This window comes from Hyla sarda, chromosome 9 (assembly GCF_029499605.1).
Source record: "Hyla sarda isolate aHylSar1 chromosome 9, aHylSar1.hap1, whole genome shotgun sequence".
Classification (NCBI taxonomy): Eukaryota; Metazoa; Chordata; class Amphibia; order Anura; family Hylidae; genus Hyla; species Hyla sarda.
In genome coordinates, this window is record NC_079197.1 from 107277510 (window position 1) to 107421688 (window position 144179).

The window sequence follows — 144179 nt, forward strand, 5'->3', positions numbered from 1 at the left end:
AGTGTGTGGATTTTTTTCTCAATTAGCAATTATAGTGTAACATATTAGGTAACATAATGGATGTGTTACTTTCCAGAACTTTACATTCTGGACTGGGAGGAATTTTCATCTCTCAGTAGCAAGGCTAGAGAATTATCCCTGAAGATATTGGGATAGTCCAAAGGAAAATATAATATAAGAACAGTGAAGGAGTCACACCACACAAAAACAAAAGTTTAAGATTTTAGAAAAACAGACTTTTCAAAAATGAGATTAGTCATAAATGAGTCCCTATCAGACTGGAACGGATTACACAAAGTCCAGGAGAAATGGGACTACTTAAAAGATGCATTATTGAAGGAAAAAGAAAATTGCATTAGACTTGTCAGTAAAAGCAGAAAAAGGAAAAGACCACCGTGGTACTCAGCAGAAGTGACCAAAATCATAAAAAACTAAAAGCTTGCATTTAGTAATTATAAAACAACCCAGAGCAATGAAGATAGGGAAATCTACAAGAACAGGCAGAAAGAGGACAAGCAAGTTATAAGAACTTCTAAAGTGCAGGCAGAAGAAAAACTAGATCAGTCTGTGAAAAAAGGGGATAAGACATTCTTCAGATCTATAAATGAAAGAAGGAAATTAAAACAAGGAATAACTAAATTAAACTAAATTAAAAACAAAGGAAGGAAGGTACGTAGAAGAGATTAAAGGGCTAGCTGACTGCCATAATGAATACTTCTGTTCAGTATCTACGGAAGAAAAAGAAGGAAAAGGACCTCCATTAGGGAGGAAGACTAATTAATTGTTTGATGCATGTCTCTTTACAGAGGAAGAGGTTCCACTTTTTCTGTCTAAAGTGAAGACAAATAAGTCACAGGGGCCTGATGGGATACACCCAAAATTATTAGAAGAGCTTAGTGGTGAGCTAGCAAAACCGTTAACAGATTTATTTCACCAATCACTGGTCACAGGAGTCATCCCAGAAGATTGGAAATTAGCAAATGTTGTGCCCATTCCCAAGAAAGGTAGTAGGGAGGAATCAAGCAACTACAGTATAGACATAATCTTCTATTATCGGTATATTCAAATTAGGTTCTAACTGGTACTCTGATGTCAGTGCTGGGCCACAGCGCTGCCCAGATCATCAATATTCCTCCCCTCTCTCCTTATTACAGAGCGGGGAGAGGAGATCGTTCTCGTCAAATGCAACAGGAGAGGTCTCGACGACACAATGAGAATTTGTGTTTGCACTGTGCTAGCCCCGAGCACTTTCTCAAGGACTGTACGGTTCACCCGCACCTAGGGTACGTGGGAGAGGCGTCCCTGGGTGTGAATACTACCTCTCCACACTTAACTATTTCTGTACAAGTCTTCGCTTCAGCCACATCTTCCTTCAGCAATACAGCATTTTTGGATTCCGGATCAGCAGGTGACTTTATTGATGCGGCTTTATTATACAAGTATCATCTTCCCCTTACTCGGCTTTATAAGCCCTTGTTCATCTCCTCTGTTAATGAACAAAATCTGGACTGTAAGGTTCACTTCCGTACTGAATCTCTCGTCATGGGAGTATCGCATAAAGAAAAGATTGAATTATTTGTTCTGCCACACTGTACTTCAGAGATTCTTCTTGGCCTTCCTTGGCTGCATAGCCATTCCCCGCAACTGGATTGGAGAACTGGTGAAATAATTAGCTGGGGACAATCCTGTCAAAATTTTTGCCTCCAACCTGTTCTGCGTAAAGTTGTTTCTCGTCTTCCTCCTTTACCTGGCCTGCCGCCACCATACCAAGATTTCTCGGATGTCTTCTGCAAGAAACAGGCTGAATCTCTGCCTCCACATCTTCCTTCTGATCTTCTGCCTGGTACCACTCCTCCTCGTGGGAAGATTACCCTTTATCAGTTCCTGAGACCAAAGAGATGGCTGAGTATATCCAGGAGAATCTCCAAAAGGGATTTATCTGTAAGTCCTCTTCTCCTGCTGGAGCAGGTTTCTTCTTTGAAGGGAAAAAGGATGGCTCACTCCGTCCATGCATTGACTACAGGGGACTTAACAAAATAACGGTCAAGAACCGTTACCCTCTACCTCTTATCTCAGAACCTTTTGACCGTCTACGTGGTGCCAAGGTCTTCTCCAAATTGGACTTACGCGGTGCGTATAACCTCATTCGTATCCGCAAGGGAGATGAATGGAAAACGGCCTTCAATACACGTGACGGACATTTTGAGTATCTTGTAATGCCTTTTGGTCTCTGCAATGCTCCATCCATTTTCCAGGAGTTTGTCAATGATATCTTCCGTGATCTTTTCTACACCTGTGTTGTCGTATACCTAGATGACATCCTGATCTTCTCTAGATGACATCCTGATCTCAACTTAGAGGAGCATCGTACTCATGTTCATCTGGTTCTTCCATGACTACAGAAGAATCGCCTGTTCGAGAAGAAATGCCTGTTCGAGAAATCTAGTCTTCGATTTCTTGGCTACATTGTCTCTAATGAGGGCCTGCAGATGGATCCAGATAAATTGTCTGCAGTATTGGATTGGCCTCGTCCCTCGGGCCTACATGCTATTCAATGCTTTCTGAGATTCGCTAACTATTATCGTCAGTTTATCCCACATTTTTCATCCTTGGTTGCTCCTATTGTGGCTCTCACTAAAAAGGCATCTAATCCTAAATCTTGGCCTTGAGAGGCTGAAGAGGCCTTCTCCTGTTTAAAGTCTGCGTTTGCCTCTGCTCCCATGCTTACAAGACCTGATCCAGAGAGGCCCTTTGCTTTGGAGGTTGATGCCTCATCTAATGGAGCGGGTGCTGTTCTCACTCAGAAAAACGCCAAGGGCAAGAGTGTAACTTGTGGGTTCTTCTCCAAGACTTTCTCTCCTGCTGAGAGGAATTACTCCATTGGAGATCATGAACTCCTCGCTATCAAGCTAGCTTTGGATGAATGTTCTTTTCCAGGTTCAACTTCTTCATTCACTTCAGTCCAGCAGACAAGAACATCAGGGCTGATGCTCTCTCCAGGTCCTCTGATGTCATTGGTTTGGACTCCACGCCTAGGCATATTATTCCTCCTGACCATTTGATTCCTACTGCTCCTGCCGAGATTCAGCAAGTTCCTCCGGGAAAATCCTTTCTGCCCGCCAGATTGAGATGCAAGGTCCTGAAATGGGGTCATTCTTCCTTGACAGCAGGACATCCTGGAATACGCAAGACCCTACTTCTTATTTGCTGGCACTACTGGTGGCCCCATCTTGAACGTGATGTTTCTGATTTTGTTCGGTCCTGTGTAACATTTGCCCGTGACAAAACTCCCCGGCAAAGACCTGCAGGACTCGTACAGCCTTTACCCATTCCAGAGACTCCCTGGTCTCATATCGCCATGGATTTCATCACCGATTTGCCACGTGCTCATAATAATGCTGTCATCTGGGTTGTGGTAGATCGGTTTTCCAAGATGGCTCATTTAATTCCTCTACCAGGTCTTCCATCTGCCCTGCAGCTGGCAAAGTACTTCTTGTTGCATGTCTTTCGCTTACATGGTCTTCCACAGCATATCGTTTCAGATCGAGGTGTGCAGTTTGTCTCTAAGTTCTGGCAAGCCCTTTGTAACCGTCTGGACATCAATCTGGACTTCTCCTCGGCCTACCACCCTCAGTCCAATGGTCAGGTGGAGAGGGTTAATCAAATCCTTGAGACTTATCTTCGGCTTTTTGTTTCAGCTCGCCAAGATGATTCGGTCGACCTTCTCCCATGGGCTGAATTCTCATATAATCTTAAGGATTCCGAGTCCACGAGGTCGTCCACAAGGTCTATGGACTCCATCTCCGTTCTCCTCTTCCTCTCTCAGTCTCCGCCGGTGTGCCTGCTGTTGATGAGCTGGTCCATGACTTCTCCATCATCTGGCAACAGACCCGACAGTCGTTGTTCCAGGCTTCTTCATGAAGGCGCAAGCGGAAAAAAGGTAGAAGACCTCCTCCGTCCTTCTCTCCTGGTGACATGGTGTGGCTTTCATCCAAATACATCTGCTTCAAGATCCGCTGTTACAAGCTCAGTACCCGCTAGCTTGGTCCCTTCCAGATTCTACAAAAGATCAATCCTGTCTCCTACAAACTCTGTCTAGCTTCTACGTCATGTATTCCCAATTCCTTCCACGTCTCTCTCCTCAAGCCTCTTGTCATGAACCGGTTCTCTCAGAAGAATCTTGTCCTAACACCTGTCTCCAGCTCATCTGACGTCTACAAAGTTAAAAAGATTCTTGCTGCAAAAACTGTGAGAGGTAAACAATTTTTTTTGGTCGACTGGGAGGGTTACGGTCCTGAGGAGAGATCTTGGGAACCTGAGGAGAATATCCAGGACCGTGACCTTCTCAGCAGTTTTCTCTCTCGTAAAAGGAGGGGGAGACCAAAGGGGGGGTACTGTTATGCTATGCGCTCCGGCCTCACAAGATGGCCGTGAGTGCATGGTCCCCTTACCTTCTGCTGCCGACAGGGCTGGGACTCGCATCCCGGGACACGCCCGCATGCGAGCCCCAGTCTGTCACTCTCTTGGTGTTTCTCCTGCCTCTGCCTTTGCCTCTCCGCTCCGGTGCGCGTGTTCCCATCCCTTAGGGCATGCGCGCACTGGAGCTTTAAGATTTAAAGGGCCAGTACGCTCATTAGTGTAATCCACCTGTGGCTTATTTATAAATTCCTCCAGCCCCCTCATTTCTCTGCCGGATCTTTGTTGCCTTGTGCCCTAGAGAAAGTGTTCCATTGTATTGACTTGCCGTGTACTAGATCTCCTGCTCTTGTGACTTTACCTTGCTGCTCTGCCGCCTGCCTACTGAACTCCTGCTTCGCTTTGACTACGCTACTGTGCCGCCTGCCCTGCCCTTCTGCTATCCAGACTACGAGTTGCCTCATCTTTCCTGTGCCTCGCATCTCCTCAGTTGCCTGTGTGGTCGAGCCATGCCAGGGGTAGCGACCTGGGTGTCGCCTGCAGCTGCAAGCCCGTCCCGCTTTGCGGCGCTGGTGAAAACCAGTGGCACCTTAGACTCCGCTCCCGGGTACGGTCTGAGTCATCTGCCACACCGGTCCAGCGGATCCCCATACACCGGAGTTCCTGTCTTCAGAAACGTGAGTGTTACAGCATCACATGATCATTGAACCACATGACAAAATTTTGTTAGAATATTGAATATACTGTAACATCTGAATAAATAGTAGTTTTCTGTGCATTTTGGCTTCAGTTTTTTTTTAAAGGTTTCATTTTTGCATTTTAAAGAAATAAAAGGAAAGTCACAAAAAAAAAAAATAAACAAAAACAAAACCATTAGCAACAGTTTCTGCTCATGTATACATATATATATATATATATATATATATATATATATATATATAGTCATGGCCGTAAATGTTGCCACCCCTGAAATTTTTCAAGAAAATTAAGTATTTCTCACAGAAAAGGATTGCAGTAACACATGTTTTGCTACACATGTTTATTCCCTGTGTGTGTATTGAACAAACTAAACTAAACCAAAAAAGGGAGGAAAAAAAGCTAATTGGACATAATGTCACACCAAACTCCAAAAATGGGCTGAACAAAATTATTTGGACCCCTAACTTAACCCCTTAAGGACGCAGCTCATTTTCATCTTAAGGACGGAGCCATTTTTTGCAATTCTGACCATTGTCACTTTAAGCACTTTTACCAATAATTCTGATTCTGAGATTGTTTTTTCGTGACATATTCTACTTTATGTTAGTGTTTATCGTCGTTACTTGCATCCTTTCTTGGTGAAACATCCCCAAATTTCGTGAAAATTTTGAAAATTTTGCATTTTTCTAACTTTGAAACTCTCTGCTTATAAGGAAAATTGATATTCCAAATAAATGTTATATTGATTCACAAATACAATATGTCTACTTTATGTTGGCATCATAAAATGGACATATTTTGTCTTTTTGACAAAATTAGAGGGCGTCAAATTATAGCAGCAATTTTCAAAATTTTCATGAAAATTGCTAAATCTGAAGGGACCGATGTTACAGAACTACAACTCCCAGCATGCCTGGGCAGTCTAGGCATGCTCAGAGTTGTAGTTTTGCAACATCTGGAGGGCTGCTGATTGGGCACCACTGTAATAGTGGTCTCCAAACTGTGATCCTCCAGATGTAGCAAAACTACAACTCCCAGCATGCCCAGACAGCGTTTTGCTGTCTGGGCATGCTGGGAGTTGCAGTTTGGCTTCCACTAGGAAGGCAGCATTAAAGATCGCTTTACTGCAACCTCCCTTCATGCTCCACGCTGTCGCCTCCCTACCTGTGCCGCTGATCTCTGCTGATGTCACCGCGGTCCCCACGGCGGGCAGAGCGGGGGGTTTCCATGGCAACCCCCCGTCTTCAACTGCCATTGGTCAGTACTCAGTGCTGACTAATGGCAGGGGATAGGAGGAGGTTGCAGCACTGCAACCTCGCTCCTATCCCTTAGGATGATCGGGGCTGTCACTGACAGCTCCGATCATTCCTATTTTCCGGGCGATCGGGTCACCAGAGACCCAATCAGCCCGGAATAGTAGAAAATTGCATGTCTGAATTGACATGCAATTTTCTCCGATCGCCGACATGGGGGGGGGGACCCCGTTCGGTGATGTCCCGGGATGCCTGCTGAATGATTTCAGCAGGCCGCGGTAGGGATCAGAATTCCCATGGGCGTCTCCGTATGCCCTACGTCCTTAAGGACTCGGGATGCAGGGCGTATGCACATGCCCTGCATCCTGAACAGGTTAATATTTTGTTGCACACCCTTTAGAAAAATAACTGAAATCAGTCACTTCCTATAACTATCAATAAGATTCTTACACCTCTCAGCCGGTATGTTGGATCACTCTTCCTTTGCAAACTGCTCAAGGTCTCTCTTATTGGAAAGACGCCTTTTCCCAACAGCAATTATGAAGGGGATACTCTGCTGTTAGACATCCTATCCCCTATCCAAAGGATAGGGGATAAGTTGTCTGATCGCGTGGGCGGGGGGTGAGGGGGGTCACCGCTGGGGTCATTGTCTTGCTGGAAGATCCAAGATCTCGGACGCAAACCCAGCTTTCCGACACTTGGCTGTACAGTGCGACCCAAAATCCGTTGGTAATCCTCAGATTTCATGATGCCTTGTACAAATTCAAGGCACCCAGTGCCAGAGGCAGCAAAACAACCCCAAAACATCATTGAACCTCCACCATATTTCACTTTAGATACTGTGTTCTTTTCTTTGTAGGCCTCATTCCATTTTCGGTAAACAGTAGAATGATGTGCTTTACCAAAAAGCTCTACCTTGGTCTCATCTGTCCACAAGATGTTTTCCCAGAAGGATTTTGGCTTACTCAAGTTCATTTTGGCAAAGTGTAGTCTTGCTTTTTTTATGTCTCTATGTCAGCAGTGGGGGGGTTAGATCAACTGGTGCCAGAATGTTAAACAGATTTGTAAATGACTTCTGTTCAAAAATCTTAATCCTTCCAGTACTTATCAGCTGCTGTTATGATCCACAGGAAGTTCTTTTCTTTTTGAACAGTTCCTAAAATGGACAGAGGTGTCAGCAGAGAGCACTGTGGTCAGGCAGAAAGGAAATTCAAAAAGAAAAGAACTTACTGTGGATCATAACAGCAGCTGATAAATACTGTAAGGATTAAGATTTTTTTAATTTGTAATTTGCAAATCTGTTTAACTTTCTGGCACCAGTTGATTTAAAAAAATAAATAAAAATGTTTTCCAGTGGAGTACCTCTTTATATGTTGACGGATAGTTTGCGCTGACACTGATGCTCCCTGAGCCTGCAGGACAGCTTGAATATCTTTGGAACTTGTTTGGGGCTGCTTATCCACCATCCAGACTATCCTGAGTTGACACCTTTAATCAATTTTTCTCTTCCGTCCACGCCCAGGGAGATTAGCTGCAATGCCATGGGTTTCAAACTTTTTGTTAATTTTGCTCACAGTGGACAAAGGCAAACCTAGATCTCTGGAGATGGACAGTTCTCTCCTCCTCTTTCTGTTGTCCATGCTTAGTGTGGCACACAAACACACAATACAAAGACTAAGTGAACCACTCTCCTTTTTATCTGTTTTCAGGTGTGATTTTTATATTGCCCACACCTGTTACTTGCCCCAGGTGAGTTTAAAGGAGCATCTTATGCTTGAAACAATCTTATTTTTCCACAATTTTGAAAGGGTGCCAATAATTTTGTCCAGACCATTTTTGGAGTTGGTTGTGACATTATGTCAGTAGCAGACAGACAGCAATGATACAATATAATTAAAGAGTACCTCTCATGATCTTGTAAAATTTTATAATCCTCCCAGTTAACTGCACCCATCATGATAAACCACCCCCTGATTTTATTTTTATATTTTTTTAGTTTTCTACATTGATATTGCTCTGTAATTTTTGCTCAGTCATGACATCATCTGAAGCCATACAGGGGAGAACTTTCTCCCTCGTCCTGCTACCCAGCCCAGAGCAGTTCAGTGTGAGATGAGCTATGATTGGCTAAGGCTGCACACACACTCCCTTCTGCACTCCAGACTACATTTCCTGATTTTGGACGTTTGTCAGGCCAGCAGGAGTCCAAAGTCTGTGCAAGAGATGGGGAGGGGGGGGGGTGGTAATGTGCTCTGGAGAAGTAGGGAGACACCTAGTGGCAGATTTTTTAAACACAAATAAAACATAGATAAGTTCTTTTTTTTTAAGTACATTAGAAAGATTTTTTATTTACCATAAGGAGTGCAATAGCAAAAATTTATTTTAATTAGAGTTCCCATTTAACTTCTTAGGGACGCACGGCATATTCATACGCCCTGAATCTCTGATCCTTATGGACCCAGGGCATACCTGTATGCGCATGGGAAGTCCAGTTCCTGCTGGGACCGGAACAGTATCCCTGCTGAAATCATTCAGCAGGCATCCCGTGCCAATGCCTGGGGGGGTCCTAAGACCGGCGATCTGAGGCGATTCCGGGTCATACGGGTCTATGGTGACCCAAAAAATAAGGATGATTGGGGCTGTCCAAGACTGTCCAAGTGACTGCCGCTGGAAGATGTAGTTGCGTGCCTCCAGCTGTTGCATAACTACATCTCCCAGCATGCTCTTCGGCGATCAGTACATGCTGGGAGTTGTCATTTTGCAGCAGCTGGAGACACACTGGTTGGAACATGCTGAGTTAGGTAACAGAACCTAACTCAGTGCATAATGGGAGTTGTATTTTGCAACAGCTGGTGTTACCCTAAATTTTTCATTTTCCAAATGGAAAATAGGAAAAAAGCCCCCCAAAATGTGTAGCCCCATTTCTTCTGAGTAAGAACATACCACATATGTGGATGTAAAGTGCTCTGCAGGCGCACTACAATGCTCAGAAGAGAAGGAGCGCCATTGGGCTTTAGGAGAGAAATTTTGACAGGAATTGAATGCCACGTGTGTTTAAAAAGCCCCCATGGTGCCAGAACACTGGACCCCCCCCCCACATGTGACCCCATTTTGGAAACCACACCCCTCATGTAATGCAATAAGGGTACAGTGAGAATTTACCCCCCCCCCCCCCCACAGTTGTCAGGTGTCTGAAAGATTTTTGGAACAGTGGTCTGTGAAAGTGGGGGTGTAACTGCACCCCTTATTAAACTCTGTGAGGGGTGTAGTTTTGAAAATGGGGTCACATGCGGGGGGATCCACTGTTCTGGCACCACAGGGGGCTTTGTAAACGCACATGGCCCCTGACTTCCATTCCAAACGAATTCTCTCTCCAAAAGCTCAATGGCGCTCTTTCTCTTTTGAGCATTGTAATTCACCCGCAGAGCACTTTTTATCCACATATGGAGTATTTCCATACTCAGAAGAAATGGTGTTACAAATTTTGGGGGGCATTTTCTCCTATTAGTTTTCGTAAAAATGAAAAATTTGGGGGAAAAACTGCATTTTAGTGAGAACATTTTTTTAATTTACACATACGACTTTAAAAAAGGTTGTCAAACACCTGTGGGGTGTTAAGGCTCACTGTGCCGATTGTTACGTGCTTTGAGGGGTTTAGTTTCCAAAATAGTATGCCATGTGTTTGTATGTTTTTTTGCTCTTCTGGCACCATAGGGGCTTCCCAACTGCGACATGCCCCCCAAAAACCATTTCAGCAAAATTCCCTCTCCAAAATCCCATTGTCGCTGTCACGATTCGGCTTCCAGGTAGTGGATCCTCTGTGTCAGCGAGGGATTGGCGTGGACCGTGCTAGTGGACCGGTTCTAAGAGGCTACTGGTTTTCACCAGAGCCCGCCGCAAAGCGGGATGGTCTTGCTGCGGCAGTAGCAACCAGGTCGTATCCACTAGCAACGGCTCTACCTCGCTGACTGCTGAGAAGGCGTGGGACAGAAGGACTAGGCAGAGGCAAGGTCAGACGTAGCAGAAGGTCGGGGGCAGGCGGCAAGGTTCGTAGTCAGGATGGGTAGCAGAAGTTCAGGTACACAGGCTTTGGACACACTAAACGCTTTCACTGGCACAAGGCAACAAGATCCGGCAAAGGAGTGCATGGGAGGAGGTCAGATAAAGGCAGGGACCAGGTGGAAGCCAATTAGGCTAATTGGGCCAGGCACCAATCATTGGTGCACTGGCCCTTTAAGTCTCAGAGAGCTGGCGCGCGCGCGCCCTAGAGAGCGGAGCCGCGCGCGCCAGCACATGACAGCAGGGGACCGGGACGGGTAAGTGACCTGGGATGCGATTCGCGAGCGGGCGCGTCCCGCTGTGCGAATCGCATCCCCAACGGCCATGACAGTGCAGCGCTCCCGGTCAGCGGGACTGACCGGGGCGCTGCAGGGAGAAAGACGCCGTGAGCGCTCCGGGGAGGAGCGGGGACCCGGAGCGCTAGGCGTAACAGTACCCCCCCCCTTAGGTCTCCCCTTCTCTTTGTCCGGTAACTGCCTCCCCAGGGATGAGGACACCGGGAAAGAATGGAGGGTTTCCTCAACGGCAGGCAGTACAGCAGGAGTGGGAATGGGGAGGGAGGGCAGAGGGCGAGGCCTGGCACGGGGCAGTGTGACCCCAGGACGGGGGCCATGGGGAGGCACAGAGGCTTGCCAGACGGGACTGGGAGGGGGGGAGAGGCACTTCCTGTGGCAGGCAGAGTCCCAGTTCCTGATCTCCCCGGTGGTCCAATCAATGGTGGGGGAATGAAGCCGGAGCCAAGGCAGACCGAGGAGGACCTCAGAGGTACAGTTGGGGAGAATGAAGAACTCAATCCTCTCAAGGTGGGGTCCAATAGACATGAGGAGGGGCTCTGTGCGGTAACGCACGGTGCAGTCCAATCTGGCTCCGTTGACCGCGGAAATGTAGAGCGGCTTGACGAGACGGGTCACCGGGATGCTGAATTTATTTACAAACGACTCCAAAATAAAATTTCCAGAGGCACCAGAGTCCAAGCAGGCCACGGCTGAGAGGGAGGAGTTGGCTGTAGAAGAAATCCGCACGGGCACCGTGAGACGTGGAGAAGAAGACTTAGAACCAAAAGATGCAACACCCACGTGAGCTGGGTGCGTGCGTGCGTTTCCCAGGCGTGGAGGACGGATAGGGCAATCCACCAAGAAATGCTCAGTACTGGCACAGTACAGACAGAGATTTTCTTCTCTACGGCGATTCCTCTCTTCCTGGGTCAGGCGAGACCGATCCACTTGCATGGCCTCCTCGGCGGGAGGCCCAGGCGAAGACTGCAAAGGATGCTGTGGGAGAGGTGCCCAGAGATCTAAGTCTTTTTCCTGGCGGTGCTCTTGGTGTCGCTCAGAAAAACGCATGTCAATGCGGGTAGCCAAATGGATGAGTTCTTGGAGGTTGGCAGGAATCTCTCGTGCGGCCAGCACATCCTTGATGCGACTGGATAGGCCTTTTTTAAAGGTCGCGCAGAGAGCCTCATTATTCCAGGATAGTTCAGAAGCAAGAGTACGGAATTGTATGGCGTACTCGCCAACGGAAGAATTACCCTGGACCAGGTTCCGCAAGGCAGTCTCAGCAGAAGAGGCTCGGGCAGGTTCCTCGAAGACACTTCGGACTTCAGCGAAGAAGGACTGGACTGTGGCTGTGGCAGGATCATTGCGGTCCCAGAGCGGTGTGGCCCAAGACAAGGCCTTTCCTGAAAGAAGGCTTACTACGAACGCCACCTTAGACCGTTCTGTAGGAAACAAGTCCGACAACATCTCCATATGCAGGGAACACTGAGACAAAAATCCACGGCAGAGTTTAGAGTCCCCATCAAATTTGTCCGGCAGGGACAAGCGTAGGTTAGGAGCGGCCACTCGCTGCGGAGGAGGTGCAGGAGCTGGCGGAGGAGATGGTTGCTGCTGTAGCAGAGGCAGAAGTTGCTGTAACATGGCGGTCAACTGCGACAGCTGCTGTCCTTGTTGGGCAATCTGCTGCGATTGCTGAGCGACCACCGTGGGAAGATCAGCGAGACTTGGCAGCGGCACCTCAGCGGGATCCATGGCCGGATCTACTGTCACGATTCGGCTTCCAGGTAGTGGATCCTCTGTGTCAGCGAGGGATTGGCGTGGGCCGTGCTAGTGGACCGGTTCTAAGAGGCTACTGGTTTTCACCAGAGCCCGCCGCAAAGCGGGATGGTCTTGCTGCGGCAGTAGCAACCAGGTCGTATCCACTAGCAACGGCTCTACCTCGCTGACTGCTGAGAAGGCGTGGGACAGAAGGACTAGGCAGAGGCAAGGTCAGACGTAGCAGAAGGTCGGGGGCAGGCGGCAAGGTTCGTAGTCAGGATGGGTAGCAGAAGTTCAGGTACACAGGCTTTGGACACACTAAACGCTTTCACTGGCACAAGGCAACAAGATCCGGCAAAGGAGTGCATGGGAGGAGGTCAGATAAAGGCAGGGACCAGGTGGAAGCCAATTAGGCTAATTGGGCCAGGCACCAATCATTGGTGCACTGGCCCTTTAAGTCTCAGAGAGCTGGCGCGCGCGCGCCCTAGAGAGCGGAGCCGCGCGCGCCAGCACATGACAGCAGGGGACCGGGACGGGTAAGTGACCTGGGATGCGATTCGCGAGCGGGCGCGTCCCGCTGTGCGAATCGCATCCCCAACGGCCATGACAGTGCAGCGCTCCCGGTCAGCGGGACTGACCGGGGCGCTGCAGGGAGAAAGACGCCGTGAGCGCTCCGGGGAGGAGCGGGGACCCGGAGCGCTAGGCGTAACAGTCGCTCCTTCCCTTCTGAGCCCTCTAGTGCACCCACAGAGCACTTTACATCCACATATGAGGTATTTCCTTATTTGAGAGAAATTGGGTTACGAATTTTGGGGGTATTTTTACCCCTTGTAAAAACCCTTGTAAAAATAAAAAAAATGGCTCTACTAGAACAAGCGAATGTAAAAAAAAAAAAGATTTTGAACTTTCCCCTTCACTTTGCTGCTATTCCTGTGAAACACCTAGAGCGTTAACAACATTTCTAAATGTCATCTTGAATACTTTGAGGGGAGCAGTTTCTATAATGGGGTAATTTATGGAGTATTTCTCACAGAAAGGCCCCTCAAATCCATATATATATATATATATATATATATATATATATACTGTTCTTCTCTGTTATCAGCCATTATTAGTAATTCCTGCCTTACTACATGTTTTGTGGGAATTATAAAATTCTGGACTATATAGGACTATATATTACAGGAAGTAGAACTTTTTTGTTGGACTTGTGTGCACTCAAACTATGTGTACAAACATGGTTCCTATTACACCAGTGTAAAATTGTCCTGGTGCATTCTCCATGATCTATAGCTTCTAAATTGAAGGTTTTCAGTTTCTCTTGATTTTATTTGGTAGTAGTAGGTATTGCACTTTACTATATAATTTTAGATGGGAATCACAGGGAGTGGTTGCATATAGCAACCAGATAACTACTTAATTTGTCAAAGAGGCCTTGGAAAGATGAGAGCAAAAATCTGATTGGTTGATACAATATCTTAGTTTTTCTTTTAATATCTTTTAGTTTTTCTTTTAATATTCTCCATTGCATCTGGTGCTTTTGAGCGCATATAAAAGTTTTCTTTCTTTCTGACTTTATTGAGATCCATTGGACCCACTTAGACAGTGTTTTCCAAACAGTTTGCCTCCAGCTGTTGCAAAATTACAACTCCCAGCATGTCCGGGCAGCCAAAGGATGTATGGGCAGTCTAGGAGATTAAGTTATGCAACAGCTGGAGGTACACTGTTTGGAAAACACTGCACTAAGATGTGGCAACACCATGGGTGGAAGGATGATGGAATGAACATTTTTTTGTGACGCCAGGGCACCGTTAACCTCTAGGGTCTGAAGATGAGACAGCTCCTCCTGGGCCAAGGATGACACCAATCCAAGGTTGCGAATAACTATCTTTATTGTTGCAGGAATTAGTAAATCCGTGACAATACAGACTTTAGTGCAGAGGGACATGCAGAATGTAACCCAAGGAGCCTGTCGCTTTGCTGAGACTTGTAGTAGGTGAAACTGCAGATTAGTTATTTTAACAGCCCACGCTGGATTTAGAGACTTTGTGCTGACTGAGTTTAGACAATTTTTCTCCCCAAGGACTCTGTGCTTACCGCCAGGCTTTGACTTTCACGTGTGTCTGGGGTTTTCCCAAGATTGGCGTGGCTGCAGACTTAGGCTCTTCTATTGTTCTCGTCACTCAGTTCCTCCTTGTTACGCCGAGCGCTCCGGGTTCCCGCTCCTCCCCGGAGCGCTCGCTACACTCTCGCTCCCGCAGCGCCCCGGTCAGATCCACTGACCGGGTGCGCTGCGATACCGCCTCCAGCCGGGATGCGATTCGCGATGCGGGTGGCGCCCGCTCGCGATGCGCACCCCGGCTCCCGTACCTGACTCGCTCTCCGTCGGTCCTGTCCCGGCGCGCGCGGCCCCGCTCCCTAGGGCGCGCGCGCGCCGGGTCTCTGCGATTTAAAGGGCCACTGCGCCGCTGATTGGCGCAGTGGTTCTAATCAGTGTGTTCACCTGTGCACTCCCTATGTATACCTCACTTCCCCTGTACTCCCTCGCCGGATCTTGTTGCCATTGTGCCAGTGAAATCGTTCCCTTGTGTGTTCCTAGCCTGTGTTCCAGACCTCCTGCCGTTGCCCCTGACTACGATCCTTGCTGCCTGCCCCGACCTTCTGCTACGTCCGACCTTGCTTCTGTCTACTCCCTTGTACCGCGCCTATCTTCAGCAGTCAGAGAGGTTGAGCCGTTGCTAGTGGATACGACCTGGTCACTACCGCCGCAGCAAGACCATCCCGCTTTGCGGCGGGCTCTGGTGAATACCAGTAGTGACTTAGAACCGGTCCACTAGAACGGTCCACGCCAATCCCTCTCTGGCACAGAGGATCCACCTCCTGCCAGCCGGCATCGTGACAGTAGATCCGGCCATGGATCCCGCTGAAGTTCCTCTGCCAGTTGTCGCCGACCTCACCACGGTGGTCGCCCAGCAGTCACAACAGATAGCGCAACAAGGCCACCAGCTGTCTCAACTGACCGTGATGCTACAGCAGCTACTACCACAGCTTCAGCAATCATCTCCTCCGCCAGCTCCTGCACCTCCTCCGCAGCGAGTGGCCGCCTCAGGCCTACGACTATCCTTGCCGGATAAATTTGATGGGGACTCTAAGTTTTGCCGTGGCTTTCTTTCACAATGTTCCCTGCACTTGGAGATGATGTCGGACCAGTTTCCTACTGAAAGGTCTAAGGTGGCTTTCGTAGTCAGCCTTCTGTCTGGAAAAGCTCTGTCATGGGCCACACCGCTCTGGGACTGCAATGACCCCGTCACTGCCTCTGTACACTCCTTCTTCTCAGAAATTCGAAGTGTCTTTGAGGAACCTGCCCGAGCCTCTTCTGCTGAGACTGCCCTGCTGAACCTGGTCCAGGGTAATTCTTCCGTTGGCGAGTACGCCGTGCAATTCCGTACTCTTGCTTCAGAACTTTCCTGGAATAATGAGGCCCTCTGCGCGACCTTTAAAAAAGGCCTATCCAGCAACATTAAAGATGTTCTGGCCGCAGGAGAAATTCCTGCTAACCTACATGAACTCATTCATCTAGCCACTCGCATTGACATGCGTTTTTCCGAAAGTCGTCAGGAGCTCCGCCAGGATATGGACTTTGTTCGCACGAGGCGTTTTTTCTCCCCGGCTCCTCTCTCCTCTGGTCCTCTGCAATCCGTTCCTGTGCCTTCCGCCGTGGAGGCTATGCAAGTTGACCGGTCTCGCCTGACACCTCAAGAGAGGACACGACGCCGCATGGAGAATCTCTGCCTGTACTGTGCCGGTACCGAACACTTCCTGAAGGATTGTCCTATCCGTCCTCCCCGCCTGGAAAGACGTACGCTGACTCCGCACAAAGGTGAAACAGTCCTTGATGTCAACTCTGCTTCTCCACGTCTTACTGTGCCTGTGCGGATATCTGCCTCTACCTTCTCCTTCTCCACTAAGGCCTTCTTGGACTCCGGATCTGCAGGAAACTTTATTTTGGCCTCTCTCATCAACAGGTTCAACATCCCAGTGACCAGTCTCGCCAGACCTCTCTACATCAATTGCGTTAACAATGAAAGATTGGACTGTGCCGTGCGTTACCGCACGGAACCCCTCCTAATGTGCATCGGACCTCACCACGAAAAAATTTAGTTTTTGGTCCTCTCCAATTGCACTTCCGAAATTCTCCTTGGACTACCCTGGCTTCAACACCATTCCCCAACCCTGGATTGGTCCACAGGGGAGATCAAGAGTTGGGGTCCCTCTTGTTTCAAGGACTGCCTTAAACCGGTTACCAGTACTCCTTGCCGTGACCCTGTGGTTCCCCCTGTAACCGGTCTCCCTAAGGCCTATATGGACTTTGCGGATGTTTTTTGCAAAAAACAAGCTGAGACTCTACCTCCTCACAGGCCTTATGACTGTCCTATTGACCTCCTCCCGGGCACTACTCCACCCCGGGGCAGAATTTATCCTCTCTCTGCCCCAGAGACTCTTGCTATGTCTGAGTACATCCAGGAAAATTTAAAAAAGGGCTTTATCCGCAAATCCTCCTCTCCTGCCGGAGCCGGATTTTTCTTTGTGTCCAAAAAAGATGGCTCCCTACGTCCTTGCATTGACTACCGCGGTCTTAATAAAATCACGGTAAAGAACCGCTACCCTCTACCTCTCATCTCTGAACTCTTTGATCGCCTCCAAGGTGCCCACATCTTTAGAAACTGGACTTAAGAGGTGCTTATAATCTCATCCGTATCAGAGAGGGGGATGAATGGAAAACGGCATTTAACACTAGAGATGGACACTTTGAGTATCTGGTCATGCCCTTTGGCCTGTGCAACGCCCCTGCCGTCTTCCAAGACTTTGTTAATGAAATTTTTCGTGATCTCTTATATTCCTGTGTTGTTGTGTATCTGGACGATATCCTGATTTTTTCTGCCAACCTAGAAGAACACCGCCAGCATGTCCGCATGGTTCTTCAGAGACTTCGTGACAATCAACTTTATGCCAAAATGGAGAAATGTCTGTTTGAATGTCAATCTCTTCCTTTCCTAGGATACTTGGTCTCTGGCCAGGGACTACAAATGGATCCAGACAAACTCTCTGCCGTCTTAGATTGGCCACGCCCCTCCGGACTCCGTGCTATCCAACGTTTTTTGGGGTTCGCCAATTATTACAGACAATTTATTCCACATTTTTCCACCATTGTGGCTCCTATCGTGGCTTTAACCAAAAAGAATGCCAATCCTAAGTCATGGCCTCCTCAAGCGGAAGACGCCTTTAAACAGCTCAAGTCTGCCTTTTCTTCAGCTCCCGTGCTCTCCAGACCTGACCCATCTAAACCCTTCCTATTGGAGGTTGATGCCTCCTCAGTAGGAGCTGGAGCGGTCCTTCTACAAAAAAATTCTTCCGGGCATGCTGTTACTTGTGGTTTTTTTTCTAAGACCTTCTCTCCGGCGGAGAGGAACTACTCCATCGGGGATCGAGAGCTACTAGCCATTAAATTAGCACTTGAGGAATGGAGGCATCTGCTGGAGGGATCAAGATTTCCAGTTATTATTTACACCGATCACAAGAACCTCTCCTATCTCCAGTCTGCCCAACGGCTGAATCCTCGCCAGGCCAGGTGGTCTCTGTTCTTTGCCCGATTTAATTTTGAAATTCACTTTCGGCCTGCCGATAAGAACATTAGGGCCGATGCTCTCTCTCGTTCCTCGGATGCCTCGGAAGTAGAGCTCTCTCCGCAACACATCATTCCTCCTGACTGCCTGATCTCCACTTCTCCAGCCTCCATCAGGCAAACTCCTCCAGGGAAGACCTTCGTCTCTCCACGCCAACGCCTCGGAATCCTCAAATGGGGTCACTCCTCCCATCTCGCAGGTCATGCGGGCATCAAGAAATCCGTGCAACTTATCTCTCGTTTCTATTGGTGGCCGACTCTGGAGACGGATGTTGTGGATTTTGTGCGAGCCTGCACTGTCTGTGCCCGGGATAAGACTCCTCGCCTGAAGCCCGCTGGTCTTCTTCATCCTCTGCCTGTTCCCGAACAGCCTTGGTCTCTGATTGGTATGGACTTTATTACAGACTTACCCTCATCCCGTGGCAACACTGTTGTTTGGGTGGTCGTTGATCGATTCTCCAAGATGGCACATTTCATCCCTCTTCCTGGTCTTCCTTCTGCGCCTCAGTTGGCAAAACAATTTTTTGTACACATTTTTCGTCTTCACGGGTTGCCCACGCAGATCGTCTCGGATAGAGGCGTCCAATTCGTGTCTAAATTCTGGAGGGCTCTCTGTAAACAACTCAAGATTAAATTAAACTTTTCTTCTGCTTATCATCCTCAATCCAATGGGCAAGTAGAAAGAATTAACCAGGTCCAGGGTGATTATTTACGGCATTTTGTTTCCTCCCGCCAGGATGACTGGGCAGATCTTCTACCATGGGCCGAATTCTCGTATAACTTCAGAGTTTCTGAATCTTCTTCCAAATCCCCATTTTTCGTGGTGTACGGCCGTCACCCTCTTCCCCCCCTCCCTACTCCCTTGCCCTCTGGTGTACCCGCTGTGGATGAAATATCTCGTGATCTTTCCACCATATGGAAAGAGACCCAAAATTCTCTCTTACAGGCTTCATCACGCATGAAGAAGTTTGCTGATAAGAAAAGAAGAGCTCCCCCCATTTTTTCTCCCGGAGACAAGGTATGGCTCTCCGCTAAATATGTCCGCTTCCGTGTTCCCAGCTACAAATTGGGACCACGCTATCTTGGTCCTTTCAAAATTTTGTGCCAGATTAATCCTGTCTCTTATAAACTTCTTCTCCCTCCTTCTCTTCGTATTCCTAATGCCTTTCACGTTTCTCTTCTTAAACCACTCATCATCAACCGTTTCTCTCCTAAACTTATCTCTCCCACTCCTGTCTCCGGTTCTTCAGACATCTTTCCTGTAAAGGAGATACCGGCCTCCAAAAAGGTCAGAGGAAAAACCTTCTTTTTGGTTGACTGGGAGGGCTGTGGTCCTGAAGAGAGATCCTGGGAACCTGAGGACAATATCCTAGATAAAAATCTGGTCCTCAGGTTCTCAGGCTCCAAGAAGAGGGGGAGACCCAAGGGGGGGGGTACTGTTACGCCGAGCGCTCCGGGTTCCCGCTCCTCCCCGGAGCGCTCGCTACACTCTCGCTCCCGCAGCGCCCCGGTCAGATCCACTGAGCGGGTGCGCTGCGATACCGCCTCCAGCCGGGATGCGATTCGCGATGCGGGTGGCGCCCGCTCGCGATGCGCACCCCGGCTCCCGTACCTGACTCGCTCTCCGTCGGTCCTGTCCCGGCGCGCGCGGCCCCGCTCCCTAGGGCGCGCGCGCGCCGGGTCTCTGCGATTTAAAGGGCCACTGCGCCGCTGATTGGCGCAGTGGTTCTAATCAGTGTGTTCACCTGTGCACTCCCTATGTATACCTCACTTCCCCTGCACTCCCTCGCCGGATCTTGTTGCCATTGTGCCAGTGAAAGCGTTCCCTTGTGTGTTCCTAGCCTGTGTTCCAGACCTCCTGCCGTTGCCCCTGACTACGATCCTTGCTGCCTGCCCCGACCTTCTGCTACGTCCGACCTTGCTTCTGTCTACTCCCTTGTACCGCGCCTATCTTCAGCAGTCAGAGAGGTTGAGCCGTTGCTAGTGGATACGACCTGGTCACTACCGCCGCAGCAAGACCATCCCGCTTTGCGGCGGGCTCTGGTGAATACCAGTAGTGACTTAGAACCGGTCCACTAGCACGGTCCACGCCAATCCCTCTCTGGCACAGAGGATCCACCTCCTGCCAGCCGGCATCGTGACACTCCTCTCATTCACTTCACACTTAACGAACTAGGTCCAGACTCAGACCCAGACTGAGATTGAACTGCTCCCCCCCCCCCTACACTACATAAAGGTCAGTGTTGAGGGGCTCTCATTGGGGCATCTAGGGCATCCCTTAAAGAAGTACTCCGGTGAAAACCTTTTTTCTTTTAAATCAACTGGTGGCAGAAAGTTAAACATATTTGTAAATTACTTCTATTAAAAAATCTTAATCCTTCCAGTACTTATTAGCTGCTGAATGCTACAGAGGAAATTCCTTTCTTTTTGGAACACTGATGACATCACGAGCACAGTGTTCTCTGCTGACATCTCTGTCCATTTTAGCAACCGTGCATAGCAGATGTATGCTAAGGGCAGCATGGTGGCTTAGTGGTTGGCACTGCTGCCTTGCAGTGCTGGGGCCTTGGGTTCAAATCCCACTAAGGACAACAATAAATAAATAAATAAAACGTATTATTATTATTATTATTATCATTATTATTATTATAATGTCAGCAGAGAGCACTGTGCTCGTGATGTCATCAGAGAGCATTCCAAAAAGAAAAGAATTTCCTCTGTAGTATTCAGCAGCTAATAAGTACAGGAAGGATTAAGATTTTTTAATAGAAGTAATTTGCAAATCTGTTTAACTTTCCGGAGCCAGTTGATTTAAAAGAAAAAAGGTTTTCACCAGAGTACCCCTTTAAGGGTACACTACATAATTTAACACAACATAACACAGGAATAAAACACACTACAATGAAGTACACTATGGAGCAGTGGGCCCATTACAGAGACAGAAGGGATGCCCGAGGCAATCTTAAGCTCACAGGACAGCTTTTGATGCTGGGACACCACAAAGAAGTCTTAAAAATAAAGCCAAGTCCATCAGAGGCTTGAAGCCACTCTGGCCCTGATATTTTTATTTAATCTTCTATAACTTCAGAATCGACATTTAGCAAAATTTAAGTTAACTAATGGTTGAATAAAGTTAAATTTGCTAAATTGGCAAGAAGTCTCCATTGATCTGGACACTGGAGATTGAATTTTCGTGCCAGATGTAGCAGCAGAATCCTATTGAAATCAATGGAACTCTGCTGCTGTGGAATCTCTGTGTGGAATTCTAACACTGCAATTCCATCATGTAAACATAGCCTTACACTCGCTGCTGGATGCCCTCTACTGAGTGACATATACTCACATGTTGGTTTCTGCTGGTTAAAAAAAAGGTTGACCTCATAGGATAAGTTTCCACTTGGGTGTTTTTGGGTGTGTTGCCCAAAGAAACGCCAAACCGTCAGCATGGCGTTTTTCCGTGGGAAAAATGCTGCAGCCACATGTTAGCAGGGATTCAATGGGAAAATGCTAAACGCCAAACCCACTTTGCATTTTTGGGTTTGGCGTTTTTTCCCCTCAACCCAGCGTTTTGCTGTGATCTGGCAGTTTTCCAAATTGCAGCAATGCTGAGACTATGGCGTTTTTAAACAAAATCACCATAATTTCAGCATCCTCGGAGAGAAGGAGGGATGCATAGCATCCCTACTTCCTCCGCAGCCATACAGCATTAGCATGCTGCACTAGAAAATGTCCCTGCACAGATAGGGACTTTAGCTGTGCTCAGGGCTACAGAGCTGGGAGAACAGCTGATGCTGAGCAGTAGATATATGTCATTTATCTACTGCCCAGCAAGAACTTACAGTGAGCCTGCAATGTGTATACAGTATACACATTGCTGGCTCACTTAACCCCTCGCTGAGCTGAGCGCTATGCACCAGCCCAGCAAGTTAACTTACACTGCTAGACAGTGTAGGTTAACCCTTTGGGCAGTATACAATATATACAGCTATCTATAGATAGTTGTATATAGTGTATACAGAAGACAAGGTCCACTTACCTCCCTCGCTCCCTGTCCCTGCCGGGTCCGTGTAGCTCCACCCCCTAGTGATTACATAATTAGGGGGCATTTCATTCGCAGTAGTCCACCGAATCCGCTGTAATCCTCTACATACACGAATCTGAAACAAGAAGAAAAAAGAAATACGAAAAAAAAGGTTAGGACATTTTTGGCGCTCTCCGCTGGGGCAATGTCTTCCCAAACAGAGAGCCTTTGGCTGTCTGAGCATGCTGGGAGTTGTAGTTCAGCAACAGCTGGAGTCTCCCTGTCTGGGAAGACACTGGCAGAAGGGTCTGTTCACATTATACAAAACGTACAATGTGAACAGAGCCTCACACCCTTACCAGCCTGGCTCCCGTCTATGGCTCCGGGGGAGGTGAGTAGTGATGCTGTACATCCCTCCTCATCTCCTTACACTCTGTGGACCAGGCGCTCAGCATCCTACCCAATTTGTGGTAATTTATAGGCCCCATAAGAGATTGGGAAGTTTCCAATTATCCAACAGCTCATTATTTGAACAGTGCCAACAGGACGGTTTTGTAATAGACACTGTTTTATGCCGATGTTTCTTCATAGCCCAAGGCCAGTCATTGCAGGTGGCTGGCATAAATCTGGACTCTACATGTTTCTTGCATGGACAATTGTATGTTGCCTGCTATAGAGTTTAATCGGGTAAAAAACTTTATGTATATGCATCTGACAATAAAACTGCTAATGTTGTTTTGTCACATCTCATATGACCCCATCAGTTTATCTGTAAGATATTAAGTAGATTAAAAGTGAAAGAAACAATGTCTATGTGCATGGTTATATAGGGCTACTAGCGATTTTGCTGGAAAAAAAAATGAGGCCAGTAAAAATTGTATACCACACATATAGTATATCGCAGTATACTGTACATATTTTAACCATGGAAGTCAATGTATGATAATGCTTTTAGGAGGCATTTGTCATATCTATAAAGCAGAAGTATATGTCAGGAGGTCCCTTTATATGTACCGTATTTTTCGCCGTATAAGACGCACTTTTTCTTCCCCAAAACTGGGGGGAAAAAGTCGGTGCGTCTTATACGGCGAATACACCCCTATTGCGGCGGTCCCTGCGGCCATCAACGGCCGGGACCCGCGGCTAATACAGGACATCACCAATCGCGGTGATGCCCTGTATTAACCCTTCAGACGCGGTGATCAAAGCTGACCGCCGCGTCTGAAGGGAAAGTGACACTAACCCGGCTGTTCAGTCGGGCTGTTCGGGACCGCCGCGATCTCACCGTGGCGGTCCCGAAGAGCCCGACTGAATAGCCGGGTTAGTACTTACAGGACACCGGGAGGGACCTTACCTGCCTCCTCGGAGTCTTCTCCGTTCAGGGATCCCCTGTATGGCCGGCGCTCTCCTTCCTCGTCATCACGTCGTCGCGTACGTGCGTCGGCATACGCAACGACGTGATGGCGGCGACGGAGAGCGAGGATACCCGGCCGGCAGCAGAGACGTTCCAGAGTGACTGGGACACGGCGACAGCGATGGAGCGACATCCAGGGCAGCGGTGACGGGTCCGGAGCGGCGGGGACACGTGAGTATTACCTCCTATACCAGTGGTCTTCAATCTGCGGACCTCCAGATGTTGCAAAACTACAACTCCCAGCATGCCCAGACAGCCAATGGCTGTCCGGGCATACTGGGAGTTGTAGTTTTGCAACATCTGGAGGTCCGCAGGTTGAAGACCACTATTGGGTTCAAAATCTTTAGGACGAAAAATACGGTAGGTATGTCAGTGCAAAAATGCAGTGTGAAAAGAGCCTAATTTTGTGTTTTGAAGATGTACTCAAAGGAATATTAACTGAATGATAAAGAAGGACACAATACTCTGTCATATCAAATCCAAATCACTAAAGAAAGGAGTTTTTCTACCAACAACACTTGTTACCTATATGCAGTATTGGGGATGAGTGTCTGATCAGTGGCAGTCTGACCTCTGGGATCCCCATTGTTTGCACATGCATTTGCAAAGACAGCAGAGTACAGTGTTTGGCTATCTTTGCCCATTCTTTGCCGATATTGTACCATGTAAGATTGTACCCCAGCGCTGTAAGGCCATGCTGTTTTTTTACTCACTAACATTAGTGCCAGTGTTTTCAACCTAAACGTTGTGTCCTGAACACTGTGTAACGCCATGCTGCCAATGCCTTAATGGGAAGAACAATACTTACATTACAGGTTTGGTGTGACATGCTATTTTAGCTCTTTAATTATGCATTCTTATGCTTTCATAACACCCTGCATGAACAATTACCGCCTTATTTTATGTGATGTGGCAGAAATCATAGATATACAGCAGCACCGTGCCCTTGTGTCAGCTACATGTTTGCAAAGTACATGTATTTTCTGCTGTTTCATAGCTCTGACGATTGTACAGTTTGTATTGCCCTTTGTACTGTACATTTATACATTATATATTTGTACAGGTTATACATTCCAACAACTGACTCATATCGACATCATTTTAATGACTGTTGCAGTGAAACATTGGAGACCGAAACTGCTAAGTGCCATTTGCACAAACATGTCCATTCAAAACTACGCTATGTAGCCAAGTAGAACATGGCAACATATGGCACATATACAGTATCTCACATAAGTGAGTACACCCAACATTTTTTTTAAATATATTATTATATCTTTTCATGTGACAACACTCTGCTACAATGTAAAGTAGTGAGTCCACAGCCTGTATAACAGTGTTTATCTGTGTCGCCTCAAAATAACTTAACACATAGCCATTAATGTCTAAACCTTGCCAACCTTTTGGGCATAGAGTTCACCAGAGCTTCACAGGTTGACACCTTCCGTTTGAGGATGCCCCACAGATGCTCAATAGGGTTTGGAGACATGCTTGGCCTGTCCATCACCTTTACCCTCAGCTTATTTATCAAGGCAATGGTCATCTTGGAGGGGTGTTTGATGTCACTGTCATGTTGGAATACTGCTTCATTACATCACATTACATGTTGGCATTCATGGTTCCCTCAATGAACTGTAGCTCCCCAGTGCCAGCAGCACTTATGCAGTCCCAGACCATGACACTCCTACCACCATACTTGACTGTAGGCAACACACACATGATTGACACCATCTGAATCAAATAAGTTTATCTTGGTCTCATCGGACCACAGGACATGGTCCCAGTAAGCCATGTCTGTAGTCTCCTTGTCTTCAGTAAACTGCTTGTGGGCTTTCTTGTGCTTCATCTTTAGAAGAGACTTTCTTCTGGAACGACAGCCATGCAGACCAAACTGATGCAGAGTGGGGCATACAGGCTGACCCTCTCACCCCTTTAACCCCTGCAGCAATGCTGGCAGCACTCATACATCTATTTCCTAGAGACAACCTCTAAATATGATTCTGAGCATGTGCACTTAACTTATTTGGTCAACCACAACAAGGCCTATGTGGAGTGGAACCTGTCCCATGAAACCACTGTATGGTCTTGCCCACCATGCTGCAGCTCAGTTTCAGGGTCTTGGCAATCTTCTTATAGCCTAGGCTATAATAATAATCCACATAACCTATTATTTTTGCATCAGCAGTGGGGAACGGTGACAATGTTGGAAAGGGATGGAGGTATAGTACATAATATACGCTGTCAGGATTCATGCTATATAGATGATCACCTCACTGGAGTCTGGTCAAAAGAGAACCTGGGTGGCCACGTGTGGTGGAGCAGCCTATTAATAGAAAGGGACCTAAGCTTTTCTGGGCACTTATTCAGATGCTTGAAGGCTTCTAATTATTATTATTACCATAGGGAAAGCCTTCAGAAGAACTTTCACTCCCATGCTCATCTCATTGAAGTCTGGGGTAAAGTTAAAGTGCTTCTCTCATTACAAAAAAAAACATTTGACATGTCAGAGACCATAAGACCCGTTTCATTTGCCAGAGTGAGGCAGGTAAAGAGCCCCATCTTGCTGTTTGTTGCAAAAAAAAAAAAAAAGGTCCTCAATAGCCTTATTAGAGATGGCGATTGGTTAAGGTCAAAGACACATGTCAAAAAGTGACAGGGGGACTAAGTAAACCATTCTCTGATCTATATTTTGATATACTGCAGCGTAGTCTGTATGTTTTGTTGTGGCTGTGCCTTTCTGCAGCTAAATCTCATTCAAGTGAATGAAACAGAGCTGCAACACAAGGCAAAGCGACTGCCAAATACACTCTTCAGGGAGCTGCAGTACCAGATACAGCCTCTACAAAACGCATGGCACTATTCCTGTTGAATAATAAAGGAGACTTGGCATTTGTTGTAGCGCAACAGATCCAGAAGCCAGCTGCTTGGTAGCTGTACTAGAAGATATACCTTTTATTAAAGGGGTACTCCACTGGCCAGCGTTCAGAAGTAAATATTCCGAATGCTGTTTTCTCACTGCGAGGGTCAGTAACATCACTGCCAAGCCCCCTCAATGCATGTCTATGGGAGGGTGCGTGACGGCCGCCATGCCCCCTCCCAGAGACTTACATTGAGAGGGTGTGGCCATTATGTCACAATGGGCGTGGCCGACCCCCATAGCACGAAAACAGCATTCGGAATATTTACTTCTGAACGCTGGCCAGTGGAGTACCCCTTTAAGGCCAATCAATAACGTTCTGGAAAAATCCTTTAAAGCGTACCTGTCATTTCAGGTGAACTTTCAGGATAAGCTGCCCTCGGTGTACATAAGAAATACCACAATTTCTGACAATGATATAGGAGGGAATCCTGCACATAGGAGGGAATCCTGCACATAGGAGGGAATCCTGCACTTCTGCACCTGGAGCAGTCTAAACTGTGTATAAAGCCCTGGGGTGAGATACTGACAACGTTTCTGTGCTGTCTCTGTCTCTCTCCAGCCTATGTTCACAGAGTTTAGAAGCAGGAGGAAGGGAGAGGGAAGCGTTTGATAACAGGAGAAAAAATACATTTTTCCTAATAAGATATAATATAGTAAGATATAGATTGTTGTATTCCCTTTTACTATTCATTTATGTAAAGTTTGTTCTAATGACAAGGGCTATTTAAGTATCCTGGTCACCTTTGCAGTTTGGTGACAATGTATTTTTAGATAAGTCATTGACGATTCTGCTTGGCATTCATTAAACTGTAGCCCGTGTCCTGTACAGACTAGGCACATGTCTTCTGTTTTGTAGTCTATTGTCGTTGTGTTACATAATACTCTTGTTGCTGCTGCCAGTTAATTTCTTCTGATGGTATCTAGTACAACACCTAAATATATTACTGTCCACCACTACTAGATTTATTATTATTGTAAGATACTCGGCGCTTCCTCCTGTGGTTCATCTGCAGTAAGTCAATTGTGTCCCGTGAAGACCCACTCTTACTACAGACATTCTTCCTATACTAAAGCGGTCTACCAGGGACACCTGGCACATAAAGGAAACCATTTATTATTCATTTGGGAGGAGCAAGCTTCAGAGCAACGTCAACATTATTTATTGTTTGCTGGGTTGTGCGTCTGGATGACAGGATGGGAACAGAGATAACCTGTAGCCAAAATAAATAACCATTAAACTTCCAATTATATCTAGATTAGTCAGTGAAAGTATAGTAATCCTGCAGCAGGTACACCCTGAGAACATTTAAAGGACATTCTCAATGATATGTATAAGGCCTTATGCATATTGCTATACAGCATTGTACAAATTATATAGAGCTGTAATACAATATCCATTGAAATGCATGAGTAGGATCCAGGACTTGGTAGGTATTTTAGATAAGGGGAACCAATACCCCTGTGTTTCACCCAAATGATGGCCAAATACCAATTGCCTTGTGTAAAATAAGTTTGATGAAGGGACTAGAATATAAAGACTCAGGGGGGAGATTTATTAAAACCTGTGTAGAGGAATAGTGGTGTAGTAGCCCATAGCAACCAACCAGATTGCTTCTTTTATTTTTTTAAAGGCTTCTGTAAAATAAAAGAAGAATGGGCCACTGCTATGGGCCCCTACACAGGTTTTAATAAATCTTCCCCTCAGTCCAAATGGTCATTTGCTTAAAATCTGTAAAAAATGCGTTTACTCTGGTTGCAATAATAGCTAATCCACACAGAGGCATCTGGATCTTAAAGGGATTACTCATATTATCCTCTGAATAGTCCACGAATATTAAATTGGAAGGGGTCCAACTTTTGGGCCGATCAGTTGTACTATTTGCAATGTCAGTTAAAAGAACTTCAGTGTTACCCTATTCACTTGAAGTTTGTTAAAGTATGGTGGTAAAGACATTGGTAAAGACATTGAAGAAGCCGCGGTACTCTCAGTACCATGGCTTCTTCAAATAGCTGGCCAGCGAGGAAACTGGGAGTCAGACCCCCATCAATTTACTATTGATGACCTATCCAACATCCAGGTATCCCCTGCACTCCAATATAAATTAATGGATAATGTGGGGTCTGCAGCTCCAGGAAGTGCTGGGGCCCTGCTCTGGAGATCGTGGGGGTCCCAGGGGACAGATGCCCCACAATCAGACATTAATTCCATATCATGTGGATAGGGGATAAGTTGTTTTTGGACAGACAATACCTATATATAGGTTTTCAAGCTTGGGATTATTTAGTTTGGAGAAAAGACGAGTTAGGGCAATTTGATCTCAATGACATATGAAGGGACAGTACAGAGATCTTTCTAGTGATCTTTTTATACCTAGGCTGGTAGCGATGACAAGGGGGCATCCTCTACGTCTAGAGGAAAGAAGGTTTAACATCATCACAGACTGGGATTCTTTACTTTTAGAGCTATGAAACTCTCTGACACATGATGTTGTGATGGCTGACTCAATAACCCCTAGAGGACACATGGTGTACTGATACTTAGTGCACAGTAACTAGTACGTTGCGGGGTTCCGCAATTACTGCATCTCCCGTGGAACAAGCTGGTAACAGCAGCTGGGACCTTATAAATAATGGAAGACATCAGTGATCATGCTTATGTCTGCCATTAACCCTCCAGATGTTGTGATCAATACTAATTACACCATCTAAAGTATCTGCGTGGTTTGTGGACACTCATCAGACCACCCCCCACGTGATTATGGGGGTCCGATGAGTCAAGATGGTGGCCAGAGGCCCCCTACCTCCTCCCTCCCACTCCTCCGGGATCCATGTGTATGGTCTGCGTTCTGGCAGACTGTACAAATGGATTGCAGATTACACTGATCAGTGGTATGCCAATTGTAGAACAGGACCCTTTAAAAAGTCTTGCCAGCAAGTAAACAGACTCAACTAGGCAGGTTTACAGTTCAATAATTTGGGGTTTATTGCAACAATTCACATACAGAAACAAGTTCAGCATGCAGCATGACAGAAACGTAAATGTCCTTAATATTAGATTCATAACATAAACTTCTGTGCTCCTAACCCAAAACTTGGCATGATTAGTCCCAAAGTCAGTCTTTTTGTTGCAGTGTATCACTATCCAACATACCACAGACAAGCTGATCTGCTTCAGAGCAACTCCTCTCTGTTGCTCTCTGGCAGTGCTCACACATCTGTGAGATCAGGTTCAGGACTCCAACACACACTAGAACTGGAGTTTGGGAGTGACTTTATCTAGAGAACCTCCAGTCACTCCCAAAAGCTTAAGTCACTAGACAAGAAGGCTTAGGCCCCTTTCACACTGCCGTTACGTCCCATCAAGAATGGGCATTAAAGTCTGTCTCTATTTTTTTTTTTGTGTATCTTTAACAGCCGTTCTCGTGATGGGGCACAATGGGCAACAATGAGTCTCGACAGCTTCCATTTACTATTATGGGGTCTGTTGGGTGCCATTGCTTTTTGACAGGAATAGCAGGAGAAAAGATGGTACTAGAAGTATCTTTCTCCCGCAATTCTCCCCGGCTCCCCCGATGGACGTCACACTGTGGTGTCCGAACAACAGTGTGAAAGGAGCCTAAGTGATACATAGCTCCCATTCACCATTTCGCCAGCTGCTTGCTTACACAATGCATAGCACTGAACAATTAGAGCAATCAATAGATTGCTTTAAATAGTTTCCTATGGGGACTATAAAAACATAATAAGGTTTTACTAAAAGTGAATAAGCTTCTCCCCCAATAAAAAAAAAAAAAATTGTAGTGTGCGGAAATTTCCAAACTATTCAAATATATTGTCAATAATTCTGTACAGTAAATGGCGTAAACGTAAAAAAAATACCAAAACTGGCGATTTCTGGTCACATCACATCCCAGAAAAATGTTATAAAAAGTGACCAAAATGTTACGACTGATGTGGAAAAGGATTTAGGAGTCTTAGTTATTTGTAAATTTAGCTGTAGTGACCAGTGTCAGGCAGCTGCTGCCAAGGCAAATATAATCATGGGGTGCATCATAGATGCCCACGACAAGGAAATAATTCTACCACTGTACAAATCCCTAGTCAGACCACACATAGAATACTGTGTACAGTACTGGGCAACAGTGTACAAGAAAGATATAGTGGAGCTGGAGAGGGTTCAAAGACAGGAAACCAGAGTAATGCGGGGAATGGGAGGACTACAGTACCCAAAAAGATTATCAGTATTAGGGTTATATAGTTTAGAAAAAAGAAGGTTTAGGGGAGACCTAATAACTATGTATAAATATATCAGGGGACAGTACAGAGATCTCTCCCATGATCTATTTATACCCAGGACTGTATCTATAACAAGGGGGCATCCTCTACGTCTTGAGGAAAGAAGGTTTCTACACCAGCACATACGGGGGTTCTTTACTGTAAGAGCAGCGAGACTGTGGAATTCTCTGCCAGAGGAGGTGGTCATGGTGAAATCTGTAAAAAGAATTTAAAAGGGGTCTGGATGCATTTTTGGAGAATAATAACATCACAGGTTATGGATTCTAGATCGATATAAACTCAGTAGGGACTCATTAGGGTTATAGGTTGAACTTGATGGACTCCGGTCTTTTTTTGACCTTATGAACTATGTTACTATGTTACATATATGCAAATGTCTTACCAATAAAAATGACAGATCATGGGGAAAAAATATGCATTCATACAGCCCCGTATATGGAAAAATAAGAAACTTATAGGGGGTATTTTAAACACACATTTTTTTTCATCAAAGAAATTTTTACTTTTTTAAATAGAAAAGCATGTAAATATGGGTATTGTTTTAATCGTATTGACCCATTAAATAAATATGACAGTTTTACCATAAAGTGCACTATGTAGGAACAGGACTGGTGCTAGGATTTTTGCCACCCTAGGCAAAAGCTACTTTTACCGCCTCCTTGACTCCTCCCATTCACATGCCCCACCTTATTACTGGGGTGACACACTGTAACAAACCCCCTCCTCATGTAATCACCTTACTACTAGGGTAGCAGCTTAGTGGCTGTCAGGACCTGGAGAAATAACTCTCTTGTGGAGGGCAAAATGGTGCCCCCATCAAGAGGGCGCTCTAGGCAGCTGCCTATTTTGCCCATAGGTGGAACCGTTTTTATTTTCAATTTTCTGCCACAAATAAGGATTTTTTTTCATTGTGCCATGCATTTTATGGTAAAATAAAAGGTGTCATTACAATTTACAGTTGGTTGCACAAAAAAATAGCCCTTATATTTGTCTGTGGAAAAATAAAAGACTTATGGCCGTTAAAATGTGAGGCAGAAAAAATGAAAACACAAAAAAGAAAATTGGCTGCGTCCTAACCAAGTTTAAAGAGTACCTGTCACTTAATAAAATGTTCTAAAGTAACTCAGGCTATGTTCCCTAACTACTCGTAACACCCCCCTGCCCTTAAAAAAATGTTTAAGAGCTTTAAAAAGCTATTTATCTTAACTCTCTTCTTGCTCACATAGTGTGAGCTGCCAGCAGGAGGATGTGGGCATGCCCCAGCGGGATCTACGTCACTGAAGCCTGCTGGGGGGACTGCTTCTGCCCTCACTTCTCCGGGGGGGGGGGGGGGGGCTGGGGGTTGTAGAGCCCTCCTTGTCCTCAGTGCACAGAGCCCTGCTTTTCCTCAGTGTACAGAGCCCTGCTTGTCCTCAGTGTAAAGAGCTCTGCTTCTCTTCACTGCACTGAGCACCGCTTGTCCTCACTGCACAGAGCCCTGCTTGTCCTCAGTGTACAGAGCCCTGCTTGTCCTCACTGTACTGAGCGCTGCTTGTTCTCACTGCACTAAGCACCACTTGTCCTCATTGCACAGAGCACCGCTTGTCCTCAGTGTACAGAGCCCTGCTTGTCCTCACTGCACTGAGCGCCGCTTGTCCTCACTGCACAAAGCCCTGCATGTCCTCAGTGTAAAGAGCCCTGCTTGTCCTCAGTGTACACAGCCCTGCTTGTCCACAGTGTACAGAGTCCTGCTTGTCCTCAGTGCACAGAGTCCTGCTTGTCCTCAGTGTACAGAGCCCTGCTTGTCCTCAGTGTACAGAGCCCCGCTTGGGACCAAACTTGTGAAGTGAGTGCGGGGCATGGAGAGGCCCAGCTCCCGCAGTCTTCAGTGACGTCATGCTTGCTGGGAATGCCCACTTTCTCCTGCCGGGAGTTCACAAAATGTGAGCAAGGGCAAAGGTATGGTACATAGCTTTTTAAAGCTTGGAAAAAATGTTAAGCGCAGGAAGGGAATATAATCTGAGTTCATTTACAAAATATGGTTTGATGACGGCTACTCTTTAAACTTGATGGACTCTTGTCTTTTTTCAACCATATGAAATATGTAACCAGGGGTCAAGTCCTGGAAAAAAAGTGAGGGAAGTCATCCAAGATTTCCACTCAAGGGCTGGTCTTGGAGGACTGCTGATAATGGGAATGGTGTTCCTGCTTTGAAAAAAGTGCAGGAACTCAGTTCCTATGTGTTCCTGAAGGACTTGAGCCATGTATGTAACTATATATGCTGCAGGAGTGGCGGTAACAACTCCTATATGATTTTCTGGACCAGAAGTTATACAATGTAGTTCATCTGTTTTAGTAACCAGCAGACAGTAGAGGGAGTCAACAGACTAGCGAGAATGACAAACTCACTTGGCTCTTATGAACAAAACACTAAGCAGCAAACTGTTTGGTAATATTGCACATTTAGGACAGTTCAGGCACTAGCATAAGATAAGTGTTGTATAAATATACAAATACATAAGACCCAAAAATTTAACTTCATGATATTCTTTTTCTTATTCTATTAATATTAAACACAATAGGTTAAAATCAAAACAGATGCACCTATTATTCTGACCGTAAATACGCACTTACTGTCATGCCCTGCCATGTAAGGTTATCGTTAGTTTATGTAACCATATTATGAGATCAGGACAGCAGTATGAGTGGAATATTGTATGAAGGTTTTCCACCAGTATGGGAGATGGAAACCCTACAGTGGCCCTCATTTATTAAGCTAAAACCCACTAGTTTTTGTCAGGTTTTCCCAAGTTATTTTGGTACATAGTTATTTTGCTACATGTCTCAGACAGTGTGCGACGGTGTGCACCAGGAAAATCTGACTAACCCAACATTGCATTGTGAAAATCTGAAAAAGGGATGTGGTCTGTCACAAAGGGTGCATGGCCGGAAATTTCGACCTAGAAAATGCTGGTCAAAAAATGTTACTTACTTGTAAATCTGTGAATCCCCATAGTAAATAGAGAGCAAAACAACATTTCACATTAGTAAAAACCCAACACACTTATTAATGTGGCCCAGTATCTCGATATAGTCGGTCATTATTGAAAAAAAAAGAGTTGTTTTGTCTCTTTTTTTTATTTTAATTTTTTATTTGAATTAAAATCTTAGGCTGGGTAACACAGAAAAAGGTTCATATCTATTTAATTTTATAGTTATTCTCTGGGTTGGTTCCACTCCTGGTTTTGGCTAAAAATACTGACCACAATACCAACCTGAATAATGTGTGAACCTAGCATCTGGGCGGTGACCACCAGAGATCAAAGCTGGCTATATATTCCCGCTATGCCTATGTTCACATGGCAGAATTTCCATCCAGAATTCCACAGAAGAATTCCTCAATGAAATTCTGCAGCAGCAGATTCCCATTGATTCCAATGGGATTCTGCTAAATTGTGCACAGGGCAGAAATCCTGATTCTGGCATCTGCAAAAACAGTAAACATGTTCAATGTTTTTGCGGATTCCTCAAGGAAATGCATTGCCGTCTATGAGATGGCGCATTTCCAAGCAGACTTTGTGGCCGCCGGTTAGTAAAATGTGCGAAATGTCTGCCCCTGTTTTTCGTGCAGACATTCCGCACATTTTTTGCCTGTGTGAACCAAGCCTGTCTATCTCTCTCAAATCTGTCTGTCAGAATCTGTCAGCTGTTTCATGATGCCCCAACCAAAGCAAAGGTACTCTCACTACAACACACTATTACTTACGCTAAAATGCTATGGGGTTTCCGAGAAATCATACCTAAGGGTATGTTCACACGATGAAGTATCCATGTGGAGTTCTGCAGGAATATTCTATACGGACATTCCACTGCAGCCCATTGAATTTCCCATTGATTTCACTGGGATTTTGCTGCACGGTGGAAACATCTGCCACGGATTTCCCAATTCCCGCGTCCGCATAAAGAATATTTTTTTGTGTGCATTTAGCTCAGAAATGTATTGCCGTCTATGAGATGGTGCATTTCCGAGCGGTCCTATTGCTTGCACGATTATTGTAATGTACGGAATGTCCACAGGTGTTTTCCGTGTGGACATTGCACGCATTTTACGCCATGTGAACATGGGGAAACAATGAGTTGGGAACTGAATATACAGTCAATGAGGAAGCTCTCTGACTAGGCTTAAAGAAGAAATCCATTGCATGACAACATATCCCCTATCCACAGAATAGGGGATAAGTATCTGATCGCGTGGGATCCGAGCACCGTGACCCCCATAATCTCCTGTACGAGGCTCCAGCTTGGTCCTGGCTCTGCTCTGCTAAGTTGACTTTCGCACCCTGCACTGATTTACAGAGAAACACAACCTCTCTATTTATTTCTATGGGAGAGGCGAAAACACACGTGTCTCCGCCTCTCCCATAGAAATACACGGAGGGGGCGTGTTTCAACTAGCGTCAGTGCTGGGGGCAAAACGTCATTTCAGTGAGCAGATACAGTGACATGATACCTATAAGGATGTATATGCAGGGATGTAGCTGTAGGAGGTGCAGAACCCAACCCATTGCCCAAAAGCCTCTTCAGCCACGTAAAATAGAAACAATATAATAAATGGCAAAGTTTAGGTAGGGGGCCTTGATACAGTCATGTATATATTGTCTATTGGATCCAGGCATGTGAACAAATTCTGCCCTCACGTTGTAAAATTCATCTTGTAAAATCAGTTTCAGGGGATAACATTTTAATAGTTTATATAGTTTATATTTATGTTATATTCTAATCTTAATTGCTGTAAATTTTACTTAAAGTGCCCCTGCCCCTGTCAAAAGTTTTCGGTGACCGACTCCAGAAACATTCAGTGAATATCGCCTCCTGCAGCAAGTTGGGAAAGGCAGTGAAGGGAAGAGCTTAGCTAGGCATTTCTCCTGGCTGTGTATAACAATCGGTGGGGGTCTCTGCACTGAGACCCCAATTGATCAAACTATTAAATGTATCTAGGACATGTCAAAAGTTTTTTTTTGGTGTTGTTGTTTTTTTTTTTTTTAAGTAACAGTGCCCATTTAACTCTTCATACATAGGTAAATTCTATTACAATCATTGTGTTACATTCTATATGTATGCTGTTTAAATATTGATAATTTAACTGTCATGTACAGCAGCCATTGTTACACTCTGCGCTCCGGCCGCAAGCACCGTCCGGGAGCGCAGAGTCCCTGTATCCCCGTCTCCCAGTGGGGTCGGGATTCGCATCGCGGGACGCGCCCGCATGTGAGTCCCGGCCTGTCCATTACCTTGCTCCGCTCCTGCTACTTCCTCTCAGCCTCGGTGCGCGCGGCCCCGTCCCTTCGGGTGCGCGCGCGCCAGTGCCATGATATTTAAAGGGCCAGTGCACCCATAATTAGTAATGCACCTGAACAGCACATTATAAATTGTTGCACCTCCCACACCCCCCTTCCGGATCTTCAGTGCTTACTGCCTAAGAGAAAGTGTTCCCATGGCCTGTTTTTGCCATACCCGTGTTCCAGACCTTCCTGCTACGTTTACTGACTCTGAACCTTTGACGCCTCCCTTGACCTTCTGTTACGTTGACTACACCTCTGCCTCATTCTCCTGTACCTCCCCTTGCCCAGTTAACTGTGTGGTAGAGCCGTGTCGAGGGTTATGACCTGGGTGTCACCTGCGCTGCAAATCCATCCTGCTTTGCGGCGGACTCTGGTGAAGACCAGCACCTTAGACTCCGCTCCTCGATATGGTTCGAGTCATCAGCCACACAGGTGAAGGATCCACATCCAGTTCGTGACAGCCCTGCATACAGGAGCGTAACAGCCATTGTGGATTTGTTTAATCTTCTTAAGTCTGCAGTATATTTTGTTTTGGGAAGTCATGGCATTTTTTTTTTTTACAATTGAAATAAAAGGTGTATGTGAATTCAAATTCTTGCATGTTGTGTCACTTTAAATAATTCAGGTGTACACTATTGTCTTTCCTTTCTCAGTAGTTGTGTACTTAGAGGTATGCAGCTAGTGGTGTAGAAATGGAATGCAGATTAGTTATAAAGATTAGCTTTGTTACTCTGTGCTTACACAAAGCAGTATATTATACAACTAAGGGATAACATTGCATGACCTAGAGACTTAATACCATAGTCCGAACTGCAGCAATGTAATGAAGATACAAGTATCTTGTCGGATCCTGTAACCACTACAGTACAGTGGACACACTATAACAGAAACATCAGTCTTTATTATTGCGTACAGCTTGGCTTACTTTTCACTCTATAACCAATGCCAAAAATGATGGAATCAACTAATTTAAAGGGGTACTCTGCCCCTAAACATGTTATCCCCTATCCAAAGGATAGGGGATAACATTTCTAAACACAGGGGGTCCGGCTGCTGGGACCCCCCGCGATCTCTGGGATGGCCCCACGGCGTCACGAACACAGAAGTGTGGGCTTCTGTGATCGTGACCTCACACCACGCCCCCTCCATTCCTTAAATACATAAAGGGACCTGTAAATAGGTGAGAGGCAGAACAAGTCAGCAAAAGCCAATCACAGAACGTATGTAGTCTACATAGTCATTCTTTAAGGAGTCATCATCATTACATATCTAACCACTAATAACCTGCAATAATGTTGTCCTCACTTATATAAGTACAGCATTTCCATTACGATATGGAAAAAGCCTACATTGTATAACATTACAAAGTTCATTTTATCAGCGCTTTCATAACCGTCCCTGGCTGAGGAGATAATTAATTTTAACTTGTTTAACCACAATGATCCCTTGGATTATGAATATTTAAGCAAATTGTCCTCTTCCGTGTGCTACGTGTATCCTGGACTATCTGGTTCCATCACCAACTTGTTAAAACACTTAGGCTAGGGACTCTATGTTATCCTGTTTGACTTGAAAGAAAGTATATATCTTTAATTGTTTTTAGTGAGAGTTATAAAATGCCCACTTTTGTGTTTTTATGTGACCAAGTTAAGAAATATCTATTTTGTAAAGTTTAATTTGCCCACTCATAACACTTTAAATGTTAATCCACCATCTTGGATGATCGGATCCCTGCAGCTGTGCCGCGAGCAATCCGATCATCCATTCAAATTGCCGCAGATGTTGTGATCTGTATTGATCATGGCATCTGAGGAGTTAATGGCGGACATCAGTGTGATAGCTGGATAATGGCAGACTTCAGAAATCAAACCGATCTCTGTCACCAGTCCTTCAGATGCCTAGATTAATTCTGATCATGGCATGTAAAGTGTCTGCAGGGCTTGGGGAGGGGGGATTCATATGACCACCCGCAGTGTGATTGTGAGGGCCTGGTGAATGACGGTTCCAGAAGATGCGTCAGTGACGCGAAACGGTGCTGTTGTATATGCTCCGGCTCCAAGCTTGGAGCTGCCTTCCTTCCCTGCACCCAAATGACTTCTGTTTTTTGTATATGGACAACGCTGCAATAAAGTCCAGATTTTATACTACAGTATGATAAGTGCAGACATGCTTTTTTCCTCTACTGAATATTAAAAATAAAAATGGTCTGTGTCCATAACAGTTAAAAAGTTAAAGATTCACTAGTTTCTGTTGCTAGAACATGACACGTGTTCCCTTTTGGGTTCTGTTGACACTTGAATTAGATCTTTTCAGTGTGGCTTCAATTTTTCTTTTATCACTATGGCAACATGAAATGCCATATTATTTTAACCTGTAAAAACATGAAACAGAAAGCTATTGGACAAATTATGAATCTGTCATATCTCTGTTTCACATACTTGAGCACCAATGCAACCAGACTCCACAACACATGAGCCATGCATATCTGCCTCTTTAACATTGGCAAAATAGGTGGCGGCTATGAATAGGTGCATCGCTACCGTATATCCATATGGATTGATCCTTTTGTCTAACATTGGGCACATTTCCCTATTTTCGTCTTGGCTGAAAGGGTTATTCGGATCATGATCATTTCCGGTACATCCACAGAAGTCGACCTAAATGTCTGATAGGTGCGATCCACCGATACCAAGTCCATTGAAGTCTATGACGTTTTAGAAGCAAAGCAATCAGTGTCATATTCACTGTCTCCTTTGTATTTACTTCTTAATAATTTATTACTATGTTATTGCTTGAACTGCCTCAAAATCACAGTTTATTTTACTTCTAAGAAGCTAATGGCTGAATGTGACCAATTAACTTTTCATCAGATATTACAATATTTTCACACAACCATCCATCATATTCAGGCCTTTTCATCTAATACAAAGGACTAGATTTCAGCCAGTCCTTTCTGGCTGCCGTCTGTACATTTTACACTGAAGCGCATTGTAATGTAATTTGGGAGTAGAGTAGATATTTCACATATGTAAAACTGGTAGAACCTGTTTGTAAGGTTGACATATACAATGTTATTGTAAAACCAAAGAAAGCTAGTTTGGGTTCTCTGTATTTGCTGTAGGGTTTTTGTTATAACATAAAACCCCTTTAATTTGAGAAGTGCTGCAGCGATTAGCTATCACTGCAAGTCTGACTCCTGAGGTCACATTTAGGCCAAAATGAAAGGGGTACTCTGCTCCTAGACATCTTATCCCCTATCCAAAGGATAAGATGTCTGATTGCAGGGGTTCCGCTGCTTGGGACCCCTGCTATCTTGGCTGTGGCACCCCAGACATCCAGAGCACGGAGCGAACTGACCATGCGGGGCGGAGGCTCTTGATGTCACGGGCACAGCTCACTTGTGACGACACAGCCACGCCCCCTCAATGCAAATCTATATATATAAGTCTATATCTATATATGTATATATATATATATATATATATATATAAATATATAAAATGGCCCTCATTTACTATGCTAAAACCCACTAGTTTTTGTCTGTTTTTTCCAAGTGATTTTGGTGCATAGTGTCTGAGACATGTCTCAGACACTGTACGACAGTGTGCTCCAGAAAAATCGAATATACCCGACATTGCCTTGGGAAAATCAGGAAAAGGGGTGTGGTCTGCCACAAATGGGGCGTGGCCGTCCCAAAAAGGGGCACGGTTTCCAAACCCGGCCTATTTACTATTGAATTCACAGAAAATCCTATGAAAATTCTATGAATAGAAAAAGCTGAATGTTCTTGACTTGTAAATCTGTGATCCCCATAGTAAATATAGAGGAATCCTGCAAGTCTGAAACAACGTTACACACTAGTAAAAAACCCTACTGTGGTGTCCCGGTACAGGACCTGTCCTGTACCATCCTTAAGTCCCCTCAGGAAGAGTCCCTTAGGTCCATAGGGCTCTCCTGCAGGGCTCCCCCTTGTTGTCTCATATAAATGCAGTGTATATTCATTATGTGTATCTATTGTTCATATGTATAAAGTTGTACAGTTTGCATAACATGTATAGGACCTTCCTTGGTCATGTGACCTACGGTCATGTGATATACCCAGAGTTCCATGGGCACAGGAACCCCAGGCATTAGCAACCATTGGGCTTTAGTCCAGCCCCCTAGTATTTAAGGGGCTGTAGTCTCTCAGTTAGCTCTCTGATCTCCTGGACCTAAAGAAATCATAGTTTCCCCACATTAGGTAGCGTAGCGTAGTTTCACCACATTAGGTAGTGTTGCATAGTTTCCCCACATTAGGTAGCGTAGCATAGTTTCCCTACATTAGGTAGCATAGTTTCCCCACATTAGGTAGCATAGCATAGTTTCGCCACATTAGGTAGCGTAGCATAGTTTCCCCACATTAGGTAGTGTAGCATAGATTCCCCACATTAGGTAGCGTAGCATAGATTCCCCACATTAGGTAGCGTAGCATAGTTTCCCCACATTAGGTAGTGTGGTATAGTTTCCTCACATTAGGTAGTGTAGCATAGTTTCCCCACATTAGATAGCATAGTTTCCACACATTAGGTAGCGTAGCATAGTTTCCCCACATTAGGTAGCGTAGCATAGTTTCCCCACATTAGGTAACATAGTTTCCCCACATTAGGTAGCGTAGCATAGTTTCACCACATTAGGTAGCATAGCATAGTTTCGCCACATTAGGTAGCGTAGCATAGTTTCCCCACATTAGGTAGTGTAGCATAGATTCCCCACATTAGGTAGCGTAGCATAGTTTCCCCACATTAGGTAGCGTAGCATAGATTCCGCACATTAGGTAGCGTAGCATAGTTTCCCCACATTAGGTAACGTAGCATAAATTCCCCACATTAGGTACAATTCCCCCAACACACACTCACTCACACACTCTTACCTTGCCTGCGCTACTTACATCTGCCTGTGGGGACTTCCTGGCGGAGGTGCGCGCTATAAGTGATGTCATCGCATGTGCCCCGCAGGACGTCGACGTCCCGGCGCGGCACTTGCGATGTCTTCAGTCAACACGCACACCTCCGCCAGGAAGTCCCCACAGGCAGATGTACAGTAAGTACCAGTTTAGTGACGGGGAAAGACTGTGAGGGGGCCTGTTGCCTTTTCAAAGGATTCTGACTGACTGTATGTAGTCAGTCAATGTGTCAGCGAGCAGTGTACAGTGGCGGGCCCCTAGCGGTCAGTGAGTGACAGACACAGTCACTCACTGACAAGCTTAAAAAAAATGTTTACAAAAAAAAAGGACAGGACCGGCCGGCCCCCTTACAGGCGTATGGGTTGTACCCCCCTGATGGATGCCCTGCTGCTGCTATATATATCTTTTGCACATATGGTTATGTTTCACTTGCATATGAATTAGCTTTTTATTTACTTTGTTTATGCACTTTATTGATAGTGTATTACTATAGCATCTTTTGCACACTGACCACTTGTTCATTTTTGCACCTTTTAAGCGCTTGCGTGCTTTTATTATTGCAGCAGTTGCGGCCTATGTTACATATTAAAGGGGTATTCCAGGAATTCCTTTTATTTGACTATGCTACAGGGACTGTAAAGTTAGTGTAGTTCATAATATAGTGTCTGTACCTGTGTGTGATGGTTTTCTCACAATTCTTCTGTGATTTTCACCCCAATAGTTATTTTTAACTGCATACAAAATGACTGCTGTCTCAGATTTTTCCCAGGTTGCAATGCGGCCGAGATCTGACTCACTAGTCAGCTGATGACAGGGAACCTGTCTGCTTCAATGGGTGGAGGGATCACTTGGTGGGAGAGAGATAAATCTGCAACTAATGCAACAGCTGTAGGCACCCTGATTGAAAACCACAGGTCTTTTGAATGGATGCCACTCATTTATGTTTCAATGGGTGGGGTGGCTGATGTATGGGAGGGAGGGAAATGGAATTGTGGGATTTGTAGTCAAAAAAAGAAAAGTCAAACAGGAAATACCAGTTCACAAAAAGCTAGCCACAGTGTTATGGTAATCTCACAACATAACCATTTAGCCCCAAGACAAGAGCAGATCCTTCCTAAGCATGTCCATTACTGTCTGCCAGGTACGTAAAATCCACTTATGGTGGAGAACCCCTTTAAGTATTTATCTGTTCAGGACTTCTCACTGTTTTTATTGGTCTTATTATATTTATGCATATTATTCTGTTTTTTTAGCTATTTACTTGTATGCATACTTGTCCTTAAATATACCGTAATAAAAATATATTTTTATACCTTATTCAAGTTTTATTATTCTGGGGTCTACATGTCGGTGTGCTTGACACACCTTTAGGTGTTATTGTAGTTTTGTATTTTTGTAAACCCCTTTTTATTCATAATTTTCATTTCTGGAGCCTATTTATACACTTCTATGGGCTCTTCTGCACCCATTTTCTTTGTAGGATCCTGTATATGACACACAGAAAAGAAATCATGTCAAGCTTCATTAGATGCCATATTGCAGTGGTATCCTACGCTAAATCTAGTGTTTAGTCTTTAAACACACTTGGCGTTTTGTAAAAAAAAATGCCCCCAAAAACAGCTAAACTCGCTGCAAGGTGTTTTTTGTACCGAAAATGCTACAATTAGTTGTTAGCTGGGAGTCAAAAGGAAAATATGAAACACCAACATTTAACCTTTTTTCACCCCTTTGTGGCATATTTTAGCTCAGTGACAGTTTTCCAAACTTAAAACGTACCCGTCAGATCCAACAAATGTTTTTTTTTAAATTATAACTCAGTACCTAATCCTGACCATATACATCTAATTATTATGTGTCTAGCACCATTATTCATTTTTTTATTACACTTTTAATTTAGCTCACTAGTCTGAATTCCTCTCAAAGGGAGGGGGCGTGGCCACACTGTGCAGGTCTCCACCCCCTCTCTCAGTATGCTGTCTGCTCACATCTCCCCTAGCATTAGCAAAACTGCAACTCCCAGCTTGTCCTCACTGACAGTAGTAGGACACAAGCTGACAGCGGGAGGATTTTCCTCTAGCTGTGAGCCCTGCACTCACAGCTGTCAATCAAGAAAGTGTGTCCATGACATAGGTGATGATGCATGGACACAGCAGGACTAGTATATGTCCAAGCAGGCAGGGGGGCAGTTGTTTGACTGGCTTTTTTAGTATGGTGTTTATTCAAGAGTTCTTGCCATGTGTGTATGGATATTGGCCTTTTTTCTGGATAATCCCCCAAATCTTCAATTTAAATTTTTAAGTCACGTCATGAAAGAATCACATGATTTGTATTAGAAAAATGCAGGGTATAAAACGAAAAGCAAAAAGACAAAAAAACAAAACAAAGGTTTTTTAAGGAGCTTTTTTGTGGCACGAAACATAAGTTTTGTCTGTTTGCAGCCTCATAAGTGTGGATACCTCTGTGCAACAGTGCCATATGGAAACTATGGGCTCTTTGTAATCCATGCAGGCCCGGATGTGCACATAATAATATGTTCTTGTGGCCTTAAAGGGGTATTCCAGGATTTTTTATTCTTTATTTGACTAGGCTACAGTGGCTGTAGTTAGTGTAGTTCATAATATAGTGTCTGTACCTGTGTGTGATGGTGGTCTTGCAATTCTTTTGTGATTTTAGCCTCAATATTTATCTTTAACAGCATACAAAATTATTGTTGTCTCAGGTTTTCCCAGGTTGTAGTGCGGCCGAGACATTTCATCACTAGTCAGCTGATGACAGGGAGCCTGTCTGCTTCAATGGGTGGAGCGAATGCTGGGTGGGAGGTAGATAATTCTGCAACTAATTGTATTTTTGCAACAGCTGGAGACACCCTGGTTAGAAAACATTGGTCTTTTGAATGTAATGCAGCTCATTTGTGTTTCAATGGGTGGGGTGGCTGATGTGTGGGAGGTAGGAAAATGACCTCACACTTACAAACAAGAAACTATGGGATTTGTAGTTGAAGAAGGAAACTCCAACTGGAAATAACCAGTTCACAAAAATATAGCTTCAGCATTATGGCAATCTCACCATTTAACCCCAAGACAAGCACAAATTCTTCCTAAGAATGTCCATTACTGTCTGGCAGGTAAGTCCTTAAATGTTGGATAACCCCTTTAAACTTGCCATGGGAACATTTCCAAAAGGTGGCACTCTTCTCCTGTGTGAAAGATACCTATAAACAAGAAAACACCAGCCAAAAATATGAAAATAATCCTGATAAAATCTAATTTACAGATTATCCCTTTCTAGAACTTCTAGGGTGTTCACAGAAAGTTTTTCTAGGATAAAGTAGTAATGATTGTAAATTGTCTCTTTTATCTTATATAATTGGGTGTCAAACCAGTCTCACTCTTTCCAACCCCCGTCTTCTTTTAATCTCTTGTTTTCTTCCCTTCCTCTGCTGAAGTTCTGTACTGAAGGGAAATAATAAGAATATGAAACCACAACTAACAAGCTCATTAGTTTAATAAGAGGGACCTGACACACGGGCATGACAGTGGTCATACACAACTCTGGAATAATGGAAATAATGCAAAGTAAAAGTTGATGACAACTACTCCACTTTTCACCTGTATAGAAACATCTTCACAAAATTCATTGGTTGTTTTTTTTTCCATTATTGACCACTTTGAATAAATCAAACATTACACAATGAGACTGAGAAAATGTATTGAGTGATGCTCAATCTGCACAAAGTCGGGGCAAGCTGGGAGTTGTAGTCCCTTCAATGTAAAACTACAAGATTTGAGGCGTAGGGTACAATGTGAGGAGTAGTAAAGTAGTGTTTTGTCTCCCTTCCTCCGCTGTAAAACCACAAGATGAGAGGAGTAGTGGGCTGTCTCCCCCTCCGCTTTAAAATTATGCTACACTCCCTAAACTATGCTTCATCCGCCTGTAAAACTAAGCTACGCTAACTATGCTATACCCTCCAGTCTAAAACTACGCTACGCTCCCTAAACTACGTTGCCTCCACCAGTAAAACTAAGCTTGCTACACTTGTGTAAAACTACACTACGCCTATGCAACACCAAACTGAACGGGCAGAGAGTGTGTGTGGCGCAGCCAATCAGGGGGCGGGGTGTAGCGGCTGTAATGTCTGTGAGTAAACTGCGCATGCGCCCACAGTTCACTACAGACTTGCAGAAAACTTTACCACACTGACATTGTGAAAATGTTTAGCACTGGCTTTGTGTAGTGGAGGCTGGACCTGACATACCCAGCATCCCTGCCTCCATCTCATATGCTCAGATATACCTGCTCACCTCATGAATATTCATGGAGGCCCCTTCGCCCATGTGATGGGCATATTGGAGCAGAGGGTGCTGGGTATTAGTGTTGCTCGCGAATATTCGCAATTCGAATATTATTCGCGAATATCGCATATTCGCGAATTCGCGAATTTCGCGAATATAGCGCTATATATTCGTAATTACGAATATTCGTTTTTTTTTTTTTTTCTTCACAGTACACATCACAGTGATCACCCCTCTCTGCTTCCAGCTTGTGTGGTGTAAAGAAGGCTCTAATACTACTGTGTGAGACTGGCGTGCGAAAATTCGCATATACGAAAATTCGCATATGCGAATATTCGTATATGCGAATTTTACCTTATGCTAATTTTGTATATGCTAATTTTCACATCTGTAAATTTTCGCATATGCGAATTTTCGCATATGCGAAAATAAGACGAGGATATAACGAATATGCGAATATTCGCGAATATATGACGAATATTCGTCCATATATTCGCGAATATTCGCGAATTCGAATATGGCCTATGCCGCTCAACACTACTGGGTATGCCGGGTTCTGTCACCATTGCGCAAAGCTGGTCATTAACATATTAGCAATTCTGACAAATATTGGGTTTATCTCCAAAAACAAGACCACGGATATAGGATGTGGAATTTTAGCATGGAAAATTTCCATGGGGACATTCCACATGCCAGCGCTATGACTTCACGGAAATGCACCGTCTCATAGACGGCAATGCATTTCTGTGCAGATTCCACAGAAAGAATAGACATCTTCTATTAGTATTAATACTACACATCTTACTACAGTATCTACTATTAATACTACACAATCTATTATCTTTTATGTACTACACATCCAACTATCTACTTTGTATCAGTACTACACATCCTACTATTCTCTATCAGTACTACACATCCTACTATCTTCTATCAGTACTACACATCCTACCATCCTCTATCAGTACTACACATCCTACTATCCTCCATCAGTACTACACATCCTACTATCCTCTATCAGTACTACACATCCTACTATCCTCTATCAGTACTACACATCCTACTATTCTCTATCAGTACTACACATCCTACTATCTTCTATCAGTACTACACATCTTACTATCTTCTATCAGTACTACACATCCTACTATCCTCTATCAGTACTACACATCCTACTATCTTCTATCAGTACTACACATCCTACTATCCTCTATTAGTACTACACATCCTGCTATTCTCTATCAGTACTACATATCCTACTATTCTCTATCAGTACTACACACCCTACTATCTTCTATTAGTACTACACATCCTACTATCCTCTATAAGTACTACACGTCCTACTATCCTCTATCAGTACTACATATCCTACTATTCTCTATCAGTACTACACATCCTACTATCTTCTATCAGTACTACACATCCTACTATCCTCTATAAGTACTACACATCCTACTATCCTCTATAAGTACTACACATCCTACTATCCTCTATTAGTACTACACATCCTATTATTCTCTATCAGTACTACACATCCTACTATCCTCTATTAGTACTACACATCCTACTATCCTCTATTAGTACTACACATCCTACTATCCTCTATCAGTACTACACATCCTACTATCCTCTATCAGTACTACACATCCTACTATTCTCTATCAGTACTACACATCCTACTATTCTCTATCAGTACTACACATCCTACTATCTTCTATCAGTACTACACATCCTATCTTCTATCAGTACTACACATCCTACTATCTTCTATCAGTACTACACATCCTACTATCTTCTATCAGTACTACACATCCTACTATCCTCTATCAGTACTACACATCCTACTATCCTCTATTAGTATTACACATCCTACTATCCTCTATCAGTACTACATATCCTACTATTCTCTATTAGTACTACACATCCTACTATCCTCTATCAGTACTACACATCCTACTATTCTCTATCAGTACTACACATCCTACTATCTTCTATCAGTACTACACATCCTACTATCTTCTATCAGTACTACACATCCTACTATCCTCTATTAGTACTACACAACCTACTATCCTCTATCAGTACTACACATCCTACCATCCTCTATTAGTACTACACATCCTACCATCCTCTATCAGTACTACACATCCTACTATCCTCTATTGGTACTACACATCCTACTATGCTTTATTAGTACTACACATCCTACTATCCTTTATTAGTACTACACATCCTACTATCCTCTATTAGTACTGCACATCCTACTATCCTCTATTAGTACTACACATCCTACTATCCTCTATCAGTACTACACATCCTACTATCCTCTATCAGTACTACACATCCTACTATTCTCTATCAGTACTACACATCCTACTATCTTCTATCAGTACTACACATCCTATCTTCTATCAGTACTACACATCCTACTATCTTCTATCAGTACTACACATCCTACTATCTTCTATCAGTACTACACATCCTACTATCCTCTATCAGTACTACACATCCTACTATTCTCTATCAGTACTACACATCCTACTATCTTCCATCAGTACTACACATCCTACTATTCTCTATCAGTACTACACATCCTACTATCTTCTATCAGTACTACACATCCTACTATCCTCTATCAGTACTACACATCCTACTATCCTCTATCAGTACTACACATCCTACTATCCTCTATCAGTACTACACATCCTACTATCTTCTATCAGTACTACACATCCTACTATCCTCTATAAGTACTACACATCCTACTATCCTCTATTAGTATTACACATCCTACTATCCTCTATCAGTACTACATATCCTACTATTCTCTATTAGTACTACACATCCTACTATCCTCTATCAGTACTACACATCCTACTATCTTCTATCAGTACTACACATCCTACTATCTTCTATCAGTACTACACATCCTACTATCCTCTATTAGTACTACACAACCTACTATCCTCTATCAGTACTACACATCCTACCATCCTCTATTAGTACTACACATCCTACCATCCTCTATCAGTACTACACATCCTACTATCCTCTATTGGTACTACACATCCTACTATGCTTTATTAGTACTACACATCCTACTATCCTTTATTAGTACTACACATCCTACTATCCTCTATTAGTACTGCACATCCTACTATCCTCTATTGGTACTACACATCCTACTATACTTTATTAGTACTACACATCCTACTATCCTTTATTAGTACTACACATCCTACTATCCTCTATTAGTACTGCACATCCTACTATCTTCTATCAGTACTACACATCCTACTATCCTCTATTGGTACTACACATCCTACTATCCTTTATTAGTACTACACATCCTACTATGCTTTATTAGTACTACACATCCTACTATCCTTTATTAGTACTACACATCCTACTATCCTCTATCAGTACTACACATCCTACTATTCTCTATCAGTACTACACATCCTACTATCCTCTATTAGTACTACACATCCTACTATCCTCTATCAGTACTACACATCCTACTATGCTTTATTAGTACTACACATCCTACTATTCTCTATCAGTACTACACATCCTACTATCCTCTATCAGTACTACACATCCTACTATCCTCTATCAGTACTACACATCCTACTATCCTTTATTAGTACTACACATCCTACTATCCTTTATTAGTACTACACATCCTACTATCCTCTATTAGTACTACACATCCTGCTATCAGTAATACACAAAACCCCTGTCTTTTCTGTGCTTCAGTCTTCACTGACAACCAATCCTCCTCTGGATTTGCCTATACCATGTCCGCTTCTCACATCCTTATCTCCATTGCACTGTACTGAGAATCCGGACTTATACCTCTGATAATCAACATTTTCCATTCCATTACTAAGATAACCCCTTACAGCCCAGTGCAGATCTTCAGTATAAGTAAGGACAATCAATGTGACTGGTCAGAGTTCCCATTACTTCACGTAAAGATCTTGTGTCATTAGGAATAATCACAGCTTTATAACAACATGAACAGAAACTATTATTCTGAAAAGCTTTGCGGCAGCAAGGGTTAAGTAGTAGTCCAGCCTCTATGGGTGGATCTGTACGGCACCTGGAAGCAGGTAAAGCAGGTAGGGAGGGTTCAGGCAAACAAAACAGACAAGTCTTCCTGTGTCTAGGACATACTTTCTAGTACAGCTGCAGCTGCCTGTCCTAGGTGATAAGATGAGAACCAAGGTTTCCTGGCATTATCTTCCCTATAGTGTGTTACTGCTCTGTTTACTGGCTATACAGGGTTCTACCGCTGACGTTCTATGGACAGCCAATGTGAACTTCACATATGTGATAGAAAATAGGACATATTGGGACGAGGCAGAGATTGGGGTCTATGGCCATGACTCGCCAGTGGACAGGGCATATGGACTAGTCCTCCTGCCAAAGAGTAAGCATAACCACTTACCATCATCTAGTCAAATGTGCCCACCATACCTGAACTTTAGTGTCCCGGAGAACTATAATGGTCCTTGGATCGCTCTTATACAGCGAGGAGGCTGTACGTTTAGCGAAAAAATCAAAGCTGCGGGAGAGGCTGGAGCCAAAGCAGTGGTCATATACAACAATGAAGGGAGCGACAATGGGGTATTTGAGATGTCTCATCCTGGTAAGTACATAACCTTACAAACAACAATCTTTACTCTTAAATAATATAGGTTATTAAGGTTACATACAACAATAGCATCGTGATAATGTGTCATTTCAGCCTTCATGTCTTATCAAGGAACTATTGCTTTACTGCGCATACAACATGTCAGCCAAACATATCTTTTCTTGCCTGGGAGTCTGGTTTTCAGAATTGTTTGTGGCCCAGTCACTGGACCCATTAGCCTGACTTTTATAATGGACAGTTAATTGATTATTGATCAGACTTTATTTCTCCCCCATGTATTCAACTAGTGACTCTCAGAGGGGGAGATTTATCAAAACCTGTCCAGAGGAAAAGTTGCTGAGTTGCCCATAGCAACCAATCGGATCACTACTTTCATTTTTCATAGGCCTTTTCAGAAATGAAAGAAGCGATCTGATTGGTTGCTATGGGCAACTCAGCAACTTTTCCTCTGGACAGGTTTTGATCTCCCCCATATGTTCATGCCATTTCCCACACATGTACATTTATTTAGTGGGACCCAAGTGCACAGTAGATCCCTTTTCTGAGTGCTGCTAAATCATGCATATGTAGGAAATAACCAGAAAGCTGATGCTAGTTAGATACGTTGGGGCCATTAAATTGATTGCAGTACATTATATTTTTCACCAATATCAGTTTTTTTACAGGTTTCTCACTTACATAAGCAATGTACTGATCTCCGTTGGGGCAGACAGAAGTCACTGTGGACTGCATGATGACTTGGGGTTCTGGGAGTATTAAAGTGATGACGGGCTCCCGACTCAAGACCGCGTCATACTGGCCGGCCCCCAGCTGATTCCTGTAGCTGGGGGCCGGCGTTAATAGCCGACATGCGGAAATCGCCACGACCGGCTATTAAAGGGGTTCTCCACAGCTTTAACCTTCTTTGGCCTGTTAGTTAGTACTGAGGCTATATGTCATTAACACTTTCTTTTCTGTTGCTAACGCTACTATGTGTTTTTTTTTTTTTTTTCTTTTTTAACAGACCCGGAAGCTGGTTAATTCTTTAGTTTGCTGGCTTGCCTCGACCCCACTTTAAAAAAAAAAAAAAAATTTCTCCCGCCGCCATCTTGCCATCGATACGTCACCCTGCAGGGTGTTGTGTGGGAGGCCGGCCTGCCCCTCGCTCCGTTCGTGCCCGCCTCCCGCGCTAATGAATATTCTGCCGTCATAAGCTTGCACCTCCTTACTTTCAGCTTCTTCTAAGATGAATGCTGATTGGGCTGCTTGCGGCGAATCGGCTACGGTGATTGGCGCATGTGCAGTTCGTCCTCAATCGTGAGGGTCATCTGCGCATGTGCCATTGTGATGTCAGCCTCGGGACTGACGCGCTGGGGGATTGTTAACACTAACCTAGGTTAGTGTTAACAATCCCCCAGCGCGTCAGGCCCGAGGCTGACATCACAATGGCACATGCGCAGATGACCCTCACGACCGAGGAGAAACTGTGCATGCACCAATCACCGGAGCCGATTCGCCGCAAGCAGCCCAATCAGCATTCAGCTTAGAAGAAGCTGAAAGTAAGGAGGTGCACGCTCATGACGGCGGAATATTCATTAGCGCGGGAGGCGGGCACGAACGGAGCGAGGGGCAGGCCGGCCTCCCACACAACACCCTGCAGGGTGACGTATCGATGGCAAAATGGCGGCGGGAGAAAAAAAAAGTGGCCGAGGCAAGCCAGCAAACTAAGGAATTAACCAGCTTCCGGGTCTGTTAAAAAAGATAAAAAAACACATAAAGTAGCGTTAGCAACAGGAAAGAAAGCGTTAATGACATATAGCCACAGTACTAACTAAAAGGCCAAAGAAGGTTAAAGCAGTGGAGAACCCCTTTAACCCTTTTAGCTTTCAGCTTTGACAGTGACGTCTAAAGGTGCCTTTATCCCGTCCCTGGTGGTCCGGGGGGGGGGGGGGGGGGCTTGCAATCAACCGAGGAGGTAGCATGAGGGCTTACCTTTCCTTCCATGTGGGCTCCTGCGCTGAGAATGATAAAGCCTGGCAGGACCAGGCTTTATCAATCGAGCGCAGAGCACACAGATCAATGTGGTTCTATGAAACCACATTCATCTGTATGAGGAATCAAATGATTCCTCCTAAAAGTTTCCACTTGTTTTTTTTCTGGCAGTTTTTGGAAAGCTGCCACTGCAGTTTTTGAGCCAAAGCCAGAAGTGTATTCGAAAGGAATAGGACATATAAAGGAAGGACTTATACTTCTCCTCCCTTATGGATCCACTTCTGACTTTGGCTCAAAAACTGCAATGGCAGTATTCCAAAAACTGCCAGAAAAAACAAGTGGAAGCTTAGCCTAAGAGTAAAAAAAAAATAAGTTTAAAAAAAGTTTCAAAACGCACACATTAACCCCTACCTTTAGGGGTTTAAATCACCCCCCCCCCCCCCTTTTCCCACATTCCATATAAAAAATATATAAACATAATAAAAATAAGCAAATGTGGTATCACCGCGTGCGTAAATGTCCAAACTACAAACATATATCATTAATCTTCACGGTTAATGTCGTACGTGCCAAAAAATTCCAAATGTCCGAAAGAGCGTATTTTTGGTCACCCTTTTATACCATAAAAAATGAATAAAAGGTGATGAAAAAGTCAGATCAAAACAAAAATGGTAACAATCAAAACTTCAGATCACATGGCAAAATATGAGCCCTCATACAGCCCCATACGTGGAAAAATAGTTATAAGGATCAGAAGATGACAATTTTTAAATGTATTAGTTTCCGTGCATGTAGTTATGATTTTTTTCCAGAAATAAGACAAAATCAAACCTATATAAGTAGGGCATCATTTTAATCATATGGACCTACAGAATAAAAATAAGGTGTAATTTTTACTGAAAAATGTACTGCGTAGAAACGAAAGCCCCCAAAATGTACAAAATGGCGTTTTTTCTTCAATTTTGTCGTACAATGATTTTATTTTTCGTTTCGACATAGATTTTTGGATAACATGACTGTCATTACAAAGTAGAATTGGTGGTGCAAAAATTAGTACTGCAGAGAGCACACACCCTTTTAAATTTGAAGTCGGAAACACGCTGAAAGGAATTCTGCCCACGCTTTATATCTTCACATTCTGCCCGGGAAAAATATCAAACTTTAAATTACCTCCTATTGCTCCCCTGGTGCGGTGAAAGGAGGCTTAAAAGGGGCAGCCTCTCTGCAGCAAATCTTCCTGCATTCTCTGGGCCCGACACCTCAGACTTCACTGAGCTTTTTGCCGGCCACAGCGATGTCCTGCCTCCGCCGGTGATAAGCTCAGCTGCAGTGTCATGTAACGGGCCCATTAATTTCTTTGTGGGAAGCTATTGTTTGTCTATTGTCCTATGAGAGCAGCACCTCTTCACACGCCATGCATACACCGTCCAGCGCATTTAGGGTATATTCACACGTACAGTATTCTGCGCAAATTTGATGCGCAGATTTAATGCCCAGGATTAGAAGCTGTTTTCAGTCATTCAGTTTACATTGAAATCTGCAGCAGAAAATCATGCGCATCAAATCTGCACAGAATAATGTGTGTGAATAGACCCTTAAAGGGAAAAACAGTGCAGAATATATAGTGACAGTGCGGGCTTCTGTCTTCTATGGTGATCATATAGGGTCGCAGTGCAGTGACTGTAATCTGACAGCCACTATAAATGATTCCCAGGATAGAATTCTGGTTGTGGCTGGGGCCACATGTAAGCCACAATTTTTGCCGCATGGATAAAGTCTCTTTGCAGCCTTTGCATTATGAGGGGCATCTAGTAACTGAGAGCGCTCATGATTAATAGTCTTAGTATCTGTGATAAAAAGTGGAATGCATTAAATGTCATATGTATCATGTGCTGCACTGGTGCAGTTTCTTCTGACAGATTTGAAAACCTGTTTGAGTTATTAAAAAATAAATAGAAATAAAAAGAACAAAAAAAGTATTGCTGAACCTGTTTACCAGCCAGGGTGCAGGTTATATCTTTCTGTATTCTAATCAATTAGAAGAAAAAAAAAAAAAAAAGTGAAAATCCATAAAAAAATAAAAATAAATAAAAAGTCCAAGGGTATGTCTGCCAAAGATTCTTCAGTGGGTTTTCTGACAGAAAATCTGCCATGTGAACATGCCCCAAGGCTAAACTCACACTAGCAGAACTGCTGCAGACAATTTCTGGCAGATTTGAACCCCTGAAGGGGACAGCCCATTACCGGTAGGTCCCTGGCTGCTTATAGCAGCCCCTGTGCTTGCTTCATGTACACGTATGTCCTGGTGCACTAAGTACCAGCACATCAGGACATACATTTTAGTCCAATGTCCTTAAGGGATTAATATGGATCTAGAAGTAATCCATCGAAAAAACCCACAGCTTTAGGGTTGTCTATGGATTTTATTGAAAACCTTGAATAATCATCACTGCCTATCATTTCTGTGCCTCATCATGTTCAGGAGATTTGTTCTAATCTCATCCACATCTTCGTTATGAATTCTGTGCCCATAAGGTCATATTGTAAATAAAAAGTATTTATTTTCCCTGGAATAGTGGAATATTGCAATCTCTCTATGTCATTATACATACAGGAATCAAAGAGCGATCAGCAATTCTTACCGACAGCTGTGGTGGCTCTCCCTGCTCCCTGCCTAGTCTCCTGGGACAGGAAGCAGTAATTGCATCCTCTCACATTGTCCTGCTGGGACCAGTCCAGTTCCTTGGGGGAATGTTTTAGGTGCTGCCTCTCCTGAAGAGAAGATCCTGATGCTGGTCCTCACATGCTGCACCCCCTCCTGTGCTCAGTACAGTGAAGATAAGTTGCCTGCTCCCATTTATCTCTCTGCTTATCTATCTATCCATCCGCTGTCTATAGGAGTGCGATTGATGCTGGAGTATAACGCCTGTATATCTGTGGCTCTCCCATAGAGAATACATGGAGTGCATGACAACACACTACTCCATGCACAAGGAGAGCCAAGGCCCTGTCTGGAGATCATGGGAAGTCCAACGTTCAAACCCCTTGCAATCAGATACTTATCCCCTAAGCCATCTGATGTAATCCCAGATTGCGGATGGATTGCTGGGGAAGTCTGGGGCCCTACCTTTACTCCTGGTTCGGTGATCATTGAAGGCTGCTTTAGGCAGCCCTTACCAATCGTGTGCCGATTACATGGATCAATGTAATGCAAAAGCATTACACTGATCTATGTAAGCAATCTACTGATACGGGGTGGTGGAAATACCTGATCACTTTGTGATGCCAGGGCACCGCTATCCTATACACCGTCCGAGGTTCTAGACAGCTTCTTCTGGACCAGACGTGGAGTAAGTTAACACTCAGGTTACGGATAACTATCTTTACTGAGCTGGGTGCAGATGGTATTACATGTACAGCTGGCTTTAGGTGAGAGAGTGCAGCGTAACCCCTTGGGAGCCCTGTTACCTTGCTGAGTCTTGTGGTGCTTACACCAAACAGATTAGTACCGACTTGTGAGATGGTAGAATGAATCCTGGTAGGTAGGGTCCTGTCAAGGTACTGAAGCCTTCTCCACAGGAGCATGAACTTCCACCGTGCGAGTAATCCTTGCAGGATGATCAGTTGAGATTAGATTTGAACTAGGCCTCTCCTCAGAGCACACGACACACAGCACACCTGAACCACACTGTAGCTCAGGAGCCACTAGACGGGGGTAACTCCTCCCCTACACTATAAGGGTTAGAATTTAGGGGTTCCCATTGGCAGGCAGAATCACATTGGGTTCACTACTCTCTTAAGGGTACAGTAACAGAAAACATATATACATGATAGAACAATACTATAATTGACTAAGAAAAATATTACTTTGCAATGGAATATAATCATAATAAATTTAACAGTAAGTCTTTTGGGCCCAACACCTTGTGCTGCCGAGACAGTCCAAAGCCGCAGGACAGCTATTGGTGCTGGGGCACTACATTATGGCCCCTGGGATGGGGAGCCCAGCAGTTTTTAGGCTGGGCTTTCACACTGGGGCAGTGAAGCAGGCCATGTAGTTAGAGCGAGCACAAAGTCAGGGAGTGAACGACACTGTCACATGCTTCACGGCACTGTCACGCCACTATCTAGGGATCAGTAGGGGTCAAATGTTATAATAAATGACAGTAATACTTTAATTGGCAAAAGTGCCTTGGATTTACAGCTTGTCATTTAAACAAGGACTCTGAATATCAGAAATGTATTTACAAATCAACTGGTGGCAGAAAGTTATACAGATTTGTAACTTACTAATGTTTATAAAAACTCACGTCTTCTAGTACTTATCAGGAAGTTAAGTTCTTTTTAGACAGTTTTAGTGGAGAGACACAGCAGTCAGCACTCCAACCCCCGTTCAGCGGCTCGAGTACACTGGACAGTTCAGAAAAACCTCAGAAGAACTTCCACTCAGGGAAACACCAGCCACCTTATACGGCACCGTCTGGGGTGCGAAAGCCCACAAGTATACAACAAGCAGTATACATCCAATGGAGAAGAAAGAATGGGCCGCACTCACCATTAAATTGCAAAAAGTGTTTGGTTCTTTATTTGCAGAGGTACGCACGACGCACGCGCAACAGCTGTCACCCATGTCCAAGCTGAAGCTTTTGTAAGACGTCCTGCTGGATGATTTGTCCATGTCAGGAACTGTCCAGAGCAGGAGCAAACCTCTCCTTCTCTGGATAGTTCCAGGCAGAGACAGAAATGACAGCAGAGAGTATTACGCAACTTCTTCCAGGGCATACAGCAGCTGATAAGTACTTGAAGGCTTTATTTTTTTTTATAGAATTTAAAAATCTGTATAACAGTATTTTACCAGTTGATTTAATTTTATATTTTTCCTCCAGGGTGCCCCTTTAAATTTTAAGTAAAATTAGCTAGTTGCTCTTGCCCTATAAAAATTTCCTCATGTTATTTCTATTGTTTCCATCACATGTTGACAGCTATAATTAAAACTTTATAAAACAATAAGAAAAGCAAATCAACTCAAAGTATTAAACCCAGTGGGGGATATTTATCAAAGTTGTCTATGTCCCGCATCAATATAGACCAAACTACACAGGGTTAGTCTGGTCTTTTGTGCACCTAATTTATCAAATGGCGCACGGCTCTTGATAAATTCTGTGCACAGATTGCATGATCTATGCTTTAGTCTATATTTAAACCTGCTCCAACATGGTCTGACATTTCGGCGTACTTTCAGCCTATGCGACTTGTCGCTGAAAAGTCGCTTTTGATAAATTCAGCACCAATGCATTTTTCAATGCATTTCAGTCTAAAATAGACTAGCATGCATAATGTTCTAAAAATCCTCTAGAGCAAAAGTCGCAGAAAAGTCGCACATATTTAGACTGCGACTTTCTGTGCGACAAATTTAGACAAGAAAAACCAGTCTAAATCCTTTGATAAATCTCCCCCAGTGTGTGTGTGTGTGTGTGTGTGTGTGTGTGTAAGTTGTGACCTTTCTAAATGACTTTGGCAAACACAAATACGGAGCCCAAATAGCGGTCAATTGTTATTTGTGTTTACCTCCTTTGAATACAAATAGTAGTGACCCGACTACAACAAAAAGACCTTTTAAGTGAAGCTAACATTTTTCCAGAAGAGGTAGTCTTTCCTGGAAATTCCTGTACTTTGTTGATAAAATGTGTCTTTTTGGCAATATCCATATCAAATATTGATTTTTCCCACAGAACTCATTACATGTGAGTCGTTCTGTCATACTGTTTGCTTTCTTTTATATTTGTAAATGCAAAGATTGTAAAATTGCTCTATAAATAGACATTGATAACTTACTTTCTGCATAATATCAACTGTTATTAACTGTTTAAAATAACTTTTGATATGTTGCCCAGACATGTCAAAAGTTAAGATCGCACGTCTAAGGGTGCGTTCACACTGAGTAATTCAAGAGGAATTTACTCGAGTAATTCCTCTTGAAATCTCTGCTCCAAATTTAATTCACATCTCCTCTGCCCATTGACTTTAATGTTTTTTCTGCTGTCCTGTTCACACTGCGGAAATTCTGCTAGTGGAATTCGCTGAATTCCGTTCCGCTTGAAGAATGAGCATGTTCATTCTTCAAGTGAAATCCGCTAGCAGAAATCCATAGAAGTCAATGGTAAAAAAAAAATTCCGCCCAACATCGTTTTTGCGTGGAATAAGCGCAGAAATGGCTAAAAACACCTTCACTTTTTTCTCTCGCAAATTGCGCGCGAAAATGAAATTATTTTTTTCCGGCCGTAAATTTTTCGGCATGAATTACTCTTGATTTACTCCGTGTGACCGTACCCCAAGACCTACTGCGATTTTGAAGTTCAGGGTGGCTCCCAATTTTTCTTTTTCGGTCTATGGAGTGAAAAGGTTGGATCTCCCGATGAGACAGCGAGAGGATTGTGCTACCGCTCACCATACCGGCTTATAACTTGTAAAAGCTGCAGGTCTTAGGAGGGAAATCCAGTGTGATCAACATTTTTGACATGTCTGGGCAACATGTCAAAAGTTATTTTAAATGACAGTTACTATTTGCGATCCAATCTCTGGAACACTCACTGAACCTTGGGGACAGTATATAAGATATCTCTGCTTGCAAGAGAGAACTCGCAGGGGAAGAACATGCCGGCACTAGGACTGCTCGGAAATGTGCTGTCACATAAACGGCAATGCATTTCCATACGGACTCCGCAGAAAAAATAGACATGACTATTCTGTGGATGCCGAAATCATGAATTCTGCCATGTGAACAGTGCAGCAGAATCCCACTGAAATCAATGGGACTCTGCTGATGCGGAATGTCTGTGCGGTATTCTTCGGCTGAATTCCTCATGGAAATTCCGTCTTGTCAACATAACCCAATAAGCATAAAAAGGTGTTAACTTGAAAAATGTGGGCCTGGCATCATGGTTCACTGGGAAATGCCTGGATAAACCATTTTCATTTTCAGGCAAAGGCTTTTGTAACTGTTCAATCCTGTTGTTGTCAGCGTCACCCACACTATAAGCCTGTATCAGCAGGTTAATGCGGGTGATGCTGATGACAGATTCCTTTTAAAGAGGTACGGTCGGCGTTCCTGACCCTTGTATTCCAACGTAAAAACAACTCTGCATGCCTTTCCTCAATAATTCCTCCTGAATCATGAATACATTGACAATTGACCACTACCGCTTCCCTTATCAAAAGTGTGTCTGTGTATCTAAATAATCTGATACTGTCAGACTGTGCAGGGACCTTTATACTGTAGCATCCAGTTTTAAAATTCACTAACAAATTTCATGGTGGAAATACAAATTTCTCCTCCGCATCATCACATCTTCATAGACAAGATTACAATGACACGTAACACCTATATGTACATAATAAAGAGGGTATGTCTGTCACCATTATGCTTCTCTCATGAAAGCCTGTGTTGGCGGCACATAAGTCTCATAAAGATCCTTACTATATAAACAATGCTTCTTGGGGAGAAAACTTCTAAACACATATCAAGGAACCCTTATGTGGACCCCACAAGGAAGTGCCAATTCAGCAAATCACTAGCTTAGGATGTTCACTGCTGCGGCCAAGGGTTGTCAATACCATGAAGGGGTGAGCAGCGCGTTCGGGCACTGTTGGAATGGTGGCGAGTACTGTGACAAGGGAGTACACGTTTCTGATTGTTTTTTAACCCCAGCTCGAGCACATTTAAAGGGGGTATTCCGGCTTAATACATCTTATCCCTAGCCAAAGGATAGGGGATAAGCTATTATGATCATAGGGGTCTCGCCGCTGGGGACACTCGTGATCTCTGTGCAGCCCCCAGCATTCTGTGCTGGGTGCTGCCTCCGAGACGGGGATGTGACCTCACGGCCTTGCCTTCCTAGTGACATCACGCCACTGCCCCTCCATTCATGTCTATAGAGGGGGTGTGGCCGTGATGTCACATCCTCGTCTCGGAGGCAGCGCCCAGCACAGAATGCCGGGGGCAGCACATAGATTGCAGGGGTCCCCAGCGGCGGGACCCCTGTGATCATACATCTTATCCCCTATCATTTGTATAAAACCAGAATACCCATTTTAAATGTAAATAGAGCTCTCAAGAATACTCATTTTAACCTATAAAGACTCCTGTTTCTTGATATAAATCGGTATATACATCAATGCTTTCCGGGGAAATATACAAAATGACGTTAAATGGAAGTATATAAATAGCAACAATGTGACAAAAGGAGTGCAGACCCTGCCCATATAAGCTTACCGTGCTTCTCTTATGACTCAAGTCCTGCAATCTCTAGAGACAATCTTCAGCAAAACTCAATGAAAATGTCACTTCAGTCACACCAGATCCATATCAGTTTTTATGTGACTTTTATCATTCTTCACAAAATATTCACATTCTATTCAGCAGCAACTTTCTCCTCACATTGCTAAGGATATGACCATTGCCGTATGTCGGTTACAGGGCATCACAGTTATCGTTGTTACAGCCCCCACTTTTCCCTGAAATACATTGCTGTGGGGCGTGGCAGCTCTTGGGGTGCATCCTAGTAAGTGGGGTGCATCCTAGTAAGTGGGGTGCATCCTAGTAAATACCCAATATGATGTATTGTTGGGGCAAAGAGGGTTTTTCCTAAAGTAACATCCGCCATTACAGCCTGTAGTAGGAATGCCATGCAGGGCATTTAAAAAAAGGGATTTGTAAAACTATCACCCAAGATATATAACTAATATAGTTCACAGGCGGTCTCTCATGTGATCTCCCCCCATACCTGTGTGTTTGTCAGCCTCCCTGCCGCTATCCTGTTCATGTATGTTGTTATCATGTAATAAGGGATGCAATGTTGTTTTGAATCACAACTGAGGGTGAGTGCTCCAATTCTTCTATTTTCTGTTTTGAAATGAACTAAAAGTGTTGTCACAAATACCATAGTACTGGCTTCAGCATGCTTTGCTTGAAATACCCGAGAGAAAGTTGTTTTATGTTCAGTGTGGTGCGATCTCCATCTTCCCGACTCCTCCCTCACTTCTGAGATGACGCATCATCCTCTGCTGTCATGAAGGCTTGGCTGGATTTTATCTCTGAGTTTAATGTCACCTCCTCTTACCAGCCCCTACAACCTAGATCACCATCTACCAGAGCAACAGTCTTCTGTGTACTGAGATGTTCTGCAACAGTTCCAGGCAGGCAACTGGCAGGAGTGCTGTGAGTGGTCTTGCATATTTTCTTAAAGCCCCATGCCAGTGATGGCGAATCTTTTTGAGCCTGAGTGCCCAAACCGTAATGCACGCCAACTTTGTCCCCCTCAAATAGAAATCATCCCCAGTCTCTGATGTCCCCCCCCCCCCCCTTATCCCCAGCCTGTGCAATATGTCCCCTTCACACATGGGGCTCAAGCCCTGACTGTCAAGCGGGTAGGTGGAGCAGAGAGGCATGCCAGCACATGGGTTTGATTGTTTTTATAGGGGTTGGTACCACCTCTCTACCTATTCTGCTGTATTGAATAAAGTAAAAACATTTTTAAACGGTCACCCAAAAGACCCCTCAATATTGGGTCATCAATAAGAGTAAATAAGTTATTAGATGCACCTGCTCCACTTCCCCCCACTTAATATTTTGGCACCCACAGCACATCTATATATCTTGCCCCCTACTGTACTATATAAGTCTTGCCCCCCGCAGCGCATTTATATAGGTATTGTTCCCCCTGCAGCACATTTATGTTCACCCCTGCAGCGCATTTATATATGTCTCTCCCCCCCCGTAGCGTATATGCATGTTCCCCCTGCATCGCTATCATAAGCCCCGGGCAGCCAATGAATGAAAAGTATTCTACAGCAGCGCATCTGTGATGCTGAAAGAATACTTTTCATTCATAGCGCTGCAAAGGCATTTAATTATAGATGACAAGTATTCTTTCAGCAGCACATCACGCCGGCCAGATGCGCTGCTGTAGAATACTTTTCATTCATAGCGCTGTCGGGGGCTTATGATAGCGCTGTAGGGGGAACATATATAAATGCACTGTGGGGGGGACATATATAAATGCGCTGCGGGGGGCAGATATATATTAAAGTAAAACACGCCGTACATCGCAGGGGAGTAGAGCATGCCGCTCTATAACTTCTAATCACTTCTGAGACCCGGTGCGATCCCTCAGCCCCTGTACTACAACCCCCATCATGGAACAGAGTCTGTTTCATGATGGGGGTTGTGGTACAAACACTAATGTAGCATCCCCAGCCACCCAGGGAACTACTACTCCCATCGTGGAAACAAGTCTGTTCCATGATGGGAGTAGTAGTAGTCCCGGCTGTAGGAGTGTGTAGGCAGAGGTGTTAAAACAGCCATACATGAGGGATGTTATAACAGGTCTTAACGGATGAATATGCCTGTTATTTTGGGGGACATTATTCAGCCGTTAGCACCTGTTTATTAATCCGTTCTTATACATCCATTTTTACACAGAACATGGATGTTTAATAACTGATGAATACTCATAGTGTGAAAGGAGCCTAAGATTATGACATAGAAAGTCAGAAAAAGCATGTTGAATCATGCACTAGCGTGATGTACTCTGCTCAATAGATTGGTGTACAGCATTCCTTTTGTGAAAGAATCTGATCCTTTCCCCCATCCAACTCATTTGTTAGAAACTGAAATCACAGTACTTAGGCTAAGGGTGTGTTCACATGTGCATTTTTTGCTGCAGATCATCTGTTGCAGATTTTGCTGCCCATTGACTTCAATAGGTAGCAAAATCTGCTACAGCAGAAAATGTGCACATGTGAACGTACCCTAAGGTGTTAAACTATGCTGGCACCAAGACTGTTTTAGTCATATGACTTCTAGAATCCATTCTTGTTTTTAAAAAATATCACTATTATATGCCATGCATAAAAAAAATCCATATGAAATTGAAGGCATACAACAGTACAAGCATGGGCACATAGCAAGCTGTACGCCAATGCCAGTACCTGCAGTGCCCTAGAGGCGTTTGATGGCTCTCATCTGCCACACAGAAGTGACAGCTGTCCCTGGAGCTCTTGGCTACTTGTCTGTCTTGTTAATTTAGGGTTTGTCTCCTATCTCCATTGGTGACTCGCTCCAAAGATTCTGCTTTTTTAGGCCTTGGACATGTTTCACATGTGCTTAAATGGAGTTTGTGGTGTTTTAGCGATTTAGGACGAAATATAATAAAATGTTTTTATTTCTTAAGGCTTTAAAGTATATTACATTCCCAACCAAGAAACTTTTTAGTATTGGATCAATTGTGACACTACACATCAGGTATACATTACAGGGGGCCATGGAACTGGACACGTGTATGCCCCTAAATTAGTTCTACTTTTATTATTACTGAGATGATGTAGTATCTAGTATTTGGCAATAAAGCGGAGGGTGTTTATAATTGAAGCTAATCAGTCTTAAATGATCATGTATGTGATTTGTGAATAGCTACTTTCATCATAAACCAAGTATTTATTGCACCTTTAAATTGCTGCTATTCACTTACGGAAAAGTGTTTGTGCGAAGTTCAATGTTATACAACAAATTCACTTGGAACAGGAATAAAACAGCGTGTTATTGCTTTTGGTTGCAGATTATTCTTTTAATGTAGCAGAGATTAAAGGGGTACTCCGGTGGAAAACTTTTTTTTTTTTTTTTTTTTTTTTTTTTTTTTTTTTAATCAACTTGTGCCAGAAAGTTAAACAGATTTGTAAATTACTTCTATTTAAAAATATTAATCCTTCCAGTACTTATCAACTGTTGTATTCTCTAGAGGAAGTTGTGTAGTTCTTTCCAGTCTGACCACAGTGCTCTCTGCAGCCACCTCTGTCTGTGTTAAGAAGTGTTCAGAGCATGAGAGGTTTGCTATGGGGATTTGCTTCTACTCTGGACAGTTCCTGACACAGACAGAGGTAGCAGCAGAAAGCACTGTGGTCAGACTGGAAAGAACTACACAAATTTCTCCAGAGAATACAGAAGCTGATAAGTACTGGAAAGCTTAAAGGGGTATTCCGCCCCTAGACATTTTATCCCCTATCCAAAGGATAGGGAATAAGATGTCAGATCGCCGCAGTCCCGCTGCTTGGGACCCCTGGGATCCCCGCTGCGGCACCGCGCTATCTTTACAGCACAGAGCGAGTTCGCTCTGCACGTAATGATGGGCAGTACAGGGGCCGGAGCATCGTTACGTCACGGCTCCGCCCCTCATGACGTCACGGCCCGCCCCTTTCAATACAAGTCTATGGGAGGGGGCGTGGCGGTCGTCACGCCCCCTCCCATAGACTTGCATTAAGGGGACGGGCCGTGATGTCACGAGGGGCGGAGCCATGACGTCACGCTGCTCCGTCCCCCGTATCGCCCGTCATTACGCACAGAGCGAACTCGCTCTGTGCTGTAATCATAGCGCGGTGCCGCAGCGGGGATCCCAGGGGTCCCAAGCAGCGGGACTGCGGCGATCTGACATCTTATCCCCTATCCTTTGGATAGGGGATAAGATGTCTAGGGGCGGAATACCCCTTTAAGATTTTTAACTAGAAGTCATTTACAAATCTGTAACTTTTTGGCACCAGTTGGCTTCCACTTTTTTCCTGTGGATGTAGGCTATGTTCAAACGGAGGAATGCCTGCACGGAAAATTTCAGTGTGGACCCTCCACCCACAGCAGTGCGCTTGCAGAATATTTCAGCAATAGGACTGCTTGTTAAAGAGCTGTCTTGTAGACGGCAATGCATTTCCGTGCAGACACCACAGAAAGAATAGACCTGACTATTCATTCTGTGGAAGCAGGAACCTGAAATTCTGCCATGTATTCAGTTCAGTAGAATCCTATTGAAATCATTGGGACTTGTATAATGTCCGTGTATAATTCAGCACAGAAATTCCATTGTGTGAACATAGCCTTACAGAAGATTTGTGGCGAAATTTGCAGCTGGAAATTTCCACTTCATGTGGATCCCAACTTAAAATAGTTCAAAGCAAACCACATTGTATGTTGTTTATTATAAAATTGAGCCAGTCTCACTGTAAGCTTGTTGAGCCAATACTTAGTTACATTGGCACTGCCTAGCTAACATTGTGACCTGATATTCTGGTACAGTGTTTCCAAGTGTACCCGGTCATTACAAATTAGTTGTACTAGATATATGGTTTCTCAGACAACATGGGGACCCTCCAGTTGGTCCAGTATAAGGCACAAGAAAATGTCTCCCTTTGAATCCAATGGCTTGGTGCTAGGGGCAATTTTTATGGTTTGATTCACAACTTACCTTCATGTTCAATAGATGCAGCATAATCAAACCTAATTTAAAGTGGACATGCATATGTTCTGAGGAGTACCCACATAATTGTCTCTCCTGGTGGGGCAAGGGCACGGAAACCCAGCATAATGCAATGAAGAAAATGTTTCTATTTTTATGACCCATCTTGATCTTTCTTTTATGGAACGCCCTGGTGTAAAATGTAAACATTGACTGGAGACAGACCGTTGTTAGGATAAGGAGGGCACTTATTAAACAAAAAGTTTTCCTGGATCATTCAATGTGATCTAGGCCCTGCATCGGGAGAATGGATCCAAAGTTCAGCCATCGATAATTATGGCATCATTATGGGTATTGACCTTCATAAACCTGTTGACATGAAGCACGAGTATAAATAGACTAATTTTGTCTCCTGTTTCATGCCCATGGGCGTAGATACAATTGAGAGGGTTCTATAGTAGATATTGGTATTGTGCTCCCTTCCTGGTTCACACTACCAGGTATCTCATATATAGGGTTTCTTATAGGAGAAAAGGGAAACCAGACTGTTAAAACTGCCAATTCTATAGAGAAGTGCCAATTATTACTAATAAGTACTTTCTAATTTTGAATTTAGGTTGCTTATCATATTAAAGATCTCAGCCTTCTAGTAAATCTGAAAATCTCAATCTGACAATATATAACTAACTGTTTGGCTTGGAATATGCATCAGTTGGACATTATCAGTACAAGATTTTAGCCTGAATAAAACCGAAAAGAGAGAGATATTTGTAAATCAAAAAGTATATTCGAAAATTAAGGTTGGGTTCACACTGTTTTTAGCAATACGGGACCGTATGCGGCTGTGGCGAGCGAAAACCGGGCGTCTCCGGCCCCTATGTAATGCATTTTAATGAGCCGACCGGAGTCAAACGCTGACTCTGATCGGCTCATTTTTGCCCTGTATACGATTTTCCTACTGGATCTAAAGCCGTGGTATACTACAGTTTTAGGCCCGTATGCGTGGCACAAATGAGCCAACTGGAGTCAGAGTTTGACTCTGTTCGGCTCATTGAAATGCATTACATATGGGGCCGGATACGGCTGAGATACGGGAGCGCCCGGTATTTTCGCTCCCCTCAGCCGTATGCGGTCCCGTATTGATAAAACGTAGTGTGAACCCAGCCTAACTTTAATATGAAATTCTAAACCCTTTCAAGTGTAGGTTAACCTGAATGATGGATAATAGAATTTCACATTGTAATGCCTGCTCTTGGTATCTGCCAGCTTGTGGCTTGTCGAGCTGCCAGGATGCGATCTCAAGGTTGCCCCACACTGGATGGTCAGGAATTCCTCCTCTGGCCTGTCTCTACTTCCTCTTCCATGGCCACAGTTCCTGGTCTGCCCCATAGGGGCCATACCTGTGGACTGGCTGCTACTTAAAGGGCCAATGTGCACATCTCTGTGTTTTCTACTTGTCCCTGTCTGGCATTACCTATTTAAAAGGGTACTCTGGCCCTGAGACATCTTATCCCCTATCCAAAGGATAGGGGATAAGATGTCTGAATGTGGGGGTCCCCAGCAGTGGGACCCTCGCAATCTAGCATGCAGCACCCACCTGTGAGCACTGCAGAAGACTTGGAGCCTCCAGCGCTTCCTGCAGTGCTCACAGGTGGGTGTTGTATGCTAGATTGCGGGGGTCCCCAGCGGTGGGACCCCCGTGATTAGACATCTTATCCCCTATCCTTTGGATAGGGGATAAGATGTCTTGGGGCCGGAGTACCCCTTTATTGTGGTTTAGCCATAGCAAAGGGGGGGGGTGTGTCTTATCTGTCATCATGTACCTGCTGTTGCCCCCTACCTGACTCTTGTGTACCTTGCTTACTCTCCAGTGTGTGACCTGGATTGTCAACACTGATCATGTGCCTGTATTTAGTCAGTTATTCCTCCTGCTGATAGTTTAGCTACATTTACACCTTCTGGCTGCTTACCCTCACTGAGCTGAATCCCTGCTTATAACCAAGGTAGTCTTAGCACCCTCTAACAGCAAAGGAATAGAAGGTGAAACCCTAGAGCAGAGTTTCCCAACCAGTGGGCTTCTAGCTATCCGGGCATGCTGAAAGTTGTAGTTTAGCAATAGCAGGAGGCACCCTGGTTCGAAAACTCTGCCCTAGAGGATACCTGGACTCCACTCCCAAGTCAATTCATAAGGTAACAGTTTGCTCATGCTCGTCGAGGTTTTACATACATTTTTTCCTACTGTAGTAAGAGCTAAAACTCAGATATGTAACTTGATCTTACCAATGGTATAAGAGAGAAAACTGCTAGTATCCCTCATATTTGTGTATGCTTTCTCAGACCTGGCAGCATGAGATAAAATGGTGATCATAGTAGCAGACATTATTCTGACTTTGTCAGTAATTCTTTTGAAGAATACAAAAATCACTCTTTCTCCAGCTTAAAATATATTAAGCCACAATCCTATGAACAGATCCTGTTATGAAACTGGTTTTGTTGATTCAGTGTAGCACAGTTCTGTTTTGTACACAGACATAGGGCATGTTAAATAGATGTCAAAGGTTTTGTTATGATCAGTTGTGTTGGCCACATTGTCATTACAGACAAATACCGCCAGTATGTCTCATTCTTCGACATGTATCATATCAGCCCAGGATTTCAACATAGATCGTGTAGTCTACTGTGGGAATCGCCCAAAATATATCCCTCCCCCCCCCCCCCCCCCCCCCAACTCCAAACAGTGAAATACACAGTATATGTCAACTAATAGCACATGTGGCAATCTCAACTGAAGTTTAAAGGGAACCTGTCATCGATTTCATGATGCCTGAACCACAAGTCATCGGGGGCTCCCAGGGTCTTCTGCCTGCCCTTCTGTTCTCAATGGTTGTGTGTTGAGTTATTTTGAAGGGGCAGCCAAATTAAACACTTATACAGGCTGTACGCTCTCACTACTTTTACATTGTAGCAGTGTTATACAAAATGGAAAGAAGAAAACACGTGTGCTCCTAGTGCACCTGTAAAGGGTTACTCCGCTCCCCAGCGTCCAGAACATTGAGTTCCTTAACGCTGTGAGCGGGCTTCCGTGTTCATGCCCGCCCCTTCGTGACGTCACGGCCTGCCCCCTCAATGAAAGTCTATGGAAAGGGGGCACAACAGCTGTCACGCCCCCTTCGGTAGACTTGCATTGAGTGGGCGGGACATGACGTCACATGACGGGGTGTGATGTCACGAGTGGATGGGCGTGAACACGGAAGCCCGCACACAGTGTTCAGGAATTCAATGTTCCGGACGCTGGGGAGCGGAGTAACCCTTTAAAATGGCAGTGGTCTGCACTGAAAAAATTGAAGGCTTACCAAAAAATTTTGTGCTGAGGGCACAACATCTGAGCAGGCACGTAGAATCGCAGTGGATGTGGAGATCAGCGGCCACGGCGTCCTGTCCAGGTGACTCCAGGTCAGCTGGTCAAAGTGCAGATAAAATAGGTGAATGTAATCACATAAAAGTCAGGACTTCCCTGTTGGCGCTTCTCCTCCTGAAATCATGCGTCTGCAGCACAAGGGCCTTTAAATGTGAGGAGAAAATATGGGATTATATTGCTGTAACCCAAATTACAGTTGCTTTTTTAATATATCCTCCATTGTTTGCAAAGTGTGTGCTTGTGCTATCCCACAGTTACAGATCGCACAGCCCTTGTGGAGACCCAATGTTGTCGTTCTCCTTGTATTTTAGTTCAGGATGATTGCTATGCTATCCATCTTTTTTTCAAATCTGAATTTTTATTAGTATTTTAATATTTTCAATTACCTACAAATTCGCAAAGGATAAGTTGGGTAGTACAGATCTTATAGAGCGGCGATAGACCAGATAAACACAATGGAACAATGGCCTCGGAAAGGCAGCTACAACAAAAATAACATCCAGTTGTCCATCCCAATACTAAGGGTACGTTCCCACCTGGCGTATTTTGCTGCGTATTTGCTGCTGCATATTTTCTAACCCATTGAGTTCAATGGGAAATAAAATATGCAGCAGCAAAATACGCCAGGTGGGAATGCACCCTAAAGGTATTTATTACCATAGGTACTATGCAAATATTGCGATCCACCATGTGTGTCACCAGCCTGTAACTTATAAAAGGGGTAAAATGATGTACAGTAGTAGTAAGTTCTACCTAACTGCTGTAACTAGCTAATACAACATGGATTAGAGGGCCAGTTTCTGTTTGTCATAATTCTTTATGACACATTTTCTCCACTATCAAACTTTTACCACATACTTTTACTGTGGTAAACAAACAATCCTGTTTTCGTAGTAAGATATGAACTTAGCACTTTCCATTACCATGTAAGATAAAACTGGCAACCTAAGCCACGCTTTACAGGTTTTTAAAACCAACTTGTTGGGCTTGTTTTATATGGAATTATTTATCACAAATAATGGATTTATTGTACTCTCTAGTTGCTGCTCTTGTGATCAATAGTCATGGTGTGTGTTACTAGAGGGGGGACACGAATCAGATTTACTACATATGGGTAAATCCACATCTAGGATTTGTGGATACGGTGGGAGAATTTCTGCCTTCCGGATCCCCGCTGTACCCCATTGATTTAAATGAGCCAAGTCAGGAAGTGTCCTTGGTTGGCTCATTATCCGACCGTACCTGTTTTTTTTTTAAACCAGATTGAAAACCGTGGTCTGCCGTGCTTTTCAGTCCTGTTGAATAACTGGATACAGGCAGAAAATGATCTAACCGGAGACTCTTCCTCATTTGCATGGCTAATTGAAATTGATGGGGTATGGCGTAGATCCGGCAGTGAAGAGAATTTGGATGCTGTCCATAAACCCTAGATGTGAATGCATCCTAACACTGGTGTCTGATTGTTCTGTTCTGGCTGTAATAACCTCCTGTCAAAAATTCTATTAATTAAGACCATATTGCATTAGCTTTTATTTGTATATTAGTTGGCATTCAAACCAGGATATTGTATGTCCTCTACCTGAATAATTCATACTATTTTGCCTTCTGAATTGTTTTCCTTGCGATCATTTTTCTCTGTTAACCACAATTGAGTTATTGTCCTCATCAAGAAAATGTATCTAGCAAGCCTTCTTTTTCCCTTTCTTATTAATTTCTAATAAGTTCTTCTTCCACCTATTCCTAGATGCTAACTTTCTACAGTCTTCTTTAATGGGAGAGTCCTCTGTACAGGATCCTCCACTATTAAAGTGCAGTTGTGGTGTCATGGGTGTAAGAATACCTGATCACTTTGTGGCGCCAGGGCACAGTTATGCTATACATGGTACGAGGTTGTGGACATTTTCCCCTGGGCCAGACACAAAAATAATTAAGAAAATTATATTACTCGGCAATAGAATCAATATAACAGCGATTCCTTGAGTGGGTCCAACACCTTGTGCTACCAAGCTGCCCTAGACCGTCCAAAGCCACATGACAGCTATTGGTGCTGGGACACCACACAATTTTATATAGAACATCTCTCGCTCCAGAGGAATATATATATCCCAGACAGCCCATTGATTTAAAGGGGTGTTCTGGAATATACAGTTTACATTTTAAAGTGTCTAGGTTGGCATTATCCCATAAAAAGCTGTATTTTTCTGTACCACAAATCTCTCAAATGACCTCACAGGTGTCCATTGACTTTGGCCACTTTTAGACAGCATTATTTTGTATCCATATTTGTAAGCCAAAAACCAGAGTGTGGATATACAGTGGTCCCTCAGGTTACAATATTAATTGGTTCTGGGACAACCATTGTATGTTGAGACCAAAACTCTATGGAAACCTGGTAATTGGGGGGGAAAAAAGTAGAAAACTAATACAGATAAAGCAAATCCTTACATATAAAAGTAAGAAAGATCTGCTGGGAGCTGTAAATCACTATTTATTTCAGTGATGCCAAAGGCTGTCCGGGCATGCTGGGAGTTGTAGTTTTGCAACAGCTGGGGCCACACTGCTTGGGAAACACTGGTCTATGTAGAGGACAGGAGCTTCTTCGGGGTCCTGTACAGTACACGCAATGTCCTAAAAAAGTAATGGAGTCTCCCTCACCTGGTGTCCAAAGGAGCAGCTAACCCTGGTACAGAACATGTAATACCTCCCTGTACTGTAGGGGGCACTACCAGACACCAGTCAGTGCATGAACTTCAGTAATACAGGTGTTTTACCAGTGAATGCCCATTTTGATTGGTCAGTTCTTCCAGCCATTGACACGTTTTACAGATCTGGACTGTCTGTACATTGTATGTTGAGTCTGGTTTCAACTTACAATGGTCCAGAAAAGACCATTGTATGTTGAAACTATTGTATGTTGAGGCCATTGTAAGTTGAGTGATCAATGTATACGATACTAGTGGGTAGTTGGCCCCAGGACAGAGCCTTGAGGGACATAAGCAGAGGATGGATGAAATGTATTGGCTAAAGAAATCCCACCTAACGGATATTATAGGTTATATGGCCTATACAGGGTTCAAGATTTACGGTACCTCTTGATTATTTGACATTTCTCTTTTCTTTTTTCGCAGGCACAAAAGAAACCATTGCCATTATGATTGGATATATTAAAGGGACTGAGATTGTACAACTTGTACGTAACCGTATCCAGGTAAACATGGTGATTGAGGTCGGCAAGAAGCATGGAAACTGGATGAACCATTACTCTATTTTCTTTGTCTCCATATCTTTCTTCGTGGTGACAGCCGCCACAGTAGGCTACTTCATCTTCTACTCAGCTCGCCGGTGGAGACATACAAGGGCTCAGAACCAGAAAATGGTAAGAGAACACTGTCCACCAATATAGTTCCTGAGTTCACTGTATAGCTCACATCGTTTGCTACCATTACATTCAGTCCTATCAGTTCAGATCTTACATCTTCATGGGGTTTTGGCCTCCGGATGTAAACAAAAATGTTTACATTCACTGACTGCAAACTGATTTCTTAAAGGGAAACTGACAGATGGATCAACCCCACTAGTGTTGGTGATCCTGAGTACAACTATGTATTCCTTACTCCAATCTGTTCGCCTGCTCCCGCAATATAGAACACACTTGCAGTATGCCAATGGACTCTTAACTGCACTGGAAGATTTAAAGGGGTACTCCGGTGCTTACACATCTTATCCCCTATCCAAAGGATAGGGGGATAAGATGCCTGAACGCGGCACCCCGTTTGTAATCAGTCCCCGGAGCGTGTTCGCTCCGGGGCTGATTATGTTCGACCGCAGGGCCGGCGGCGTGTTACATCACGCCCCCGTGTGACGTCACGCTCCGCCCTTCAATGCAAGCCTACGGGAGGAGGCGGGATACCTATCTCGCCTCCTCCCGTAGGCTTGCATTGAGGGGCGGAGCGTGACGTGGCCCTGCGGTCGAGTGTAATCAGACCGATTACAAACTGGGTGCCGCGTGCATGATCGCGTGCGTCCCCAGCTGCGGGACTCCCGCGATCAGGCATCTTATCCCCTATCCTTTGGATAGGGGATAAGATGTCTAAGCACCGGAGAACCCCTTTTACACTATCTGACGCCATCCCCTGGGTATCATTCGAGCCATCCTTCTTATTATGGTGATGTGGGAGTGAGAATATTAAGTGGAGCAGCACGAATGGGACCCAGAGGGTGGCATCAGAGGTGCAGATAGTCTTTAAACCCGCGTCCAGTGTATAGGAGTTCATTTGCATATTGAAAGATTGTGCTATACCTTGGAAATTGCTAAAGGAATACCTCATTTTATTGAGGATCACCCACACTAACCACCTGTTTGTTCAGTTAGTGGGGTTGATCCATCAGTCAGTTTCCCTTTTAAGGACATTCTTTCTTATTGGCAGCACACTCTTCTGCTGATAGGAAATCAAAAGTAAAAATCGTTCTCACGTTTCCACAACTAGTCATTGACATGGTATATTATGATAAATGAGTCTTTTGAAATTCTCAATTTGCTGCTATTTAAAGTTTGAAACCCGACTCTGAAATTTTCCTTGTTCTCATGCCAGCTCTTTGCTTGAAAATGCCAGTCTGCAGGTATGTGTCACGATGCCGGCTGGCAGGTAGTGGATCCTCTGTGCCGGAGAGGGATTGGCGTGGACCGTGCTAGTGGATCGGTTCTAAGTCACTACTGGTTTTCACCAGAGCCCGCCGCAAAGCGGGATGGTCTTGCTGCGGCGGTAGTGACCAGGTCGTATCCACTAGCAACGGCTCACCTCTCTGGCTGCTGAAGATAGGCGCGGCACAAGGGAGTAGACAGAAGCAAGGTCGGACGTAGCAGAAGGTCGGGGCAGGCAGCAAGGATCGTAGTCAGGGGCAACGGCAGGAGGTCTGGAACACAGGCTAGGAACACACAAGGAAACGCTTTCACTGGCACGATGGCAACAAGATCCGGCAAGGAAGTGCAAGGGAAGTGAGGTGATATAGGGAAGTGCACAGGTGATCAGACTAATTGGAACCACTGCGCCAATCAGCGGCGCAGTGGCCCTTTAAATCGCAAAGACCCGGCGCGCGCGCGCCCTAAGGAGCGGGGCCGCGCGCGCCGGGACAGGACCGACGGAGAGCGAGTCAGGTACGGGAGCCGGGGTGCGCATCGCGAGCGGGCGCTACCCGCATCGCGAATCGCATCCCGGCTGGAGGCAGTATCGCAGCGCCCCGGGTCAGTGGATCTGACCGGAGCGCTGCAGTGAGGAGAGTGTAGCGAGCGCTCCGGGGAGGAGCGGGGACCCGGAGCGCTCGGCGTAACAGTATGACCTTATGTAAGATTCCAATGTCTATATAAAAACCGCATAGACTGGAATATCATAATGGCTTGATGTTTTTAGAGTCATTCTTATGCTTTTATGAATGTAGAATGTCCAACCTGTGGCTCTTTAGTGGTCAAAAACTACAACTCCCACCCTGTAGCTGTCAGGGCATGCTGAGGGTTGCAGTTTTGTTACAGACATGATACACTGATGGGAGATATAATTGAGAATTGAGCTTGCTTCAGACACAGTGAGTTCTCAGGATTCCGGGCATAATTTTTTTTTTTTTTTTTTATCTCTATAAACCTTTTAAGCACTGAGATATGTCTTTTTGTTATTTTGCAAAAGAGGCTCAAAAGCCCAGCGAGCAGTTTACTAGCATAAAAGGGCCCAGGTAAGTCTGGCCCATGTCCTTTTTATCTAGTGACTGTCAGTCAAATGAGGAAGATGAATACAAAAAGCCAATGGACGGTAATAAAGAGGGCATGGGCTGGACATACCTGGGCTCTGGAGAAGACATGTCCAGCGCAGGATGAACTCAAACAGGAGCTTTAGTAATGGTCACATGGAACACACAGAAACACCAATGCGTTTTGGCTCAAGCTGGACCCTTAATCATGCCATGATTAAGGGTCCAGCTTGACCCGTAACGCGTTGGTGTTTCTGTGTGTTCCATGTGATCGTTGTTAAAGCTCCTGTTTGACTTCATCCTGTGCTGGACATTTCTTCTCCTAGTTCTGTCTATTGGACCGGTGGCACGGCCGGTCAGTCCGGAAGCGGATGCGGGTATCAGGCTGAGGTGAGCCGCTATTCTTGTTGCAGTACTACCTGGGCTCTGGGAAACGTCTGCCCAGTATGCCCAGAATCATGACTAGTCCTGTCTAGTCATTCAAACAAAATCATCATTCTTAAAATTTTCCTATACTGATCACTATAACTTTTTTGTATTTATCTGTATACGGAGCTGCATGAGGGCTCATTTTTGTTTTCCCTGTGACCTGTAGATTTTATCCCTACCATTTTTGTGGAACCTTATTTTTGAGATGTTCTGTTCATTTTTATGATTATATTATGTGACCAAAAAAAAAAATCAGCATTTTTGGCATTCTACATTACATTACACCATTTGGGATCATAAACATTATAATTTAATAGTTCAGACAATGCCACACATGGCGATACCAAATATATTTATTTTATTTATTTATTTGTAAAAATGGGGGGAAAGGATGATTTTTGGTTCTTTTTTTTTCTTTTCTTTTCTTTTTCAGCCAAGTGGATTTTATTTTATTTATTTCTTTATACCTTAAGGCCCATTAGTAGGTGACTATTCTTAACTCACTGCAGTGTCAATAAACTCACTGCAGTGTCAATAAATGGGTTTAAAGGGGTAATCTGCCCCTAGACATCTTATCCCCTATCCGTAGGATCTTCCTGCTGCACCCAGCATTCGTTTAGAGCATCAGGTGCATCGTCCCCTCAATGTAAGTCTATGGTAGTGGGCATGACAGCTGTCCCCCCCACCCATAGACTTGCTTTAGGGGGCACTGCCATGATGTCACGAGCGGGGCATCACCATGATGTCAAAAGCCACCGCCCCACATCGCCAGTCATCTGATAAGATGCCTAGGGGAGGAGTACCTCTTTAATATAAAATGTGAGCTCCTTGATATATTGCTGTATTGATTATAGCAGTGACAGTGGTTATTTTAAGTAACCTACTGGGAGTGGATATCATGCTCCTGTACTAGGAACACCTGGCACATACATTAGGGAACATAGAAATCACCTTTCTACTACCCTTCCCCTTTAATTACTTAATTATAATGTGACAATGAATTCAGACATTGACAGTTGTAATTTAGGGTATTGACATGAATTTCTCAATAAATGAATCCCTTCCCAGTACAGTAAACGTAGTTCTTTGAAAGCCAGTCAGGTTACATTTCTCTTTATGGTATTTATGCAGTTACACGCAGAGCTGCTCTTTAATTTACTGTTTACTTTGTATCATTGCACTCGCACTCCTAGCTGTTTTACCGTAGGACTCTAAGAAGCTAATTCGAAGGAAACAAATAAAAGCTTACACAATATCAAAAAGCCCCATAGGAGGAGATGGAATCTCAGTCATTGTCTTCAATTATAGTAGTCTTCTGCTATGACACACTAAGGCTTTTGTTTGCAATTATTGAATACAATGCCAGGAACAGATCCTACATGGACGACATGTACAAAGTAAAGACTGAGGCTTCAGTCTTCTAGGCTTTGTATTCATACATTGCAATTAAAGGAGTAGTCCAGTGCTGAAAAACATATCTCCTATCCTAAGGATAGGGGATAAGTTTCAGATCGTGGGGGGTCCCCCGCGATCTCCTATACGGGGCCCCGGCTCGCTGGCCAGATAGCGGGTGTCGACCACGGCACAAAGCAGCGGCTGACGTGCCCTCTCAATACTGCGCTCTGGCTCTGCTATAGAGTTGTATTGAGGGGGCGTGTCAGCCGCTGCTTCGTGCAGTGGTCAACACGCCCCCTTCCCCCTGGGGGGCCCTGTACAGGAGATCTCGGGGGCCCAAGCCATCAAACCTCCCGCGATCTGAAACGTATCCCCTATCCTTAGGGGATATGTTTTTCAGCACTGGACTACTCCTTTAGAAGCCTGAACGTGTGAACACAACCTTAGATTTCTAATTAAGTTCAATAAGACTTCTTCCAGCCACTACTCATCTGCTGCTTCCTGCAATATTGTTCCTACTTCTACCACCTATTACTTTGCCTGCTGTTCTGCACCACAGTGCCAGTTGAGAACATTTAAAACTACAGTAGATCCTATCCTTGACCAAATGCATATTCTTATCTTTACTATATCACACACAGATACATTGGTGCAGTTACAATAGAACCTAAGAGAGTAGGGAAATAAAATCCCACTAACGTAATGGCTCCTGCTGTATAGTTTGTTATAGACCAAGATGTCTGTGACAGCAAAATATTAAAGGAGTACTCCGCTGCTCAGTGTTTGGAACAAACTGTTCCAAATGCTGGAGCTGGCGCCGGGAGCTCATGACATCAAGCCCCGCCCCCTCATGGCATCACGCCCCGCCCCCCAATGCATGTCTATGGGAGGGGGCGTGACATCGCGGAGTACCCCCTTTGAGCTAAAACCAGATGAAGCTGGGTTTCCATTGCTTGAACTGGACAAAACTCAGAATTTCCCCTGCAAAATGTTGCAGAGAGTCTGTGATGTCTAACACACTCTCTTACATAGCATGTAGACCTCATGTCAAAGGAAAAAAACACAGTTAATGTTATAACTTAAAGAGATTTTTATAAAACTGATTTTTCTTCTTATTTTGCCATTTATCTATATTACTGATTAATCCTTAAATCTTAGGTTCTGACCACTAATCCTAAAACTAAGAAGAGACTTCCTGTTCTGGACAGATCATTTTCCAGCAGTCTCCTCTTTCCCATCAGACAGGATTAGGGCTTGTCATCGGTGTTAGGACCACAAGGATGTGCGTCATATCATGAACAGCAATGCAGTGAGGTGGAGTTTCATTCTTTGGACCTTTTCGCTGATGGAATGCCACCGCTGTGATTCCATAGTGGGATGTGTAAGGTATAGGATTAACCCTTGATTGTCGTGATGCCAGGGTGCACCCTTCCTCAATGTAATTAGTCCTAGCGCCACCCGTCCCACAAAGGATAGGGTGGAATAAAGAATTGTCCACAGCAGGAGTAAACCAGGAATAACTTTACTGCAGATTTTATGCAAGTGCAGGTAATATACAGTCTTTTGCAAGAGAACCGTGGTACAGGCTCCTCACAGGTTTGCTGGGACTTGGTAATTGAATGAGCTTGGATTTTGCTATCTGCTGTGCCACTGAATTTAAGGGTGGTTTTGGGTCCAGTAGTCACGCAGGAGTTGTAGATTTTGAGCTGGATTAACTCACAATTTTGATGGCTGCTGAAGTAGAGGCTTCAGGCCTAGCTTGTCTTATAGCTGTAATAACAGATCTGCTTTCTTTGATATCCCCGGGGGGGGGGGGGGGGGGGGGCATTTAGTGGCAGCAGCCCCTCATATATGAAAGGGGCAGGATCAAAGCTCATTGGTTTAGCAAACCTGTCAGTCCTGACCTAAAGCATTATGGACATATCACATGACCCAAATGTCCTTGAACCTTAGCATAACACAATTTATTAACAGTCACATGACCTAAGGTCCTGTACATCAATATACTATAATAGAAAAATATATAAATATATACATTAAACACAGTATAAAGAGGCTACTAGGGGTTAGCCCTCCAGGAGATCCCTGATAGCATGGAGGGACTCTGGCTGTGGGGACTTTAGACAGAGGGACAGGACCAAGTCCTGTACCGGGAGACCTTATCCCTTTTAGCACCTTTTCCATTCACCTGTCTTTAGTGGCTGCAGAGCATTAATGAGCACTTGGTTCCTTACCAGGCACAGCTCCATACTTTTGGTACAGAAGCTTTGTCATATTCAAAGTAATGGGACTGAGTTGCATTATCAGTCACAACCACTATTAAAAGAAGAGGACTGTCTGGTAAACAATGAAGAGTACACAGCCTTTTCAGTCAGCTGACAGATGGAGGTGCCAGAAGGCCAATTATCTTTTAGTCCCAGTACAACCCCTGTAACACCAGCAAATGAGCAAAATGATAGCCTATATCAACCCAGTAAGACAATTACCCCTTCTCTAGTTACACAGGCATAGTGCCTCATACTTCTATGTGGCTGTGTTTGGTAATGCAGCCGGGCACCCAGGCTTTGTAAAAATACATGGCCCCAGCTGTCTCCTTGCTCTTCCCTTTTTCCTAGTTATTAGTAAAAAAAAAAGTTGAAGAAAAAACACTTTTTTACTGAATTGCAAATGTGGTACTAAAGCTGACGGCAAAGACACCAAATTGGAATTTCCACATTATTCAACACAATTCTTAGATGGATGACCCAGAAATATAGTGCTTCCTGGATCATTGTATCATGACTCAAAGGGAGTGTTGTCGTTTCTATTTGCAGTCACCAATAGTAAGTAATGTAATGTTTCAAAATAGAATTCCTGATATGCAAATGTTGGTACAAATATGGTGAAATGGCAATAAACCTAAACAGGAGTTGGTTTTGGCTTAAAGCCTACAATGATTGTTCTTCCTTACTGCTAGTAAAAAGACAAAGACCCAAATTTATCAAACTGTATGAGAGAAAAAATGGAGTGATTTTCCCACAGCAACCAATCACAGCTCAGCTAACGAGCTCTGGTAAAGTGAAAGCTGAGCTGTGATTGGTTGTAATGGGAAAATCCCTCAAATTTTTTCTCTCCCACCGTTTGATAAATCTGGGCCAAAGTTGTTTGATTTAGTTTGGTTTCCCCTCTATTATAAATGGATGTGAGGTTTTAGCAATAATGCTGATCCTATGTAACTTTTTATTCTTCACTCAAGTCTAAGAACGCAGATACCAGATAAATCCTTCTCCTGCACATGCGTTCCTGACCACTTTTACAATAAAGCTCATGAGTATATATTAGGATGCCATAATCTAGCGCCCAGTTCAGTTTCTGCTCTCTGGTGCTTATTGGTAGAGCCAAGATTGTGTAGTTGGCCAGCAATATGTTGGGTTGCGCTCAGGATGACATTCTGTGACCGATACCAGATAATACCACTATGAAATACTTTGTCTGCAGACCATCAAAATGATTTACATCTCGCTAGACAATCTCCCTTCTACGCAAATCTACAATACAGCACAAGGTCTCAGACGGCAATATGCTTAAAACTAGAACTGGAAATGTATATGTGTGTATATATAATATGTGTGTGTGTATATATATATGTGTATATATATGTATATTTGTGTATATATATAATTGTGTGTTCATGTGTGTGTGTGTGTGTGTGTGTGTATATATATATATATGTGTATATATATAATTATGTGTGTGTGTGTATATATATATATATATATATATATATATATATATATGTGTAATATATATATGTATATAATTATGTGTGTGTATATATATATATATAATTACGTGTAATATATATATGTGTGTGTGTGTATATATATATATGTGTGTGTGTGTGTGTATATATATATATAATCTATATTATACTTTTTTTTTTCATCTATTATAAGTGCATAATTCTAGATTTGCTAGCCTTTTTCTTTTTGTATTATTTTGTATTTTGTGGAATGTTTCGCACCCTAGTGTATATGTGTTAGCTGTGCCACGCTTTCTCAAAATGGACTATATGTATCTTTCTCCTGTACAAAAACCAAATGTTCTCCAGTGGAGTGTTTTGCTGTGATTTTATTCCCACTTCTGGTGAAGGGCACATTTCTAAAACATAAAGAGCATTGAAAGGACCATAAAGACTATAGACTGCCTGACTTAAATTGGAAAAACCAAAAACTACTAAGACCCTTCATGGGTTATAGAAGCCAGAGATTAAAGGAGTATTCCAGGCAAAACCTTTTTTTATATATATATCAACTGGATGCGGAAAGTTAAACAGATTTGTAAATGACTTCTATTAAAAAATCTTAATCCTTCCAATAGTTATTAGCTTCTGAAGTTTTCTGTCTAACTGCTCAATGATGATGTCACGTCCCGGGAGCTGTGCATGATGGGAAAATATCCCCATAGGAAGTGCACAGCTCCCGGGACGTGATTCATCAGAGAGCAGTTAGACAGAAATAACAACTCAACTTCAGAAGCTAATAACTATTGGAAGGAATAGGATTTTTTAATAGAAGTAATTTATAAATCTGTTTAACTTTCCGGAGCCAGTTGATATTTAAAAAAAAAAAGTTTTGGCCTGGAATACCCCTTTAAGATACTTCTAACTAGAATATTGTCTACATTCCTACCCAGGTCTGGTTTACAACAGCTTGGCCAATAGGATCCACCCAGAAATGTATAATACCTGAGCAACCTACTGGTCCTAATATTTGCATCCAATCTTAGTTACTATTACAATATCATAGAAGACCATTTTGTATACTGCTTTTATGCCTTCTGTAACACTTGTACAATATATGCAGAACCACTGCTATGTAGATACTAAACTCTAAAAGGCTATAGCACGAATGGGATAGAATAGACCACTAGACTGGTTTGTCTGTTTTGTCGCGATGTTTACTATTTTATCATAAACCTCTGTACTTTCACCCTTGTACAGTACAGCAGAACACTAATACTTCAGATAAGATTAATCTTCTATTTTACAATCTATTGTACAAGAGAACTGGAATGCAATATATGGTTAGCTGTGTTACCCACAAATAAGGGAGACGTACTTTATTAGAACAAAAAAGACTATAAATGAAGAACTCTGAAGGAGTGCAAGTCATCTGCTATGTTACCACTGCTTAGCCTTCTTAAAGGGGTTATCCACTATAAGGTGATTTTCATACAGACAGTAATGGACCTGCTTAGGAAGGATCTGTGCTTGTCTTGGGGCTAAATGGCTATGTTGTGAGAGAACACTGTGGCGTCACTTTCCTCTCTCACACACATCAGCCATCCCACCCATTGAAACACAGATGAGCTGCATTCCATTCAAAAGACCAGTGTTTTCTAACCAGGGTGCCTACATGATCTCTCTCACACCTTGCGGTCGCTCCACCAATTGAAGCAGGACAGGCTCCCTGTCATCACCTGACCTAGTGCACTGCAACCTGGGAAAACCTGAGACAACAGGAATTTTGTATGCTGTTAAAAATAAATATTGGGGCCAAAATCACAGAAAAATTGCAAGACCACCATCACACACACACATACACACACACACACACACACACCACTAAAAACTTTACAGCCACTGTAGTATAGCCAAATAAAAACAAAATTCTGAAATACCCCTTTATGTAATTTCTGGATATAAAACATTACACTAATAATACGTCAAATCAATAATCTGAACATGATTGCTAATTATAGCCCAAATAATATATATTATAGGAAAATAGTGCCACTCCTGTCTTCAGGTTGGGAGTGCTATTGCAGCTCAGTTATATTGAAGTGGAAGAAGCCAAGTTGTAATACCAAACACATAACCTAAGGGTAGATGTGGTGCTGTTTAAAAAGAAATTTGCTCTGTTTTTCTATTCCTTAAGAACCCCCTTTAAGAGCTGCAGGCACAGCAGGCTGAGAACAGATATAAAGTGAAATCGTGAATAATGCCCATAAGATTGGCTTACTTGTGTTTGCTTTAGCATGCAGGAAAATACATTTTAAAATATTTTTATTTTGTGTTGTCACATTCCAAGAGCAGTACAATTTTTATTTTAAAGGGGTACTACATTATTCTAGTGTTTTTAAGACCACTGCAGGGTAACCATAACCAGATCTATGATTAAGGTCTGAGAGACCGAAATGCATCAGATCCGCAGCGTTTTTGCACCCGTGTGATGGTGGACTACTGTTTTTATGGATATCTAAATAAATGACAAGTTTTATCAAGACCTTCGAGCTGGATAACTTTTTTTCCTTTTTGAGATTTGTAAATTACTACTATTAATTTTAATCCTTCCAGTACTTATCAGATGCTGTATACTACAGAGGAAGTTGAGTTGTTGTTTTCTGTCTGACCACAGTGCTCTCTGCTGACACCTCTGTCCATGTCAGGAACTGTTCAGAGCAGTAGCAAATCCCCATAGCAAACCACTCCTGCTCCTGACAGTTCCTGAAATGTACAGAGGTGTCAGCAGAGAGCACTGTGGTCAGAAAAGAACGACTCGCCTTCCTGTAGAAAATACAGCAGCTGATAATTACTGGAAGGATAAATAATTTTAAATAGATGTAATTTACAAATCTGTTTGACTTTCTGGCACCAGTTGGTGGAAATGTTTTTTTTCTAACCAGAGTACCCCTTTAACATATTACTGTGGGCTTTTTTTTTTAATAGTGAGATGAGAGGTCATAAGTATTGGTACCAACTGTCCCATTTTGTGTGACAGATGCCAAAACACCAGATATGTGCCAATTATTCCCCATATTAAACTTGTGCCAACAGACTGCACAGGGAGTATAATGCAGAGTGGGAGCAAGAAAGGCAAATATCTGTGCTTTGGGTCTTTTTTTTTTTTATTTTTATTATTTTGTCACCCTTCTGTTTTGGGTACTGTATATTTTTTTTGTATATTGTATTATGGAAGATAAGCTGGCAAAAAAAAAGAACCCTATGGAATAATCAGAAATGTGGTAGAAACCTTGAGGTCTGTTTTAAATATGTAACGTTAAAATAATGTAACAATGAATATAGACAGTAACCAGTAAATGAGGTGTATAAGAAGAAGTCCATAGTAAATGTAGCTGATGAGATGACCAGATCTGTTAGGCAATATTTATTGTGTCGGCCGGAGACAGGTCTGTGTAATAGTACAATGTAATTCCTCCTGTGATGAACAAGCTGGCTTTGTGTCATGCTTCTGTAAGGTGATTGATCTGTCAGATGGGTGACTGGCACAGACTATCTCTGGACCTTCTGCGCTTGTGGAATTTGACCATTTGTACAGATCCGTGCTAACACCTGGGATGTACAGATAACTACGTCCATGCTCTTGTCCTCTTTGAAATTGATTTGTAAAAAACGTTCTTCCTTTTTATTCCTAGTAGGGGGTGGACTATTTAAAAAGGGTTGTTACTATGTGGTTTTTCCATATTTGGCTATTCCGCTTAGACGTGTTTTATGCAAAGCATCTATGTACAATGTGAAATAAGTTTTTTGCCTTTTTACTATAAAAGTGTCAGGTCGTCTTATTGTTCCTTTGTTCTGGGGAGTCCGATCTGCAGGCATCATGTTATAGAGCAAGAGGAGCTGAGCAGATTGATGTATTGTTTTAGTGGGTTAAGTTATCCTGGAAATACTCATGTGTATTACTACTCGGTGATTAACACCTATCTAATGCATTCTTATACACAGCCAGCTGTCAATCACTGATTAGCTCCACCCACATGACTACTTAGCCCAGAATAAACAGATATTTACATGAATAAATGACTAACTGTCCTGGAACTTTTCTGACAATACTATATTCCAATTTTCTTACCTGCTCTATAACAAGATGGCTGCAGACTGCGTTGCATTTTCAATGAGACAGGTTCCCTTTAAAGGGGTACTCCGGTGAAAACCTTTTTTCTTTTAAATCAACTGGTGGCAGAAAGTTAAACATATTTGTAAATGACTTCTATTATTAAAAATTTTTAATCCTTCCAGTACTTATTAGCTGCTGAATGCTACAGAGGAAATTCCTTTCTTTTTGGAACACTGATGACATCACGAGCACAGTGCTCTCTGCTGACATCTCTGTCAATTTTAGCAACCATGCATAGCAGATGTATGCTAAGGGCAGTATGGTGGCTCAGTGGTTAGCACTGCTGTCTTGCAGTGCTGGGGACTTGGGTTCAAATCCCACTAAGGACAACAATAAATAAAGCGTTGTTATTATTATTATTATAATAACGTCAGCAGAGAGAACTGTGCTCGTGATGTCATCAGAGAGCATTCCAAAAAGAAAATAATTTCCTCTGTAGTATTCAGCAGCTAATAAGTACAGGAAGGATTAAGCTTTTTTAATAGAAGTAATTTACAAATATGTTTAATTTTCTGCCACCAGTTGATTTAAAAGAAAAAAGGTTTTCACCGGAGTACCCCTTTAAGCAGACCAGCTGCCCAGTTAATGCCATTTTGTACTGCAAGTAAGGATTCCCTAAACGAAACTCCTCTGATTTGATTTTAATCTTGTATTTGCCCACATACATGAGATGTAAGCCATACCAGCCTAGTGTGAGATGTTAATGCACAGTCTCAGGTCTATGATGGGAATGAGAGATCAGTGATGCCATTGTTTTACTCACTTGCAGAAAGCTTGAGATTTTACTTGGCAGCTTAAAGGGGTACTACACCGCTAGACATCTTATCCCGGGGGTCTTACCACCGCCATCTCTGCTGCGGCACCCCAGACATCCGGTTCCCGGAACAAGACTGACGATGTGGGGGTGGAGTCTCATGACATCACGGCCACACCCCCTCAATTTAAGTCTATGGGAGGGGGCGTGACATCTGCCACTCCCCTCCCATAGACTTGCATTGAGGGGGGTATGGCTGTAACATCACGAGTGGGCATGACCATGACATCATCGGCCTCCGGCGCTGAACCGAACGCTCTAAACGAACGCCGGGTGCAGCCGGACCCCCACGATAAGACATCTTATCCCCTATAGATGTCTAGGGGTGGAGTACCCCTTTTAAAATACACCCAATTGTTTGCAATTCTTGACTACATACCCCGGAATGAGCAGATATTCACATGAATAAATAAATCATCCTATAAAAATATGCCGATCGGCTCTATAACATGATGCCTGCAGAATAGATTGCTTTTTTAATGTGACAGGTTCCATTTAATGCCAAAATAAACAGCACAGTGGAATGACTAAGCAAAATCCCAGACAATACTACACTAGGTGCAGAATCTCTGCTAGCAGGCAATGAAATCATGTTCTAAACCTATTCCCAGAGTAATGTACTATATGAGGTAAAGTAAACACAAACCTATAAATCCGCAGCACAATTTAGTAATAGTGTTGCTCGCGAATATTCGCAATTCGAATATTATTCGCGAATATTGTATATTCGCGAATTCGCGAATTTCGCGAATATAGCGCTATATATTCGTAATTACGAATATTCGTATTTTTTTTTTTTCTTCACAGTACACATCACAGTGATCACCCCTCTCTGCTTCCAGCTTGTGTGGTGTAAAGAAGGCTGTAATACTACTGTGCGAGACTGGCGCGCGTAAATTCGCATATGCGAAAAGTAGCATATGCACATTTTCGCATATGCGAATTTTCGTGTATGCTAATTTTGTATATGCTAATTTTCACATATGTCAATTTTCGCATACGCGAAAATAAAACGATATAACGAATATGCGAATATTCGTCCATATATTCGCGAATATGGCCTATGCCGCTCAACACTACTTAGTAATGGCGACTTGGTCCCCTAACTTTTCCCCCAATGGTGGATATGCAATTTCCAAAGCATTTGATATGGGTAATGGCTGCATGGTATAGATCAGTGGTCTTCAACCTGCGGACCATCAGATGTTGCAAAACTACAACTCCCAGCATGCCCGGACAGCCAACGGCTGTCCGGGCATGCTGGGAGTTGTAGTTTTGCAACATCTGGAGGTCTGTAGGTTGAAGACCACTGGTATAGATAGTATTATTTTTTGATAATTGTGTTCTGTGACACTGGGGGACTTACAGATCTAATGCTATGAGTGTGTATTCAATGATGATCATGGCTATACTAAATAACACACAAATGAATGTTGCCATGAGCGATTAACCCAACGGGATACTTCAATACATTATTCTTATTTAGCCTACATGTTTGTTTTTATTTTTTTGTCAACAACTTAAAGTGCTCACTTGATTGTTACCCAGCTACCTGCTTCTTCTACCGTTTTCTCTCTGTTTGGTCTCTCTGCTACTCCGGTGAAAACTTTTATTTTTTTATTTTTTTATTTTTTTAAATCAACTGGTGCCAGAAAGTTAAACAAATTTGTAAATTACTTTTATTTAAAAAAAATCATAATCCTTCCTGTCCTTATTAGCTGCTGAATACTACAGAGGAAATTCTGTTCTTTTTGAAACACAGAGCTCTCTGCTGATATCACGAGCACAGTGCTCTCTGCTGACATCTCTGTCCATTTTAGGAACTGTCCAGAACAGCATATGTTTGCTATGGGGATTTCCTTTTACTCTGGACAGTTCCTAAAATGGACAGAGATGTCAGCAGAGAGCACTGTGCACGTGATGTCAGCAGAGAGCTCTGTGTTTCGAATGGAAAATAATTTCCACTGTAGTATTCAGCTGCTAATAAGTACAGGAAGGATTAAGATTTTTTAATAGAAGTAATTTACAAATCTGTTTAACTTTCTGGCACCAGTTGGTTTAAAAAAAAAAAAAATAAAAGGTTTTCACTGGAGTACCCCTTTAAATGAATGACCTCTGCTATACCTGGAATCTGATATATATTTACACTCCTACCCAACAATCTAGACTAATGAACTTGGGGATTGTACTATAAATGCAGCTAATCTACAGCAGTTAATGTGGTTCTATCTATTCTAGATTTAACTTCTTGGGAAAACAATCATGGGTACAGAGGTCAGTATTAGGCTAAGTTCACACTACCAAATTTCAGGACGGAAAAATTCTGGCTGGAGATTCTAAATGAGGCTAGGACCATGTGTGTGTTGCCGCTCCATAGACGACATGTACTGTAGGTGGACTCCATCAAAAAAGAATTAGCAAGATCATTCTTTTAACGGCGAAAATCCATATTGTGCACTGTGCAGCAGAATCCTGTTGCCAGCAATGGGATTCTCCTGCATCCGAATTTCTAAACGGAATTCCACTCGGAAGTTTCATAATGTAAACCGAGCCTTACAGTAGGGCTTCCCTGCATTAGGCTGGGTCCACACTACGTTTTGTCCCATACGGGAGCGCATACGGCAGGGGGGAGCTAAAAGCTCGCGCTCCCGTATGTTACCGTATGCGCTCCCGTATGTCATTCACTTCAATGAGCCGACCGGAGTGAAACGTTCGGTCCGGTCGGCTCATTTTTGCGCCGTATGCGCTTTTACAACCGGACCTAAAACCGTGGTTGACCACAGTTTTAGGTCCGGTTGTAAAAGTGCATACGGCGCAAAAATGAGCCGACCGAACGTTTCACTCCGGTTGGCTCATTGAAATGAATGACATACGGGAGCGCATACGGTGACATACGGGAGCGCGAGCTTTTAGCTCCCCCCTGCCGTATGCGCTCCCGTATGGGACAAAACGTAGTGTGGACCCAGCCTTAGATGGTATAAAGACTAGAGATGAGCGAACTTACAGTAAATTTGATTCGTCACGAACTTCTCGGCTCAGCGTTTGCTGACTTGAGCCTGCATAAATGAGTTCAGCTTTCTGGTGCTCCGGTGGGCTGGAGACTCTCTTCTAGGACTGTATCCACTTTTTCCAGCCCACCGGAGCACCTGAAAGCTGAACTCATTTATGCAGGCTAAAGTCATCAACCGCCGAGCCGAGAAGTTTGTGACGAATCGAATTTACTGTAAGTTCGCTTATTTCTAATAAAGACCGAAAGAACGACCAAGCTAATCCCAGTAGTCTGACACATCTTCCTATAGAAATTATGATTTGTGTGTATTGGCTTTAAAGCAAAGATGTTATTAAGGGCTGCATGTGGCCTGGGTCCGAGGGGAAAGCAGCCATATAGGGTGCAGATGTCTGCCCTAGGATAAGAAGGTAGGAGTGCTGGGCACATCCACAGAGAACAGAGGGAGGGTTCTCTTACAGAAGGATGAGGGCGCTGTGGCATCTGAAAAATCTGACAAAACAAAACAAATCGTGGTATCCTTCTAAGCCTATGAATATATTGCCCGTATCCTTTGTTCAAACCCAAGCAGACCTTAAAGGGTAATTGCCATATTCTTCCCTCTTTGAACTATACTGTACTCCTGTACACAGCACGGACATTGTGCTGCAATGATACACCTGTCTTAGGGTGCGTTCGCACGCTCTTTGTTTTTGCGGGTTTTCCGCTGCGTATTTGAAAGGGTGCGGGCTCTTCTCAGCTATCCGCAACAGATTTTCCACGGAGGAATTTACGCTGCGGAAGATCCGCCACAAGCCCTATTGAAGTCAGTAGGGACTGCGGCTGATTTTCCGCAGTGTAAATTCCGCCGCAGAAAATCTGCTATGGACAGCCAAGAAGAGCCCACACCCTTTCAAATACGCATCGGAAAACCTGCAAAAACAAAGCGTGTGAACGCACCCTTATAAAACCAAACCAGAAAGATGGATAGAAAGATCTATAAATATATATATCTTTCTATCTCTATGACACAGAAGGTTTGTTAAAACTACTTGGTGCTAAGAGCTGCAGACACAGTTGGATTGCTGTTAGGGTATAAACGCAAACACTGCCTTTTCTAGAGCTCATAGTGGTTGCCATCTTGGCATCCATCATCAGCTCCAGAAGGTAGAGTTTGCCTTTATACCCTAACAGCAATCCAACTGTGTTTGCAGATATCTTGCTAGCAAATAAAGATGACAGATTCTCTTTAAATCATGTGTTACCATTTTCAGTGAACTGTAAAGAATCTGGCATTACAGGCCAAGGAGTAAGCTTACTTAAACAACGTTCTAAGGAGAGTATGTTCCATGACGTTCATACTAGTAACCAGAATAATACAATTTGCCCACAACCTTTGCTTGCAATCACATATACATAGGTGTTTTTATCAGATAATGTTCAGAATAAAAATTTTTAAAAAACTGGGCTGGTTTGGGATTCCTTCTTTCTTTTTAGGGTATGGTCTCAGGGGAGACCCACTGTGGATGTGCTATGTGTGACCCTACCACACTTAAAAGATGATAGTGTGGTGTCCCGGTACCAAAAAATCATGAGTTTTACTCTAATTCCTGCTAATGCTAGCGTGACTACTGGACCGCAACTAATTCCCCTAAATCCAGTGGAAGAGCGCAATAGACTAAAGACTTTTAAAGCTAAAGTCCCAACCATTGTCAATCTCCAAAAGGAAGCTGGTGTATTGATCAGAGACTGTTATGTTAATGAAGTGTACAGAAAATCTTCAGTAAAGTTAACACTGTTTACAGAAGCTTTCTGGTTGTGGACAATCCATTATTACTCACTACCTCAAACCTATCATCATCTACCTCCCTATCGTTCCTGGGAAGGGCGGCGGTAGGAAAAGTTTGAGGAGCCCTCCCCCTGGCGTCATGAATAGCAAGGGTTAACAAGCACCCTTTAATACCCGCACAGCTACACTCCCCATACCCTACATCCCCCTCGCTACCACAATAGAATAAAGTATTTACTCTTACAATTACTTTCTGACTTTAAAAAGCTAGGTATTCGGTGCAACCATTCACCTCTGACCTAAAGAGCGCCAGTCAGTTCACTATAAGGAGTCCTACATGACAAGCTAAACAGGTAGCAAACACTGTTTTTCATGTAGCTATGGAAATTGTTTGTCTGTATTGCCACAGTGACTACATTGAAAAGTGTTAAAACTGTCTTGTGTATATAAAGACCTTCTTCCGTGTACAATGTTCAGCTCCTTTTTGAACTGCTATGTTTTTCTCTTCCAGAAAAAGTTAAAAGATGAAGCTAAAAAAGCAATTGGTCAACTGCAGTTGCGCACCATCAAGCAAGGAGATAAGGTAATGTAGGGTAGCAGGATTCTGTTATTCTAATACTAAGAGTTATGTTTTAAAATGTTATATACTGTATAATACTTGATCAATGATAACAAGGGTTTTACCGTATTTTTCGTCCTATAGGACGCACCCAATTTTTAGGGGCAAAATCTTAAAAAATCAAGATTTTGAACCCAATAGTGGTCTTCAACCTGCGGACCTCCAGATGTTGCAAAACTACAACTCCCAGCATGCCCGGACAGCCGTTGGCTGTCCGGGCATGCTGGGAGTTGTAGTTTTGCAACATCTGGAGGTCCGCGGATTGAAGACCACTGCATAGGAGGTAATACTCTCGTGTCCCCGCCGCTCCGGACCCGTCACCGCTGCCCTGGATGTCGCTCCATCGCTGTCGCCGTCGCTTTGGAACGTCTCTGCTGCCGGCCGGGTATCCTCGCTCTCCGTCGCCGCCATCACGTCATTACGCACGCCGACGCACGTACGCGACGATGTGATGACAAGGAAGGAGAGCGCCGGCCATACAGGGGATCCCTGAACGGAGAAGACACCGAGGAGGCAGGTAAGGTCCCTCCCGGTGTCCTTTAAGCACTAACCCGGCTATTCAGTCGGCTGTTCGGGACCGCCGTGGTGAAATCGCGGCGGTCCCGAACAGCCCGACTGAGCAGCCGGGTTAGTGTCACTTTCCCTTCAGACGCAGCGGTCAGCTTTGATCGCCGTGTCTGAAGGGTTAATACAGGGCATCACCGCGATCGGTGATGTCCTGTATTAGCCGCAGGTCCCGGCTGTTGATGGCCGCAGGGACCGCCACGATAGGGGTGTATTCGCCGTATAAGACGCACCGACCTTTTTCCCCCCAGTTTTGGGGAAGAAAAAGTGCGTCTTATGCGGCAAAAAATACGGTAATTCTCTGTACTGGACCACTGCCATCTGTTACTAAAGCTTTGTCATTGACTCCTGTTGGAAGTTCTTTTCTCAAAATGAAATCTCTGGGTCCTCTCCGTGTGGGAGGGAGTTCTGCTATATACATTGAGGTCTATGTAAACATATAAAGGCTTTAGACAATGAGAGGCAAGAGAGACAAACTAAGAGTAGACATCACATTTCTGAAAGGAAAAATAAATAAAAAATACATTTTTAGTAGTTATAATGGGGGAGATTTATCAAAACCTGCCCAGAGGAGAAGTTGCTGAGTTGCCCATAGCAACCAATCAGATCACTTCTTTCATTTTTTACAGGCCTCTTTAACCCCTTAAGGACAGGGGTTTATCGGTTTTTGCACTTTCATTTTCTCCTCCTTACCTTTAAAAAATCATAACTCTTTCAATTTTGCACCTAAAAATACATATGATGGCTTATTTTTTGCGCCACTAATTCTGCTTTGCAAATAAATCAGTCATTTTACAAAAAAATCTATGACGAAACAGAAAAGAAAATCATTGTGCGACAAAATTGAAGAAGAAACTATTTTGGGGGCTTCCGTTTCTACGCAGTACATTTTTTTTTTAAAAATTGGCAACTAATCTTTGTTCTGTAGGTCCATACAATAAAAATGATCCCCTACTTATATATGTTGGATTTTGTCGTACTTCTGGAAAAAATCATGACTACATGCAGGCAAATGTATACACTTAAAATTGTAATCTTCTGACCCCTATAACTTTTTTAATGTATGGGGCAGTATAGGGATAATTTTTTGCGCCATGATCTGAAGTTTTTATTGGTACCATTTTTGTATTGATCGGACTATTTGATCCCTTTTTATTAATTTTTTCATGATAGAAAAAGTGACCAAAAATACATTATTTTGGACTTTGGAATATTTTTGTGCATACGCCATTGACTGTGGGCTTTAATTAACAATATATATTTTTATAATTCAGACATTTCCGCACGTGGCGATACCACATGTTTATAGGGGGCTAGAACACTGCACACACTGATCTTTTACATTGATCAATGGTTTCTCATAGGAAACCGGTGATCAAGGATTCTGTCGCTTGACAGCTCATGCCTGGATCTCAGGCACTGAGCAGTCATTCGGCGATCGGACACCAGGAGGCAGGTAAGGGGACCCTCCTCGTGTTCTACAGCTGTTTAGGATGCTGCGATTTCATCACGGCAGTGCCGAACAGCCCCTGAGCTAGCCGGGGTGGTTTAATTTCACTTTAGACGCGGCGATCAACTTTGAGGGTTAATAGCGTGCAGCACCGCAATCAGTGCCACGCACTATTAGCCATGGGTCTTGGCCATTGTTAGAGTGTTAGAAGCCAGACCCGACCCGCTATGACGCGGGGTCATGCCGTGGCCCCGCGTTATAGAAAGGGAAAGGACCCAGGTACGCCCTAGGTCCTTAACAGGTTAAAAATGAAAGAAGCGATCTGATTGGTTGCCATGGGCAACTCAACAACTTTTCCTCTGGACAGGTTTTGTTAAATCTCATCCATAGTGCTTAGGCTAGCTAAACCCGTAATACCCCTTTTTTTTACATCTCTAAGCATATTCTGTAATGGAATCATCATGGAATTCAGGGGTTTTGTTCTGTTTTTTGTAATAAAATTTTTTTTTTACTGGTTTCCATTGAACTCCTTTATCAACAAGATGCCCATGTATTTTTGAGATCATTAGATCTGTCCCTTTTTTTCCCCATCTGAGCTGATATCATTGGAGACCTTTAGCCAGCCACCGTAACAAAGGAGCCCATGGCACCCTACCAAGTGTCTAAACCAGGGTTTTCCAACCAGTATCCCTCCAGCTGATGCAAAACTACAACTCCCAGCATGCCCAGGCAGCCTTAGGCTGTACAGGCATGCTGGGAGTTGTAATGTTTCAACAGCTGGAGGGACACAAGTCTAAACCCTTATTTTTGTCCTATAGTCTATATAGCACCAACATGTTTCTCAGTGCTGTAGAATTGTCAATTATCATATATATATATATATATATCAATGTTGCTAATGGAGAGCACAATATAATTTCCCTATTGCGGAAACATTGGGGCAATTTCATTCTTAAAAAAATAAAGTCCCTGGGTGCTACAAAAAAATAATGATAAAGCATACTTACCGCTGCTGTTCTGACGATATGCTGACCCTACAGAAACTGCCCAGTAAGCCAAATAATAGCCACAGAGTTGACCATCTCAGACAGTCTTTGGAAGATACGACAGTTCCTGCAGGGTCAGCTTGTCATCAGAAGATGACTAGAGCAATGACAAATATTGATTATTATTATTGCAATAATATTATAATTATGTTATAATATTATTGTTATATTGTGATAATAATATAAAAAATTCAGCTCTGGACAACACCTTTATGTGTTCAGGGTTTGTCTAGAAATTTCCATATGTCAGAAACAATAAAATAAGCTGATTGTGATTGGAACTTTTAAACAAGGAGCCAGCCTGTAGATTTTACTTAGACATTGTTACGTCTGCTGGGATCAATTTCTAATATGTCACAATGCTCCTATTTTTGAGCACCTGTTTTACTTGCAAAGGAACCTGAATACCCTGCATATCCTGCCCTATGAGAAGTACACTGATGTAACCTGATCATACATACAGTTTAGTGAATCAAACAGATTTAGCTATTTAGTGTAACACAACACCGTACATGATATGACCTTTACCTACGATCATAACTGTTTAGTAAGGTTTACACCCTGAGCACATGTACCGTATCTTGCATATACCCTCCAGAACAGTTTCTATGGTCTCATTTGCCTTTTGTAGTCCTTGTAGTATAATGTTGCTGTTTAAAAGTATGATATCCTACCAAGTAGACAAATGACTCCTAGAACAAACAAGGTTGTATTTCTGCACATTTTAGACCTTTCAACATGTGTCCTTAGCTTAAGGTAGTGTTCCCACTGCATCTGTGGCCCATGTTGCGCACCAAAATGCATGTGGCAAAACACATGGAGTGTGTATCCCTTTGTTTTCAATGAAAATACACATCATAGTTCACACTGTCATCTGCTGTGTACGTTTTTTATTTGTTTTAAAATTCCATTGATGTCAGGACTTAAAGGGGTATTCCAGGCAAAACCTTTTTTTTTATATATATCAACTGGCTCCGGAAAGTTAAACAGATATGTAAATTACTTCTATTAAAAAATCTTAATCCTTCCAATAGTTATTAGTTTCTGAAGTTTTCTGTCTAACTGCTCAATGATTGTCACGTCCCGGGAGCTGTGCATGATGGGAGAATATCCCCATAGGAACTGCACAGCTCCTGGGACGTGAGTCATCAGAGAGCAGTTAGACAGAAAATGACAACTCAACTTCAGAAGCTAATAACTATTGGAAGGATTAAGATTTTTTAATAGAAGTAATTTACAAATCTGTTTAACTTTCCGAAGCCAGTTGATTATATAAAAAACAGTTTTGGCCTGGAATACCCCTTTAAATCCCTTCAATAAAAAAAAATTCTGTAAGTCCTGAAGGAAGTTGTATAGTTCTCTCCATTCACATGGTGCCCCCTGCTGCCACATCTGTTTTTGCCAGGAACAATTCAGTGTAGGAAATATTGCTCTTGTGGTTTGAATTGGACAGTCCTTGACGTGGACAGAGGGGGCATCAGCAAGCAGTGTGTCTGATTCAAAGACCTACACAACTTCCTTTGAAGCATACAGCAGCTAAGTACTGAAAGACTTAAATGGGCACTGTCATAAATTTTTTTGCATATGATACAGCAGGTAAAATAAATAAGATTTGTCATTTACTCCCTGTAAAAAAAAATAAAAAATAAAAAAAAAAGTCTTATGTCAATTTCATTGCCTTATAGATTTGGCCACTAGGGGTCTCCCTTCTGGTCCAGAAAGCACAGACTTTGGTCTCCTGGCAGTAGACCAAACTCAGGAAGTGCTGTCTGGCCATAGGCAGTGAATAGCATTCGCGCTCTGCTTGTGTATGAAAAAGACACAAGTAAAAGCAGAAAATTAAACTTTTTCAAGCACCAGACCTAGTCACTTTGTCAATTCAACAGGATTGTAAACCAGATTAATAAAATATAATTTATTGAAAGCAAATATCAACGTGTTTCTGGCCAGGAGTGGGCCCTTCGTCAGCACCTAGTCCTGACGAAGGGCCCACTCCGGGCCAGAAACGAATTATTTGCTTTCAATAAATTATATTTTATTAACCTGGTTTACAATCCTTTTGAACTGACGAGGTGACTAGGTCTGGCAATTGAAAAAGTTAAATTTTTAGCTTTTACATGTGTCTACCAATACCGAACCAGAAGGCATCCTGGATTGGGAGGAACCAAGCTGCAGGACCCCATTGTATACTATACGCGCATACAGATATTGTGCTCTCAGCACAATGTCACAGGGTAAGTGTCCTTATCCTGTAATGCCCTATCTGTGCCTTTCATACTTCACCAGGAGTGCTTGTGTGTCTTTTTTTTTTTTCTCCCCTTCCCTTGTGTATGAAACTGGGACAGTGAGTGCTATTCACTGCCTATGGCCAGACCACACTTTCTAAGTTTTGTCTCCTGCCAGTCCAGCAGGAGACCAAAGTCTGTGCTTTTGAGCAGACAGAATGCGGTCTGGACCAGAAGGGAGACCCCTAGTGACCAGATTTATAAAGCCATGAAAGTGACAAAAAAAATATTATTATTATTATTATTAATTTTACAGGGAGTAAATTAAAAATCTTATTTTACCTGCTGTATCATATGCAAAAAAATAATTTTAATGACAGTGCCCAATTATGTTTTTTTGTGTTTTTTGATGGTGGTGGGAAGGGATTGGTGTGTCTGCTCATGCAGCCTGTCAGTCATTTTTTTTTTCCATGACTCATGGACAAGCTGCTTCTTCTGCAGGACTGGTTGGTTGACTGGTAATTTTTTTTTTTTAAACAACTATATTACAAAAGGTTTTTCATTTTCATCAGTAACAACAAATAAAAAAGTTTTTGAATCTGACAGTGCCCATTTGTTTGCTGTGGAAAGTGAATCATGGTAAAACCCCTTTTAAAATACACATGAATTAATATAGAAATGCATTGAGAAGGCAGGACATGGATTAGCCCCGACATTAGCCAGTGACATTTAAACTGCGTATTCTGAATGTAAAAATAAATAAATAAATAAAACATTAAAGGGGTTCTCCGCTGGAAAATATTTTATCCCCTATGGGATAAGATGTCTAATCGTGGGTGTCCCGCCACTGCACGATGACTACTTGACTGGCGACTACAGCTGCCACGCCCCCCCCCCATTCATGTCTATAGGAGGAGGTATGACTGCTACGTACTAGCCGCCACGCCCCCTCCCATAGACATAGAGGGGACGTGGCATGACGTCACTAACATGGAAGCTCCAAGCTTCCGTGTCCTGGATGCTACCTCTGCTGGCCTTGGGATTGCGGCAGGACCCCCGGGATCAGACATATTATCCCCTATCCTTTTGGCAGTGTACTCCTTTAATGTATACTTGTCAATTATATTTATAACATAATCACTAAATCAGTATACTCCCTGGTAAAGTCTATGTAGAAATTATTCACAGCAATAAAGAGATTGTCGTAAAGTTCTAACACCAAGTGGAAGCTAAGTGTGCAAAGGCATTTCTCTGTATTTCTTGGCACAATACCATGTAATTCCAAATGGGACTTCTGGTTCCAAGTAAATGACTGAAGTGTTTGTAAAGCAATGAACGACATGGTCACATGTAGCTTAAAGGAGTACTCCGAAGCTAACCTTTTTATAGGGGAATTGTAGCATGAGGCAAAGTTATAACATTCTAATACAGTGGTCCCTCAACATACGATGGTAATTTGTTCCAAACGAGCCATCGTTTGTCGAATCCATCGTATGTTGAGGGATTCGTACAATGTAAAGTATAGGAAGCTGTACTCGCCTGTCCCCGCCGCTCGAGATGGTGTCCCCGCCGCTCCCGATGGTGATCCCGGGTCTCCGCTGGGCTCTTCTGGTCTTCTCCAGTCCTCTTCTGTCTTCCGCAAGGCCTTACTGGGCCTGCGTAGCAACGTCATTACGCCGCTGCGTACGCCATTCACATTGGATGACGTGCGCAGCAGCGTATTGACGTCATCGGAGAGGGCCGAGAAGACACCGGAAGACCAGCGCTGGACCCTGAGGGCACCCCGGAGCATCGTGGAGGGGTAAGTAATACTTACCGCACCACACGGGGAACATTAAGCTGCTATCCGGCAGCAGCTTAAGCATTTGGCGCTGCCGGATAGCACTTAATGCGATGGTCCCGACATAAAAAAGCATTGTATGTCGATGCTGACATCGACATGCGATGGCCTCTGAGAGGCCATCGTATGTCGATTTCATCATATGTCGGGGCCATCGTAGGTCGGGGGTCACTGTATACTCACGGTTTTCCATATGGTCTTCTTCCCGGTCTTCTTCTCGCTTTTCTCTCCGGCCGGAAGCTGGGTCTTCTGATGACGCTCGACCTGTATTTCTTCTTGATCCGCTGCCATCTTCGCCCGGTGACTCATCGTTCCCATGAGTCACTGCGGGCTGTGCCGGCCTCCCAGCCCGGAGTCGGCTACTCCCCCAAAGTTAATTTATTCTGCGCATGCGCAGTACTACGCAAATAGCGTAGGGCTAATGCTAGGCTCCTATCGCTGCCTACATTAGCCCTACGCTATTTGCGTAGTGCTGCGCCTGCGCTACATAGAATGTACTTCTATATACTGTTCCTCGAGTACTATATACACTGTACACCGCTCCAGCACCCCCTGCTCTCCCTATACCCTGTGCCTCCCTTTAGCTGCTGATCTCGCCCTCTCTCCCAGTATATGATCCGCCCCGCCCGGAAGCCTCAGGTCTCGGGGGCGCGCCTGTGTGTTCTCCGACACTACAGCTGCGCGGACCTGGGGTCCGGGAGGAGGAGGACGGCAGAGGAGCCACAAGTGGAGGCGGCGGTGACAGCAGGGCAGAGTGGCGGGCATCATCCCTCAGTCTCCGTGGTGAGTGACACTACAGACCGGGGGAGGGCGGCACTGGCAGCATGCTCTGCCACCGGCAAAACTTTCATTAGTTGTGTGTGAGTGGGAGAGAGAGGAGCCCCCTGCAGGGGAGAAGGGGCAGGTGTGCCAGGTGAGGAGGGGGCACAGCCTGGACTTTCTGGGGTTGGGGTGCCCAGTGCAAGGAGCAGTGAGTTACTTTGCAGAACTGGGGGCAGCATGGGCACTGTTTGCAGGAATGCATTATATATAGTGTGTGTTGTAATGGGGGAGCCCCTTTAACTTTAGGGAGTCTGTAGTGAAGCAGCTTTGTGGGGTCACCCCAAACTCTATAGCCCTGCTCTAACATGGATACATGTGTAAGAAAGTGGTCTCCCAGCTGTGGACCCTCCAGCTGTTGCAAAACTACATCTCCCCGCATGCTCGGACTGGGAGTTGTATTTTTGCAACAGCTGGAGGCACCCTGGTTGGGAAACACTGCGCTAGTGGGCACATGGAAGGAGGGAAGGAGCTGTGGGTGTTACTTTATTATAATTTATTATAATTTCCTGGGGGGGGGGGGGGGGGAGAGGAGGGGGAGAGAGCAGCAGCTAACAGGAAGCTGGCGCAGGGAGTCATGGGAAATGTAGTCTTTATGACATGGCTGCTTACTGCTACAGGTGACAATTACAAGAGAATGGCTGGGCCAAATTTGACAAATGAGGTATCGTTGGAAAGGTCTTTGAAAGAGCTATCATTACTTTTTTTTTAAAGTACCAGCGCTCCGGAGTACTCCTTTAACCCCTTAAGGACGCAGGACGTAAATGTACGACCTGGTGCGGTGGTACTTAACGCACCAGGACGTACATTTACATCCTGTGCATAACCGCGGGCATCGGAGCGATGCCCATGTCATGCGCGGCTGATCCCGGCTGCTGATCGCAGCCAGGGACCCGCCGGCAATGGCCGAGGCCCGCGATCTCGCGGGCGTCCGCCATTAACCCCTCAGGTGCCGGGATCAATACAGATCCCGACATCTGCGGCAGTGCGCAATTTGCGGGGATCCGATCATTCAGAACGCCGCACGGAGGTCCCCTCACCTGCCTCTGTCCGGCTTCTGGCGTCTTCTGCTCTGGTCTGAGATCGAGCAGACCAGAGCAGAAGATGACCGATAACACTGATCTGTTCTATGTCCTATACATAGAACAGATCAGTATTAGCAATCATGGTATTGCTATGAATAGTCCCCTATGGAGACTATTCAAGTGTAAAAAAAAATGTAAAAAAAAATATAAAAGTAAAAAAAAGTGAAAAATCCCCTCCCCCAATAAAAAAGTTAAACGTCCGTTTTTTCCTATTTTACCCCCAAAAAGTGTAAAAAAAATAAATTTTATAGACATATTTGGTAATGTAATGTTAATGTTAAAATAAAATGTTAATGATCCTGTACGGTGAACGGCGTGAACGAAAAAAAAAGTCCAAAATTGCTACTTTTTTAATACATTTTATATAAAAAAAATTATAAAAAAATGTATTAAAAGTTTTTTATATGCAAATGTGGTATAAAAAAAAGTACAGATCATGGCGCAAAAAATGAGCCCCCATACCGCCGCTTATACGGAAAAATAAAAAAGTTAGAGGTAATCAAAATAAAGGGATTATAAATGTACTAATTTGGTTAAAAAGTTTGTGATTTTTTTTAAGCACAACAATAATATAAAAGTATATAATAATGGGTATCATTTTAATCGTATTGACCCTCAGAATAAAGAACACACGTCATTTTTATCACAAATTGTACGGCGTGAAAACGAAACCTTCCAAAATTAGCAAAATTGTGTTTTTCGTTTTAATTTCCCCACAAAAATAGTGTTTTTTGGTTGCGCCATACATTTTATGATAGGAGTTATGTCATTACAAAGGACAACTGGTGGCGCAAAAAACAAGCCCTCATACTAGTCTGTGGATGAAAATATAAAAGAGTTATGATTTTTAGAAGGCGAGGAGGAAAAAATGAAAACGTAAAAATTAAATTGTCTGAGTCCTTAAGGCCAAAATGGGCTGAGTCCTTAAGGGGTTAATCAAGTGCTTCTGAATATTACAGTCTAATTATGTGATCCCACATTTTAATTCTCTATCGTTTTAGAACACAAACAATCCTCCCCCAGCATTTGCAGCATGTCATGACTGTTCTCTGATAACATTTACTAGGACATTTTGAAAATGTACAATTTTTCGGCTACCAACTCAAGTAAAAATTAGGGATTTAGAAGTCTCCCTAACGGTCAAGCCATGTTACTACTGTTATACACAGTGTTATGGGTGTTCCAAGTCATAGATAAGGACTATAGTTCCATAATCATAGTAAGATTAACCCATGCTTTAGGTGCATTATATCATTAAAGTGAAAGTTTCACCTAGATATTTTAGATTTTTTTTCCAGATTAGGGCCTGATACAGAAACATGTTAATTTTTCTGATCTAATCTGTTTTAATTTTTCTGATTTTGTAATTTTTATTTTAATAAAATTATTATGAGGGGAGCCATCTTGCCTAAGCTGTTTTTTAACCGCTTTTAGTGATATGCTTTACAATAATCCCCATGGATATAAACACGATGAACATCTCCAGACCCTATTGTTTGTATGGGACTCATTGAATAAGCATACTCTGTGACCTATGCAGAGGTCTTTCTACAGGGAGAGGAGACTGAGCTCCTACTATCTTTATTATATACTGGTGTCACCTGGTGTAATGCTGTACAAATCACTTTACAACAGCCTCCTTCTTATCACAGACTGCACAGGAAATCTTAGATTAATATTGGGCCAGGTAAACAGAATAAATACTGCAGGATTATTTTATAATATAGATAGTAAAATGAAAAATTAGGAAAGGCATGCAAAATACATTTAAAGGGGTACTCCGGTGAAAACCTTTTTTCTTTTAAATCAACTAGTGGCAGAAAGTTAAGCATATTTGTAAATTACTTCTATCAAAAAATCTTAATCCTTCCAGTACTTATTAGCTGCTGAATGCTACAGAGGAAATTCCTTTCTTTTTGGAACACTGATGACATCACGAGCACAGTGCTCTCTGCTGACATCTCTGTCCATTTTAGCAACCATGCATAGCAGATGTATGCTAAGGGCAGCATGGTGGCTCAGTGGTTAGCACTGCTGCCTTGCAGTGCTGGGGACTTGGGATCAAATCTCACTAAGGACAACAATAAATAAAGTGTTATTATTATTATAATGTCGGCACAGACCACTGTGCTTGTGATGTCATCAGAGAGCATTCCAAAAAGAAAATAATTTCCTCTGTAGTATTCAGCAGCTAATAAGTACAGGAAGGATTAAGATTTTTTAATAGAAGTAATTTACAAATCTTTTTAACTTTCTGGCACCAGTTGATTAAAGAAAAAAGTTTTCCACAGGAGTACCCCTTTAAAGTCCCATACAAGTCTATGGGAAATATGTTACTGCATAACTTCCAAACAGCTGGGGATATTTTGATAATACTCTGTCACATGTTATATACATATGTCCACTTAAAATATAGGATAGTTAATTTAACCCTTAACTATCCCCATTTGTGAGGGTTGGAGTTTTTGTTTAAAGTTCCATGCAAATCTATGGGAAATGTATGTTCCCACATAACTTCCGTACGGCTGAAGATATTTCAGTAATACCTGGCACACATATTACTTATGTCAAATAAAAAAGATATGATAGTTAAATTAACCCTTACCTACACCCTTATATAAAAAATGGGTTTTTGTTTCAAGTCTCATGCAAGTATATGGGACATCCAGTACCTTACTCCACAAGCTCAGAGCGCATCTCCTGGCGAATGTGACAGTCTGGCTTGCAAACCACACCCCATCCTACAAAGGCAGGCCCACCCCTTTTATTATCTACCCTTTTTGTGCATCGTTCTGGCTTGCAAAATCACGCCCAGTCCCACAAAGCCATGTCCCCTTCTATTTTCAGCTTACAATATCTTCATCACAAATCAGTCTCACCTGAGGATGGAACATAAGGATGGGATGGGAGGTTGGGATATGACAATATATGAGGATGGGATATAAAGTCAAAAGCGTCCTCCTTTTGTTGATTTTTCTCCCCAACAAGGATTAGGAAGGAAAAAACGGGCAATGCCGGGTAATCAGCTAGTTTATTATAAAATCCCTCTTTTCATTTCATTCATTCACAGTGATAGAAATCCTCTTAGGGGATGGGGTGTGTCCCTCCCTTGTGGTGGTGGTGGGAGGTGATTGATGTGTCTGCTCATGCAGCTTTGTCCATGAGTCATCACTTGTCCATGACTTATAGACAAGCCTGATGCTGCTCCAGGACTGGTCGGTGTGCCAGTAGGTATGGGGACCCCTAGTGGTGGGATTTTCAAGAGCCGTTTTCTTAACTTTTATTAAATATTCAAAAATGTTTAAACAGCCAAATTACAAAAGGTCTTTAAAGGGGTACTCCAGTAGAAAACATTTTTGTTTTTAAATCAACTGGTGCCAGAAAGTTAAACAGATTTGTAAATGACTTATTTAAAAAAAAATATTAATCCAGCATTTATCAGCTGCTGTATACTACAGAGGAAGTCCATATATTTTTTTTTAAGTCTTTTCTATCTTACCACACTGCTCTCTGCTGACACCTCTGTTCATGTCAGGAACTGTCCAGAGCAGGATAGGTTTGCTATGGGGATTTGCTCCTGCTCTGGACAGTTCCTGACATGGACAGAGGTGTCAGCAGAGAGCAGTGTGGTAAGATAGAAAAGACTTTAAAAAAATAAATGGACTTCCTCTGTAGTATACAGCAGCTGATAAATGCTGGATTAATATTTTTTTTAAAAATAGAGAGAGCACTGTGGTCAGACAGAAAAGAAATTCAAAAAGAAAACCTCTTTCTCCGTAGCAGCTGATAAGTATTGGAAGGATTAGTATTTTTAAATAGAAGTAAGTTACAAATCTGTAACTTTCTGTGGATAAAAAAAATAAAAAATGCCCATTTAGTGCTACTAAGTTTTAGCTCTGCTACAGCCAGAGGCACATTGGTTGGGAAACACTGACGTAGAGGATTGGATTGTAGCATAAGGTAGGGGGAAAATATCTCATAATATTTCCTTAAGGCGCTGTTTTACAACCAGTATGCCTTTGGCTGTTGCAAAGCTACAACTCCCAGCATGCTAGGACTTGTAGTTTTACAACAGTTGAGGGCACACTGGTTGGCAAACACTGCCATAGGGAATGTGTTTTCTTTATCTTGTGCCAAGATTTGCCCCTTTGTTTAAAAAAAAAATAAATACACACCCCTGAATTTATAAAAAGGATTAATGATTCACTAAAAATTTGGCAAGAAACATCGTATACCTCCTTTTTTTTTTTTTTCTCTCTCATTTTTTTTGGGGGTGGGGGGGGGGGGTTGGGCTGTAAAATAATAATAATAATTTAAAAAAAACTTTCAGCTGCATTTTAGAAGTAGATGAGAATAAGCAATGTATAGTGTTTATTTGTAAACAACATTTCTAGAGGGAAAAGAGCTGTGAGTCACCGCAGGAAAACTGCTGCTGCGGCTCTCGGCTTTTCTTTATGACCTCAGAAAAGATCCCTCTGGTGATTTCACATCTCCTCTATTCACATAGGGGCCACTTGTTATTCAAGACTTGCTCAACTAGTTTCATGCTGCCTGCAAAACTTCACCCATAAAGATAAAAACAATATTATCAGGTCTTAGATTAGGTTTCTACTTTTATTTGATGTATTTATGCCTTAGTGTTCTATATATGCTGATAAAAGGAAATAACCAATGTGTATTGCATAACATTCCATTAAGATACTACAGGGCCGAAGAGGACATAATGGCTGAATTTATGTGTGTATGTATGTGTATGTATATGTGTATATATATATATATATATATATATATATATATATATATATATATATATATATATATATATATAATATATATTTTTTTGGATGTGCGGTTTTCCTACAACTTCTCTTCTACATATATATATATATATATATATATATATATATATATATATATATATATATATATATATATAATCTAACAATAGAACAAAGAAAGAGCTTGAGAAAGGTTCTATTGATGAACCGAAATGTCGCGTTTTTTGTAGATGTGTGAACAAAACACTCTTGCTGGGTTTCACCTATACTGGAGTGCCGCTCTCTTTGTTCTATTGTTTGATTTCCTTGGGGTCTGAGTTGGACCCTGGAGCTGAGCACCCGATTGGATCTGGAATCCTTGGCAACAGCCACGCACGGTGCTTCTTCATTTGGACTTTATCTATCTATCTATCTATCTATCTATCTATATATATATATATATATATATATAATATGTATATATAAAATATATATATATATAGTGTGTGTATATATTATATAAACTCCCCAAGTGAAGATCGCTCCATAGGTATAACTGCAGTCTCATGTCACAGCACATGGCACCTAATGACAAACCCAGGGCTAGGACAACTGTAAGATTTGGCGCATGACAGCAGTTTTTTTATGTTTTGTAAGCTGTTGGCCCCTGGGGAACAAATAAGGACAAGTAATTGTACACTGATACATGTGACGGAGATTACCTTACCCATGGGACGTAACAGTCAAGAAGATTTTGACACAAGTATAACCAAGCAAATTTTTCTTCCTATTGGTAATACAAAAGTTTGACTATATGCAATTCTTCTAGGACTGGATGCAGTGATCTGTGGTTAAGGGAAAAACACAGAATGCAGTAAACAATAAAAAGTAAAAAAATATAGGCTATTGCATCAGGATCATCAGGGTTAACCTATAACTTTACTGTTTTAGGTTGAACAAAAAAAAAAAAGAAAAAAACACTTAGGATAAATGCTTATTGCCCTTTTATAAGGGGAAAAATCCTTTCCCGACTCCTGAAATTTGTCACTCAGAATAAGACTCTGGATCACTGTCCAACCTTCTGGAATGTAGCACCCATAACCTGTAATATTATGTTTTCCCAGAAAAACATCCAGATCCTCCTCTTGGGGACCCAGGGCGTACCTGTACGTCCTGCTCCCACGATATAACTCTGGGTCATGTGGTGACCTCGCGTCATATCATGTTGGTCCTGGCGGCTAACGGTAGCCGTGACCTGGGGTTAATAGCGTGCGTTACCAATCACGGTAACGTGCGCTATTAACCCTTTAGATTGATTGCCGCATCTAAAATGTAAAAATAAAATAAAAAAACATTCCCGGCAGCTTAGTCGAGCTGATCGGGACCACCGCAGTGAAACCGCAGTGTCCCAATCAGCTAGGACGTAAGCGGAGGGTGACTTACCTTCCCCCATTGTGCCCGATCGGCGATTGCTCCAAGCCTGAGATCCAGGCTTTAACACTCGAACGCCGATAACACTGATCAGTGCAATGTTATGGCATAGTATTGAACAGTAATAGTAAAAAATCCTGCACTCACCACTCAGCATCAGACTCGAAGCCCCTTAACCGGATCAGCTGGGGACCAGGACTGCAGAGAGATGGCATTGAACAGTGCTGGCAATCAATGTACTGCCTGTTATAGTCCCCTATGGGGGCTATAATATTGCAAAAACAAAGTGTAAAAAATAGTTAATAAATGTGATTTAACCCCTTCCCTAATAAAAGTTCAAATCGCCTCCCTTATCCCATAAAAAAAAGTAAATAAAAATAAATATAAACATATGTGGTATTCCCGCGTGCGTAAATGTCCAAACTATAAAAAAATATATATTGTCAATTAAACCGCACGTCAATGGCGTAGACGTAAAAAAAAGTCTGAAATAATGTATTTTTGGTCACTTTTTATACCATAAAACAATGAATAAAAAGCAATCAGAAGTCTTATCAAAACAAAAATGGTACTGATAAAAAAAACTTCAGATCCTGGCGCAAAAAATGAGCCTCATACCGCCCTGTATGCAGAAAAATAAAAAATTTATAGGGGGTCGGAAAATGACAATTTTAAACGTGTAAATTTTCCTGCATGTAGTTATGATTTTTTCAGAAGTACGACAAAATCAAACCTATATAAGTAGGGTATCATTTTAACCGTATGGACCTACAGAATAAAGATCAAGTATTTATTATCTTTACCGAAAAATGTATTGTGTAGAAACGGAAGCCCCCAAAAGTTACAAAATGGTGTTTTTTTCTTCAATTTCGTTGCACAATGATTTTTTTGTTGTTTTTGTTTTGCCATGGATTTTTTGGTAAAATGACTGACCTCATTACAAAGTAAAATTGGTGGCGCAAAAAATAAGCCATCATATGGTCTGTAGGTGCAAAATTGAAAGGGTTATGATTTTTAAAAGGTGAGGAGGAAAAAAAAAAAGTACTAAACAATAAAAGCGAAGTCCCCAAGGGGTTAACATTTTAACTTTTTTTTATCACAGGGGTGTATTAGGGCTCACTTTCTGCACCATGAACAGTAGTTTTATCGGTAGCACTTTTGCGCCAATTACTGTTTGGTACTTTTCTATTTAATCTTTTTCTGGGATGTGATGTTGTGGGGACAAGCGGGGCTCTGTGCGCTGGGGACAAGCGGAGCTCTGTGCGCTGGGGACAAGCGGGGCTCTGTGCGCTGGGGACAAGCGGGGCTCTGTGCGCTGGGGACAAGCGGGGCTCTGTGCGCTGGGGACAAGCGGGGCTCTGTGCGCTGGGGACAAGCGGGGCTCTGTGCGCTGGGGACAAGCGGGGCTCTGTGCCCTGGGGACAAGCGGGGCTCTGTGCCCTGGGGACAAGCGGGGCTCTGTGCCCTGGGGACAAGCGGGGCTCTGTGCCCTGGGGACAAGCGGGGCTCTGTGCGCTGGGGACAAGCGGGGCTCTGTGCGCTGGGGACAAGCGGGGCTCTGTGCAGTGAAGCTCTGACATGTCCCCAGCTCACACAGCAGGATGATTGACAAGCCGGGAGCCTGTACAGAGCCCTGTCTGTCCCACCAACACTTCCTGTATGTTGTCTTTGCACAGACACACATAAGCAATAGCTGCAGGGACTATAAACCATTTTTTTCACCCAAAGATTACACATTTTTACCAATGTACATTACAAACATACATATGATGTTATCTACATTATACAAAATGTTTTGCAAATGACAGGTATGCTTTAAAGGAGTAGTCCAGTCCTGAAAAACTTATCCCTATCCTAAGGATACGTTTCAGATAGCAGGGGGTCTGACCACAGGGACCCCCCGCAATCTCCCGTACGGGGCCCCGGCAGCCTGCAGGAAGAGGGCGTGTCGACCACCACACAAAGTGGCGGCTGACACGACCCCTCAATACAACTTTATGGCAGAGCCGGAACGCTGCCTTTGGCAATCTCCGACTCTGCCATAGCGCTATATTGAGGGGGCATGTCGGCCGTCGCTTCGTGCGGTGGTGGACACATGCTATTGGGCCAGAGAACCGGAGCCCCGTACGAGAGATCACGGTGGGTCCCAGCAGTCGGACCCCCCGCTATCTGAAACTAGGATAGGGGATAAGATTTTCAGGACTGGATTACTCTAAGTTATTTAAAAAAAAAAATAGCTTTTCCAATATCTTGTTGACCGTATTTCCTATGGTAGGTCTTTTACATTTACTAATAGGTATTATATTTTGTTATAAAAAGCTGGAACAAATTAGGTTATTATTTAATCTATTGTATTCCAACCATTTTTTTTCTCCAGGTGCTTGGGCCAGATGGGGATAGCTGTGCTGTTTGTATTGAAGCATACAAAGCAAATGATGTTGTGCGCATCTTAACATGCAAGTGAGTATAACTACTGTAAGAATATTCAGAGGTCTAAGTTATATACACTTCTGGCTAATTACATATTGTATCTTTTTTTTTTATCGTTTAATGGACGTCTCATACAGTTTAACTTTTTGGTTTTGAAAAAATGAGGAGCAGTGGAAATTGCTGACCAAACTTTATGGCATTTGCTGTAGATGGCTTAGGCTGTATTTGTCAGTGACTTCCATGATGTAATTATGCTAGTTGTCTAAAGCTACGTTAAATGTTACTTCTCTGTGGATTAAGGGCTCACACTCACCAACGTAATACAGCACCACGCCTGACCCATGCATTTAGTGACCAGATCTGATCCCATCCAGTGGGATCAGGAACGCGACCAACAAAGCATGAAGTATGGTCTGTTCACACTGATGTTATAGATTTTGTTTATACAAGACCAGCAACAGATTTGTCGTGATCCATTTTTCCTTTTTTCCCTTGACTTTTGGGTCAGGCAAGATTCCATCACCGCAGGAGTTTTGAATAGAGCAGCATAATGTGTTACAGTGACCATCAAAGTGGAAACCTTTAAAGAGGCTGTTCAGCCTGTAAAACTCATAGGCTATATTAGATAGGACATCAATATTAGATTGAGCACTGTTTAATTGTTTAAAGGGGAGGTGACACGTGTGCGAGTGCCTGAGCCTCTTCAATGTTTTTAATTGCATTGCTGTTCGTTTTCGAATAGTGGGCAAAAAAAATGTAGCGTTGTCCAATGTAACTAAATCCAAGTAAACATTAAAGAAGTCCCTTCAAACAGCTGATCAAAAGGAGTGCCTGGAGTCAGACCTCTGCCAATCTAATATTGACGACCTGTTTGGAGGATAGCCATCAACTGATGGTCAACAGTGTGCTGACACCTGGCACGTGTTCAATGCCTCGCACTATACGAGGAACAGAGCAGGATGCCCTGCACCATTCATTGTATAGAGGTTGTGTTACGTAAATAAAGCTCAGCCATTTTCCGTTTTTGCACTTTCATTTTTCCTCCTAACGTTCAATTTTGCACCTAAAAATCCATATGATGGCTTTTTTTTTTATTAAATTTTTTTTTTTTGCGCCACCAATTCTAATTCTACCCTGATGACATCAGTCATTTTACCCAAAAATTTACGGAGAAATGGGGAAAAAAAATCAGTGTGTGACAAAATTGAAGCGAAGAACAGCATTTTGTAAACTTTGGGAGCTTCCATTTCTACGCAGTAAATTTTTCGGTAAAAATGACACCTTATCTTAATTCTGTAGGTCCATATGATTAAATTGATACCCTACTTATATAGGTTTGATTTTGTCTTACTTCTGGATAAAAACATTTACTACATGCAGTAAAAGTTATATGTTTAAAATTGTCATCTTCTGACCCCTAATAACTTTATTTTTCCACGTATGGGGCAGTATGAAGGCTCATTTTTTGCGCCGTGATCTGAAGTTTTTAGCGGTACCATTTTTGTATTGATTGAACTTTTTTATCGCTTTTTATTCATTTTTTCAGGATATAAAACGTGACCAAAAATACGCTATTTTGGACTTTTTTGCGCGTACACCATGACCGGGCGGTTTAATTAATGATATATTTTTAGAATTTTGACATTTCCGCACACGGTGATACCACATATGTTTGTTTATTTTTATTTACACTTTTTTTTTTAATCGGGAAAAGGGGGGTGATTCCCATAGGGGGCTATAACACTGCAAACACTGAAATCTTACACTGATCATTTTTATCCCATAGAATAACAGTGCTCAATGATTCTGTCGCTTTACTGCTCATGCCTGGATCTCAGGCACGGAGCAGTCATTCTGCGATCGGACGCACAGGAGAAAGGTAGGGGACCCTCCTGCAGCTGTTCGGAACACCGCGATTTCACCGCGGCGGTCCCGAACAGCCCACTGAGCTAGCCGGGGGTAGTTTAGTTTCACTTTAGATCCGGCAATCAACTTTGAACGCCGCGTCTAAAGGGTTAATAGCGCACAGCACAGCGATCAGTGCCGCACGCTATTAGCCACGGGAGCAGACTTCGGGCATACATGTATGCCCTTGGTCCTTAAGTGGTTAAAGGGGTACTCTGTTGGAAAACAAATTATTTTTTTATTTTTTTATCAACTGGTGGGTGCCAGAAAGTTAAACAGATTTGTAAATTACTTCTTTTTAAAAATCTTAATCCTTCCAGTACTTATCAGCTGCTTTATGCTCCAGAGGAAGTTCTTTTCTTTCTGTCTGACCACAGTGTTCTCTGCTGACACCTCTGTCCATGTCAGGAACTGTCCAGAGCAGGAGCAAATCCCCACAGCAAACCTATCCTGCTCTGGACAGTTCCTGACATGGACAGAGGTGTCAGCAGAGAGCACTGTGGTCAGACAGAAAATACATTCAAAAAGAAAACTACTTCCTCTGCGCCATAAAGCAGCTAAGTACTGGAAGGATTAAGATTTTTAAATAGAGGTAATTTACAAATCTGTTTAACTTTCTGGCACCAGTTGATTTAAAAAAAAAAAAAAAAGTTTTCCATTGAAGTACTCCTTTTGAGAGCCAAACTGTAGTTAACCCTCATCAACATTAGACAACGAACAGCATGGGTCTACAAACAGCTAATAGGCAGGGGTGCTATGTCAGAAAGTCAGCAAAAACCCATTTAATAGGATGTAGCTCTTAAAATATACACACACCAATGTACAGGCAGAATAATTCTCATTGTATTATATGCAAAGAGTCAATAAGCAAGGCGGTCACATACTTATATCACAAGATAGCACGCTTTAAGATGGCATATAGATAAGAGAGCCATTGTGTACCGCCTTCTCTATGCCTTACATGCACTGTTGCTATTTAAACTCTGCAATGTTTGTTTAATATGCAACAGGAAGAAATATTAAATAAATATGATGTATTTGTTTAAAACTGGCCAACACCTTTTTTTGAATGTTTTACAAAAGGAAGTGATTTAGCTTAGTAGAATAGTATTAAACATTGGTAAATAGAAGAACAGTCTGGAAAATAAATCATGTAGATTATGTGGATGCACATTCCAATATGAAGCGGTGGTAAGAGTGCCATCTACAGGCAAAGGGCAGACGTGTTCAACTGAGGGTTGTGCCTCTTTTTAGTCTGATTGTCTCTCCTCAGCTTTGTTTCCTTAGAGAGCCAAGCATGCATGTATGGATTCACAGAAGGTCCAGAAGACTTTCTATGAAATTATACACTAAGCTTGTACTCCTGCTCTTAGTTTTGGCGATCGGTTTGGGATTCTAACTCCCACCAGTCAAAACAGATCTCATTATGACATGTCAAGAGTTTGTAAGAAATGATAGGTATCCTTTAAGTCTGCTATAATTCAGTGAACAATTTATCAACATTATATTTTAAAGGGGTATTCTGGCTTTATACATCTTATCCCCTATCCAAAGGATAGGGCATAAGATGTATGATCCCAGGGGTAGCGCCACTAGGGACCCCTGCGATCTCGGTGAATTCTCCGGTATTCTGTGCCTGGCTTTCCTCCTCCCGTCGCACCCCCTCCCATAGACATGGATGTAGGGGCGTGGCGTGATGTCACTAGGGGGCGTGGCCGTGACATCACGTCCCCATCTCGAAGGCAGCGCCCGGCATGGAATGCTGGGGGGATGCACCAAGTTCGCAGGTGTCCCCAGCGGCGGGACCCCTGCGATCATACATCTTATCCCCTATCCTTTGGATAGGGCATAAGATGTATAAAGCCGGAATACCCCTTTAATTCCTGACTTGGCTTTTAGAATCCAGTAGATCCAGCCACAAGCATAAAATGTAATACATTATAGAAAAAAATGTTTTAGTAATATGTCACTTCAATTGAGCCTCCGAGGATAACATTTTTATTTTATTTTGCCTTGATATTTTTTTAGTTCTGTTATATATATATATATATATATATATATATATATATATATATATATATATATATATATATATATATATATATATATATATAATATATATTCTATTAATTAGAATTATTGCTTTTGGGACATAACATACTGAACTCAAATACTACCTTTTTTGAACCAAAAATCTTTCTTGACCCACAATAAACATAAAAAACAACTCATGGATAACACCGTGAAAACAATACAATTAATTGTAAAATAGAAGCACGTATAAATAAAAAGGATAAAATATAATATATATAATATGTGTGTTTTTGTTTATCTTCCCTTAAAAGTTTTATACAAATGTTGTTGTTTTTTGTTTGTTTTTTTTAGCCATTTCTTCCACAAGAATTGCATTGATCCCTGGCTACTGGAACACAGAACATGTCCGATGTGCAAGTGTGACATTCTGAAATCATTAGGAATTGCAGTAAGTCACACCGAAAAAAAAAAAACTAAAGTTATACTTAATTTTAATTTTAATTTTGGTCCAAATTTCCAGTCTGTCTTTGTAAGAAAAAATAAGAGATGGTAAAATAATTGTGTATGTCCCGGCCCCAGCTTTAGATAGTTTGCAATCTAATTTATTATGCTTTGTTTGGGGTTCTCGGGGTAGTTGGGTAGGTCGCAAAACACTTTATGCTCCTCGTTTCCAGGGAGGCTTGGGAATGCCCAAACTCAAAAAATATTTTCAGGCGGCCGATTGGGTCAGCTTGCACAAATTCAGCCTCCCCCTTATGTTTCCGTAAATGCCAACAAACGGGTAATATGTTTCACACCATTTTTTGAATCCGTGTCTCCCATCTGATTCTCTCTGTCATGAGTTTTAATCTTAAAAAAAAAAAAAATGGATCAGGCTTTGTTGAATTCGTCTATTCCTAATATTCCCAAGGGGAAGCGTAAACTTATCTACTCAATTTTCCTGGCTGCCAAGATCGCTATAGCAACTAGTTGGTAGTCGTCTTCTGTCCTTTTCCAGCTTATAAGAGCTAAATTAAACTGGATCATGGCTAATGACAAATGGACTAGCATTCTTCTGGACTCCCAAAAAGCATTTGATGCTACCTGGCAGCCTTGGATGGAGTACTTAAGTAATTCCCCTTGATTTATTTTTTTTTTTTCAAGGACGGAGGATTCCTCTCTCTCTCTTCCCCCCCCCCCCCCTTCCCTTTTATTTCCATCTTCTAGGCTTCCCCTCCTGCCTCTCTCCCCACTCCCCTGTACATTTTGTTCGTTCTCCTTCTGTCTCTGTCTTTGTTTTGTCGGTCTCCTGGTTACTCTGGGAGCTTGTCTGTTATACATATTATTACTTTCTTTTGAGTTATTCATAGATGTGCTCTTAGTTTTAAATGAGGTTATTAATGAATCGGAGGCTCTTTTGGGACCTCGACCAGCTTGGATCTCTGGTCGCGACTCTCTGGCTGTTCCTACGCTGTTGGGACTTTGTTCTCTACCGAATGGACTCATTAGCTAGCCTGTTGCTTTTGACGATGCCTCTCTATTGTTTTCCTTTTGTGACTCTATGCATATTTCCTATTTGTTCAAAACTTTAATGAAAACCTTTGAAAGGAAAAAGAATAATTATGTAAAGAAGTAAATAAAATAAGAGGTTAAAAGAATCCAGGTACATTATTTGGATGTAGATGCACATTATGTAGATGCACATTGTTTTAATGCCTGCATGAATAGTCTGATCAGTCAACAAAAAGCAAAAACTGCCTCCTCTGTTCTCAAGGTAGGTGTGATGAATGGCGTAATTGCATGTGCCTACGCCAGGATGCCGACATACTGCGTGGCTCCCAGATTTTCCTAGGTTGCTGGCATGCAGCTGCCTATGATGTGCAAGAATTTAGCAACTGGTCAAGGATCATTGATCTGTCATAGATTTCAGCTGCATGTGGGATTTAATGATGCGCATACAGTTGACATGGCCCTAGCCATACCCACTAAACACTTTGCACTGAGCATTTTAACTTTAAAGCGTACCTGTCATCAAACTGTATTTTCTGAACTAAATCAGATTATGTTCCCTAACTACTCCTAATACCCCTCCTGCTCTTACATTTTTTCCCTAGTTTTAAGAAGCTGTATAATCATACCTTTCCACTTGCTCATCTTGTGTGAGTTCCTTGCAGGAGAAAGTGGGCATTTCCCAGCAGGCACGACATCACTAAAGCCTGCAAAAGCTGTGCCTCGCCATGCCCCACACACACTTCCTGAGTTTGGTCTCCTGCCAGGCCGGGAGGAGACCAAACTAAATGTTTGACCTGCACAGGGAAGAGAATAGCCGCCTAGTGGCCATTTTTTCAATTACATTAAAAACATATGAAGGTTGAGAATTTTAACAGAAAGTAAATAGCAAAGTTTGGCGATAGGTACTCTTTAGAGATTGTATAGAAATAATGGTTCAGGATGTAAAATTGACTGCCTGCCGCATTAAAAAGTTTTATAGCGGTCGAGTAAACAAACAGTGTTCACAGTGTAATATTTTCAACTCCATATTTGCAGGCTGATGAGGAAGAAGCAGATACCACTGTGGCAATATCTTCGGTATCTAGTGAAGTTCAGCAGGCTACAATGCAGATAGAAGAAGAGACCCACAGTGATAATGCATCCTCTGGATATGCTTCTGTCCGAGGCCTTGAAGAGATTGCAGAAGACTCAGACAACGCCTGTGAGTATCCTTATATTAAAGTGAACTTTCATCTGTTCAAAAAACACAAAGATGTCATGTAATGTTGTCTTTTTTATTTTTATTTGCGGAATTGAGGTGAATTTTTTTTTTTTTGGCCACCTATCTATAAAATACCAATACAAATCTTATTTGTAAATTAATGTTCCTACATGTGGTACTATGTAGACTGTCTAGTTTAAGTTTACACCAACCAATAGTTGGCTTACTTTAGGCAATGGTGATGCGTCAACATTTTAGGGCATGGTTAGCATTTGGGCCATATTGACTTCTTTATATCCATTGCCTCTTCAAATAAACTACACCCTCTTGTCAGACAAGGCACATTTTCCTGTAGTTTTTGGCACACACAGCATTATAAATGAGTGTCAGGTGCTAAGCATCAGAATTTTGGCACTTCTGGAGGAGAGGTGATATATCTAAGATATATCTAGGATATAGGGTGCATGAGTGTGTGTATACAGTGTGTGTGAGAGTGTGAATAAAGCAGGGATTGAGCAAAAGCAGTTCAACTCCATTCGAAGAATATGTGACTCATGGAAACCGCCAAGTGCTGTGTAAATCTTCCACAACCCGCAGCATTTATCAAAACGTTCTCACTTTCAAGCTGGCCTTGTAGGTCACAGCAGTCAATCACAGTGAGGTGGTCTTCTTCACAGCACAATCTGAGGGTCCATGCACGCTACAGGATTTCTCCCTGTGAAATTCTGTATGGAGATTCTATGCACTGTGCACACAAGGGAATTTCCAATTGGGGACTGCACTGAAAGAATGACCAGGTCATAGCAACGATTCATTTCGGTGACTACTGTACTTGGAATTTGATCCTCTGCATGGGCATTACAGTAACTTAGCTAATAGAACCTTTTTCGTGAGACGTCAGTGGTGAAATATTGTTTCTGCAGCTATGCTCTACTGAATGCACTAGTGCACTTAAACTTGTGCATTCAGACCATGTTCCGAAGACCATTCACGTTGGTGTGATAAATCCCCTGCATGGTGTTATGTACCTCCACATAAGTAATCCTCCTAGCACTGTGGCCAAATACTAACATACTGTACTTTTTCTAAGTTCATGCCAGCTTTATTAACCATGATGATAATCTGTCAACCTTTTAAATGAAAACTCCAATGCCCATCTTGTTTATTTTCTAGATGAGAATGTGGAGCTTGTACACAGTGATGCCTCAGCTACAGTCGTTGAAGTTCTTCCACATATGGACAATCCAACATTTGAGAGTGAAGAGGTCTCGCACATTCAGAATGTAAAGTCTTGAAAGGATAATACCGTCCAGTTTCCTAAATAGTTTTAATTGCAGATTTTTCTATTTTAAACAAGAAGCATAGACTCTAGAAGGCATCACCCTACAGATGGAGATGAAAGGCATTTCACTAGGACCAATGTTAATTCCTAGCCGGATTTTACAGCCTTGTATACTACAATTTTAAGTACTTTTACCTTGACAAAGTGCATATTTTATTATAGTCACAAAATGTAATTTTATAGAACAATTTTTATGTGTATTAATCTATTAAATTATCCAGTTTCAATTTCTCATGCACTAGATACCTCACTAAATCCCTAATTCTGTATTTACTATATCACTTTTGATGTCACTTTAATTCGGTATACAGTGTTTGTCAACAAATGGAAAATGACATATCCCTCACAACGTCGCTCATGTGATATGGCAGGCTTTGGTTGTCCAGCAGCTGGGGGGCACCCAACCTGCTCTGTTTAATAAAGATTGGTAAAGCACGGTGAGAGTTTAGGTGCATCTACTGCAAGAAACCCAAATTCTGCCGATTTCTATTTTACAGTATTAGACTGTATTTGTTTTGTTTTTCTTACAAAATATTAAGTTAGATTTCTAAAAACTAACTATGGCATTGAAAACGCAGTGAAAAAAGTGCTGTATGTGTACTTATGTACCGTATGTGTTGCAGATTGAAAAAGTACAACAAATGTCCACCATGTTTTAACGTGGCCTTTACTGTTGTACTTGGTAAAACCTTTTGAAGTAGTAGTTACTAGGGTAGGTAATAGTCAACTAATCTTATTCAGACTTCCATATGTTAAGGTTTTGTATGTAAAATTCAGTAATACAAAAAGTAATTCTCATTTAATTTTAATCTTGCTTTATGATAAGACACAATTAAATATTCCATTGGCTTCTAAGATATTTGCAGGGAACACTGTACATATCTATGGGGGGCACTGCCATCTGGGTGCTCTGCCCATGGACAATAGGGGATTGCAAGGATAAGATATTCCTGTTAACCCCTATTCTTAGGGTGTGTTGACACTAGCATCAGACGCTCTGCTTAAAATCTCCATCAGTAGTTGTCCAATGGGATATGCACATCAGTGTACCATGCTGTACCCTTCTTAAGGCCCAAAATGAGAGACCCCACAACAGAACCTGGCAGACCACATAAGTCAATGGGATGTGTTGGGTACTGTTGGTGTCCTTTATTTGACTGGTCTAATGCTGCCCCAAAGTTTTATTTTACACAAGGCTTTCTAGATGTTCATTGTCATTGATACATTACCAGTAGTACTATTTGAATTCTTTATTATCTACAACAGTTTACCAATAAGTGTTGCTCCGGCTTTTGCAAAACTACAACTCCCAACATGCTCAGACAGCCGAAGGCTGTCCGGGCATGCTGGGAGTTGTAGTTTTGCAACAGCTGAAGGCACACTGGTTGGGAAATACTGATCTTCAATCTTGCATGAATTTCTGTGACTGTCCCATTGATCTCAATTAAAGAAATCCATGCACATATTGCAGAAACAAAAATGACTATACTGTAAGGCCAGGTTCACTAGGCCAAAAATGGTGCGGAATGTCCGCCTGCAAAACACAGGTGGACTTTCTACACATTTTAATGATCCGGCGTGCCCTAGGACCGCTCGGAAATGTGGCGTGCAATGCATTTCTGAGTGGAATCCGCAGAAGGAATAGACAAGTCTTTCTGCGGACAGCGACATTAGGATTTCCACAACAGAAACATCTGCCACGGAAATTCCAGCATGTGCACAGTGCAGCTTAATCCCATTACAATCAAAAGGACTCTGCTGCAGCCGATTTTCCATGTGGAATACTCTTGTAGACATTCCGCCATGTGAACAGAGCCTAAGGATACATTCAAAAATACTGGGTTTGTTGCAGATTTGATGCTGCGGATGTGCTACTGAAGACTTTGTTCAAGAATATAGTTACACCCCTTTACACAGTGTCAAATCTGCAGCAAACACTGTATGTACCCTAAAGGGAAATATTTTAAGCATAACTAGAAAGCCTTAAAGAGGTACTCCACTGGAAAACATTTTGATTTAAATCAACTGGTGCCAGAAAGTTATACCAATTTGTAAATGACTTCTATTTAAAAATCTTAATCCTTCCAGTACTTATCAGCTGCTGTATACTCAACAGGAAGTTCTTTCCTTTTTGAATTTCCTTTCTGTCTGGCCACAGTCCTCTCTGCTGACACCTTTGTCCAGAGGAGGAGCAAATCCACATAGCAAACCTCTCCTGCTCTGGACAATTCCTAAAATGGACAGAGATTTCAGCAGAGAGCACTGTGGTCATATAAAAAGGAAACTCAAAAAGGAAAGAACTTCCTGTGCAACATATAGCAGCTGATAAGCACTGGAAGGATTAAGATTTTTAAATAGAAGTGATTTACAAATCTGTTTAACTTTCTGGCACCAGTTGATTTAAAAAATTTTTTTCCAGAGGAGTACCCCTTTAAGCGATATGTTAGTTTAAATCTTCTTGGCCCCTACCTAAAGATGAGCAAATAAAAATACATTGTCTAATACATAGATTCATTTTAACATTCTGTTTGCCATTCAGATGAAAATTCACTTTCCCCAAAACTGTTTCTCACAGATGAAAATATTTTCTAATTTGATCCATTAACTGTTTATTCCAATAGACATACATGAATATTATTTCTATATTTTAAGTTATTTGTTTTTATACAGAAAAACATGCTACTCACTAAAACTTCCAATTCCTGTGGTGCTATCATTTCTGTTCCATAGTTTGGTAGCTAGTGAATAGGATGTCCTGGGAATCACATTGCACACAACTTTTTCACTTACTAGACACTGATTCTAAGGTGAGTATGAGCACCCTACTTACAAGGCACTGTCTATATTGATTCTTAAAAGTTAGATACTTCACATTAGAAAGAGAGAGAGAAAATGTCAGAATTTTTTCTAGAAATAGTGATAATATTGTTGTCGTTCTGTGTCTAATTTTGCAGCTCCGGCTCATTGGCTGGAATAGGGTTTTGCTGCAATAACAGACAAAGCCTATGAACAAAAAAGGCACTATTTCTTGAAATACGGAGTCCTAGGTCTGGATATCCCAGTTAAAGAGGGTATTAAGATTAGAAAAAAGCTGCTTTCTTCTAAAACAGTGCCACGCCTGTCCTCAATTTGTGCCTAATATTGCTGGTCAGTTCTATTGAAGTAAATGGAACCCAGTTGTGAAACCACACACTGCTTGAGGACAGGTGTGGTGCTGTTTTTTGGGGGGGGAAAAGCATCTATGGTTTAACTAAACTTGGATAACCCCTTTTAATGACCATGTAGCCTAAATTGTACCCTTAGTTAGTCAAGAGGAAAATATTAAACTGAGTGACAGATCGTATTTAATTACATTAAAGGGGTACTCCGGTGGAAAACCATTTTGTGGAAAATCAACTGGTGCTAGAAAGTTAAATAGATTTTTAAACTACTTCTATTAAAAAAAAAAACTTAATCCTTCTAGTACTTATCAGCTGTTGTATACTATAGAGGAAGTTCTTCTCTTTTTGAATGTCCTTTCTGTCTGACCACAGTGCTCTCTACTGACACCTCTGTCCATGTCAGGAACTGTCCAGAGCCGGAACAAATCCACATAGTAAACTGGACAGTTCCTAACATGGACAGAGGTGTCAGCAGAGAGCACAGTGGTCAGACAGAAAAGAGATTCAAAAAGAAAAGAATTTCTTCTGTAGTATACAGCAGCTAAGTACTGGAAGGATTAAGATTTTTAAATTAAAGGAATTTACAAATCTGTTTAATTTTCTGGCACCAGTCGATTAAAAAATGTATTTTTTCAACCGGAGTACCCCTTTTAAGGTTGCTTATACACTTGTAGCTATTCATTTGGGGGTGGTTTCTATGTAATGGTAGCAGCAGTGGAAATTCCTCAATGGATTGGGCACTATGGGTGGGGGGCACTATTCATATTTAACAAATTGCTATGTAGTTAACATAAAAAATATGAATTACTTAAAGATTGAATGCCTTTTATATCGATAATTGTGAACAGAGAAAGTAAAACACAGGATTATTAGAACAATAATCACGTCAACACATTTTATATATTTTATACTTCCTAATAGGAGCCTCTTCATGGTGTGAACACTGAGCTCACATGTTCTCCCTCATTTGTAATTTAAAAAAGAAATAACGCACTTTATTGTCATGTTCCTTATTGCAGTAACCTCATGTATAATTTAATGTGAACAGAAATGTGTGTGTGTGAATGATAGAATAGAGATTTTAATGTTTTTGTTTCTTTAATAAAAATCTATCTAACCTGTATCTGGAAAAATTTTAAATTCTGTATATATATATATTATATGATTTGTATAGGTAAATAGTGTAAATAAATCATATTCAAATTATTTTTCGCATTCATTCTGCATGTTAAAAACCTATGTCAGATTCCTTTAAGCCCTCCCCCTCTCTTTACAAACCAACATGCAGCTTTAAGCCAAAGTGAAAAATATGCATGGTATTTTTATTGATAACAAGTGTAAGGGTGTGTTTGCATGTTCATGGTTTTAGTTTTTTTCCCAATAAGTTTTTTTTATTGAAGACTTTTTAATACACCAAATCCAAACAATGGAAACATTTATAACATCAAGGCATAGTGTATCAATAGCATTTGAGGGCAAAGGGTCTTCTATCAATGTTTAAAACCCCTTAACGACACAGGACGTAAATGTACGTCCTGGTGCCCTGGTACTTAACGCACCAGGACATACATTTACGTCCTGTACATGAGTGGTGCTCACATCATGCACAGCAGGTCCTGGCTGCTATCAGCAGCCAGGGACCCGCTGGTAATGGTGGACATCAGTGATCGCGCTGATGTGCGCCATTAACCCCTCAGATGCTGTGATCAATACAGATCATAATATCTGCGGCAGTGTGGTAGGTAAAACGGATGATCTGATCATCCATAATGGCGGATGGAGGTCCCCTCACCTGCCTCCGTCTGTCTCCTGGGGTCTTCTGCTCTAATCTGAGATTGAGCAGACCAGAGTAGATGATTGCCGATAATACTGATCAGTGCTATGCCCTATGCATAACACTAAACAGTATTAGCAATCAAATGATTGCTATAAATAGTCCCCTATTAAAATGTAAAAAAATAAAATAAAAACAAAATCCCCTCCCCCAATTAAAAGTTTAATATTTGCAAATGTGGTAGCCCTCATACCGCCGCTTATACAGAAAAATAAGAAAAGTTATAGGTTGTCAAAATAGAGGGATTTTAAACGAACTAATTTGGTTAAAAAGTTTGCAAATTTTTTTATTTTTTAAGTGGTACAATAATAGAAATGTAATCATGGGTATCATTTTAATTGTATTGACCAACAGAATAAAGAAAACATGCATTTTTTTACTAGAGATGAGCGAAGTTACAGTGATTCGAATTGTCACGAACTTTACGGCTCGGTAGTTGCTGACTTTAGCCTGCATAAATTAGTTCAGCTTTCAGGTGCTCCGGTGGGCTGGAAAAGGTGGATACAGTCCTAGGAGATTCTCTCCTAGGACTGTATCCACCTTTTCCAGCCCACCAGAGCAACTGAAAGCTGAACTAATTTATGCAGGCTAAAGTCAGCAACTACCGAGCCGCAAAGTTTGTGATGAATCTAATCACTGTAACTTTGCTCATCTCTAATTTTTACTGTAAATTGTACGGCGTAAAAATGAAACCTTGCAAAATTGCTATTTTTCTTTTCAATTTCCCCGAACAAATAGTATTTTTAAATTTCGCCATACATTTCATGGTAAAATGAGTGTCATTACAAAGGAAAACTGGTCGCACAAAAATAAAGTCCTCCTACTCGTCTGTGGATGGAAATATAAAAAAGTAATGATTTTTAGAAGGTGAAGAGGAAAAGACGAAAATGCAAAAATAAAATCGTCTGTGTCCTAAAGGGGTTAAGCTTAAATAAAGTGAGAAGCTAAATAAAGAAGATTCCCTTAATAATAATGTCAATAATGGTAAATTACAAAAATATTAATCTAACACAAAGGCTTGAGATATATTTTTAAGTAAAACTTTTCAGAGCTATTTTCATGGATAGCTCTTGCTCTAGAGTGGGAGGGTGGATTTTTGAAATCCCAGGAATAGTAGAGCCATGGGTGGGTTATTGCTACTTTGTGTTCCCAACTAGATTTAAGAGGGGGTTTGCTTCTAAAGTGATACTATAGAAGACCATTCCCATATATGGGTAAAAAGGAGGCAGAATGAATGAAGTAACGGCAACGTTCGTTAGATTTCTCAGGTAAACTTAGTCAACCTTCAAGCGGTATAGTCCTAAAAGTATAAAGGTTTTCTAGATACTATTATTTGACTGGTACAGTCAGATTCTTTAGAGGTGGCAATAAATGCTCTTTTTCATTCAGATAGGGAGAACTTTTGGCCAATTCCCCCAAGATGTTAGGATACTTTCCCGTGGAGGTGCACAAGTGTTGGAAAGTAGTCTATACCATGTCAAATCCCTTTTGATTACAGGAGTAGATTGGGTCAACCATGTCCAAAGTTCAGATTCCAGTCAGAAGGAGGAACAAAATCGTCAAGCGCATGGCTTATTGAAAGAAATTTATAGAAGTCTGCCTCATGAATATTGAATTTCTGAGCTGATAGAGTAAAGGGGTACACTATGCCATTGTCCCACAGCTCCCTTAATGTGTTTGAGTGGTTGAAGGACCATTTTTCAGATAAGTCCTAATAAGTAAATTGTTAAATCAGGTGCCTGTAGCTTCTTCTGAATGGTTTTCCAAACCTAAAATGGCCTGGGTGGTTTTTATTTTATACAGTATTTGGGTAGATACCCAAAAAGAGAAAGGAATTGTATAAAGGGGCATTCGTTAAGGGCATATCATTCATTATGTATCCATAGTTTTGAGCTATCTTTGAATTAAAGGGGTAGTCCAGGGAAGTGAAACGTATCCCCTGCTACTTACGAGCCTTTGGTATGCTCTGCCACCCACCTTTGGAGACGAGCACAAGTTAGGCCTATTAGATTAAAGGGGTACTCCGGTGCTCAGACATCTTATGCCCTATCCAAAGGATAGGGGAGAAGATGCCTGATCGTGGGAGTCCTGCCACTGGGGACCCCTGGGATCATGCACGCGGCACCTCGTTTGTAATCAGTCCCTGGAGCGTGTTCGCTCCGGGACTGATTACTGGCGACTACAGGGCGGGCGGCGTGTGAAGTCACGTCCCCGCCCTGTGTGATGTCACGCTCCGCCCCTCAATGAAAGCTTATAGGAGGGGGCGTGATAGCTGTCACGCCCCCTCCCATAGAATTGCATTGGGGGGCGGAGCGTGACATCACACGGGGGCAGGGGTTGTGACGTCACACGCCTGCCGCTCTGTAGTCGCCGGTAATCAGACCCCGGAGCGAACACGCTCCGGGGACTGATTACAAATGGGGTGCCGCGTGCATGATCCCGGGGGTCCCCAGCGGCGGCACTCCCTCGATCAGGCATCTTATCCCCTATCCTTTGGATAGGGGATAAGATGTCTAAGCACCGATGTACCCCTATAACCTACAGTGGGGCAAAAATGTATTTAGCCAGCCTCCAATTGTGCAAGTTTTCCCACTTAAGAAGATGAGAGGCGTGTCATTTTCATCATAGGTATACCGCCACTATGTGAGACATGAGAAAAAAAATCCATAAAATCACATTGTATGATTTTTAAAGAATTTATTTGCAAATTATGGTGGAAAATAAGTATTTGGTGAATAACAAAAGTCAATCTCAATACTTTGTTATATACCCTTTGTTGGCAATGACAGAGGTCAAACGTTTTCTGTAAGTCTTCGCAAGGTTTTCAAACACTGTTGCTGGTATTTTGGCCCATTCCTCCATGCAGATCTCCTCTAGAGCAGTGATGTTTTGGGGCTGTCGCTGGGCCACACGGGCTTTCAACTCACGCCAAAGGTTTTCTATGGGGTTGATATCTGGAGACTGGCTAGGCCACTCCAGGACCATGAAATGCTCCTTACGAAGCCACTCAGCCACGTTTTATCTTCAATGCCCTTGCTGATGGAAGGAGGTTTTCACTCAAAATCTCACGATACATGGCCCCATTCATTCTTTCCTTTTACGCGGATCAGTCATTCTGGTCTATTAACAGAAAAACAGCCCAAAAGCATGATGTTTCCACCCCAATGCTTCACAGTAGGTGTGGTGTTCTTTGGATACAACTCAGCATTCCTTCTCCTCCAAACACGACGAGTTGAGTTTTTACCAAAAAGTTCTACTTTGGTTTCATCTGACATTCTCACAATATTCTTCTGGACCATCCAACTGCTCGCTAGCAAACTTCAGACAGGCCCAGACATGTAATGGCTTAAGCAGGGGGACACTACTGGCTCTGCATGATTTGAGTCCCTTGCGGCGTAGTGTGTTACTGATGGTAGCTCTCTGCAAGTCATTCACTAGGTCCCCCCGTGTGGTTCTGGGATTTTTGCTCACAGTTCTTGTGATCATTTTTACATCACAGGGTGAGATCTTGAGTGGAGCCCCAGATTGAGGGAGATTATCAGTGGTCTTGTATGTCTTCCATTTTCAAATAATTGCTCCCACAGTTGATTTCTTCACACCAAGCTGCTTGCCTATTGCAGATTCAGTCTTTTCAGCCAGGTGCAAGTCTACAATTTTGTTTCTGGTGTCCTTCGACAGCTCTTTGGTCTTAGCCATAGTGGAGTTTGGAGTGTGACTGTTTGAGGTTGTGGACAGGTGTCTCTCTATACTGATAACAAGTTCAAACAGGTGCCATTAATACAGGTAATGAGTGGAGGACAGAGGAGACTCTTAAAGAAGAATTGACAGGTCTGTGAGAGCCAGAAATCTTGCTTTTTTTTAGGTGACCATATATTGGAGTATCTCCATGAAAATAAATGTATGTGTAACCCTCCCTGAGGTTTGGCTTGGCCTGGTTGCTTGGCTACGCCCTAGCCAATCAGAGCTGTAGCATCTAACCAAGCTGAGCCTGTACCTGTGGGGCAAGCATTTAAGTCCAACTCACTCTGTTTTTAGTTGCCAGTAAAAGAGCTTGTTTGAGTAACCAGCATTGTTGTTCCCTGAATTCTGAATATTGATCTTGGCTTTTGACCTTTCTTCTGCTCTTGTGAATTGGTACCTCACTATCTCCATTTGTCAGCTAGTTTGACTCTGATTTGACTGTGTGTTTGTTTAGATTTACGTTTGTTAGTTTTGTGTGCCTCCAGCTGTTCCCCAACTCTGACTGTATTGTATTTAATTGTTTTAACTCTGTCTGTCCTTGCATGTATGTAGGTAGGGAACAACCTCATGGTTGTGGACCCATTGTTTAGGACTAGTACACAAGTAGGCATGGACAGAGGGTGTGGGCATGATTAGCGCTTCACTCAATCTCTGCCCAATGTGACAGTATTACTTCATCAGCATGGGTTTATGAGGGATCAGTCCCGTCAAACTAATCTGATCAGCTTTTATGAGGAAGTTAGCTCAAAACTGGACGGGGTGAATCGCTGGATGTCATATATCTTGGTTTTTCCAAAGCATTTGATAAAGTGCTGTATAAAATGGTTGGCGAATAATATGAGAATATAAGTGGGTAAGCAACTGACTCAGTGATAGTAGACTTAGGGTGCCTATTAATGGTACTTACTCTAATTAGGTGACTGTTACTAGTGGGGTACCACAGGGGTCCGTTTTGGGTCTTATACTTTATAATATATTTATTAATGACCTTGTAGAGGGATTGTATAGTAAAGTGGCAATCTTTGCAGATGATGCTAAGTTCTGCAAAGTGGTTAACACAATAGAGCACATTGCACTGTGTATAGTAGATAACACACTAGAGGATAGTGCACTATGTATAGTAGATAACACACTAGAGGACAGTGCACTATTACAAATGGATCTGGATTGTTGGAGGCTTGGGCTTTGAAGTGGCAGATGAGGTTTAACACTGATACGTGTGAGGTACTGCATTTGGGGGGGAAATCTAGGCTGGGAATATGTATTAACTATTAACTATGTTTAAATATATCCGGGGACCTTACAGAGATCTCTCCCATGATCTATATATACCCAGGACTGTATCTATAACAAGGGGGCATCCTCTACATCTAGAAGAAAGGTTTCTACACCAGAACATATGGGGGTTCTTCACTGTAAGAGCAGTGTTGTTACGCCGAGCGCTCCGGGTCCCCGCTCCTCCCTGGAGTGCTCGCAACATTCTCGCAATTGCAGCGCCCCGGTCAGACCTGCTGACCAGGTGAGCTGCGATACCTCTCTCAGCCGGGATGCGATTCGCGATGCGCATCCCGGCTCCCGTACCTGACTCGCTCTCCGTCGGTCTTGTCCCGGCGCGCGCGGCCCCGCTCCCTAGGGCGCGCGCGCGCCGGGTCTCTGCAATTTAAAGGGCCACTGCGCCGCTGATTGGCGCAGTTAGCTTAATTAGTGTGTTCACCTGTGCACTCCCTATTTATACCTCACTTCCCCTGCACTCCCTCGCCGGATCTTGTTGCCATTGTGCCAGTGAAAGCGTTTCCTGTGTGTTCCTAGCCTGTGTTCCAGACCTCCTGCCGTTGCCCCTGACTACGATCCTTGCTGCCTGCCCCGACCTTCTGCTACGTCCGACCTTGCTCTTGTCTACTCCCTTGTACCGCGCCTATCTTCAGCAGTCAGAGAGGTTGAGCCGTTGCTGGTGGATACGACCTGGTTGCTACCGCCGCTGCAAGACCATCCCGCTTTGCGGCGGGCTCTGGTGAATACCAGTAGCAACTTAGAACCGGTCCACCAGCACGGTCCACGCCAATCCCTCTCTGGCACAGAGGATCCACCACCTGCCAGCCGAATCGTGACAAGTGTGACTAATGCAACTCTCCTAAATAGCCAGGGGATGCTTACCTGGGCCGAAAAAGTCCCCTATAAACTCTTTAAGATGGCTGTCTTTAAACAGATTGTTTCATCTGGAGCAATCTTTAGGGATGGGCATTTTAAGATGGATCACAAGGACCTAATTGTCTAGTTTATTATGGGCCCTTTTCAATAGGTTCCTGGTTAACTGCTCCATCTTTTGTTTAAGATCAGATGTACATTCGCCTATGGCCAACATGTCAGTTCTGAGCTCTGAGATAGCCGCATGTACGCTCTGAGAGATGGAGTCTTTAGAGTACGTTCACACGTACGCAGATTTGATGCACAGGATTTTCTGTTGCAGATTTCAATGTAAACTAAATGACTGAGCAAAGCTAAATGACTGAAACAGCAGTTACACATCCTGCGCATCAAATCTGCGCAGGATCCTGTATGTGTGAATGTACCCTTAAAGTGTTACTGTCATTTGGAGTTATAGCCCTGTAAAGTGTGCAGCAGTGCTCTTTACCACCCTGTCAGACTAGGGCTCGAGTCCTGCAGAACTGACCCCTGAATTATTCTTACCCTCCCTCCGTCTCCTCCCCTGGCCCGGACTGCTAGATTCTGGATGTGTAGGACCTGTGATGATGTCACCATCACATGTAAGGGAACGAGCTCATCTGTGGAGGAGAGGAGAGATCGTGGCTGAACTGTGCTGGAAGAGAAGCCACATGAGATAACATAAGGAGGAGGTTTGTTACCCAGTGTAATGACAGTAGTAAGGTAATTACTAGTGATGTCGTGAACATAAAATTTTCGGACCGCGAACTTCACCAAAGTTCGTGAACCGGGCGAACCGCCATTGACTTCAATGGGCAGGCGAATTTTAAAATCCACAGGGACTCTTTCTGGCCACAATAGTGATTTAAAAGTTGTTTCAAGGGGACTAACACCTGGACTGTGGCGTGCTGGAGTGGGATCCATGGCAAAACTCCCATGGAAAATTACATAGTTGATGCTGGTTTTAATCCATAAAGGGCATAAATCACCTATTATTCCTAAATGGTTTGGAATAACGTGCTTTAGCTCCCTTTAAGCAGCACATAGAGCCCCCCTTTAGGCATCACATAGTTAGATTCCCCCCTTTAGACAGCACATAGATTCCCCCATATTAGGCATCACATAGTTAGAGCCTCCCTTTAGGCAGGACATAGTTAGATCCCCCATGTTAGGCAGCACATAAGATTCCCCCATATTAGGCAGCACATAGTAAGAGCCCCCCTTGAGGCAGCACCAGGGGCGTAGCTAGAAACCACAGGGCCCCGATGCGAAAAATTGTCCTGGGCCCCCCTAGCCATACCCCCCCTCCCCCGACTACCTGCTTTCTCAATCCCTGACAACCCCCTTACTCGGCCTCAGCCGCACAAAGATATCAGTGACTACAGCACAGATGGGACAGATTCAGGAGAAAAAGGTGACTTACAGACAGGGACGGACTGGGACCAAAAATAGGCCCGGGCATTTTAAAATAAGCAGTCCATTTTTATGGTGGGGGTCCAACTGATGGGACCTCCACCAATCCCCTTTGTTCAAGTGGCTCTCCAGATGTTGGAAAGCTGCAACTCCCATCGTGTCTGAAGAGCCTCAGGATTTATGGGAGTTGTAGTTTTGCAACAGCTGGAGAGCCACAGATTGGAGTACAGCCATCATCACTGCAGAACATACAACTGACTACAACTCTGATAGGACAGTCAGGAGAACACACAATATCAGTGACCTGAGTGACGTCTTTCCTTTTCTTCCTCATCCGGTCCAGACGTCAGGACTTCTTCCAGCTACATCTTCTCTGCAGAGTCTGACACCCGGACATCATTGGTTCCTTAATTTGTCAGGAACCAGATTTCTGCCAAATACTGTACCCCCTGAATATAATATTGCTAACCATTGTACCCCCTAAAAATAATACTGCGACACACCGCACCCTCTAAATATATTATCGCCACACACTGCACCCTCTAAATATATTATTGTCACACACTGTACCCTCTGAATATAATACAGGTACACATTTTACCACCTGAGTAAAATACTACCACACACTGTAGCCTCTAAATATAACCCTGCTATACGCTGTACACTGAATATAATATAAATCTTCCTCCCGATTCCTTTGTTCCACCCTCTTTCCCCCTAGATTTGTAAGTTTGAAATGCAGCAAATTGTCCGCCACAGCTCAAACTCACTCACTGTAACTCAAACTCACTGTAAACCCTGCCTGTTTGAATGTACCCTAAAAACACTACACCCTACACAAAATAAAAAGTAAAACATTACATATACACATACCCCTACACCTCAATAAAAATGAGAAACGTCTTGTACGGCACAGTTTCCAAAATGGAGCCTCCAGCTGTTGCACCTTGTTGGGAAACACTGCTGTAGGGTAATTTTGGTATCGGAGGCAAGTGTAATTCTTGCATCTGGGTTCGTCCCTATGCAAATCCCTAATTTAGGCCTCAAATGTGCATGGCGCTCTCTCACTTCGGAGCCCTGTTGTATTTCAAGGCAACAATTTAGGGCCACATATGGGGTATTTCCGTCCTCGGGAGAAATTGCGTAACACATTTGGGTGGCCTTTTTCTCCTTTTACCCCTTATGAAAAGGTAAAGTTGGGGTCTACTCCAGCATGTTGTTGTAAAAAAATTAATTTTTTTACACTAATATGATGGTTTTTCCCCAAATTTTACATTTTTACAAGGGGTAATAGGAGAAAATGCCCCCCAAAATGTGTAACCCCATCTCTTCTGAGTATGGAAATACCCCATGTGTGGACGTCAAGTGCACTGCGGGCGCACTACAATGTTCAGAAGAGGAGAAGTCACATCTGGCTTTTGCAAAGCAAATTTTTCTGAAATGGTTTTTGGGGGGCATGTCCCATTTAGGAAGCCCCTATGGTGCCAGGACAGCAAAAAAAAAAAGCCACGTGGCCTACTATTTTGGAAACTACACCCCTCAAGGAACGTAACAAGGGGTACAGTGAGCGTTAACACCCCACAGGTGTTTGACGACTTTGGATATGTAAATTATTTTATTTAAATTTTTTTACTAACATGCTGGTTTTTCCCCAAATTTTACATTTTTACAAGGGGTAATAGGAGAAAATGCCCCCCAAAATGTGTAACCCCATCTCTTCTGAGTATGGAAATACCCCATGTGTGGATGTCAAATGCCCTGCGGGCGCACTACAATGCTCAGAATAGAAGGAGCCACATTTGCAACAGGTGTTTGATAAATGTTCATTAAAGTGGGATGTGAAAATGAAAAATGTGATTTTTTACACTAAAATGCTGGGGTTACCCCAAATTTTTCATTTTCACAAGTGGTAAAAGGAGAAAATGTAATTGTAAATTTGTAAATACATTTTTTTGGAGTAAGGACATACCTCATATCTGGGCGTAAACAGCGTGCACACTGGTCTCAGAGGAGCAGGAGTGCATTCAGGGGGCCTTGAGCTTCTGCATTGCTGCCTATGGAGCCAGAACAGCGGGACCCCCCCTCAAGGGGCATTACATGGGGTAAATAACTGGAGTAAACAACAACAAAAAACATGGTCTCAAATGGCTGGAGGTGCTCAACCCCAAATGCAGTTGTGCATTTATACTGGGGGAGCAGATCCTGCCCTTGTAGTCCGTTGCTAGGGGCGATCCCCAGCATAAAAATGCATACAATGGAGGATGCCTGCAGTGGACTACAAGTGCCACAATAGAATCCTACACCAGATAAACAGTGTGGATGTGTAACAATTAGAATAATACAATACAGAAATAACTGGAGTACACTTAATAAATAAAATGGGGTACAGTGGGACATAAAATTATAAAACAAGTTATGTTCCCAGAATGATGACCCAGAGCATAGCCAAAACTAAGAAATATGCCCACCCCAAACCCTATGCTCTGAATCATCAATCTGGGAATGTGATGTGTGTGGCCGTCCCTAACCTGTTGCCTTTGAGGCAACAAAAAAAGTCCCCGATGATAGTGACTCAGTGACCCATGACCCAGAGAAAAAAAATACCCCCAGAGGTCTTATCAGTTTTTTTTTATAAGCGTTTTTTGGGCAATTTAGTGGTTTTATGATGTTAAAATTTGGAATGTACTCTGGACATGGTACATTGGGGTCAAATTATGGAAAATTAAAATGAAAAGGGAAAATTTAGTACTGCATGGAAGTGTGATACTCCCTGAAGCAGTTTTTAATGCAGAGGCCCGGATGATCGGGGCAAGTGTCACACTGAGTGGTGGTGTCCTTCCGAATCCCCCTCCTGTTACACACTCTGCATTTTTTTCTGGGATTGTCCCTTCTTTCCAGTGTGGAGGACCTGACCTGGAAAGTGTTGGCCTGGGACAATCCTGGTATCTTTAACTCCAGTTCCTTGGGAAGTCCGGCCTGCTCTTTCCCGGTTGCCAAAGATCAGGACCTTTCGGACTTCTTCTTGGAACTGAAGGTATGTCCCTGTGTTGCCAACATATTGGGACAGTACAAAAGAGTTGTGCATGGCAACCTGTACCATGTAGACCGCAACTTTTTTGTACCATACTCGTGTTTTCCGCATGGCATTCCGTGTTTTCTGCATTGATCAGAAAGATCAACTCCCCCCATATACCGATTGTAGTCCAGAATACAATCGGGCTTGAGGACCGGTGTTGTGGTACCTCGCACAGGGACAGGTGAGCTGCCGTTACCATGAATTGTGGTCAGCATAGGGACATCCCTCTTATCCTTATACCTGACCAGCAACAGGTTTTCTTTGGTAAGGGCACGGGACTCACCATTGTTCATTGGTGTCTGGATCAAATTTAGAGGGAGGCCTCTCTGGTTTTTCCACATGGTCCCACAAGCGGATGTGGATCTGGCGGCAAGGGATGTGAACAGAGGGATGCTGGTATAAAGGTTGTCCACGTACACGTGGTAACCCTAATCCAGCAATGGGTGCACAAGGTTCGAAACGATTTTCCCGCTAACACCCAGAGTGGGGGAACAATCTGGGGGTTCAATACAGGAATCTCGTCCCTTATATATTCTAAACTTGAGAGTGTACCCGGAGGTACTCTCACAAAGCTTGTGTAGCTTCATGCCATACCGCGCCCGCTTCAAGGAAATATACTGGCAGAATATGAGTCTCCCCTTAAAAGAGACTCATCTACCGATAAGAGACTCATCTACCGAGAGCTCCTTGAGGGTTACATAGGCCTCCAAAAATTTGGCCCCAAAGTGATCGATGACCGGCCTCACTTTGTAAAGCCGGTCATAGGCGGGATCACTTCGGAGTGGAGATGCCTCATTATCTGCATAATGAAGGCATTTCCGAATGGCCTTGAATCGCCTCCATGCCATGACCATACTGTAAAGTCATGCACGGAGGGGAGGGGGGGGTGAGTATGTAGTGTGTGTGCTTGGTGTAACTGTAACAGGGGAAAAAACACCTATTAGGGGGTCAGGGGGGTAAAAAAAAAAATTACAACTTTTTTTACACTTTTTTTTAAAACTTTTAGCCCTACCTGTCCCTTGCTGTATTCTGTCCCTGCTCTATCAAGGGGTCTTCATCTGTGAGGAGCTCCGATCTTCACAGAGGGGGGGTCCTTGGCTCCTTCTCACAGCTCTGCCCGCTGAATGAACTCAGAGAAGGGGCCGTAAACCCCTCCCCTGACGGCTGCTATTGGCAATAGCAGTGATCCTGGTGGGGTGACTAAATCGCCACCTCCCCAAACATACAGGAGGTGATTGGGGGTGTATCCTACACCCCTGATCACCATGTATCTCCGGGTCAGCGGGTCACACGTGACCCGCATCACCGGAATCGCGCAAATTGCAAGTGTGAATCTGATGACCCCCCATGGGCATTTGCGCGGGGTGCCTGCTGCTCGATATCAGCAGTCACCCTGGTCCCGTCCCCGAAATTCCCACTGGCGTAAGCTACGCCCTTGGTCCTTAAGTACCAGGGAGCAAAGGCATACCTGTACACCCTTGGTCCTTAAGTGGTTAAGGACCAAGGGCGTACCGGTACACCCTGATGTCCTGGTACTTAAGGACCAGGGGCGTACCTGTACACCCGTGGGAATTCTGGTCTCCGCCGGGCGGGGACCGGACCGGGATGCCTGCTGAAATCATTCAGCAGGCACCCCGTGCAAGCCCCTGGGGGGTCCTGAGACCCCACCACCATTTCGGCAATCGTTGCAAATCACTGATCAATTCAGATTGGCGATTTTCGGCAGTTCTGGGTCAACTGGGTCCCCGGTGACCCAGAAAAAAAGGGTGAAAGTTGCTGTCCGAGACGGCACCTATCACCCTTTTGCAGCAGGAGAGAGGTGGCAATGGTGCCACCTCACGATTGTCCTGATTCGTCGGTCGCTACCAGCCGACAAATCAGGACTCCTGCTGTGGGGGTGTCCCTAACAGCACCCACTCCGCCTTTATTCCGGAGGGCGAGAGCGGTTGCGGGAGTCCTCACCTGATGCAGGGCCCCCAATCCCCGGCATCAGTGGCGGGATCGGGGCCCCTGGAGCGGCAGCAGGCAGGAGGGACAGAGCGCAGCAGGGGGTAAGGCTGGCCTCCTGCTGTTGCTTAGCAACAACTCCCAAACATGCACAAAACGGCATCCTGGGAGTTGTTGTTATGCACATCTACAACTCCCAGAAATCCCTTTCGTAGTTTGTGCATGCTGGGGATTGTAGTTATGCAACAGCTAGAGGCACATTTTTTTCTATGAAAAAGTGTGCCTAAAGCAGTTGCATAACTACAACCCCCAGCATGCAAGGATAGCCAAAGGACATGATGGGGGTTGTAGAGGTGTGCCTCCAGCTGTTGCATAACTACAAGTCCCAGCATGCCATTCGACTGTCAGTGCATGCTGAGAGTTGTAGTTTTGCCACAGTTGGAGGCACACTGGTTGCAAAACACAGAGTTAAGTAACAAACTCTGTGTTTTGTAATTAGTGTGCATCCAGCTGTTGCATAACTACAACCCCCAGCATGCACGGACAGCCAAAGGGCATGCTGGAAGTTGTAGTAGTATGCCTCCAGCTGTTGCATGACTACAAGTCCCAGCATGCCCTTCAGCTGTCACTGCATGCTGAGATTTGTAGTTTTTGCAACAGCTGTAGGCACACTGGTTGCGAAACACAGAGTTTGTTACCTAACTTAGTGTTTTACAACTAGTGTGCCTCCAGCTGTTGCAAAACTACAACTCCTAGCATGTACTGAAAGACCGTACATGCTGGGAGTTGTAGTTTTGCAACAGTTGGAGGTCCCCCCCGCAAGTTTCTCACTGCAAGTTTGAAATGCAGCAAATTTTCCGCCACAGCTCAAACTCACTCACTGTAAACCCTGCCTGTTTGAATGTACCCTAAAAACACTACACTACACCCTACACAAAATAAAAAGTAAAACATTACATATACACATACCCCTACACCTCAATAAAAATGAGAAACGTCTTGTACGGCACCATTTCCAAAATGGAGCCTCCAGCTGTTGCAAAGCAGCAACTCCCAGTATTGCCGGACAGCCATTGACTGTCCAGGCATGCTGGGAGTTTTGCAACAGCTGAAGGCACCTTGTTGGGAAACACTGCTGTAGGGTAATTTTGGTGTCGGAGGCAAGTGTAATTCTTGCATCCGGGTCCATCCCTATGCAAATCCCTAATTTAGGCCTCAAATGTGCATGGCGCTCTCTCACTTCGGAGCCCTGTTGTATTTCAAAGCAACAATTTAGGGCCACATATGGGGTATTTCCGTCCTCGGGAGAAATTGCGTAACACATTTGGGTGGCCTTTTTCTCCTTTTACACCTTATGAAAAGGTAAAGTTGGGGTCTATTCCAGCATGTTATTGTAAAAAAATTCAATTTTTTACACTAATATGCTGGTGTTGCCCCATACTTTTCATTTTCACAAGAGATTAAAAAAAAAAAAAAAAAAAAAAAAACATCATTTGTAATGCTATTTCTTCTGAGTACAGAAATGCCCCATATGTGGATGTAAAATGGTCTGCAGGCGCACAACAAGGCTAAGGAGTAAGAGCACCATGTACATTTGAGGTGATTTGCACAGGGGTGGCTGATTGTTACTGCAGTTCTGACATAAACGCAAAAAAAAAAACACCCACATTTGACCCCATTTTGGAAACTACACCCCTCAGGGTACATAACAAGGGTATAGTGGGCCTTAACACCCCAAAGGAGTTTGAAGAATTTTCATTGAAGTTGGACATTAAATGACATTTTTTTTATTTTTTCACAAAAATGCTGGTGTTATCATACATTTTTCATTTTCACAAGGGTTAATAGGGAAAAAAAGCCCCCATAATCTGTAACCCCATTTCTTCTGAGTATATAAATACCCCATATGTGGATATAAAGTGTTCTGCTGGCGCACTACAGGGCTCGGAAGAGAATTAGCACCATTGGCTTTTGGAGAGAGAATGTGTCTAGAAATGAAGGCCATGTGCGTTTAGAAAGCCCCCATGGTGCCAGAACAGTGGACCCCCCACATGTGACCCCATGTTGGAAACTATACCCCTCAAGGAATGTAACAAGGGGTGCAGTGAGCATTTACACCCCACTGGTGTCTGACAGATTTTTTTGAACAGTGGTCCATGAAAATGAAAAATTTAATTTTTCATTTGCACAGCCCACTGTTCCAAAGATCTATCAAACGCCAAAGGGGTGTAAATGCTCACTGCACCCCTTATTACATTCTGTGAGGGGTGTAGTTTCTGAATTAGGGTCACATGTGTGGGGGACCATTGTTCTGGTAGCATGGGGGCTTTGTAAACGCACATGGCCCCCAACTTCCATTCCAAACAAATTCCAATGGCACTCCTTCACTTCTGAGCATCGTAGTTTGCCCGCAGAGCACTTTACATCCACATATGGGTATTTCCATACTCAGAAGAAAGGGGGATAACAATTTTGGGAGGCTTTTCTCCTATTACCCCTGGAGAAAATGAAAAATTTGGGGTAACATCAGCATTTTAGAACAAAAATTTTTTTCTTCATTTTCATGTCCAAATTTAGCGGAAATTTGGCAAACACCTGTGGGGTGTAAAGGCTCACTGTACCCCTTGTTACGTTCCTTGAGGGGTTTCGCAATAGTGTGCCATGTGGGGCTTTTTTTTTGCTTTTCTGGCACCATAGGGGCTTCCTAAATGTGACATGCCCCCCAAAAACTATTTCAGCAAAATTTGCTTTCAAAAAGCCAAATGTGGCTCCTTCTCTTCTGAACATTGTAGTGCGCTCGCAGAGCACTTTACGTCCACTTATGGGGTATTTCCATACTCAGGAGAAATGGGTTTACAAATTTTGTGGGCATTTTCTCCTATTACACATCCAACTTTACACATCCAACTTTAACGAAAAATTGTCAAACACCTGTGGGGTGTTAAGGCTCTCTGTACCCCTTGTTACATGCCTTGAGGGGTGTAGTTTCCAAAATAGTCTGCCATTTGTGTTTTATTTTTATTTTTTTTTATTTTTTGGTTTGCTGTTAAGGCACCATAGGGGCTACCTAAATGTAACATGCCCCCTTAAAACCATTTCAGCAAAATTTGCTTTCAAAAAGATAACTGTGGCTGCTTCCCTTATGAGCCCTCTAGTGCTCCCACAGAGCACTTTACATATGAGGTATTTCCTTATTCGAAATGAATTGGGTTACACATTTTGGGGGGCTGTTTCTACATTTTCCCCTTGTAAAAATTGAAAAACTGGGTCTACAAGAACATGTTAATGTAAAAAATTGAGATTTAGAATTTTCTCCTTCACTTTGCTGCTATTCCTGTGAAACATCTAAAGGGTTAACAAACTTTCTTAATGTCATTTTGTTTACCTTGAGGGGTGAAGTTTGTATAATGGGTTCATTTATGGGGTATTTCTAATATGAAGGCCCCTCAAATAAACTTCAAAACTGAACTGGTCCCTGAAAAATTCAGTTTTTGAAAATTTTGTGAAAAATGTTAACATTTTTCATGAAATTTTGGAGTTTTTCACCAAGAAATGATGCAAGTATCGACGAACATTTACAACAAGAATATGTCACGAAAAAAACAATCTCTGAATCAAATTCATAAGTAAAAGCATATCAGAGTTATTAATGCTTAAAGTGACAGTGGTCAGATGTGCAAAAAATGCTCTGGTCCTTAAGGTGAAAATGGGCTTGGTCCTTAAGGGGTTAAAGTGAAATACATCACTTTATTCTTGTATATTCTAAGTGTAAGGTTAAATTGTGAGGTGAACAGCCCCCTAGTAGGAAACACAGAGGGTAAACTTGTTATAAAAAATGTGTATACAGTTAACATCTGTGACTGAGCAATGAGTCTTGCCCCATCACTATACTCTTAGAGACCATAGGCAACTGTATGTCTGCGGCCTGTAAGAAGCCTGGAACCTTGCAGGATGTCAAATTTAAGCTTGGCCGTTTTTTTTTTTTTTTTGTGTGTGCAAATTGTGGGGGTGGGGGTGGGGGTGTCGAGCGTATCAGAAATCTGTGTTTTTTTCCCCCCAGGACTTGACCCAAGCGCTAGATGCTCCATTCACTCATTTACTGCATTAGAGTCTATGGTAAATGAGTCAGATTTGAGTGACAGCCAGGGAGTGAGGCCGGCGCTGCCATGCACTTCACCTGGCTGTAAGTCGTGATCGCAATGGGTCTCAGGACTATGCGGTGTCTTGTTTAGGTGCAGTGCTAGAAAATAATGCAGTTATTATGGTGGGATGAGTGACCTTCTTCTTGCTTTTCATACTGAGAAACAAGGAAAAGGCGACTACTGGGATAGGGTGGAAGCGCAAATGCTTTAAAATCAGTTCGATTCTTTGAGCTGCTGTACATGTCTTTGGGTAATAAATGGTATCAGATTATCACATGTCTGCAATTTGTAGCAGTTCCTTAAGACATTCACTAATGGTGTTCAGGGACGATTATGGTTATAATACTTCTCGGACACTAGGTGTCGCTGTAACACTAGCATAGAATTGTAAAATCATAGGTAAACATACTAATTCTAGGTGTGTATACTGCATTCAATCAGGATATTATTGTGTTACAAAAAGGGCACCCACTATTGGTAAAGTAATTTTCTAGTCAACCCCACAAAAGTACAGAGAATAAAGTATATTTTCTTCCTTGGGGCAGTGACAAAGGTTGCTCAATTGTGAATCTTACTGGATGTTAAGCCACTTGCGTACCAACAGACTTGTAAACAGGATCTAATGTTTAATCCTTTAAAGGGATACTCCACTGGAAAACATTTTATTTTTATTTTTTTAAATCAACTGGTGCCAAAAATGTTAACAGATTTGTAAGTTACTTCTATTTAAAAAATCTTAATCCTTCCAGTACTTATCATCTGTTGTTATGATCCAGAGGAAGTTCTTTTTTTTTTTTATTTCCTTTATTCCGCACCACAGTGCTCTCTGCTGACACCTCTGTCCTCTTTGGGAACTGTCCAGAGCAGGATAGGTTTTCTACGGGGATTTGCTCCTACTCTGGACAGTTCCTAAAATGGACAGAGGTGTCAGCAGAGAGCACTGTGGTCAGGCAGAAAGGAAATTCAAATAGAAAAGAAATTCCTGTGGATCATACAGCAGCTGGAAGGATTAAGATTTTTTCAATAGAAGTAATTTACAACTCTGTTTGTTTAACTTTCTGGCACCGGTTGATAAAAAAATTTTTTCCAGTGGAGTACCCCTTTAAGGACCAATACAATTAGGCCTGCGTGCCCCTTAAAGACCAAGCCTGTTTTTTTCAAATTGGGGATGTAAGACTTTATTATAGAATAACTCTGGTAACATTTTGCCAATCACGATAATGCTGACAGTTTTTTTGTCACAAGTTGTACTTCATGTACACAGTTAACCCCTTAAGGACCCGGCCATTTTTTGCACATCTGACCACTGTCACTTTAAGCATTAATAACTCTGGAATGCTTTTACTTTTCATTCCAAATCCGAGATTATTTTTTCATGACATATTCTACTTTATGTTAGTGGTAAATTTTCACCGATACTTGAATAATTTCTTAGTGAAAAATTCCAAAATTTGATGAAAAAATTTAAAATTTTGCATTTTTCTAACTTTGAAGCTCTCTGCTTATAAGGAAAACAGACATTCCAAATAAATTATATTTTGATTCACATATACAATATGTCTACTTTTTATTTTCATCATAAAGTTGACGTGTTTTTACTTTTGGACGACATCAGAGGGCTTCAAAGTTCAGCAGCAATTTTCCAATTTTTCACAAAATTTCAAAATCGTAATTTTTCAGGGACCAGTTCAGTTTTGAGGTGGATTTGAAGGGCTTTCTTATTAAAAAAAATACCCCATAAATGACCCTATTATAAAAACTGCACCCCTCAAAGTATTCAAAATGACATTAAGAAAGTTTGTTAACCCTTTAGGTGTTTCACAGGAATAGCAGCAAAGTGAAGGAGAAAATTCAAAATCTTCATTTTTTTACACTCGCATGTTCTTGTAGACCCAGTTTTTGAATTTTTAGAAGGGGTAATAGGAGAAAAAGCCCCCCAAAATGTATAATCCAAATTCTCTCGAGAAAGGAAATACCTCATATTTGTATGTCAAGTGTTCTGGAGGGGGCAGTAGAGGGCTCAGAAGGGAAGGAGCAAGAATGGGATTTTGCAAAGTGAATTTTGCTGAAATGGTTTTTGGGGGGCATGTCACATTTAGGAAGCCCCTATGGTGCCAGAACAGCAGAAAAACCCCCACATAGAATACAATTTTGGAAACTAAACCCCTCAAGGCACGTAACAAGGGGTCCAGTGAGCCTTAACACCCCACAGGTGTTTGACGACTTTTCGTCAAAGTCGGATGTGTAAATGAAAAAAATATTTTTTCACTAAAGTGATGTTTTTTTCCCAAAATTTACCATTTTTACAAAGGGTAATGGGAGAAAATGCCCCCCAAAATTTGTAACCCCATCTCTTCTGAGTATATAAATACCCCATGTTAGGACATAAAATGCTCTGCGGGTGAACTACAATGCTTAGAAGAGAAGGAGTCACATTTAGCTGAAATGGTTTTTGGGGGGCATGTCGCATTTAGGAAGCCCTATGGTGCCAGAACAGCAAAAAAAAAAAAAAAAAACACATGGCATACTATTTTGAAAACTACACCCCTCAAGGAACATAGCAAGGGGTACAGTGAGCCTTAACTACCCACAGGTGTTTGACGACTTTTTGTTAAAGTTGGATGTGTAAATGAAAAAAACTTTTTTTTTCCACAAATTTAACATTTTTACAAGGGGTAATAGGAGAAGATGACCCCCAAAATTTGTAACCCCATTTCTTCTGAGTATGGAAATACCCCATGTGTGGATGTCAAGGGCTCTGCTGGCGCACTACAATGCTCAGAAGAGAAGGAACGCCATTGAGCTTTTTAATAGAGAATTTGGAATGGAAGTCATGTGTGTTTACAAAGCCCCCAGTGGTGCCAGAACAGTGGACCCCCCACATGTCACCCCATTTTGGAAACTATACCCCTCACAGAATTTAATAAGGGGTGCAGTGAGTATTTACACCCCACTGGCATTTGACAGATCTTTGGAACAGTGGGCTGTGCAAATAAAAAATTAAATTTTTCATTTTAACAGATCACTGTTCCAAAAATCTGTCAGACACCTGTGGGGCGTAAATGCTCACTGCACCCCTTATTACATTATGAGAGGGGTGTAGTTTTCAAAATGGGGTCACATGTGGGGGGGGTCCATTGTTCTGGCACTATGGGGGCTTTGTAAGCACATGTGGCCTTCAACTCCGGACAAATTTTCTCTTCAAAATCCCAATGTCGCTCCTTCTCTTCTGAGCATTGTAATTCGCCCACAGAGCACTTTACATCCACATATGGGTATCTATATACTCAGAAGAAATGGGGTTACAAATTTTGGGGGGGGGCTTTTTTCCCATTTTCCCTTGTGAAAATGAAAAATTTAGGGTAACACCAGCATTTTAGTGAAAACATTTTTTTTTTCATTTTCATTTTCCCACCCAACTTTAATGAAAATTAGTCAAACACCTGTGGGGTGTTCAGGCTCACTATACCCCTTGTTATGTTCCATGAGGGGTGTAGTTTCCAAAATGGGGTCACATGTGGGTATTTATTTTTTCGCGTTTATGTCAGAACCGCTGTAAATTCAGCCACCCCTGTGCAAATCACCAATTTAGGCATCAAATGTACATAGTGCACTCTCTCTCCTGAGCCATATTGTGCGTCCACAGAACATTTTACGTCCACATATGGGGTATTTCCGTACTCACGAGAAATTGCGTTGCAAATTTTGGGGGTCTTTTTTTGCTTTTACCGCTTGTGAAAATAAAAAGTATGGGGCAACACCAGCATGTTATTGTAAAAAAATTTAAAAAAATTTACACTAACAGGCTGGTGTAGCCCCCAACTTTTCCTTTCCATAAGGGGTAAAAGGAGAAAAAGCCCACCAAAATTTGTAACTCAATTTCTCCCGAGTATGGAAATACCCCATATGTGGCCCTAAACTGTTTCCTTGAAATATGACAGGGCTCTGAAGTGAGAGAGCGCCATGCGCATTTGAGGACTACATAGGGATTGCATAGGGGTGGACATAGGGTGCTCCAGCTGGTATCTACCGCCATATGGTCCTGTATGTAATCACTTATATTGTATACAGATCTCTGTACAGCTGATATCTACTGCCATATGGTCCTGCATACAATCACTTATATTGTATACAGATCCTTTATAGTATACTGGTATGTGTGTAGTGGTTTTATTCAGTACAGTATGGCGGTATTATCCAGTTATTGTGTGATGGTATATATTTACTCCTTGTTTACCAGTATTATTGGTCATGTAAATTTACCTAGGTTAAAGTGTTTCTTACATATATAAATTTTGGTTTATTGTGTGTGGGATGTGGGTGGAATAGGGATGTGGCAGAAGATTGACGAGCTGCAGAGCCTAGCAGGGGCCCTAGCCTTTTTTTGGTCTGGGAGCCCCGAGTGTTGTCAGTCTGCCCCTGTCCTTAGTAGTCTTAAAGATGATCACTAATGGTGTTCAGGGCAGAGTATGGTTATAATACTTCTCGGACACTAGGTGTCACTGTAAAACTAGCATAGAATTGTAAAATCATAGGTAAACACATTAATTCTGTGTGAGAATTCTGCTTAGGAATTGATGTTACAATCAGGATATTATTGTGTTACAAAAAGGACATGAACTATTGGTAAAGTTATTTTTCTAGTCAACCCCACAAAAGTACAGAGAATAAGACTAAATGTAAGTAGTTAATTTGTTTTCCCTTAGTCTCCTCAGCAGCACAATGTGCTGTGTCTCCGCCACTGTGAGCTAATAGGACTGTGGACATTTTTTTATGAAAAACAAATAAAAGTCCCTAAGTACCTCCCATATCGCCTATAAAGGCACCCTGCTCACAAAGGATAGGGAGTTAATTCTAAAGTAAACAAAAATGCATAACGGAGGGAAGCTTGTACTGCTGAGGAGACTAAGTGAAAACAAATTAACTACTTAAATTTAGTCTTCCCTGGCGTCCCTCAGCAGCACAATGTGGGAATTTAGCAAGAATAACACCTAGGGAGGGCTCTCCTGCCTTGCAGAATTTATTAAACAAATTTCGCTAGACAAAAAAGTGTCAACTCTATATTGTTTTAAAAACGTTAGTGGAGAGCTCCATGTTGCCGATGTGTTCCAGAGGAACCGAGTTACGCTCTGCACAAGAAGCAGAGACAGACCTACTCGAATGTGCCTTAGTGAACTCTGGTGGAGTCAAGCCCTTGGTCATGTAGCATAGATCTATGCATTCACAAATCCATCTAGAAATGGAAGGTTTAGATGCCTTAGCACCTCTTTTAGGTCCCTGGTATAAGACAAGAAGGTTCTCGGACCTTCTGAAAGGTTTAGTGCATCTTACCAGGTCCAGAGTGACAAGGTCCTTTTGAGAAGTCCCAGGTTCAGGAGAAAACTGTGGAAGAGAAATAATCTGGTTAATGTTCATAAAAGAAAGAACCTTTGGTAAGAAAGATGGAAGAAATCTCAAAAGGACCTTGTCAGGCAAAAAGGTAATACATGGCTCGACTGAAGGTAAGGCCTTTTGGCAGTAGTAATAGCCAGTAACAGGACTGTCTTAAGAGTGAGGAACCTAAGTTCCACTTCCTCTAAAGGTTCAAAGGGTTTAGCACAAAGTGGTTGCAAGACCAATGCCAGATCCCAAGGAGCAACCGGTTTTACAGATCTGGGACACAATCTAGTGATGGCTTTGATGAACGATCTTACCACCGGGTCTTGGGTAAGTCTTCTTTGTAAGGAAGCAGATAGAGCTGCCAATTGAACTTTAATAGAATTTGGGGAAAGTTCTTTATCAAACCCGTCCTGTAAGAATTCCAAAATTTTAGGAGTAGAAGGAGAAGAAGCATCCACATTCTTAGAAGCACACCATGTGATGAAGACCTTTCTAATCCTGGCATAGGTCTTGTTGGTCACTCCTAGAGTGAGATAGTGTTTCAAGTATGCGGTCCGAAAACCCTAAGGCTTTTAATAGGGACCTATCCATCTCCATGCAGTCAGACTGAGTGTTCTGAGATTGTGGCATAACTGAGTGCCCTGAGACACAAGGTTCTGCCTGAGGGGAAGTCTCCAATAAACCCCTCTGGTCACCTGAATGAGGAGAGAGAACCAGGCTCTCTTGGGCCAGAAAGGAATGATGGCGATCACTGAGGCCTGGTCCCATTTGATCTTCACCAATACTCTGGGTATCATAGGAGTGGGTGGAAAGATGTAAGCCAGATCGAAATTCCATGGGAGTGTCATGGCATCTACCCATAGGGGTCTGGCCACTTGATATAGGGAACAGAATTTCTCCAACTTGTGATTGGATCTTGTGGCCATGAGATCTATATCTGGAAGACCCCAAAGGTCTACTAGCTGAGAAAAAATCTCCTGATTTAAGACCCACTCCCCAGGTATCGTTAGTTCTCTGCTGAGACAATCTGCAATGATATTCTGTACTCCCTTTATGTAGACTGCGGATAACCTGAGTTTCCGTGATTCTGCCCAACAAAAGATTCTTGCCACTTCTTGAAGAAGTGACACCGATCTTGTTCCTCCTTGCTTGTTTATATAATAAACAGCTGACATGTTGTCCGTTCTTACTTTGACAGCCTGACCCAGAAGAAAAGGGGAGAAATGCAGGAGAGCCTTGTAAATTGCTCTTACTTCCTTGATGTTGGATGATAGAAGAAGTTCTTGTGAATTCCATCTTCCTGCCACTTTAAAAGATGCCTAAAAGATGGGCTCCCCAACCTGATCCCGAGGCATCTGT

General features: G+C 42.9%; 1 protein-coding gene and 1 long non-coding RNA gene across 4 annotated transcripts; one reads left to right on the plus strand and one right to left on the minus strand.

Moving 5' to 3' along the window:
• Positions 1 to 42287: 42287 nt before the first annotated feature.
• On the minus strand, positions 42288 to 50793 carry LOC130291410 (uncharacterized). Of its 3 annotated transcripts, none has more exons than XR_008847926.1 (3): positions 50688 to 50793; positions 44124 to 44268; positions 42288 to 42541 (listed from the first exon to the last, which is right to left on the minus strand). It is a non-coding gene; the product is annotated as an uncharacterized LOC130291410 (long non-coding RNA). The 3 variants fall into 3 exon arrangements; XR_008847924.1 differs by lacking the exon at positions 50688 to 50793 and adding an exon at positions 50071 to 50346; XR_008847925.1 differs by lacking the exon at positions 50688 to 50793 and adding an exon at positions 44446 to 44482.
• RNF128 (ring finger protein 128) lies at positions 49225 to 117991 on the plus strand. The gene is made up of 7 exons (XM_056540123.1): positions 49225 to 50003; positions 71804 to 72051; positions 90237 to 90308; positions 107939 to 108021; positions 112282 to 112378; positions 114457 to 114622; positions 115796 to 117991. The coding sequence occupies exons 1-7, from the start codon at positions 49568 to 49570 to the stop codon at positions 115915 to 115917; spliced, it is 1224 nt and encodes a 407-aa protein (XP_056396098.1). The 5' UTR covers positions 49225 to 49567; the 3' UTR covers positions 115918 to 117991.
• Positions 117992 to 144179: the final 26188 nt, after the last annotated feature.

Bases quoted from the DNA above. Each gene is read 5' to 3' on its own strand.
- RNF128 (XM_056540123.1), top strand. From the start codon at position 49,568: ATGAGAACCAAGGTTTCCTGGCATTATCTTCCCTATAGTGTGTTACTG. The intron at 72,052-90,236 runs GTAAGAGAACAC...TTTCTCTTCCAG, and splicing joins GGGCTCAGAACCAGAAAATG to AAAAAGTTAAAAGATGAAGC. The intron at 90,309-107,938 runs GTAATGTAGGGT...TTTTTTCTCCAG, and splicing joins CCATCAAGCAAGGAGATAAG to GTGCTTGGGCCAGATGGGGA.